The sequence below is a fragment of the Manacus candei genome, unplaced genomic scaffold (assembly GCF_025592945.1).
Source record: "Manacus candei isolate 608988 ecotype Guabito, Panama unplaced genomic scaffold, ASM2559294v1 h1tg000014l, whole genome shotgun sequence".
Taxonomy (NCBI): domain Eukaryota; kingdom Metazoa; phylum Chordata; class Aves; order Passeriformes; family Pipridae; genus Manacus; species Manacus candei.
The window spans coordinates 81,723,630-81,865,359 of NW_026138062.1; the positions used below are offsets into that span (position 1 = coordinate 81,723,630).

At 48.3% G+C, this 141,730-nt stretch overlaps 3 protein-coding genes across 6 annotated transcripts in view; 2 read left to right on the plus strand and 1 right to left on the minus strand.

The window, feature by feature from the left end:
* The first annotated feature begins 17,188 nt into the window (after positions 1–17,188).
* On the plus strand, positions 17,189–58,485 carry SLCO2B1 (solute carrier organic anion transporter family member 2B1). Of its 3 annotated transcripts, XM_051779502.1 has the most exons (15): positions 17,189–17,633; positions 26,869–26,959; positions 31,173–31,261; positions 31,394–31,556; positions 33,602–33,820; positions 34,931–35,029; positions 36,747–36,877; positions 44,662–44,770; positions 48,526–48,690; positions 50,041–50,233; positions 51,130–51,289; positions 54,385–54,548; positions 56,157–56,221; positions 57,008–57,128; positions 57,928–58,485. In XM_051779502.1, exons 1-15 carry the CDS (start codon positions 17,556–17,558, stop codon positions 58,100–58,102), a joined length of 2,022 nt encoding a protein of 673 aa, XP_051635462.1. In that variant the 5' UTR covers positions 17,189–17,555; the 3' UTR covers positions 58,103–58,485. The 3 variants fall into 3 exon arrangements, with proteins under 3 accessions (XP_051635462.1, XP_051635464.1, XP_051635463.1); XM_051779504.1 differs by lacking the exon at positions 31,394–31,556 and having other exon boundaries at positions 31,173–31,310; XM_051779503.1 differs by lacking the exon at positions 17,189–17,633 and having other exon boundaries at positions 26,230–26,959; positions 31,173–31,310.
* A 46,326-nt stretch (positions 58,486–104,811) lies between these two features.
* Positions 104,812–107,070, plus strand: TPBGL (trophoblast glycoprotein like). The gene has a single exon (XM_051779539.1). It carries the CDS (start codon positions 104,812–104,814, stop codon positions 105,883–105,885), a length of 1,074 nt encoding a protein of 357 aa, XP_051635499.1. The 3' UTR covers positions 105,886–107,070.
* A 5,413-nt stretch (positions 107,071–112,483) lies between these two features.
* The window catches only part of PGM2L1 (phosphoglucomutase 2 like 1), a 29,944-nt gene continuing 697 nt past the window's right edge, over positions 112,484–141,730 (minus strand). The window contains exons 1-14 of one of the 2 annotated variants that reach the window (XM_051779517.1): positions 134,023–134,120; positions 133,742–133,909; positions 128,774–128,880; positions 127,128–127,212; positions 126,426–126,509; positions 124,575–124,768; positions 123,758–123,947; positions 123,446–123,543; positions 122,543–122,723; positions 120,948–121,041; positions 119,733–119,862; positions 117,976–118,165; positions 117,530–117,663; positions 112,484–116,512 (exon numbers count right to left, since the gene is read on the minus strand). In XM_051779517.1, coding sequence (XP_051635477.1) covers positions 116,410–116,512; positions 117,530–117,663; positions 117,976–118,165; positions 119,733–119,862; positions 120,948–121,041; positions 122,543–122,723; positions 123,446–123,543; positions 123,758–123,947; positions 124,575–124,768; positions 126,426–126,509; positions 127,128–127,212; positions 128,774–128,880; positions 133,742–133,795 — 1,644 coding nt within the window. In that variant the 5' untranslated portion in view covers positions 133,796–133,909; positions 134,023–134,120 and the 3' untranslated portion in view covers positions 112,484–116,409. Of the gene's footprint in view, positions 116,513–117,529; positions 117,664–117,975; positions 118,166–119,732; positions 119,863–120,947; positions 121,042–122,542; positions 122,724–123,445; positions 123,544–123,757; positions 123,948–124,574; positions 124,769–126,425; positions 126,510–127,127; positions 127,213–128,773; positions 128,881–133,741; positions 133,910–134,022; positions 134,121–141,730 lie in introns of those variants that run through there. The other variant, XM_051779516.1, reaches the window with a different exon arrangement.

The window sequence follows — 141,730 nt, forward strand, 5'->3', positions numbered from 1 at the left end:
CTCAAAGGTATAATTCTTGGTAGGTGTGTGACTTCCCAGCAACACTCAGTGCCCGAAAAACTGGTCTCCAAATTCCATGGAAGAGAGATCCCCCCTGAGAGTTTCTGTCTTTGTTTGGCTAAATCAGAAGGACTGTGATTGATCACAGCCTCTGAGAAATGCAGCACTTTGAACCTTCAGGCTGCTCCACCTCAGATAGGAGCATGAATTTACAGCTTTTCATTAGGAAAGGTATGCATTAAAAAAACCCCAAACCATGTTTCTCACAGAGAATTAAAATGTGGTTGTCTCTCATATCAGGTTTTCAAGCACTCATCATTTATTACATCCTTTAAATTGAACTGTTCAGGTTTTATAGGAGTGTAAGGCTACCAAAGGCTTAGCTGATCAGGTCACATTATGCTAAACATTGCTCAGGAGTGAAATATGGAGCCAAAGTGAGCAGATGACACTTCCCATCCACTTAAAATAGAAAGTGCAAGTGAAAGCAGAGAGAAATCTCTTCCCACTAATTGTAAATTACACATAGTGACCCATCCCAGAGGTGTGAAGCAGTTTGATCAAGGTCACATCAGACGCTGCTGGCCAAGAACCAAAGAATAGCAAAGTCTCATAGGAATTTCCAAACTGCTTTGTCTTCTCCTTATTTAAATCCTTAAATAATAAGGGCAAAGGCATAACTAACATACCCAAAATGATAGAGTTAAATGATAGTGTTAAAGTCTGTATTGTAGAGGCTTTATGTCACACAGACAGGCCTACTTTTCTCTAATTTTGGTTAAGATAAGAAAGAATTGTCTTTATTTCAAAAATAAAGACAATTAGAGACACCTTCTAAATTAGTTTTTCCTTCATTTTTAGGGTGATTTAAGCAAAGCAGATGCACTGACTTGTGTAAAGGGGCACAAAACCTTTTGCTTCATACAGAGGAAAAGGCAAAGCAGTGTAAAATCTTACATGGCAGAGATGATGTAAAATGCATTTGTTCAGCCTCAAAGACCCATGTGAAAAATATGGATTTTGCCATCCAGTGGAAAAATTCAGTGTTCCTAGCTCTGGCTTGAGCACAAACTCTGCCTGCTGGAGGCTCCAGAAGAGCCCAGAGGCCCTGCAGAGAGGCTGCTCTGCAATGTGTGCCTTTTCCCAGGAAAGCTCCCCTTTGGTTCTGCTCATCCCTCAGTTCTGACGTGGGAATCAGTGGCTTTTGTGCTGCCCCCTGGGAGGGACAGACCCAGGTTTGCTCCATGGGGATCCATGGCTGGGCAAGCTCTAACCATCACATCTTTTAAACCTGGGAAGATCCCAGCTGACAATCTTCCCACTTGCAGGGATCTGAGGACTGCAGAAAGTCAATTACTTTCCTCAAACTGGTTTTCCTCCCTGTTTCCAGCATCATTCCCCTTCCCTGTCTTCCTCATGGCTTTATATCTGTGATCAATAGCATGGTTAGGAGCAGCATTTCATCTCATAAAACATGGAGAGTTCCTTTTTTGCCAGGAAATTGCACATACAGTACATGACACAACCAAAAGATTCATCAGCCCCTGCTCTGCCTGTAGCTAGGGAAAGAAAAATCTTCCTAAAAGTAACAAAATGGGGAGGGAGCTCAGGATCTGGCCTTGGGAGAAGCCACTCTGAAATCCTGGGGAAAGATGGGTTTGAACATCATGCTCACTAATTTTTGGTTTCTGACCATAAATCTTAAGAAACTGTGTATTAGAGGGAGAAAACTGCATCAAAAACCACTGTGAAAGTCACATACAGAGCTGCCAAATTAGATGTCATGCCAACATATGTTATTTGGGGTGATTACTGTGCAGTGTCCTACTATTCTGTCATGGAGAAAATAATCCAGAGGTGATGCTGATGACAAAGCTTCCAGCAACACCTGCAGCTCCTGGGGCAGCAGTGGCAGAAGGGCTCTGCTCACACACTGCCCACCTCCCACTCTCAAGGAGGTACTCCCAGGACCTCCTGGAGATGCACATCAGGATTTCCCACTCCAGAAACTCCTGAACACCCAGGGTGATGGGAACGTCCCTGAGACAGAGTGCCCAGGAAGGGCCAGTGCTGCCACACTGCTGCACAGCCAGGTTGTGCCACATGTTCTTCAGTGGGGCTTGGACACACACTGATGGAAAAACCATGGCCTGGCTCTGGAAAGAGGGTCCTGGAGTGAAGATGTGTGATGTGAACACGGACACTGGCCATGAACATGCCAGTGCAGGGGCACTCGTGGTACAACAACTGCAGTGATGAGAGCTGACACTTCATTTCATCATGGAAACATAGGATGGTTTGGGTTGGAAGGGACCTTAAAGATCATCTCATTCCTACTCAACCTTCCACTAGACCAAAGTGCTCAGAGCTCCATCCAACCTGGCCTTGGACACTTCCAGGGATGGGGCAGCCACAGCTTCTCTGGGCAGCCTGTGCCAGGGCCTCACCACCCTCACAGCCAAGAATTTCTTCCTAATATCCACTCTAAATCTACTCTCATTTTGAAGCCATTCCCCCTTATCCTGTCACTCCAGGCCCTTCTAAATAGTCTCTCTCCACCTTTCTTGCAGGCTCCCTTCAGGTCCTGGAAGGCCACAATTAGGTCACCCCAAAGCTTTTCGTCTCCAGGCTGAACAATCCCAGTTCTCCCATCCTTTCCTCCCAGCAGAGCTGCTCCATCCCTCTGATCATCTTGGTGCCTCCTCTGGACTTTTCTTTTAAAATAATAATTAAAATATTTTTAAAAATCGTCAGAAAAAGAGATTTTAAGGCAACTTTTCTTATTTACAGATGTAGCAGTAGTTAAAAGAACTTGACTATTCCCAGCTAAAAGGCTTTACACTACAGCATATTACTGACATTTATCTGGCTATAAACAAACACCCACTGAAGAGCAGCACGTTATCATTAATTAAACAACAACAGTTGGGTGGAGGAGAGAGGAGGAGGAGGAAATAATAGTCATTTAGTTTAACTGGAAAAACGTGCAGAGACTTGTAATGCAGCTACAAATCCAGTGAGTCAAAAATACAAACCTCTAAAGTCAATGTTCCAAGCACAGGCAACAGCAGCATCCCAGGGCTCAGAGCCCATGGATCAGCCTTCCTTTTGTTAGTGGGACCAGGCAGAGATTTGTTGTATGTGTGATTTTAAGAGAAGGCAAAATGGATGTATTATCATCATAGAATCATAAGATGCTTTGAGTTGGAAGGGACCTTAAAACTCATCCAGTGCAATCACCTGGGTGCCTGCGATGTTGGTTTTCCTGCCAGGGCCCCTTCCCATCAAGATTTGATCTGGCATCACCAGAGATGTCATTCCAGGCTTGAGGGATGCTCTCTTTCTTCCAGCTCTGAAGTAGAAGGGTAAAAGCAGCCAGGAATACAAATATTTGTGGGAAGCAAAAAACCACTCCTACCCCGCGTTTATTCCGAGCTCATGTCTGCCCTTCTTTTTAATAACACATTGAAGATACATTATATAGCAATTTACTAATAACTCTTCAATTCTAAAGTGGACAAGTATCATTTATCAGCCTTTTGTAGGGCAACAAATAAGGGGAGAGACTAAATATGGCCCAGTGCTGGCAAATCCAGGAGGGCTGCCCTGCCCTGGGCTATGTCCATCCATCATAGGACAACTGTACCTGAGACAAGATGACTTGTCACACACCTCATCTCTTTTTGGTTTTTTTTTTACTCTGCCTCCAGATCAGGTAGCCAGAGTGTGCAGATGGGAAGGCAGAGGCTGGCACGTTGTGCCCATGGCCAGCTCTGCACCTCCCACTCCAAACACAGAGCTCCACGAAGCGCTCAGAGCATCCCGGGGGATTTGGGCTGCAGGGAAACCTGGAGGACTCTGGTTCTTCTTACCACCCAAAGCAAGGCCAGCTCTGGGATCACACCAGACTGCTCCAAGCTCTGCTCAGTTGGGTCTTGGAATCCTCTCCAAGGGTGGAGGTTGCAGTCTTGAGTTGGCTCTGCTGCTGGAACTTGAAGAGGTTTTCAGCACAGATTCCCAATGAATCAATCCCACCTTTAAAGGCGAAAAAACATTAACTGGGAAGCAGGAACTGGGTGACAAGAAACCCAGATCATAACCCTACCCTTGCCAGACCCCCATGCATCAGAACAGGTGTTATGGGGTGTGGGAGCCTCAGATCCTCCCCGTGGAACAGATGAATGTTCATCTGAAGTGGCTGTTTGATCTCTGTCGTTCAGTCATTCAGGTGCGTAAGAAGCTTTTAGATTTCCAAATGAAAGGTTGCCGGAGATGAGAGGGAACATGTTCCTCCTGTGATAATTAAGGAAAAAGAATGTCCCTGAGCGTTGCTATGCTGAGAGTGCCCTGCTAGGCTGCAGCCAGGGGGGGTCCCTTTGTGGATTCGTGGGAAACGTGCATTTCAGCACTTTTTCCAAAACTCGTCAGCTCAATCAATTTTAATCCATTTTCTATCTTCCCCCAGGGTGAAGAGAGGAGGAAAATACAGATAAAGAGAAGAACTGTAAGCAATATCTGCAGATGACATCTTGGAGCAGTGTCTGATAACCTCCCCCTGGCTGTCTTTGAGGCAAAGGCTGTAACAAATTGTTGCTGGGCAGAAGGAAAATGTCAAGTGCTCGGAATCACAGAGCAGTTCGGGTTGGAAGGGACACTAAAAATCATCTTGTTCCACCCCTGCCATGTACAGGGACACCTTCCACTAGCCCAGGTTGCTCCAACCTGGCCTTGGACACTTCCAGGGATGGGGCAGCCACAGCTTCTCTGGGCAACCTGTGCCAGGGCCTGCCCACCCTCACAGCCAGGAATTCCTTCCCAATATTCCATCCAAACCTGCCCTCTGGCAGTGGGAAGCCAATCCCCCTTGTCCTGTCCCTCCAGGCCTTGTAAATATTCTCCATCTTTCTTGTAGGCTCCTTTCAGGTACCAAAAAATTCACAGCAAATATACACCCCAAAATGCTCCAGGATTCATTGCAAGTGTGTATTTCTCCCTCATAGTGCCATATTTTGAAGTCCCCAGATCTTATCTTTAACAAAAATTGAATGGAATCATATTTATAAGATAAAATATATTAATTTATGTATAACTCCTTTGTCCTTATTCTTTTTCTGTCAGTGGGCCAGAGTCATTACACACTCAATTACCTAAAAGACTCTATCAAAGCTCAAGTGCTCAGCCAGGTAAGGAAGAGAACTCCTTTTAAGAGAACTTCAAACTCCTCTTCCCAAAGGCACAAAAGCTGGTTTGTCCTATATAGTTTTATTTTTTCTTAAGAAAAATAAAATATTTTTTTAAGCTTTGTTCCTGCAGGTGGAACTGTGCCCACTGCTTGTGCAGGAAGGATCAACATTCAATAACTAGAGCTCTTAATTGATGGTATTTTTTGGTCTGTGGTGCATAATGCACATAATAAAGTAGAGAGCAAGTGCAACGTGGTGTTGAGAATGCAAATGAACTGGTAGGATTTTGAAAAAGAGTTAATTAGAGACCTCTAGTGCCCAACAAGATCGAGGGCTCTAATGCACTTGAAAGAACCAGCACAATACAGCAGCTGAATTGGATGCATTGTGCAATTATTAAAATAATTCTGTATAATTAAAAGCTTAATTCTAATACTTCTGGTTTTTCCAGAAGTAAAAATATACTAATAATAACTGTGTTTGTAAATGGTTCTTTGAAAAAGGAACTCGGAGCCTTTTCTTTCTCTACTCAGTAGCTTTCCTTGGGAATATTTATTGCCAAAGGAAAAAATTATGAGATCCCATAGACCAACCAATGAATCAAATAAGGAATTTGACATTAAGTAAATTTGGCAGCAAATAAAAATTGATAATAAATAGATTTGATATAAAATGCTCTAAAAGAAACAGGGTGGAGAGTATTGGAGGTTGCTGTGAGTCCCTTCCCTGCCATGGTTGTTGTGGGTTGGAAATCACATTCTCCCTTTTCCAGCTCTACCTGCAACTTGAGCACCAGTAATTGAAACCATCAACAAGGGAAATTCAGATATTAAAAAGCCTGACAGGAGCAGGATGCCAAGAAATTCTTAAGCAATAACTGTTTTTCCTCCTCCGTTATTCTCCCTGTTCTTCTATAGTTATTTCCCTCTCATCTTTATTCCAAAGGCACATAGAAAGTTCTTTTTTATGAAAACCCAGATAGTTTGAATTTTATTTGCTGAATGAAAGCATTTTCAGGTTATGTACCCAAAACAAATGAGATCAGGAACCAGTTTCCAAAAAATGATGGAAAATAATGACAAGGAACAAATGTACCTTTTTTCCAAAGCTCAGGAATTTATCCCTTGTCTTCCACCAAGTAGAAGAACATTTCTAGGTACTAACAAGAGAATGGCATTTTTATATCACTTGTGTATATATATATGTGTGTGTATGTGTACTATATATATGTATAATAGGTACTTATATGTATATATACTTATATAGTATTTTTAAATGTCCCTTAATAAAGAAACAGCCTCAAAAATGATCACAAGATACAGAGCAGGCAGAAAAAAGTCCTTATATTTATATATTATCCTTATATGTAATTATATATTATAATTAGATATTATTATAATACATAAATATATAAATGAAGATAATAAATTGCAATAAAGAACACAAATTTTACTTTTCCTCTTTCCAAAAAGAACCCTGTGTGATTTAGGGTATAGGTTTGATGTTTTGGATAAGACAGGTACACGGGAAGGGTCAAATGTGAGTTCAAAAAGCTGAATTGTTGTTTCTAACTCTTACAAAAAATTTTGAAATAGCTGTCTTGGCACAGGGGGAATAAATTCAAATTAAAACTTTAATTAGTACAGCATTTAGGAACATTATTAAGTTGTCTTTTGTGGAGGCAACCCTGGAAAGCACAGCCTTCATGTAGCTGAGACAGCCCAAATTCTATAAATAAAAAATGGAAAGGCCACGATTTATTACACTGAAAACCAGGGGAACATTCACTTTAATGCATTACAGCATGAGCTTTAAATAACATTAAATTGTATTGCCAGGGTGGTTATTTGCATTAGCAGATCCCTGGATATAACCACCCTGCAGAATTCCTTCCCACCCCAGGCCTTCACTAATTTCAGCTGGAATGACCCGTGGCTCCAAAAAGGTTTGACCATCAGTTATGGGCTGTTCAAACTCATTTTCAGACCCGTGATGGTGACAACCACGTCACCCTCATCTCGCTCTGGTTGCTCATTACATTTTCCTTCTTCCTGGGTCTTCGGAATCAAAACATCAAAAGGCATTGGGATGTATTTACTCCTTGGGACTCCCAGGAACAGGCTGCAATTATCTGAGTGACTGAGGCCATTTTTCTCCAGCAGCCCCATTTCCTGAGCTTTGATGCATTTGGTGATGGTGCATCACACAGGGCAGGACATCCCTGCTGAAACACAGGCTGGGGGGCCCAGCAAAATGGGGCTTCCCAGCCTAACTGGGGCACATGGGTGAAAAAAGGGGAAGTCAGAGAAGGGCCTAGGTGAGATGAGCTCGAAATACAAGACAATAGCTGGGTTTATGTGGAGAGCACAGAGCTGCAGGGGGAATAACATTGTTGACTGAAGGACATCAAATCAGGGTTCAGGGAAGCTTTGCACTAATCCTGTGTTGTAATGACAGCTTAAAAATTTGGTACTTTGATGAGTTTTGAGATTGACTTAAACCTCTTTAATTTGGCTTCCCGGTATTTAATCTTTTAACTTTGCATTCTTAATCAAAACTCAAAGCAGATCTTTAATCTTGTATGTACAAAACGGAAGATTAGGGGAGCCTGACCTGCCTCTGGCAGGCAGCTGTTTGCTTCCCCTTTTCCTTCTCCTCCTCCCAGTCAGAGCATTTCAGACCTGTACAAAGGTCTGAGGAGGAAAAGGAAAGTGCACAAATATCCTCTGGCAGAGGGTTGGAACAATCCTCTCTTCAGGGAAGAGTTAAAATGCATCAGAACCCCTGCCTGTGCTTCTTTTAAAACATCGTTATGGTGACAGGAATATAATTCTCTTTGGGCCAGACTTCTCATGGGAGAGGGAGAGCTATAGGATCAGGGAATTGTTTAGGTTGGGAAAGACCTCTGAGATCAAGACCAGCCCCAAACCTGGCTTTCATGAACCCATGTCCCCAAGGGACACATCCACACATCTTCTAAATCCCTCTGGGGATGGTGATTCCACCTCCTCCCTGGGCATCCTGTGTCAGGGCTGGACAACCCTGTGCATGAAAAAAAACTTCCTAATATCCCATTTAAACCTTCCCTGGTGCAACTTGAGGCTGTTTCCTCTCGTCCTGTCACTTGTTACTTGGGAGAAGAGAGAAAATCCCTCCTGTCAGAGAGTTGCAGAGGGAGAAGGTCCCCCCTGAGCCTCCTCTTCTCCAGGCTGAGCCCCCCCAGCTCCCTCAGCTGCTCCTCACAGGTCTTGTGCTCCAGCCCCTCCTATCAAACATGTCTGGGTTTATTGTAAATTCTTTGCAGTAGGGACACTTTTAAAAAAAAAATCAGAAATACAGCAACTCTTTTAAGATGGTCAGGTGTTCTTATAGACTAAGAAGTCACTTCAAACCTATTTGTTGTTGGAGGGATTCCATGGTGGCCATGAGACAGGGCACCTTTGGTCAGAATAAAGACCCTTCTTAATCAGCCACATTAGGAGAAGATCAAACTCTATTTCACAATCCATTTTAAATTCCTTGCACTTTCCACCATAGAAACCCCTTTATTTTACATCATTGTTAGTGATGGTTATCTTGGTTTATCTGTTCCTGAATTATTCCAATTGCTTCAATAGAGGCAAAGTCTATGGGAAAGTAATTTCCTGAAGTTCAATAAGAGTTTTGAACTGTTTTCAACTTAGTTTGCTGCCAGTGAGCTAGAATTAAACTTTTCTTAATCTGGATTGTTTCCTTAAAGAGCACATAAGGTTGGACAGAATAGCAAAAATTATCTAGGGTTTTATTCAGAGGAGGAAGGAAAGGTCAAAAGGAAAAAGACATTTTGTATACAGCAAATAAACACAAGAAAAAGAATCCTCAGTGAATAAAAACGAACATTTCCAGTGTGGCTTCTGACATCTTGATTTTTGTGCAGTGCCTTTGTAACATAAATGTTATTCGTATAATACAAGGATTAGGATGAGATCTTCCTTCCCCCCTTGAGGAAGACAGCTCAGGATTAAGAAACTGTTTAGAAACATTCCTTTCTCCACCACCTTTCCTAATTAAAGCTTATACAGCCCCACTTAATAATCTCCATTTTTATCAAGAGGTCTGTTAATGTCAATTGAATCGTGAGATTATTTTTTTTCCCAGTGGATCCTGTCACAACTCTTGGCCTTTGAAAGGAACAAGAAAAAACAGTGTGAATAACGAGGAAGATCCTTAATCCTCACGTTTAATTTTGGAGTGGAAAAAAAATATCAGCAAACCAGAGGCTGGTTGTTCAGCTTTTTGGAAGCTCCAGCTGCTGTTTGACTGTTGAAAAATTAAGAAGTTGAGATGTTCTGTAAATATTTAGTTAAGTCATTGTGTGAAGTCATTTTAAAAACTGTGAGGAGTCATGACCAGTGTTACATCACTTTTTTTTTATGGGTTTTACTTCCCACCTGAACAGCACAACATAGGTTTGAAAGGGGATAAAAAGAGCAGAAGAATATCAGCAAAAGCACAGGACTTCTCTTAAGTCTTGCACAGTATTTTTACGATTTATATAGAAAAAAACCATGAATCACATTGGAGTGAACAGGAGAGTCCTGGATCTTACTAATTCCCAGGCTTGAGTGGTGATGCTCCAGGATGAGGGTTCTGCAGCACATATGGGAAGCAGATTCTTCTTTTGGATGATGAGTTGCAAATTGGGAGGAAGAGAAAGGCAAAAAAAAAGGACATTATGAAAAGAGAAAGCCTGTGTAAAGGGCTTTTCCCTTCCTTAGATACTCACCAACACGAGCAGGGGCTGTGCCAGTGCTTCTGAGCATGAAGGATGTCGTGGTGTCCTGGGACATCAAACATTCCCCAGCACTGCTCAGTCTGACTTGACATTCAAGGGGAAAATCAAAACTGCTGCTGCTTATCAATAATTTGCCTTTTAAAGGATTTTTTTTGCAAACATGCACAAATGCATCAGCTGGAGTGACTCTGTCTCCAGCTGCTGCAACTTGGTTTCTGCTGTGAGAGCAAGATCCAAGGATTGTTTTTTCCAGACAGGACCTCAGCAGAGACAGGCAGGACTCAGCACCAACAGGACTGTTTTCCCAGTCACCTGGAGGAGATGAATGAACAATTTGGACCATGTGATACCTCCTGCCATGGGATGGGAGACCACATTTCTCCCTAAAAAGCTTTCCCTGGAAAGATTTGCACATCAAAAAGCTGCAACGCCCAAAAGCCAACCCTGATCAGCAGCTGTTTGAGCCCAAGCCTCAAATCCCAGCTCCTCTGGGAGACAAACCCAGAATCCCAGCGATGCTCAGCAGCTGGATTCTTGGGATAAAGGGCTTTTTCATTAATAGATTCCCTAAATTTTTGAGTCAGCCATAAGAAAATCACCAAATCACAGAATCAACGAGGTTGGAAAAGACCTTTGAGATCATCGAGTCCAACCTGTGACTGGACACCACCGAGTGCCACGTCCAGTCTTTCCTTGAACACCTCCAGGGATAAATACCTTGGGAAGTGTTGGAATTCCCAGGTGAGTGCCTCAGTTGCAGCACTGAGCCTTCCTCCTCCCAGTTTATTTTCTCCCCGTTAAGAGCTCCACAGGGCACTCCAGACAACAAAGAATTTTTTGGGGATCAGACACCTGATCTTCACCTCAATAGAACAGAAGAGGAGAAAAGAAGGATTAATGTGCTGTATTCCAGGTTCCATCAATGTTTCAGGCTGTGTACTCAAAGTTTTATAGCCCAGTGTAAAATACACTCTCTGGGTTGAAGCACAGCTGTTTGATTTTAAGATAGGGGGCAGAAATAATTTCTGATGGTTCAAATAAAGGTTTTTTTAAAGCTATTTTTGAGGCTGGAATTATCCACAGGTCACCCTCCCTTACTAAGAAAAAGCACTTGAAGTGCTTGGAAATTTCTCATAACTTTAAAATAATAATCGGGCTTGAAATAATGATTTTCTTTTTATGACACCAGTACACTCTTGCTTTCAACATTTGCATTTTAATACCTCAAGAACAAAGACTTTTCTACATATTGTTCAACCAAAAAGCTGTTTTTCAGTCCAGCTTGTAATTTTTCAATCACGTTAATATCCCTCAAAGCACTTTCATTACTGAGTTTTATAAAAAGATGATTGTGGGTTTTGTAAGTTATGGTAAAAAACACACATGAACTAAAAAAATTGGGTTTTTTTAAGCTGATGAGGGACAATAGATAAAGAAGAACCTGTGTGTCACTGAATTTTCAAGTATTTTATCTGTGGGAACAACTGAAAACAATACGAAGAGTCAGCCCACCACTGACATAAGAGCTTGTAACTTCATTTATTGTACACTCTTAGGCTTAATCTGGCATAGCACTAACAGCAAAGATACTCCCATAGTTTCTCAGCAAAATAATTAGACACTCAAAGATCTATTTTATTATAACTAAATCTATATTGTTATAATTAAGGATCTATTTTATCACAACCAAATCTCAGCTCTCTCAGCTGCTCCTGGTGCTTCAGGTCCTGGCGTTCTGCAGAGGGTTGTGCTGATTTTTCTACAAATAATTTAAATTCACTTTTCTGCTAGTTTTTGGGGTTGTTTTTTTTTTTCTTTAAACCAAGCCGGGATGGTGGTTCCCACGTCGGGAAGCAGCAGGGAAGGCAAGACACAGGACGGTGCTGCCACCTGTGGTTTTAAACCAGAAACAAACCGGGCCAGTTCAAACCACGAGAGGAGCCACTGGAGAGGCGACATTTGAGGAAGGAAAGTTGTCCAGGCTTCCCAAAAGATGAGTGACAGAGTTGGACCAATTCCTAGTTGTCTCCCCACCACTCCCATCCCAAATTAACAGATGTTTTTGATGAAAAGCCGCAGAATCACAGAATGGTTTGAGTGGGGAGGGACCTTAAAGCTCATCCAGTTCCACCCCCTGCCGTGGGCAGGGCCACCTTTCACTAGCCCAGGTTGCTCCAAGCTGTCCTTGAACACTTCCAGGGATGGGACAGCCAATTTTGCAGAAACTGGTTGTCCCCCCAAAACAAAAAAGATAAATTTCCATTGTAATAAAACTAGAAACCTCTTTTCCTGTTAAGAAAATAACAGAAAAGTCTTTTTTTTTTTGATGTGGAAATCCTGTGATTTCCTGATTTCTGCCTTCCAGAATCTGACACATCCTGGGTTTATTCACTTCGGTGGTGGTTTGGGGTTTTTTTACTAAAAAACCTGAGACAACAAACAAAGGAGCTCCTTATTTAATTTGGTGCTGACTGAAATCCCAAAAGTAGATGACCCTTTTCTGATGTCCTCTATAGGCATTACAAATACATTCATTTTGACCTTCTAATTTTGGAACATTATGCTGGTAAATCAGTTTTCCATTAGCAAAAAATGCACAAATTACAGGAAGCCTTAAAATTCTGTTAGAACCTAAAAAATTATGGATAGTTTTCATCTGAATCCTTGTTTTATTTTTTATATATCTACAGATATATAGAGAGCTGAAAGCTCCTTTTTACTGGAGCACCCAGGAGAAATTTCTCCCAGGGGAAAGAAACCACTACATTCACACACTATTTTTGCTGTTCAAAGCTGTGTACAAGCAAACGTTCAGATTCTAGTGAACCTTATAAACATAACCTCCAGATCTCCTAGAGAGCAGTGATCATTCAGTGGCTTTGCTCTGCTTGATGTTCCCAGAACGAAGTATTTTATCAGCTGGTTCATTCCTCAGTTTCCTCTCCAAAGCAACTCCAAATACAGCCAGGAAAATGATAACCCATCCTGGAATCCCTGTCTAATTAAGTGTTCTGTAGGTAGCAAGTCAAAACACTGTCCTGAAACTAAAATGAGATTATAGTTTACCTTGTGCTTTGCAAATCCTGTCACTGGGGTATCTCACACCCCTTAATCAAAATCTCTGTGGAATAGGGTCTATTTGTGCCCACAATATCCAGTATAAAGGAAAACTATTCCTTAATGGTATCCTTAGAAAATGTGTTCTGAATGAGCATTATTACAAATATTATTTCATAGAATCCCAGAATGGTTTGGGTTGGGAGGGACTTTAAGGATCATTTCGTTCCACCCCTCCCATGGGCAGGGACACCTTCCACTAGCCCAGGTTGCTCCAATCTGGCCTTGGACACTCCCAGGGATGGGGCAGCCACAGCTTCTCTGGGCAACCTGGGCCAGGGCCTCCCCACTCCCAGAGGGCAGAATATTTCCCTGAGGACTCCCAGTTAATTCCCAGCACATGCAGCAAGAGGGGATGGCTGGATGGGGCTGTGAAGGATCATCACTTGCCAGCTGTTTTTTTTAAACTGAATTCCTAAAAGCACAGAGGCCACTGTCCATAAATCTTGCTCTTTAACCCCACATTCCCAAGGGATGAATTGCATTAACAGACTCAGAACTCCCCAAAAAGTGCATCTGGTGCAATTCTGCAGCAACAGAAACACTCTGAGCTCAGGCAGCCTCCGTGTTAATCCACAGCTGGAAGGTTGTCAAGTCACACACAACTTTCAGGAGAAATTATTCCTTTTGTGTGATTCAGAAAAAACATCCTCATATTTTGGAGGGTTTTCTGAGACTGGAGACATCTCTCACCTCGCAGGTGATCCCAAAATACTGCCACCAAGGGACTGGACTGGCAGTTCCACAAGAGCAAAGTGGGGGAAATTTGTACTTTTTCCCTTTCTTTTCCTTTCCTCCTCACCTAGGGCAGGATTTCTCCCTGCTCCTTCCCAGCTGTTGCTGCAGATGTTGAACCCCAGCCCTGCTGCAATTCCTCCCCCTGCCTGTCTCTCTAGCACTGTCTGCTCACCAGAATTGAAATTCCAGTTAAATATCCGCCTCAAAACTTCCCTCCTCCGCTGATGCAGAAGAATTCCAGGATGACACTCAGCAGTAGAATAATGAGGATAATTCTCACTGTGTTTGCACAGCCCACGAGATTCCTCTTTCTTCAGAACGGGAGGGAAAGTCCCGTGGCTGAGGACAGCAAAGGGAACTACGTGTTCAGCCTGGTTCGGTTTTCCTCTTGTGGGCTCAGCAGCGACATCCCCAGGGCTGCCAACAGCTCCCAGGGCAGCTCCTACACACGTCAAAAGGCAGGATTCAGGCAGGGATTCGCAAAGCAGCCCCAAAATATATAAAATTTCCACCAGTGGCCTTCAGCCACCCAGTTGAAATCCCTGCTCTGCAAACACTTCCTTGCAGAATTCCAAACATTTGTGTCCCAGCTTTTGGCTGGCCCTCTGTGAGACGTCAGCAGAGCCCAGCTGGAAAATCCCAGCCCTAATCCAGCTGGTTTTTTCCTAACCCCACATGCAGAAAAGGATCAGCCTCAGCCCCACAAGTGGAGATGTGTCTCATTTCCCATGCAGGGCACTGAGCTGCTCCTTTGCAGTCCCAGTTTAACTCTTGGACCAAGAGCAGAGTTGGAGAAAGCAGCAGAACCTGGGAAAATATAGGCTTCCTAATGAGGCCTTTTCCAGGCTGGAAGCCTCAATTTCTTCATCTGTGGACATCTATAACCTCAGACACGTGAGATTTTCTGCACAAGATAAGTGCTTCTATCATTTCCTGCAGACTGCTTTTGAGTGTTCCAAGGAATAGTCCTCCCTCCGTGTCCTCCAGAGGATTTAACACCCCTCACCTGGCTGAGCACTTCGTGTCACTCACTCAATTTTAGTCACTAGGACTGTCTGAACGCTTGGATTTTAGTAGGAATTCTCCTTTTCACTCACCCAGGATGCACTCGGGGTCTGCATGTCCAAATATCTGAAGGTCAAAGGCTTGCAAGGACCTAAAAGCCGAAAGAGCTGCGGGAAAGCTTTGGCCACAAAGTGGCAGCAGCAGGCAGGAGATGGCTCTGGGACACACGAGGTTACAGCAGCAGGGGAAACACTTCCCTTCCAAGGAGTTCACAGGCGTTTTAGAATCACAGGATGGCTTGGGTTGAAGGGATTTTAAAGCTCATCTTGTTCCACGCTGTGTCACACCTTCCACTAGACCAGGCTGCCCCAAGCCCCGTCCAACCTGGCCTTGAATGGATGTGCAGCTTTTGGGGAGACCACAGGGATGCAATGGGACATCGAGGAGCTACCTTGGACCCGTGGGATAAAGATTCTCTGGCCAACACCCTGGACCTGGGATGGAGCAGGACTTGCAGCTGTGCCAGCTCAGAGCAGCTCCAACCGAGGTGCTGAGGAAGAGGAGTCAATAGATGGTGCTCTCCTTTCATGCAATATCCCAGCGTGACAGTCCTGCTGGAAGGGATGTCCATCTTTCCCTGCCTCTCTCCAGGCATGGGGCGTGAGGACCCCCCTCATCCTGGCCATTTTGGGGGTATCTCATGCTCCTCTGCAGCTGGAGAGTTTCCTCTTCCCCCTCTCAAGGAGCTGTGACCTCCCACCCCCAAACAAACAGTGTTTTGTGCTTTTCTAGTTCCCCCCGGACTGTCTGTGCACACCACAGAGCCTGCCTGGAAAGAAAGGAGCTCTGCAGCTGTAAAATATTAATAATATGGGTTTTCAATCCAGTAATGCCTTCCTGAGACACTGCAGAGCCGATGAGAGATGATAATGTTTATTTTCTCTGCAGTGCATTATCTGGCTGGAGCAGCCCTGCTTGGGAGGACAGCTCAGGGTCACTTGGGCACAGAGGGCGTTGGGACACGCTGGTTTGGATGTCTCCTGCTCAGCAAAATGTTTCTCTGCTGCCAGAGCTAATAAAGGGGTTGTTTAATTATTATTTAATGAGCTCGTGCAGGGGAAGCAGATAATCTTCCCTTGGGAAACATCTGCCCAGCATGTCCTGTTGGTTGTCCCATCCATCAGACCCCAACAAGGAATGCCAGGTGGGAAAAGTGGCTGTGCCTTTCTGTGTTCTTGCTGCACCTGAGTCGGAAAATATCCCATTTGGGGATTTCATCTAAGAGCTCTTTGGGATGAAAAGAGGACAGGGAGCTCACCTGAGGTCTCTCCATATTCCCCTCAAATGTGACTTTGCAGCTGTCCTGGTTCTCCAAGCTGCAACTTCATGAAGTCCGAGTGTGAATTTCTCCTGAAAACCTGAGCTGTGTTTGTGCACCTGTTTGCAGCTGAGACAGCCCATGGTACCCGTGTTCAAGGCAGCCCTGGGAGAGCTGGGGGGGTTCACCCAGAGAAGAGAAGGCTCCAGGGAGAGCTGAGAGCCCCTTCCAGTGCCTAAAGGAGATCTGGAGAGAGACTTGGGACAAGGGATGGAGGGACAGGACACAGAGAATGGCTTCCCACTGGGAAAGGGTAGATTCTCCCAGACTTCTTACAGCATTTCATCTCACCTCGAACTTAAAAATCAGGGTTTCAGAAAGACAGGGGAATATGCTCACCCCCAATGCTTTAAGCTGGTTTCAGGGACACACCAGCTCCACCTCGTGCCCAGGTTAAGCCCACACCCCTCAGAGTAGCAAATGTGCACAGCAAAGAAAGGGATGCAGCCCATGATCCCTGGGCTGTTGGCACATTCCCTGCACAGCAGCACAAAGGCTTCCCCCCTTCCTCGCTTGCTGTACCCCAAATTGCTCAGAGCCAGGAGGAACCACCACTGATTCCTCCAGGGATCCTGCCCTGGATCTCTGGGAAGGTCTGGTGGAAGGTGACCTGGCACGGGAGTGGAACTGGGCAAGCTCTGAGATCCCTCCAAAGCCAAACCAGCCCATGATTGTATGATCTCCCTGCAGCACAGAGATGGCCAGTGCTGAGGCCAACTCCATCCATGGCACTGTTGGCACACAGAGATCACATCCCAAAACAGAACCCAGGCATCCAAAGGCACCAGGAGAACCCCAAGGGGAGGAATCCTGGTTTTTCTTCGTGGCTTTAACTGGGGCCACCTGCTTGTGAACCCCGTTTGTCCTCTGGAAACGCCTCAGTGCTCAGAGCAAGAGAGCGCTGGGGAGACACTGAAAAATAAACCATCCGGGGTTAGATAAAGAAAGCTTCCCTTTCACAAACCCCAGGGTTACAGCACAGCTTCAAAATATACAAGAATAAATGCAGATAAAGCGAACTGAACAAGAACACGAATGCAAGGCATATGCCCTGGAGGAATGGGACCCTTTCGGGGAGGGGAGACGGGACTGGAGCCGGGGGATGGAGCGAGAGCCAAGACCAGTTTGGACTGGGACTGCGTCAGCAGCTCCCAAAGCCCTGGGTCAGCAAACCACACGGGCAGCTCCGCCGGTTTGGGACTGCAGTTCCAGGAGAAGGCAAAAGCAAAAATAAAAGAAATACTTTGGAAAGGGATTGCAAAAGTTTCAGTCGAAACGTGCTCCAGCTTTTGAGATTGCAGCCGAAGCCCCACCTCCACACACCCATTCCCACCTCCAGCCCGGGGAGGGAAAGTGGTGAATGGTCCCAGCAGCTGCTGGCAGAGGGAAACTTTCGCTCCCAGCGCGGTGGGATTGGGATCAGGAGAGTCCTGGAATTGTGAGTATGGCAGCACCTGCTCGCAGCGAGGAGATGCTGAGGAGGACTGTGGTCCCGAGCTCGCGGGCTGCCTCCCGGCTTTAGGGGTTGGGAAAGGTGAAGTTTCTCAAGCTGCTTTTCCCCGGCTTCTTTTGCAAGACTCCTTGAGCCACTTTGGCTCGGGAGCTGGATTTTCCCAGCAACTTAAAAAGCGAAGGGGAAAAAACAAGGAGTGATTACACGCCTGTTCCCTGCCGGCTTTCTGCCCGTGTTTTGTCGCTTCCTCTCTGTGCTTATTTATTTAAGGTGTTTGGGTCTTGTTTTTCCTTTTTTTTTTTTTCCCAGTGAGGCAGCTCCACTTATTTCTCCCTTCGCAGGGAGTTTCCCAGTTTTCCCGATGCCTGAGGCTGCCGCGGCGGGTCTCTTGTACCGTTTTGCTTCTTCTACTATGGCAACGCCTCTTCCCAGCCCAGACCTTGTGGAAATGCCAGGCGGGCACGGACCTGACCTGTGCCTGGGCCGGCTCAGGGGCACCCTGGCCAAGCCCCGGCTTCTGCAGCAGTGCAATCATGAAATGGTGTGTGTTTGGAGAGACCGCAGAGCACTCCCAGTTCCACCCCCGTGCCCGGAGCAGGGTCACCTTCCACCAGAACTTCCCAGTGATCCAGAGCGGGATCCCAGTGGTGGTTCCACAAAGGTGACCTCCTGGCTCTGAGCGATCTGGGGGCAGGGGGCAGGAAAGGGTTAAGTCCGGGAAAAGGGGGAAGCCTTTGTGCTGCTGTGCAGGGAATCTGGGAGCAGCCCAGAGCCCACGGTGCCGGGCTGCATCCCTTTCTTGGTTGTGCTGCTCCGGAGAGGTGTGGGCTTTAACCTGGGGACAAGCCCCGTGTTCGGGGCTGAGCTTCTCCGTGGGACCTTGGTCTGGTCAAAAATAGATCCTAACCCCGCTTTCTCCGTGTTTCCTGGCTCCCAGTTTGGTCCCAGCGGTTCACTGGGGGTGCTGGTCTGCCCCGTGCTGCAGCTCGGCAGCGCATCCCAATTTTATCCCGAACCTGCCGCGTGTGCCCTGGATTGAGGTGGATGCAATGTGCAGTGTTTCGAGCCATGAGGTGGCTAAATGTGGACTTGAGGGATGGCTTGGGAGCTTCATTACCCATCTTTAGCCCCCAAGATTTGGAAAAGTTCATTTCCTAATGAAATGGAGGCAGTGTGTAGGACATGGCAGGGGATGAGGGGAATTTCTGGCTTGAAACTCGATTCAAACGCTGCGAGGCTCTGAAATGTTATCTGGGGGAAATTGAGAGTGAGAAATCCCGGGACAGGCTCGCTCCCAGGGATGCAGAAAAGGGCTTGTTGCTGTCAAGCAGCTTGGCTGGGGCCAGATGTGGCTCCAGCTGCAGGCCTGGGGACTTCCAGAAAATAATCTCCATTTTCACTGGACTTTCTTGACCCATCTGAATGTGTCAGCCTGGAACTGCCCTCGGGCTGAGCAGGAGATGCCTCTTCCAAAGGATGTGAAACATCTGACAGCAGAAAGAAAAGAAGCAACATTCCTCCATGATACAGATGACTTTGCAGTCCATTAATTTTAAATAATGGGAGAAGGACATGAATTAATTCCCATTGCTGCCCAAAATATCCTGTGCCAGCTCCAGCCTCCAATGGCTACTCTGAACTGGGGCTTTGCTGCTTGTCCCAACATTGCCAAAATGTCACCAGTTCTCTCCTGTCCACAGTGTTTCCTCCTGAGCTTTGAAAGCAGCTCCTCTCTTGCTGGCTACGGAAGTTTCTCACTTCCTAAGCTCTGCTCAGTTCCCTTTCATGGCAGCAGCATTCCCCTGCTCCTACTCTTCCATCCATCCCTCTTGTGTGCAGGTGGCTGGCAGCATTCCCAGCTCCTGGTGAAGCAAATCTTACTAGTCTCCCCCAAACTTTTGGGTATGCTTTGCTTGTTTATCTCAGGGTTAGTGTGGAGGGAGAAAAGAGCTGCCCTTGGATGTCCCCTGGACATAAAAGGATAGGAAGCAGGTGAATTGGAGTGTAGGTGCTCCTCATGGAATACTAAGCATTTGCTGGGGAGCAAGTCCTGACCCTGGGCAGACCAGATGTGCAGATAGAGAATACTGGGTTTGTTGGGATGTCTTTTTTTTTTGAAGTTATAGATAATACACAGCAAACAACCTTTGGATTGCTCCAGGAAGCCTCAGCTCCAGGGAACTGCTGTGGTTTTCACTCGGGCTCTGTGTTCAAGGCACGAGGCTTTTGCAGTGGCTCCTGCTCTTCATTTTGCAAGAGCTTCCCCTTCTAAAAGTTAGGTTTTTTTCATTGGAGTGGCTGCATCTGTCGCTCACTGGAGCCACTCTGGCTCTGCCTGTTTCCTCCAGCTGCTCCAGGCACTGCCAAGTCTTACAACTCTGCTGAAGGACTCAGCAAAGATTCCGTGCTTTTCTCAATCTTCACTCCTGTCCAAGCAGCAGGAAAGTACAGAGGAAGAAAAATATCAGGAAGGTATTTATGGTGTATAAAACCCCAAATCAGGCAAACTCTGGTTTGGGACCAGACTTATATTGGCAGGTGTTTGTCCATAGAGCCAAACACTGTCTGCAGCCTATGGAAAGGCAGGTGTCTCCTGGGGAACAGGCTCTTCATACTTCATTCATCATTTTAACTCCTATCCAGGGGTTTTCAGCTGCTTGAGGCAGGGACTAATTCTCTGCCAAACACACAGGAGGTGTTGCTTAAATAGAAAATCCCCACTGAGGACACCAGATATGGCTTTTCTGTAGCACTCACCACATCTGCCCGTCCCCATCAGGAGGATGTTCAGCATCTGGCACGAGGAGAGGGAGGGCTGACTTTTTTATTCAATATCCTGCATAAAACCTTCCAGAGGAGGAGTAAAACCTGCAAAGCCATGAGATCCTGCCCTGGTAAATGTCTCACACATCCCTGAGCTGAGCTGCTCTCAGACACAGCACAAGTGCCAGCACAAACTAACCCAGGGGTCACAAGGGCAGGAAGGGCAGGAGGTTTAATGGGATGCTGCTTGTGCACAGAATAGGATGCATCCCATGAAAGCCTGGGAAGCTGCAGAAGGAGTTGAGCAGGGGGTGGTGGGGAGGGAGCAGACCCCGAGGGCTCCATAGCCCTGGACAGTGTTTGAAAGCAAAACTGAGCAAGTGATTCACGGAATGATGCAATTCCCAGCCTCACTGCTTATGTAACTGCACAACACCTCCCTCGGCTGGAACCTCTCCAATGCTGCTTTTGGGTGCTTTATGCTCTGGAAGGAAAAGCTGCCCCAGCCCAGTGATGGGACTGCCTTGCAAGGATGCAGGAATGGAAGGAGAGCAGCACTGGGGAGGGTTTGGGGGTGCTGGGGGATGAAAAGTTGGATGTGCCCTGTCCATGTGCTCTGGCATCCAGAACCCCCCCGTGCCCTGGGCTGATCCAGCAGGGCAGGGGGGAATTCTGCCCCTCTGCCCCTCAGGTGAGACCCCCCTGCAGAGCTGCCTCCAGCTCTGGGAACAACAGCACAGGGACGTGGAGCTGCTGGAGAGAGTCCAGAGGAGGCCCCGGAGATGCTGCCAGGGCTGGAGCCCCTCTGCTCTGGAGCCAGGCTGGGAGAGCTGGGGGGTTCACCTGGAGAAGAGAAGGCTCCAGGGAGAGCTGAGAGCCCCTTGCAGGGCCTAAAGGGGCTCCAGGAGAGCTGGAGAGGGACTGGGGACAAGGGATGGAGGGACTGCCAGAGGGTAGGGTTAGAGGGGATATTGGGAAGGAATTGTTGTCTGTGAGGGTGGTGAGGCCCTGGCACAGGTTGCCCAGAGAAGCTGTGGCTGCCCCATCCACAGGGGATGTTGTGAGAGGTCCCATCTCTTTTTGGTACCACCAGGTGAGCTCCAACTCCTTCACCACGTCTGGAGCAGGTGAGGACCCTTCCAGGGAGGGCTCCAGTACCTGTCAGGGTGTGCCAAGGAGGGAGGGAGCTCTGTGGGACCTTGTCACAGAAATGGGGAGGAGGGTTTCATCCTTCCCAAGTCATGGGGGTCAGGGCTGGCAGGGACCTCTGGAGAGCAGCCAGTCCTGCCCTGTGCCAGAGCAGAGCTGAAGCCTCTCCCTCATGGCCTCTGTTTGCATGCCATGGGTTTCAACACTGATTTTCCTCTTTCTTCTAATCTTTTAAATTGAAGTAACATTTTTCTTTGTGTCTAACTTCTTCTAGGGTTTCTGGGATGTGTCATCGCAGGCCATTTCTCCTTATACAGAATCCCTGAGCTGGGCTAATCTCATTTTCACTTTCTTTTTGCCAGTTGGTTCAAGACAGAAGCAGCTTTTTGAGCACATCTACGCATCCCTTTTTTCCTTCCTCAGTCTTTTCCTGGGAGGGCATGATGAGTATCCACTGTTCTTTCCTCCTGTTGTGTTATCAGTCATCTTTGCCCCCACATTTTCCAAACCAGCTTCCCCTTTAACACAGGCACACTCATAAATACACACACTGACGCCATCTCAGCTTTACTGCCAGTGAATGAAAATTATCCTGCAGAAGGAAGACAGATTAGGGAATATTTGCTGGCATTTCAACTCCCCTGCTGGGATTTAATTTGCTGTGTTACATTCACTGTTATTTACTCGTGCTCCGCTGAGCCCAGCGGGTGCTTTTCCTTGCTCAGCTCGCAGGAGCTGCCATTAATAAAGCCATTGGATAGATTGATGTCCTTGGAATGGGACAGGATGCTGGTGGCACCGAGCCTGGTCCCCTGCTGTGGCAGCCAGGACTATTGTGCAGGTCCCAGAGAAGCTGGGAGAGGTTTGGAGGGATTTCTGCTGCCCCGGTGTCAAGGAAAGGGCAGCGTGGGGAGAAGTGGAGCATCTTAATCTGTGCTGCAAAGGTCTGTGAGATTATCTCAGATATGGGCATGGAGTGACTGGACAAGGGGGAATGGCTTCCCACTGCCAGAGGGCAGGGTTAGAGGGGATATTGGGAAGAAATCCTTCCCTATGAGGGTGGTGAGGCCCTGGCACAGGTTGCCCAGAGAAGCTGTGGCTGCCCCTGGATCCCTGGAAGTGTCCAAGGCCAGGTTGGACAGGGTATGGAGCAACCTGGGCTAGTGGAAGGTGTCCCTGCCCATGGCAGGGGGTGGAACTGGGTGGGCTTTCAGGTCCCTTCCAGCCCAAACCAATGTGGAATTCTGTGATCTTTCATCAGTCCTCTCTCTCTGCTCTTCCATAACGTTACTTTTGCTTTTGACATAATTTTTTTCAGCATAACTTTTTTGATATACATCTGGAAAAGCCCTGCTGGGAGGGGTACCAGGGTGGTGGTGGGTGGTTGGACTGAGGTTACATCCAATCCCTCTTTTCCATCTGTGTTTATGTCCCCAGGCTCTGCACAGATGGGGGTTATTCCCCTGCTCTGCCACTTTGCAGGTCCCCAGGAGCAGTGAGGAAATGTCAGGCAAGCAAGGCTGGAATTAATGGCAATGTTTTCTGGCATCACTTGGTGTGGGGCTGAGCTGCTGCCCCTCCAAGCTGAGTTCCCTGTACCTACTCCATCCTGGGTTTGTCATGCCAGGCCCTGCCTTTCTGAGGGGTGCAGTGACCCAAGACAGAAGCAGGGAGAAAACAGTGTTTGAGGACAAATTCTTCACCAGCTGATGGATGTGCAGCATCAGGCACCTTTGCTGTCTGAACAACCATCCATCCATCACCTTCCCTGGGGTATCTGAGCACAGCCTATGTGTAGCTGCCACCAAGCCCCTGCAGTGAGAACATCAGAGGTGACCCCTGGTGAAACCTAGCCACCTGTGCACCCCAGCAGGCTCCCAAACACACCAGGTGGGCATGGAAAGTCTCTCTTTGTTTTATGGGAGTTTATTTCACCAGAGAGTTCCCTTGCAGGTGCACAAGGAGGCAATATTCTGCTCCATCAGGGTGCAGCACTGGTTTCCAAGGGCTTTGTGTCAGAGTCAGGGACACCACTGGCTGTCACAGACCCTGCCACCCCTACCTGTCACCCTGTGTCCCACCCTGCACTAGGCTCTCCGTGTCTGTGTCTCCCTAAAAAACCAATTTCACGCTCCTGTGATCTGTGGGAGAAGAGGTGAGAGACACCACTGAGAGCTCTGAGACAGCAGTGTTTGGTGTTAGAAATACCTGGCTGGGCTGGGGTGGCACCTCTACCCTGTACATGAGGGAATATCCCTCATGTACATATCCTTTCCCATCTGTGTCTGCCAGAGCCTGGACCAGGGCCAGCTCCCTCCTTGTGGTGCCTCAGACACCCAAAAAGGCTTTGCAAAATGCCTCAGCCTTGGGAAAAGTCAGTCCCTGCTGTCCCAACCCACAGTTCCCCTCCTGCTCCCCAAACCCTTCTGACAGGTCGATGGGCTCAGATCTATTCCCTGACTTGTTCCTGGGGAAGCTGAGGCACAAAGATGGGAAGTAGCTGGCTGTGGAGCTGAGGATGGGAAGTGGCTGCTGTTGGTCCTGATCCTGCAGGGCAGGTCTGGGAGTGTGTCTGGGTCAGGGTCTCTGGAATCCAGGGATGTCACTCTGGGATTGGCTATTTCTCACCTTTTCCCATGCTCCATGGCAAACATGCTGGGATGCCTGGAGAAAGGCAGGAAGAGCAATTCCCACTGTGTATCTTCCTTTTTAGAGTGTTGGAGGACACCTGGGCCATCAGGGAGCTGAGGGCTGCAGATCTGATACAGGCAGGTGTGTCCCCCCCAGTCCCCTGGTTTTGCTCTTTCTGCTCTCTCCTTCCTCTGACCTGAGGATATCTTCTGGGATTTGCCATCTCGTCCCTCCTTTTCCTCCTTCCCCGGCCCACAGCACTAATCCTGTTCTGCCTCCTTCCTGCAGAGGAGCAGATTCACTCACATCTCTTGACCTTACCTGGGAGAAATTGTATTGAACGAAAATAATCCTTCTTTCCATCCAGAGATGGAGAAAAACGTGGCTCTTGCCAAGCCAATGCCATTCCCAGAGGGTGCTGCCACATCTGGGCTCGATCCAGCCACAGGGAACTCAGACTGACCTGAGTGTGCTGCTCTCTTCATGCAATTTTTTTTTTAAAATCAATTAAATCTTATCTGGCTTTTTGTTTGATCTGCTCGTTGTCCTCTGTGCTGGATCAAAGTACTTTTCCTCCTGTTCTTTAAGGAGTGTTGTGGATGAATAGATTTAATAGGTTTATTCTGTTCTGAACTGCTGGCAAAGCTCTGCAGCATTTGAGATCCCTGCTGAGCTTTTCCCCTCAGGGCTCAGCCACATTCCCTCTTCCACAGGTAATATGGGAGTAGGACAACTCACTGGAGTGAGGTGAAGGTGTGGATGGTGGGATGGAGCCAGACCTGGCTGTGCCTCCTTGGCTGCTGACAGGTGGTGCAGGTTGTCATTAATCCAAAGGCCATCCCTGGGGAAAGAAGAACTGAGTTCCTCCAGAGCAGTGTGGGAAATTTGGGGACATTCTGGTGCACAGCAAAGGGTGAGGGGCTTTTACCCCCTGCTTGGGCAGGGATTAGTGAAAACGTTTCTACTGGTGCTTTCTAGCATTTTCTTCTCCCAAGAAGACTCTGAAAGCTGATTATGGAAGAGCTTGGACTAATCCCAGTGTTAAAGGATTGGTTAAAGGATGCACACATCTAAAGCAGGGCCTGGAAAGGAAGGGCAGGAGGACTAAAATACTCCAACACCCCGTGGGATTTGTGGTTTGCAGGTCTAACTAAATGCATGTTTGGTGAGGAGGGCTGGCAAAGCCATTAACACAGTTAAACCAGGGCATTAATCCTACAGTGGTTCCCAACTCCATGAACGTGGAAGTCTAGGCTTAGGCTCCTCTTGGTTTCCTCCCTGTGGTTTTCCACCCTTTTCCTCCCCACTGTGTCACCCCTGAGCTTTCAAGGGGCTCAGTGGCTGTAAATAATTCCTCCCAGCCCTGCTCCAGAGTCAGGATATCAGACCCCGTGGGCTGGAGACAGGCAGGTGCTTTTGCTCCAGCACTGCTGAACCCTCCAGAGGTTCAGGAGAGCTTTTTGTGGCTGCTTTAATTTATGATCAAATTTACTTTATTGATCTCACCCCGGATTTTGTTGCAGCAATATCTCTGGAAATCGGGCTGAGGGCAGCAATTGCTTTTTGCAGAAGATGCTGTGGAGCTTGTAACTCAGGGATGAGCAGGGCCCCTCTGGAATTTACCTCTCCTGTGCGCTGTGCTTAAGGGTTTATAAACACCACAGTTAAGACAGTCTCCTCCTGCTAGAATTTACATCAACCCCTGCATTTTTTAATTTGTTTGAGGCTACGGGTCCTCGCTCCTTTGCTTCCCATCATGGGGGAAATGGAATTACACGAAATAATAATGGAAAGCCTTTCACCCCATTTGCCTTGGCGCTTGCAGAGATGAAAACATCTATTACAGTGTACTGAATTTAAAGCCTAATGGCTTCAGCGTGCCTCCAAACAATGCAGCTTCCTGAGTGGGAAGCCTAAAATCCCAACAAAGGCATCATGGGCCACTCAGGAAAGAAGGAGTGGGGGTTCAGAGAGAAGGGAAGGAGGTACAACAGTGCAGGGAGGGGGGTGGGGTGGCTTCCCACCCTCTTTCTTTCCACTGTTAAATTTAGGTGCCCGTTTCTCCAGCCCATTTGCATCCCTCAATGCCCTTTTCCCCTTGGATGCCTGTTTCTCCAGCCCATTTGCTCCCTCAGTGCCCGTTTCTCCCTCCCTTTGAGATCCCTCTGGATGCCCATTTTTCCAGCCCGTTAAGGTCCCTCAATGTCCATTTCTCCATCCCTTTGAGATCCCTCTGGATTCCCCTTTCTCCAGCCCACTGAGATCCCTCAGTGCCCATTTCTCCAGCCTGTTGAGGTCCCTCTGGATGGCAGCACAATCATCAGCTTTGCCAGTTGCTCCTCCCAGTCTTATTTTCTTCTGCCACCTGCACTCTGCCCCCTCACCCAGGTCATCGATAAGGATGTCAGATTATGCCAGATAATGTTTATACACATTGTCCTTGGTTCTGTGGCACAGCATGTAAACTCCCAGGCCTCCTGGTGATCAATGTTTTGCAGGGCTGCTTTGTTGCTTTGCGGGAGCAAAGTGCTCCGAGAGAATGAAACCCAGGAATAATTAGTACTTTCTTGTGCTCGTTGTGTGGGTGTTCACAGAGCACAACAACATCTTGCCGTGCTGAGCAAGGGCAATTCAGGCAGAGGAACTGAGCATTGTGCTGGCTGATTTATTTTGGCAGGCCTGGCAGGATGACAAGCACAGCTACGCAGAGCAGCTACGCGGATGCGACGCGGAAAACACTCTCCGGGAGCCCGTTCCTCAGCATCAAGGTAAATGTGCTTCCTGTAATTATCCTGCTTTCTGCAATACCCCCTTGGATCACTGGCCTGGCAAAGAGGAGTTTGGTTTTCTGCAGAAGGCATTGAGAGGGTTCCTGATTACCAAGTGTATTTGGAAAGTTTTCCATGTGCTTCCGTTGGCTTTCCATGTGCTTGTGGCAGAAGCACCGTTTGAGGTGGAACCGTCTCCATCCAAGAGCAAGTGGTGGGACAGCAAGGCTGAAATGCATATTTAACTTCCAGGTTCTGCAGAACTTCATGGAATCACAGAATGATTTGGGTTGGGTGGGACCTTAAAGCTGATCTTTATGGACAGGGACACCTTCCACTAGCCCAGGTTGCTCCAACCTGGCCTTGGACACTTCCAGGGATGGGGCAGCCACAGCTTCTCTGGGCAATCTGTGCCAGGGCCTCCCCACCCTCACAGCCAAGAATTCCTTCCCAGTATCCCATCTAACCCTGCCCTGTGCCAGATGGAAACCATTCTTCAAAGTGTTATGCCCTCCTGGACTCAGTGCAACCTCAGGTCTTCCAGGTGAGTGTTTGAAGAGCTCTGCAGAACTACAGGCTGGACCTGGGGTGGCTCCTCCTGTGCTGCAGCATCTGCTTTGTTCCCTTTTGGCTCAATAATTGCATTTATCAGTAATTAACAACATTAATTAACTGGTACATTCAGTGTAGTTGGAGCCAATTACCTGGCTCGTTAGAGAGTGTCACCAGCCTGTAGAGCAAAAGATGACAGCTGGTGTTAAAGGCTTAAAATGTCTCTTAAGTGAGACTTGTTTTCACCCCCAAGGCAGAGCTGACCATGCATTATCCTCACACAATTATGCTCAGCACAGGATGTTTTCCCCAGATCTCTTGGGTTTTTTTCAAGAACTTAGGTCACCCTGTCCGGTTTCTAAATGACTTCCTCAGAAAACAAAACTTCCAGTGCAGGGTTTCAATGGCTCTTGCAGAAACACAAAACCATTGCACAATGTGGTTTATGTGTTTGAAGTGGCTGGAGGGCCAAAAATCACAGCACTGCAGTTTGTATATGTATTTATATCTCCAGAGAGTGTGTCACAAAAAACTAGTTGCCACGTGTCAAAAGGCAATTGAAGGGCATAACTAAAAACTGGCTTGTTTTGGCTTCAAGGAGCATTAAAATTTAGATAAGATGTTGAGAAGGAATTGGCTGTGAGGGTGGGGAGGCCCTGGCACAGGTTGCCCAGAGAAGCTGTGTCTGCCCCATCCCTGGAAGTGTCCAAAACCAGGCTGGATGAGGCTTGGAGCAACCTGGGCTAGTGGAAGGTCTCCAGGGATTAGAAGTGGATGATCTTTAAGGTCGCTTCCAACTACACACCCAACCAAGCTGGTTTGGATTAAACTGGAACAGGCTGGTTCCTCCCAGCCCCATTTTCTGTAAGCACAGCACAGTGCACAGGGGTTTACCATGTGCTAAGGCACAAAACCCTTCCTTAAAATAGCAGCCAAAGTCTCCCAAACACATGGAAACAGCGTGACAGGGACTTCCCTGTGTCAGCTGGGGCAGGACAGTGTGTGCAGCTTTCAGAGCCCTCACTGGGACGATTTGTTGCCAAACCGCACAACCAACCCTGGAAACACATGTAACCTTCGTAGAAAGGTTTTTTTTGGACCACCAAGAGAGAGGAGATGTTGGTATTTAGTCCCCAGGTCTGCAGTTTCCTGGCTGCGTTGGATGGAGTGTGTTTCTCTGTTCTCTTAACACGTGTGGGGTGGGAGCAGCAACACCTCAGCAACGTGGTGCAAGGCTTAGCAGAGCAAAGCCAGCAAGGATACATGAAACATTATCTAGAAAAGTAGAAAAGCAGCAAATCTGATCAGAGAAGCTCCTCCTTAGACGTGTAGCAGAGCAGAAATGCACTTTTCCCAGAGCTGGTTGTGGAGGGTGTGGACAATGGAGGAGGTTGCTCTGCACCCTGGCACTGCAAGGGGATTATTTTTGGTACCAAGCACCCCCTGTCCTTGGTTCAGGTGTTTGGTGTTACCTCAACACAGGCTCTTCTATTAATGCTTCACAGATGTTTATTTAAAAAAGCCATTGCGAAACCTCTCCCTTCCTTCCTCCTCAGCCTACGGAAGTGCTCCTGTGGATTCTCCGAGTTGTTTTAATTCTGCTGATGTAGAGGGGAGATGTTATAAGCATGTCCTGGCCTTTCCATGGGAAACAGGTGCCAGACAGCTGAACTTGGGGTTGTTTCTGGGAACACCCAGCTCTGGGGCTGCTCCTGGATTTGTTGTGCTGTGAGGACACAGCACGTGGGAAAAGGCTGGTGCTTGCAGACCCAGGTCAGCTGCTGGGGCAGCCCATCAGACCCAGGCCAGCTCCACCAGTCCAGCAGACCTAAAGTCCACGAGTCTGTCCTTTCTTTCCCTGGCAGAAGAGTAGCTGTGCTGTGGTCTGATGGCTGACAGCAAACAGCCCCTGGAGCCAGAACTGGGGGCCTTGCCTGGTGCTGACCCCAACCCACTGCAGGGCCCTCTCTCTTTTCTGTGCTTTACTCTGCCTAGATGAGAGGATAAAACACCAGACTCCCAACCCCTTTTGACCTCCTGAGCTGCAGAGGATGTGGGGCAGTGGTGGGCAGCTGCTGGGCTGATGTAAACCAGCATGATTTGAAGGTCCTGGATTTGGATACGCATTGGGCTGTGTGCTGTGGATGTCTGGAATAAATGAATCTGGCTTCAACCTTTCCATTCTGACCTCATGTATTCAGGAAACAGAGCCTGGACAAAGCCAGTGTCTCGTAGGAATATAGGAGTTTTGGCAAAGCTGGCTCTGGGGAAGCTTTCCTTTGGCTGGGTGACATTTTCCTGGTCCGCACACGTTGCACCCATCAGTGGTGACATGAGCCTGGAAGGGGGGAGGTCCTGGATTATATCCTGGTTTGCATGATACCCACCCATCACTTTGGGTGCTGGTAACCCCAGCACTGCAGTTCTCAGTGACCCAGGGGGGGCTTTGTCCCCTTCTGTGCTGTAAATACTCCCCTGGCTGACAGAGCAGCCCAGTTTGCCAGTGATCCCACTCTAGCCCTAGATCAGAAGGAGATGTGGCAGAAACCCAGGCCAGGCTGAGCAGCTCCTCTAGGTGAGGTTGCTCCATGGTGGGAGCTGCAGCAGTGCCCTGCTCTGGTCACCAAGAGAGTAAAGATCTGCAAAAAGCAGTGCCCTGAGGGTTTGGTCATCATCCAAGGCTGAGGCAGCAGCTCTGGAAGGACCCAGAAGAGGCATCCAGCCTGTCCTGCAGTGATGGGTGGTCCACCTCCTTAGGGAATGTGGAATGTTTGGGCTGGGCAGTTTTTTGCCTCCTTTGGGCACTGGAAGGATGCCTGTGGAGAGCCATGTGGGGAAGGAGATGACTTGCCAGCTCCTTTCCTTTGCTGAGTACTTTGCAGAGCTGTGGATAAAGGGGAGGTCCATCCCTCCCCTTCCCTCCTTGGACAGTCACTTGGCACTTGGGAAATGCTTCTGTGAGAGGACCAGGGAGATGGACTCTGTTCTCTGTGGGGCAGCTTGAGCCACGTGTTCCCCTGGGCAGCCCAGCACCTGCACACCCCAAACTCTGGAGGAGATGAGGTCAGATTATCTTCTGGGAGAGGATGGACTTTGCAAGGTTTCCTTCTGGAAGTGGAAAAGAACCCTCACATTTTCCAAAGGACATGTCCTTTACATCCAGGGCTTTTTAAGAAGGAAAGGAAAACAGCCTGAATTATTCTCCCTGACCTTCTCCTGGTTTTCTCTGAAGAAGTTGTTTGTTGCTGTGTTTAGAAGGGCTTGTTCCTGTCCCAGAATTGCTCCCAGCACTGGGGATGGCTGCTGCCCCTGGCTGGATGGGAACAGGAATTGTGCAACCTCCCACTTCTGCTTCTGGATCTTAGAGACAAGGCCAACACAAACAAGCATCATCCCAACTGAGACAACGTGTTTGTCCAAAGCCACTTTTCATCTGAAGAAATTACACCCTCCTTGCAGATAGTGACCCCGTTGTTATTTTTGGCAGAGCACTATTTCATGTCTCTATTAATTTCAGAAGATTTCACTGATGGCAGAGCAAGGATAATATTTCAAAGGCTCATGGTCAAAGGTTTATGTTCAATAACTGTGCCTTTCTCTGGAGATGCAGTTTGTTGTGCTGCAGCTCTCAGTAACTGGATGCTCTCTTTTTTGTTGGCAGTTCTTTGTGTTCTGCCACGGGCTGCTGCAGCTCTCCCAGCTCCTGGTCTCCGGGTACCTGAAGAGCTCCATCTCCACCATCGAGAGACGGTATGGCCTCTCCAGCCGGACGTCAGGGCTGCTCGCTTCCTTCAACGAGGTGAAACCAGCTTTCTGCTCCTGCTCTCCCCATGCTCCTCGTGTTCCCCTGCGAGACCTTTGGCTCTCTGTGTCCTGCTGCAGGTGGGGAACACGCTGCTGATTGTCTTCATCAGTTACTTCGGGAGCCGAGTGCACAGGCCCCGGTTCATCGGCGCCGGCGCCCTGCTCGTGTCCCTGGCCGGGTTCCTCATGTCCCTGCCCCACTTCATCACTGGGCCCTATGAGTTTGACCAGTCTGTTGCCAGTAAGTGCTCTAGGAGCTTATTTTAGGCCTTTTGGGATGGAAAAGGGAAATAACAGAATCCCAGAATGGTTTGGGTTGCAAGGGACCTTAAACCCCATCCCTTGCCATGGGCAGGGACACCTTCCACTAGCCCAGGCTGCTCCAAGCCTCATCCAGCCTGGTTTTGGACACTTCCAGGGATGGGGCAGCCACAGCTTCTCTGGGCAACCTGTGCCAGGGCCTCTCCACCCTCATAGCCAAGCATTCCTTCCCAATAGCCAACCTAACCCTGCCCTCTGGCAGTAGGAAGCCATTACAAATTTCCCTTCCCTAGGGAGGTTGGGAGCTGCAAGTTTGTCCTCAAGGAATTTTATTTTTCTGAGAATGAAACCATCTCAGTCCTGAGAGGCAACAGCTGTGGCAGGGAGAAGAGCCAGGGGACATGGGGACCCTGGAACCATGGGAAAGGACATGAAAACAGTCAAAACACAGGCTGTGCCTCTGATTGCCCTTGTTTTGTGCACACCCATACAGCAGACAAACCCTGGGTGCCAGGAAGGTCTTCTCCAGCCACCAGGGCTCTCATATTCCATGAGTTGAGCCAAGTTGTCCTCGTGAATGCGAACTTATTATAATGTAAATAAGATAAAGTCTCATGAGCTCTGTCACCTGTAGCCCATTGTGGAAAGGAAACATGAGGTTTGGGAAGGAGCTTGGCTCACCCCAAGGGGCGAATGCTGTTGTCTGCAATGAGAGAGTGCTGGTTTCACACCCAACTTCTCCTGTTTCTCCAGCCTCACCTGTCTTCCCCTGCCTAGCTGAGCTCAAGGGAATGCTTTGAGGCTTTAGACCCCACCAGAAAATCAACCTCCCATGAGGAACATGCAGTTTAAATCACTCATGGAGGGAGGGAACAGACCAGGGTGAATTTGGGATTTTTTCCCTGAAAGAAAGTGAAGGGATGAGAAAAGAAGGAGAAAAGCACTTTCTTGTTACCTCTCCAAATCTTTTGCTCCAGTAAATCTTTTAGAAGCCTCCTCTGGCTCAGCAGAGGGATCTCAGCTGGTTCACACAGAGATGATCTGTTTGTCCAAAGCCACTTTTCAGCTGAAGAAAGGCACCACTTTGCAATAGGCACCAGGGAAACACTTAATAGGTGAATAAGTCATGGCTGCAAACAGGATGCTAATGGCAGTTTGGAAGTAATTAGCCACCTGTTGGTGCAGGTGACCCCATGTCTGAGCACTCAGAGTTCCACAGGATTTAGGGGATAACCATGGAAATCCTGCTAAAAGCACCTCCCCCTCAGTATTTTGAGGAAGATAAGGGTGCCTGAATCAGCACTTTCACTTAGGCAGCTTTGTAAGCTTTTTCTGGGGAAAATGAGTTCTCATTTCCCGAGTAGCTGTTCACAAAATCTGCAGTTCTCCTCACTTACCTTTCTTGGAAGGAATATCAAAGGTCCTGGAAGTGACCTCAGCTCCACTTCTTCAGTGGAAGTGGCTTTTCATGGCATGTGCATCCATCTCTGTGAACATCTGTACAGTAACCTTTGGACTTGCTTTGGATTTTCTCCCATACAACATCTAAGGATAAGATGAGAAGAATGTGGAGCTGCTTCAGCAAGTCCAGAGGAGGCCATGGAAATGCTCAGAGGGCTGGAACTCCTCTCTGCTCTGGAGCCAGGCTGGGAGAGCTGGGGGTGTTCACCTGGAGAAGAGAAGGTTCCAGGAAGACCTGAGAGCCCCTTGCAGGGCCTAAAGGGGCTCCAGGAGAGCTGGAGAGGGATTTGGAACAAGAACCTGGAGTGACTGGACAAGGGGGAATGGCTTCCCACTGCCAGAGGTTGGGGTTAGGTGGGATATTGGGAAGGAATTCTTGGCTGGGAGGGTGGAGAGGCCCTGGCACAGGTTGCCCAGAGAAGCTGTGGCTGCCCTGGATCCCTGGAAGTATCCAAGGCCAGGGTGACTCTCTGATCTCCTGAGTCACTACCCAAATGCTGCTATCTTTGGGAAGCTCTTTCTCCAGACCAAGCTCCTCAGACCTGTTCCCCTTGTCACCCACAGGCACGTTCAGCAACACCACCGACCTGTGCCAGCCCCGGTCCTGGGCGAACCTCAGTGATGCCAACTGCACCCCCCGTGCCAGCAGGGAGAACCACGAGGTTCTCCTGGTCATGTTCATTGCCCAGGCCCTGCTGGGCATCGGTGGTGTCCCCATCCAGCCCTTTGGGATCTCCTACATCGACGACTTCGCCAGCAAGAGGAACTCCCCCCTCTATCTGGGTAAGACTGTGGGAAGAGGGGGAGCCAGGATGAGACTGATGGCAAAGCTTCAAGCTTGGACAAACATCAGACAGACCTGGAGTGCTGGAAAACACGATTTGAGGGAAATATTGGGATTTTTGGCCTGAGAGTCATAACCTGGAGACAGACATAATAACCATGTCCTCCTCCAAAAAGGCTTCAAGAAGGCAAAGAGGAATAATCTGATCTCTGTGTTCACAAAAGGCAGCAATGGGTTTAAGGTGCAGCTATGAAGACTCTGTTTAGATGTTAGGAATATTATAGGAAGCTAAAAAATAACAAATAATTAAAAATTCAAAAATTTTTAAATATTATTACAAAATTATAGGAAGCATCTTGGAGATGGGAGAGCATCCTTCAGCAGAGGGGGGTGCTGGAGAACTGCTTGGGCACAGGCCTAAAAGGGATGTCCCAGGGTGGTCGGATGGACAAAATGGTCTTTGCAGGTCCTTCTACTCCTTTTCTAGCTGTTATCTGTGAGTAACATTGAATTGAATTGAATTGAATTGAATTGAATTGAATTGAATTGAATTGAATTGAATTGAATTGAATTGAATTGAATTGAATTGAACTGAATGGAACAGCAAAGGTGGATCAAAACCAGGTCATCACTGTCAAAAAAGTGGAAGTACAGCATCAAATTTTGCTCTGGTGGTTGGTTCAAACCTCTGAACCTCAGCTGAAAGAATCACATGTAAGGCAAGAGTTGAATTTCCCATGTGTTGATACATTTTTAATCAGTAATTCACATAGGAGAGTTCACTGATAACTTTTATCTCCTCCACCCTGTAAAAAATCTCATCATTTCCTGGATTTCTTATGCCGAGAGACACGTCTTGTTCCTGGGCGTATTCCAGTCTTTCTGGGAGGCTGAAGAAGAGGGGCAGAAAAGGTCTGAACCTTGCAAAACCTTTTCTTTGAAGGGAGCACGGGACTGTTGCTGTGTGAGAGGGGCACTGAGGAAGCTGCCAGGAAAATCAGCTGTGCTGGAGGTGGACATGGAGGAGCCTGGTCCGGTCTGGAGGCACCTTCTGTCCCTGTGGTCCTCTCCCACAGGGTTGAGCCCTCTTTGCTCTCATCTCTCTGCAGGAATCCTGTTCTCTGTGACTGTCATTGGGCCAGGGGTGGCCTTCATGCTGGGCTCTGCCATGCTGCAGTTCTACGTGGACATCGACAAAGTCAGCGGAGGTGAGTGAACGTGCCCTGAGAGGGATTTAAGCAGAATTCCACGAATTTCTTGCCATATGCCAGCACCACTGGCAGGAGTGTTTTGTTGCCAGCCAGTAGTGGGGATGTGGAGAACAACCAAAACCCAGGGAGAAGATACATGAAGAAGAAAGATGGAGCTGGAAAACGAGTACCAGCCCTGAGGTGTGAAGAAGCATGGTAGGATGGGAGGAAGGTGAAAACAAGGAGAAGGGAAATGCTGGATAGGGCAAGAAAGGAGCACAAAAGGGATTTCCTTTTCAAATGTCTCTCCCTGAGATGTGCTATTAAAGCATTTGTAATCATCTCCTTTTTGGCTGCTCTTGAATCATGGTCTGGAAAATAAGAGGCTCTTTCCTGGTTGTTAACAGAGCAAATATTCAGCCTGGAGAAGAGAAGGCTCCAGGGAGACCTTAGAGCCTCTTCCAGTCCTAAAGGGGCTCCAAGAGAGCTGGAGAGGGACTTTGGGCAAGGGTCTGGAGTGCCAGGACAAGGGGGAATGGCTTCCCACTGCCGGAGGGCAGGGTTAGATGGGATATTAGGCTCCCTTCAGCCTAAAAGTGTCTTCAGCCAGCTGGGAAAAGCTGACGAGCTGTGGCTGCTTAGAGTTAAAGCTATTGTTTTACTAGGAGAAAAATAAATTAGTGTTTATCCATTATTTTAAATGGATTTAAAATTCCATTTTACTGAAATGCAGGGAGGAGATTATCAATTTCTTTTTCCTATCACTTGTCACTTCTAGAGATTGGAGATTAGATGTGGCTGCACCAAAACCCAGTAAAATGCAGTTTCAGTTGCACCTCCCCGGTGTGAACGGCTCACCGATGTTAAACCTCAAGGAAGAGGTTCCTGGGAGGACTTGTTTCCTGGGATATGCTCCTGAATGCCATCTTACCACAGGGATCACCTTTTTCTGGAGAAATATTTCTTGCTCAGACTCCCCCTGTTGTGAATTTACATTGTGGCTTCTGCATGTCCCGTTTTATCAGTGCCAGGTACCCTCCCCACGGGGGATGTTACTGCTGGCACAGAGCCCTGAGGATGGCAGGAGAGGAGGCTGGGAAAACTGAGGGCAGACAGACAGGAGAATGGGATATAATTCTTATTAAAGCATCTTTAAAGATCAGCTTCCTTTGGTTGAGCTGCAAAGCAGGCACTGGGTGATGGACCAGAGTGGTGGGCACCACTCCAGGATCCAAGTCTTCTGCCAACAGGGGATCCCTGTGTGGGTAGAGCGATTATAAACAACTAAACCAGTGCTCTTGGATGCCAAAAGTTAACTGTAATTAATTTAATTTTAAACTTCAGAAGGAATTTTTCCTTCTGTATTGACAGCCATCATGACTTAATCCCCCTGAGTCAGTACTTCCAAGCTTTTCCACAACACAGGTGTCCCTTCTCTGGAAAAGCGGTGACAGGGGTGCTTTCCTTTGCCTTTCCAGCTGAGGGACATCCTTGTCCCAGTTGTCTCCATCCAAAGGGCTGAGTGGCCTTTTGGAGACCCTGGCAATAGCAAAGAATGAAATGTGATTAAACACCAGGGGGTGAGATCCGATGGTCCCCGGACTGGGAGCCACCACTTTGGAGCTGATTGATGTTCAGGGTGCCAGAGGCCACCCATCACCATCCTGTTGGTGCAGTGGGGTCCCTCCCTGTTTTCACTGCTGGTTTGATGCCCCTCTCTCTGTCTGTGTTGCAGCTGAAGTCCAGCTCACCCACGGGGACCCGCGGTGGGTGGGTGCCTGGTGGCTCGGGTTCCTGGTGGCAGCCAGCCTGGTGGCTCTGTCTGCAGTGCCATATTTCTTCTTCCCACGGGAGATGCCAAAAGAGGTAGGAGAGGTGCTGCAGGTGGACCTGTTGGCACTGCACACAAACCCCTCGTGTTTAAATGCACATCCCTCCCTCTCCAGGAGAAACTGAAGCTGCTGCATCCATGGGAAACACGAGCATGGAAGTGGTGGTGCAGCTCAGAGCTGCATCCCAAAGCTGGAGGGGAGACTGGTTTGCTCTCACCTCTCATGTCAGAGGTCCTTGTGATGCTCAGCAGCTTATGGATGTGATCATTTCGTGGTGGAGCACTGAAGCAGTACCTGTGTGTTGATTCCTCTGCATGGGAATGTGCAGCAGTGGAAAGGTTCTGTGTGGACTGTGGTCCTTCTCAAAGCCACCCTCCTGGCTCACCTGCAGGTGGGTCTCCTTGGCTTCCCTAGGGAAGCAATGGCAGTGTTAGATTCAGTGATCTCAGAGGTCTTTTCCAACCTAAATGATTCTGTGATTCCATGGTCCTACTCCTGCAAACTCAGGCACGGGCTGGGTGGGGTGTGGATGGAGCCCTGAGGAGAAGGACTTGGGGATATTGGTGGGTGAGCTGGGATTGTTCAGCTGGGAGAAGAGAAGGCTCTGAGGAGACCTCAGGGTCCCTTCCTGTGCCTAAAGGGGCTCCAGGAGAGCTGGACAGAGACTTGGGACAAGGGATGGAGGGACAGGATGAGGGGGAATGACTTCCCACTGCCAGAGGACAGGGTTAGAGGGGATATTGGGAAGGAATCCTTCCCTGTGAGGGTGGAGAGGCCCTGGCACAGGTTGCCCAGAGAAGCTGTGGCTGCCCCATCCCTGGAAGTGTCCAATGCCAGGTTGGACAGGGCTTGGAGCAACCTGGGCTAGTGGAAGGTGTCCATGGCAAGGGGGTGGAATGAGATGATCTTTAAAGTCCCTTCCAACCCAGCCCAGTCTGTGATCCCATGATCTCTTTGGGGAGATGGTGGGAGATGTTGCACCAGTGGCCCTTGTTTCCCTTCTGGGGGAACCATTTGTGCTCTGTGAGATGATCCATCCAGTTTATAGGCAATGTGAATAATTCATCAGGAGCCTTTTCTTGGAAGTGGGTTTTCCCCTGGGGGTGTTGGTAATACTGAGGCTGGGGAGTGGTTTGTCTCCTTTCCACTGCAAATCCTCTCGTCCTTGGGGCTCGGGCTCGGCTGCTGCTCCCACACCCAGCTACCCCCACCACCTCTCACTGGGACCTTTTTGCTGGCCAAAAGGATTTTAAACGCTTCCCAGCCTATAAACACCCTGGCTCTGTGAAGTCCTTGGAAATAAGTGACAGGGAAAAACCTTCAGCAGCCTGAGCCTGTTGCTGCACGTCCTAATAGCGTCTGTTTGCTCAGGGGATGCTCCTCCTTCTGGAGCCCACTGGAGTCCACTGTCCAAAAAAGGACACTGCTTTGCTCTGTGTTTACTGCCAGGGTTTTTCCTGCTCTGGAGCCCTCCTGAGAGCTTCAGTGCTCATGCCAAGATGGGACACAACTTGTGAGCTTCCCAAGCGCTTCCCAGCGTGTCGGGAGGAATAACACAGAACAAACTGTGCTTTTAGGGGACGCTGCTGGGACATGCTTAGTTGGTGAAATTGTGCTCATCTCGATGTCTTGGCCACACTCTGACCTGTGTAACTGCCTTCCACGTGTTTTACCTTGAGGCAGCATCGAAACTTTCCTGTCTGAACAAGCCCGTGCACTGTCTGGTGCAGAATAATTCTGCCTGAGTTTCCACAGGAATGAATGATTCTTAGGGAGGTTTGGGGTTTCCCTGCCTGGGAAAATGCGACCTGTTTTACCAGTTAAACCTATGGGGATGTAATGATTTACTCCTGGGTTATATAGGCCCTGAGGTTTGCAAAGGTGCTGTGGGGTGATGGGGTGAAAACTGCTCAGCGTTGCAGGATGAGTGTGCTCCTAAATTCAGCGTGCCTGATTTATCCTCCTGCAGCTTGGATGGCTTTGAAGTCCTTAGGGATAATCTGTATTAGCAGAGCCTGCTCAGGGTACCACACTCCATCTTAGGGGAAAGGTTCTTTATTAGGGCTGAGGGGAATATTAATTTCATAAACGGCTCTAGAGTGAAAATAATGTACTTTGAACTAAAACAGGTGCACTTTTTGGCAAGTTCTGCACTCCGAGCTGCTCAGAAGAGTTTAAGGAAGGAATGGGTGGATATTGATTTAAAAAGAACAGATTTCACTGCTCCACTGGCTGGGACCTGTAGGGAATGCTTCCACATGGCTGAGCACCCACATATCCCCCTGCTGCCCAGATCTTCTTGAATTTCTCCCCATTTTACCATCTCCCTCAGAAAGCCTTTGGAATCTGCTGACAGTTAAAAAGCAACAACAGGAAAATAGTCTAAGTGATAGCAAAATCCTGCCCTCCTTGCAGGATGGGAGATGCCAGGGCCAGCCAGGCCTGTCCCATGGGGGTAACAGCACCATCAGCAGCAGGAAATGCTTAAAAATGAAAATAAAAGCCCCTGTAGAAACTTTGCCAGGTGCTGTTCTGGGTAAAACATGTCTGCTGTGGGAGCACTCAAAGACTTGTTGGAAATCTGCATTGTCACAGGTGTTTTTCTGTTTGTACATATATATATTAATATGTATATCTAAAAATATATATGTGTATATATAAATCACTTTCTCTTGCTTGGCCTTGGAGTAAATCAGTGCTAGGTTAAGGACACAAGCAGGACAGCTTTTCCATCACAAAGGGTTCTGGAATCAGGCTGGGAGAGCTGGAGGGGTCCAGCCTGGAGAAAAGAAGGGTCCAACCTGGAGAAGAGAAGGCTCCAGGGAAACCTCAGAGCCCCTGAAAGCGCCTAAAGGGGCTCCAGGAGAGCTGGAGAGGGACTTTGGACGACGGATGGAGGGACAGGACAGGGGGAATGGCTTCCCACTGCCAGAGGGCAGGGTTAGAGGGGATATTGGGAAGGAATCCTTCCCTGTGGGGGTGGTGAGGCCCTGGCACAGGTTGCCCAGAGAAGCTGTGGCTGTTCCATCCCTGGGAGTGTCCAAGGCCAGGGTGACTCTTGGGTCTTGTGAGTCACTACCCACATGCTGCTATCTTTGGGAAGCAATTCCAGCTTAGTCCTGCCTCCATGAGCTGGAAACATTCCTTGAAGTTGTGTCCTGTATTGTGGGCAACTACAGCATTTAAGGGCTTTCCAATGGCTGTGTAGCCAAGGTTTAGCTGATGCTTTGCCGTCTGTTGCTGTTCTTGTATCCCACCCCAGGTGGTTGTATTCCCACTGCTCAAGGTTATTCCTGTGCTGTTCCTTGGGCACAGTCTCTGTCTTGGCAGCTCCGTGGGTGACATGAAAAGGGATTGAAAAGGGGAAAAATGCTCTCAGCAGCACCTTAAACAGAAGTAGGAGCATTGCCCTCACTCAGCATTTCTCGTGGGCAAGATCTGTCTTGTCCACCCAAATATCTCCTGGTTCAGGTGACACTCCAAACACAAACCCAAACATCTGCATACACTTCCCCTACAATATCAGCACTTGGCATCTGCAGACAGATGTCTTGTGACAAAGCTCTGATGGATTGTTTGGGATTTTTATAAGTTTACATGTCCTGGTCATGTCCAAGCCCTGGTGGCTCCAGTTTGCTGTCACACAACCCTCTCTGGATATCAGGTCACCTCACCAGTGCTTTCCTCCTAAGCCTCACTGCTAGGAGGTTTCAAAAACTGATTTCCCTGCATGTTGCAGAGCTCTGTCCATTCTCCAGTCTACATTTCAGTCATTAGTTAGTTATTCTGTCCCTAATCCTGATTAAACATTCCCCCAATCATTGCTATATTGGAGTGGTTATGGAAAGCCTTCCGTGGCTGGGTCAGGGAAGCTGCTGATCCTCTGCTGTTTCTCCATCCCAGCAGCTCTGCTTGTAACCAACCCATCCCATCCACAGGCTGCTTTCCCAGTGCTGGACCAGTCTGGATGTGATTTCCAGTGGTGCAGCAGGGCCTGCTGGAAGCACCATCTTCAGTTCTTCCTCACATCACACGTAACTCCTTCCATATATGCTTGTGCAGAGGTGGTCCTGGAGATGTTTCTCACTCTCTTCTCATTTCACAGAATCCCAGAATGGTTTGGGTTGGGAAGGACCTTAAACCCCATCCCATTCCACCTCCTGTCATCTGCATGGGCAGAGACACCTTCCACTAGCCCAGGTTGCTCCAAGCCCCATCCAACCTGGCCTTGGACGATTCCAGGGATCCAGGGGCAGCCACAGCTTCTCTGGGCAACCTGGGCCAGGGCCTCACCACCCTCACAGCCAACAATTCCTTCCCAATATCCCCTCTAACCCTGCATTCTGGCAGTGGGAAGCCATTCCCCCTTGTCCTGTCACTCCACGCCCTTGCAAAACGTCCCTCGCCAGCCTTCCTATGGGTACTGAAAATGGGGGTATTTTTCTGAAAACCTTTGCTCTGTGATGCCTCATTAAAGCTCCTAAAGCACCACCAAAGGCAGCCTAGAAATACAAGGCATCATCTGGGGAGTAAAGAGGGGGCCAAGAGGCAGGACACAGGAAAGGAATGGGCTGGTCTCTGTGTTAAGATTTTCCCCAGGGAGCTTTAAAGACAGGCACAAACAGCAACTAAAAATACTCATCCCATTTCATGAGAGCAAGGTGCCCCTCGGCTGGTTATTTTAACACTCCAGGAAATAGGGTCCCTGGTGGGACCCACACCTGCTGGAAGAGCCATAATGAAGTGTTTGTAGGGAGTATGACCTTGTCAAGAGGAAAATAATTCTTTTCCAAGCTGTGAGGTTTTACATTTTGTTTGTTTAACATGAAAATAACTTATCTGACCTTACTTTTCACTGAGCTGGGAGTGCCAGGTTCTGCACAGCCAGAGGGAAACTGCAGACACCTCAAATTAAACAAACCTGTCACAGAGCAGGTCATTTATCCCTGTTTCCAGTGGTGGATTTGGATAAAACCAGGCTGCTGGCACCTCTGGCTGCCCTTCTTGCAGGTGCAAGAGCAGGTGGGTGAGAGCAGGGAAGCTGCCTTTGTTATCCTTTCCTGCAAAGCCAGTCAGTCATACCTGATTTATCCATGTCTGTACAGGGAAATGGGGGGTTTCCCCAGGTCAGGGTCAGGTTAGGGATGCTCTTCCTAATGCAAAGTGTGTGGGAGCTTCATCCCCCTTCCTCACAAGCATGTCCGTCTCCTCCATCCCCCAGGAGGGTGGAAGTGATGGTGATAGAAAATCACAGGATGGTTTGGGTTGAAGGGACCTTAAACCTCATCCATTCCAGCCCCCTGCCATGGGCAGGGACACCTTCCACTAGCCCAGGTTGCTCCAAGCCCCATCCAGCCTGGCTGTGGACACTTCCAAGGATGAGGCAACCACAGCTTCTCTGGGCAAAATCTTTCAGACAGTTAAAAATCCCATGGCAAAAACATCAGGTGCACCAGGAAACGGAGTCCTTTAAGGAATCATCCAGAAAAATCCAAGTGTGGGGGCATTTTGCAAAGCTCAGTTTGTTTTTCCTTGGCATGATGTACAGCATCCTTGCAGGGCTCGAGCATCCCTGATGGTACAGCCAGCATCATTCCAGCATCATCCACAGCAAGCAGGCAGGATTGCTGCTGCCCTTCATCCCACAGGAAGGCATTTCCTGATCTTTTCAGACAGCAAAAAAATATAGCAGGGGCCAAGCCAGTGTGGGAAGAGGAGTATTCCTCCTCCAGGAGGGCTTTGCTCCATGTGCAGGGAGCAGCTGCTCCTGGGGTGGGTGCTGAGCCAGCACAGAAATCCCATTTGCAAGGGTCACACTCACACAGAGACATCCCAGACTGGAGAATTTGGGGGAATTTGGTTTGTTTTCTGGATGTACAGGCTGTTGACTCCCTGAAGTATAATCAGGTGGAAGCTGAGAAAGCCACAGTCAGTAACAGCTTGAATATATTTTTGGAAAACGCTGCAGCTTCAGAGCAGAGAGAAGAGACCTTGTAACTAATTGAAAAGTGAACGGGAGAGCTGGATTTTATCTGTGCATTTGAAAAATGTATTAAACCCTGAGCTCCAGCATTAAAAAAAAAACAGGAAAGGGGTTTCATCACTTTTGCCTTCAAAAAGGGAACGTGGCACTTGCAGCACAGGCACTTTACCCTCTCTGGTGTTTAATAACCAGGCTGGGTTTCAGGGCAAAGGAGATCATTTTAGCCCAAGAGCTGCCTATTTCTTTCTGTCCATTAAGAATGTTAATTGCTGTTGAATGAACTCATTTGTCCAGCTCAGATCTGTGCTGGGAGCTGCAGCAGAACTGCTGCTGAGCCAGTGGGGGATGTCAGAACCGAGGCTGTTGGCTCTGTCTGGAAATACTCTGTGGTTTTCCATGAAAACCACACTCTTGCTTGAACCCCTTCTGCTGTTACTCATGCACAGTAGCACATCTAAACTAATTAATGCCCTCTGGTCCAGTGATTCCCCTAAAAGCCTGCAGAGTAGGCTGCAGCCTGCAGAAGTTCATCCAAGAAATCCTCCACTCCCTTGGCTTCCGCTGGCTGATGGGGGAAGGATGCCATGGGATGTTGGACACTTGCCTCTGGTGGCTGTCATCTAGCGAGGCTACAAAGGACCTTGGGTGCTCCAAGCACTCCATAGGTGGTGAGGCCCTGGCACAGGTTGCCCAGAGAAGCTGTGGCTGCCCCATCCCTGGAAGTGTCCAAGGTGTCCAGGTTGGATGGGGCTTAGAGCAACCTTCCAAAGCTGGTGGAAGGTGTCCCTGCCCATGGCAGGGGGTGGAACTGAGTGATCTTCCATGATCCTGGGATAGTGGCAACATGATTCAGTGTGGCTAAAAGAAATTAAAAGAACTAAAGGAGGAGGAGTTGCTTGAATCCAGCAGAAGTTTTCAGGAGCAGAAGAAGAATTAAAAGGGGCTGGGAGAGGTCAGGGGTCAGTGGCTGCTCCCTGTTTCTGCCAGTACATCCCTGCTCCAGGTGGCTCTGGGACACAGAACTATAGAATCACAGAACTGTTTAGGTTGGAAAAGCACTCAGAGACCACCCAGTCCAACCATTCCCCCAGCACAGACAAAGCCACCACTAACCCGTGTCCCCAAGTGTCACGTTCACAAGGCTGTTAAATCCCCCTGGGGATGGGGCCTCCCCCACTGCCCTGGGCAGCCTCTGGGAGGTGAAGAACATTTTGCCTCCATCCCAGACCTCCTTCTTGCCTGGATTTGTTCCCCCTTACAATTGCTGCCTCTCTCCTTGCTGTAAGAGGGCACTTGCACACCGGTTGTTGCACCCAGAGGCACAGGGGACCTGCTCATCCTCCACCCAAAACCAGTGTCCAGACTGGCTGGAGGCTGGGTGGAGATCCAGGTGTGTCACCCTTTGGGTTCTTATGGCTGTTCCCACACTCAGAGGTAATAAAGAACCTCTGGGGAGGAAACCCATCTCCCTAAGGGTATCCATCTTTCCCACTGCAAAGGTTTACACCTCCTGGATTTCCATATTCTTGGGAGCTGAGCACACAGCATGCTGTACCTGGGTAATGCCACAGCTTGGCGTTGATGAAGTGTGATCCATTCCTGTTGGGAAAGGTGGGGAAGCTCCGTGCTCCTGTAACATGGATATATGGATGCTTTCAGCCCCACTGGAATCCTGACAGTGTGGACACGGGCAGTGATGGCCAAGCCCAGGAACGTTGCAAACTCCATCAGCAAGAAGCACGATCTGGTGTCTGCAGGGATTTGGGAGAGGAGGAGTGAGTTCGGGGGAAAGTCTGGCATGATCTGTGCAGTGACAGCCTGTCCTCTGCCCCCAGGTGGTGAGTGGGAAGGAGAGTGACAGCAAGAAGAAGGAGGACATGCTCAGCCAGCTCAGGGCGAGGCCTGAACACACACAGAACCTCTCTCTGGGCGAGTTCATCAAACGTAAGTGTGAGAATTCCCCCCTCCCACACGGACAGGGCTCCTGTGCCGGCACAGAGGATGAGCAGTGGGATGTGCTGTGGGCTGCAATGCTGGTAGGAAAGAGGGATATTCCTCCCTGTGCTCAGCCCACCTCCTTGGGAACCCCTCGAGATGCAACTTAGGCACACTGTTGGGTTCCCTGGAAGTGTCCAACGCCAGGTTGGACGGGGCTTGGAGCAATCTGGGATAGTGGAGGGTGTCCCTGCCCACGGCAGAGGGGCTGGAACAAAATTACCTTTAAGGTCCCTTCCAGCTCAAACCCTTCTGTGAGTCTATGTTTTATGGCTCAGGTGGGCAGGAAACAGAGGCCAAAATCTCATCAGAGCCCAGATCCAGGCAGGAAAGAGGGGTGCAACCTGTGAGCCTGGAGCAGAACCATGGGAAGAGAAGGACCCCCTTCAGCTGGAGGGGTTTTGCAGCTTGAGTGCATCCAGCTGTTCTTGCTCAGTTCTCAGAGCACAGCAGGAATCACACCCACAGCAGCACTGGCAACTTTTCATCCTCAAAAAACCTCTCCAGACCCCCTCCTAAAGGCTGGTGACAGTATTCAAGCCAGGCTGACCTCCTGTCCCACCGAGGGTGGCTGGCACTCCCTGGAGACAGGGTCTGAGCAGCTAAAAGCAGAAGGGTGGTCAGAATCCAGTAATCCACTGCAATTAACTTGTTTAGGAATGAGTGAGCTCTTTGTGCTGAAGACTTTCAGCTGGGCTTTAGTCTGGGGAGGCAACTGCTAAAGGTTGAGTTGGGTGTTTTTTGAAGGAAATACTCTGCACTTTGGTAATTACTTATAAGAAGTGGCCTTCTGAAGTCAGTCTGTGTCAGCTTCCTCCATATTTTCTGAATATTGTCCCTTTAATTTGTTGGAAATTGTCTGTGTTCTGAAGGTCAGTGCAGGGCAGACACAGCCAGATGAGCGTGGGCAGGTTTTTATTCTGCTGCTCTCCGGCCTAATGCTCAATTAGGGGAGTCAGGCAGGGGGTTATTCCCCCCCGACCTTGGGGCACTGTCATTTAGAAAACCTGTGTTTAGGAAGCAATTGCATGGGAACAGATTTATAGTGCTCAGATGGGACTTTCACACTGACACTTTGCCTCTGAAACATGAATAAAAATGAGCTCCCTGCCACTGGGTGGAGAGAGAAGGAGATATCCCACCTCTGCTGGAGCTGCGGGTTTGGCTTGGGGCTTGTATCAGAGTTGTTGTGTCAGGGCTGTGCTCAAAACTCATTATTTCTGAGAATTTATCCCCTCAAACCCAGTTCTGAAAGAAACAAAGTGTCTATTTTCTGTCAAGAGAGCAATTTTTCTGAAATCACCAGGATCTCTGATGCAAACCCCTTTTTTAGAGCCAGAAGCTGGGTGGTGGGTAGTATGTGTGGTGCTGAGATGGGGACAATTCGAGTGAAGTCTAAAGATTTTTCCTTCCCATTTTGTCACTCTCCTGCTTGTTTTGTTTCTTCTCTATATTTTTTTTTTTTAATTACAAACTAATTTATGAAAACAGCATTTGGAGATTTTCCATCCTGAATCACCTTGGAAGTGTCCAAGGCCAGGCAGGAGCAACCTGGGCTAATGGAAGGTGTCCCTGGCCATGGCAGGGGGGTGGAATGGGATGATCTTTAAGGTCTCTTCCAACCCAAACCATTCCATGAAAAGGAAGCATTTTGCCATGTGTCCTGTGGCACATGGGGACAAGTAGAGAGCAAAATCAGGCTTGTGGGATTTTTTGCCAAGTATGGCAAACAAACCCCCATCCCAGGAGGTTCCTCAGGGTGTCCCTTTCTCTGGGCTTTGAATCTCTCTGGAGCAAGGTATGATGAGCAGTTTGCAAAGCCCTGGAAACTCTGCCTCAAGGACAGGAAGGGTTTTTCCATCCCCAGTCAGCAATAAGAGGATGGAGCTGTGGACAGGATAAATGCTCAGGCAAAGGCATTTCCAAGCAAGGAGGTCGACTGCCCCAGAAGGGAGCAGGCTCTGCTGCCTGGAGTTCTCCAAATCTAGGAAAGCCAGAGCTCTGTGGGGAAAGATGTGACACTGGCTTGCACCCTGCTCCTCACACTCACAAGGTGCTCCTTTTGCAGGCATTGGATCTGCTCACAGTAATGAAAAAAACTAGGATTTAGCCAGCCTGGAGTAATTTCCATTGCTAATTTCCAGGCTTCTGTTGAAAACACCTGGGAGGACGTGCAGATTCTGTTGCACACACTGGGAATTAATCCATTAAAGGTGATCTTCAGAGCATTTAGAACACTGTGCTTGTGACTTGTTTGTTACTCTTATGGTCCCTACAGACAGTTTCAAAGACATTTTTTGATTATTATTGTACAGTTTCCACTTGCTTTTAATATCTGCCCAGCTTCCTCCCTGGAGCTGGGAGGGAGATCCAATTAGTCATGAGGAGGTGATTGCAGAGGACAGAAATCTTCCTGTGACCTGCTCAGTGTTGTACTTTTAAGCTCTGATCTGAGGTGGCAGAGGGGGCATAGTTTGATTGACAAGACCAAAAACTCTGGGGAAAAGAGCTTTTTGGTGGAAGATTCCCACCAACTTCCAGAAGAAGCTGGATTAGCTCGCAGGAGGTCTCAGTTGAGGTTTCATATTTGCAGTATGGCTGGAATATGCTTCAAAAATCAGGATTTTAGTGATAGTTAGGAGAAAAACCACCTCCCCTCTTGGGTTCACATTGGTCTAACAGCCCATTCCCTCTCCAGCTGCCTGCTGCCCTCTCAGCTCTCCAGTGGGTCAGTATTTTAGGGTCCTTGACCACATCTTGCATGCTTGGACCCTCTCTAATGACCTGCTTTTGCTACTCCCCAACATTTTTGGCTGCTTGCCTGACCCTGAGAGCAGAGTGCTGAGCCGGAGAGGCAACACTCCCCTGAACAGGAGCTTAGCCTGTGGATTTGGAGGACCCTGCTGCATCCACAGAGGGTCCTTTTGCTCTTCACATAACATTTAGGACAACTAAAATAAACACACAGCTTGGGGCACCTCCCAGAAGAGCACCAGATAGTTCTCCCAGAGCTGCTGTGCTGGAGCAGATAGAAAGATTGTCCCAGTTGTTTGGGAGCTGCTAAGAGTTAACACCATTAATTTATGGCAGGCCCTTGCATTAATCCTCCCTGTTAATTCCTTATCTCTGCTCCAGCATATTGGCTTTCCGAGCCCTCAGCTGGGAAACTCGTCATCTGTTTGTCTGGAAGTTGCCCTTTGCAAAGCCAGGCAGGGAGCACGGGGGGGAGGCAATGGCTCAGGGGGAGCAACAGCAGCAGAGAAAGTGGGTTTGGGGTGTCACAAAGGAGAAATCACTCCAGGATGGACAATTCCAGCCTCCCAGCTGGAGGATGTCAGCACTGGGCACCCTGGTTCCCCAGGGTGTCTGTCTTTGCTAAGCAGGCTGAAGATCCCTCTTTCTCCAGGGTTCAGCCACAGGGGAATTTGCTGGAGTGTTTCTTGCCTGTAAACAAAGAAAAATTGCATTTTTTATGATTGAAACAAAAAGGACATTGAAATTGCAACCGCAGCAAACAAATAAATTAACTTTTAATGACTTCCCATCTCCTCTTGTGTTTGTGTTAGCAGAAGCTCTGCCAGAAAGCTCCAGGGAACGAGATGAGCTTTACAGTCCCTTCCCCCCCGAGCCTTTCTATGATTCTAGGATTCATATTTTGCTGTACCCCTGCTCTGTATGCAACAGCTTTGCCCTTCTCCTTTCAGGTTTTCCTCTGGTGCTGCTGAGGAACCTGCGTCACCCCGTTTACCTGCTGGTGGTGCTGGCTCAGGTCAACATCTCTGCCATGGTTGCTGGTTTAGCAACGTTCATGGGCAAGTTCCTGGAGAGACAGTTCTCCCTCACAGCATCCTTTGCCAACATGATCATTGGTAAGTGTGGCTGAGCACTCCTTAAAAAAATGATGTGGAAATTACAAAGAATTCCTCTGGAGCTGCTGGTCTCCTTCCATGACCCACAGACAGACATGGCACAAGGTCCTTGCCCATACACTTGCTCAGCTCCTATCTGCTTGCTTTCCTTCCTTTCCACTGCAGCCTGAGCTTGCTGGGATATTTTAAGACCTGGAGAAATGTGTGTTATCTAAAGCTGTTCTCTGTAATCAAGGAGAGGAAGGGAACTCACTGCATTGAGGGAGCGGGGAAACATCAGATGTGAATTCTGCGTGTTCTGTATCAGGGATTACTTCACATCCATCGTTGGGTTAACAATCTGAGGTGTGCAACAAATAAATCAGAAGAAAGTGAGCAGAGCAGGCTGGCAAAGCCCACCACCCTGGGCTTAACACAGGCAGGAAGGTTAAATGCTGAAGCAGTTGTGTCCTGCTGAGCTGTTCCCAGCCTTGATTTACCCTCTCTGTATTTCATGGATGAACTTCCCTACCCTTTGTTCCCACCACCAAATCTTGCTTTGCTGCCTTCTGATAGATCAAAAAGCTTTCTGTAGTTGAAAATTCCTTCCTTGCAGGGTATTTATGGGCTGAAAGCAGCCTCCCCATTGGTTCTTTGCTGAATTAAAACAGTCTGCACTTCTGGAGCTGAACTTTGGGCTCCCATTGTAAAAATGGGGTTTGCAGAACACCAAGACTGTGGTGGAAACCTTCACAGTTTTACAAGGGTGACAATCCTGCACTGTGTGAAAATTAAACATTTTAGGTTTACTTGGTGTTTCCTCCTGTCTACACTGAAAAGTCAGTTTCTGGGTGAAGCACAGCTTCCCACTGCTCCCTACATCTCCCATCCGTGGGTACATAAGGCAGCCAGTTTGCTGTGAGATCCTGCTGGGTTTGAAAAGCAGCTTTTTTGTAGCATTATTTCACCAGTCCCTGCAAAAACCTTGGTCCCTTCTGCATCACCTGTGCTGAAAAATAGAACTTCAGCAGCAAATCTTCTGGGCCTTTGCTGTGTGAAGGGACTGAGATGGCTCAGAGGATGGAAAACAACATATGATGATAGGACAAGGGGGAACGGCTTTAGATCGGATATTAGGAAGGAATTGTTGGCTGTGAGGGTGGGGAGGCCCTGGCACAGGTTGCCCAGAGAAGCTGTGGCTGCCCCATCCCTGGAAGTGTTCAAGGTGTCCAGGTTGGATGGGGCTTGGAGCAACCTTCCAAAGCTAGTGGAAGGTGTCCCTGCCCATGGCAGGGGTTTGGAACAGGGTGATCTTTCAGGTCACCCAGACTGTTCTGTGACTCTGTGATTCCTTGACCTGCCTTTCCCCAGGTGCTGTGAACATCCCGGGGGCCATGGTGGGGATCGTGGTGGGCGGTGCCATCCTGAAGCGGTTCCAGATGTCCTTGAGGCAGTGCAGTGCCATGTGTGTCCTGGGCATGCTCCTGTGCCTGCTGGTGGCCTTCCCCCTCCTCTTCCTCGGTTGCCCCACGCAGAAGGTCGCGGGTGTCACCTACAGCGACAGGTACCAGGCATGGGCATGGGCAGGTCACTCCCGGGGCTGTGGGCACACCCCAGTCCAGGTACATTCCTCGGGGGAGAGGTGTGAGTTAAGCAGAATGCCCAGAAATAGGTTTATTCCCTCAGGAGAAATATTTAATGGTGATAAAATAAGGCTAGGAATTATTGTGGATAAACACTGAATCCGCTGCATCCTCAAGTTTAGGGCGGAAAATATATTTTTAGTTTATCCCATGCATGGGGTCATTTGAGCTTTATCTCCTTAGAATTAAAACCTTTTTAACATAAAGATATTTAGGAACAGAGTTGTAAGAGTCCAATTGGTGGGATTTCCTACTGAAGAATAAGTGTAGCGTGGAACCTGAAGTAAACACATTTTTGGCACAAACAGCACAGGATTAAAATTCCATCTTGGAAAGCAGAGCAAGTTACGCACCCGTGAATAATTTGGGCAGGGGCCAGCCCTGGGATCACACCTTGAAAGCTGTGGCTGCTTCCTTGTGCAGCTACAACATGGGCAGGAGCTTCTTGTCTTCCCTCAAGGCTTGATCCAAGTTTCTGTGAATCCACACCTTCAGTGTCTTGTGGTTTTGGTGGAACCTGGTCCTGGCCCTCAGTGGGGAGCTCAGAACATTGCAAGTACCCCAAACCCCCACATTTGGGACCAAATATGAGGGAAGTGGGTGACTGCCTTAACCATTTGTGGTCAGGATGCTTTGCCCAGGCAGAGCAAAGCCTTGGGGGGTTACAGTGGAATTTCCCCACTCATGTATGGGGAAGGTTTGGTTGAGCAATCAAGGGGTTTTTTACTAATCTCAATGTACACGTGGCATGTTTTCTATGCAAGATGCATATTAGTGATGCTCAGTACTTTGCATTAATATTTTCTCCCTGCTGCAGCTCTGAATTTGGGCACCACGAGTTGGAGTGTAACCTGCAGTGCAACTGCCCCGAGAAGGCCTATAACCCCATCTGTGGCTCCAACTCCATCGAGTACACCTCGCCTTGTTCTGCTGGCTGCAGGGCTGTGAGCATCCAGGAGGACACCAACATAGTCCTGGTGAGTCATTCCCACTGGGCATGTGGGATGGCTGAGGAGGGATGACCAAGGCACTGGCAATTAGTGGTGTTTGTTAGTGTTGGACAAACTCCGTGCGATCCATGTGGAATGTGCAGGGAAGGTTGGGCAAAACAGCAAGGAGAAACCTCTGAGGCATCCAATATTTTAGGTGTCCTTCCACACTCACCTGACCCCCAAGGGAAGGTTTTGCTCCCCAAACCCTGGCTTCCTTCCTTGAGTGGACTTTTTCCATGGAAGATGCAAAGACTTTCTGCTTTCCCCTCATCTCCAAATGGTCACCAGGAAGGTCACCTTCCTGAGCTGTGTCTCCTGTGGTGGGACAGGAGGATGTGCAGGATGGGAAGACCAAGCAGAGCACTTTGCATGACCCCAAGTCTGTGGATGCCCCTTATACTGCTGTGATTTGCCCCGTCCTTGAATAGGCACCTCCCAAAACCAGGATCCCAATTTAGGCACCACATACCTGAAGTTCCCTGGAACTGGATGGAATCCATGTGCTTCCTCTTTTTTCTGGGGTTATGAAGGGAAAATATCCATACAGGAGGTGCTCACTGTCACATACCTCAGTGTCTTGCATCAGTTGTCACCCAAACTGCTCTCCCAAGAGGATTTGCCTCAGGGAGCAGCTCTGAGTGCTTTGAATACCTGGAAAATCATTAGCAATCCATATAGGATGAGTAGTTTCCCCGCTGTGTTCTTGGCACAGGATATACTGGCAGCATGGGACTGTCTGGGCAGTTAGCAGCATTTTGTTAATTAACAGCTCTTCATTTTAATAACAATTATGTTTTCTGCCAGAGCTTAGTCCCAGATGTGCTTTTCTGCATCCCCGGGCCTGCCTTTTGTGCAGCAGATCCTTTTCAGCTGCTTTTTTCTTGCTCAAAGATGCCTCCAGCCCTTTGACATCCTGTTCTCCTCAGTGTGTCCCCATCCATTAATCCTATAATTATGTGTAGCCACAGCCTACAGCAAAACCAGGGCTCCTCTGATGGTGCCACGCCAACACTACTTGGCAAAGCCAGCATCAGCTCTTCCTTTCAGGTATTACCTGTTGAATGAAAGGAAAAAAGACATTATTGCGTTTATGGCATTCTTCCAGCACCTGTTTTGTTGGAAATTTTACACTTTTCTTAGCATTTGCAGCCTCTCTGCCAGGGCAGGGACCCGTGGCACTCATTGTCTGCTGCTTTCCGTGTCCTAGGGTTTCCAGAAACCCTCCCAGTGTGCAGAAAAACCTACAGTTGTGTGCTCAGCTTTGCTGCAGCCCTTCCAGAGGAGCCTTGCTTTGACTCCTTTTAAAGTTCTTGGATGCTGAAAGCCATTTGCTGTTTGCATCAGCTGATATCCCCAAATTCCATGGGCAGCAGCAGGAGCCTCCAAATTTTATTCAGGAGTAGGACCTTGCAGTGACAACCTGTAAGTGCTTTGCTGTTTGGTTGGGTGCAGTGTGACCTGTTGAAGTGAGGTGGCCACAAGGACTTCCCTGGGAAGCTCTCCCTGCTGGAATCTCCATTGCCACAGGGCTCTCCTGGGTTTCTGTGCCCCCTCAGCTCTCCCTGTCTACAGTCATGGGTGGGATCAGCTGCCAGCCAGGTCAGATCTGAGCTGGTCAGCACACATCCCAGAATTTAGAGTCCAACAAGGTCCCAGCTGGGACTTGCTTTCTCAAGAAAACAATTTCTAAATGGTGCTTTGGTGATGTTTGACCCTGAAAAACCCTGGGCTGGCTGTGTGCCAGAAGCCACAGCCCTGGTTTCAAGGCTGCTCTTGGGTTGTTCTCCTCTCCCCAGGTGGTTTTTCCCAGCCCTAGTGTTGCATCAGCCTTGTGGCACTGCTGCCCAGACAGTGCATCTCCCAGGGACAGACCCCCCAGAGGCTTTGTGGTTTGTGCCCTCTGCTCAGAGGGTTTTGCAGCTGGGGTCATGCTCCCTGCTATACAATCCTCTGGGGTTTGGAATGAAAGGGGCAGAGCCTTCATCCCCAGCCCTCTGTCTGCACTTGGCTTTGTGCGAGTCCCCTCAGTGTGGTGACCCTGATTCTCTGTAGAAGGTGGTGGTGACACAGACGGAGCGAGTTTTTATTTATCTGATTGCTTTTTTGTTTGCTGCTTGGGCCCAAATTCGCCCCAGCTCTCACTTATCTGTGAGGGGTCCTCTGCAGACCCACCTCTCCCTCCATGGCTGCAGAAGGAGCCCAAAGGATGAGTTTGGTTTAGTCCTTTTCAGGTAGCTGAAGAAGATGAATCCCCATGTTCATTTCAAATATTGAATCCTCTTTGCTAGAGGTGGGAGGAGGGATTGTGTCCCTTTTCATCCTAACTCTCCCCCCACGCTCTCAGCCGGGAGCAGTTCCCTGTGGTCACAAAGCCACTCTGCAGGCAGTGCTGTAGGAACAGGGTTTTGGGGGACCCTGAGCTGCTTCTGCCTCTGGGATCAACCTTCTACAAACTGCCACCCCTTTGTAAAACTGTGCAACCAAAAGATCATGCTGATTTTATTTAAAAGTCACTTCTGAAAATGAAAAGAAAAAAAAAAGGAGAGAACTGGAACTAAAAAATGGAGAAAAGGAAAAAAATCCTCATCCATCACCTCGAGGCATCTTCCCTTTGCTAAGGTTCTGCCAGTTATTTATGACCCTCTCTCAAAGGTGAGGTTTTATATTTTCCCCTTGTAAGTGTTTTCTGATTTAAGACTTCTCTGAGCCTGGGCTCTGGCTTTGGCTGCAGCTCTGCCCTGCACACAGTCCCTGCATGAGGGGTCTCCCTGCAGGACACAACTTGGGTACAGGTGACAGAGCCCAGGCAACCTGTGCCAGGGCCTCACCACCCTCACAGCAAAGAATTCCTTCCCAGTATCCCATGTAACCCTGCTCCCTGGCAGTGGGAAGCCATTCCCCCTTGTCCTGTCTTTCAATCCCTTGTCCAGCTTTCCTGGAGCCCCTTTGGACACTGGAAGAGAGGTGTCCCTGAGTGCTAATTACCACTAATTAGTTACAGACACCCTCAGTATGGCAGCTGGCAGCTTTGCCTTCTACCTTCAGATGAGCAGCCTCTGGCTTTTCTCTCCCCTTTCCAGAACTACACCAACTGCAGCTGCATCTCCAGAAATGGGAGCTTTGCCACTCCCGGGACCTGCGGCACCGGCTGCTCCCACCTCTTCCTGCCTTTTGTGGTCCTGTCCTGCCTGGCCGGGATCCTCGCCAGCACATCCCACACCCCATCCTTCATGCTCATCCTCAGGTGAGCAGCTGGGGCAGTCACGGCCTGGGTGCAGCCACAAAGGCCTCCAGAGGTGATGGTTGGGGGTCCTTGGGTTGAGGAGGAAGGTTTTCTCCAGCTGAGGGTTAAACCAGCCCTGTGTTACACCTCGTGCCCAGTTCCTCACGGTGCTTTGACATGGATTCTGCATGTGTTGGTGCCTCTGCTCCTGCCATCTGGCACTGCATGTGGATGTCCACCTTCCAGGCTGGGAATGGGAGCAGGCTGGGCTTTGCTGGCAAGCCCTGGTATGGCTGGGCAGGACAGAAACATCACAGGTATCCCCAAGCTGAGACTTGCTTTTGAAGACCCTGCACTGACAGAGTTCCTGCTGCTGTGACACCACAAAGGCTCTTCCAAGGTCTCCTTGGCCATTGCTGCTGAATGCTGCAGAATTAAGCAGCAAGTGGAGACTTCAGGCTGCTGGAGGCTTTGCCATGGAGCTGTGTGGCCAGGTGCTCCTGGAAGGCACTATGGTGGGTGTCACACCCGAGCAGCACCTGGTGGGTGTCACACCACAGCATCTCCATCCACCCACGGGGCCATGGGGGTCACAGGAATTCCACATGGCCCTCAGCAGCCCCATTCCTGGGCTCAGCACAGCCTTCAGAGCCAGCAGCCATCCTATTCCTGCTCCCCACCTCTGGCTGGTACCTCAGCAAGGAGATGCACCATTAACTCGGCATTGGTTTAGCTCAGCAGTATTTTGGCTCATTTTGATGCAGTTCTGTATTGAGTTAAGAAGTTTAATTACCTTCCTTTGCTTGGATACAGCCTCCCTTCCCAGGGCAAAGAGGCAATTAGGACTCCAGCTTCCCACCCCCTTGGAAAGGTGCCTATGGGGCAGCAGCAACAGCCTAAACATGAGACCCAGACTAGTGGAGCTGGACCCCAGAGTGAGCTGACCTGGGAATGTGCTGGAAGAGAGGGGAAAACCATGGAGGAATCCTTGTATTAGTCTATAAATGATGCTTCCAAGCACATTTCTGTGGTTGAAACATTCCAAACAGTTGCTTTTTAGAGAAAAGCTGTGGTTAAAAATCTGTTTTTACTTTGACTGCCGAAGCTGTGAGTGCTCCAGGCAGTCCCAGAAGAAAGGGGATCTGAGTCCCCTGAGGGTGATGACCTGGATGTCCTCTGCCACCCAATCCTCTCCCATGTGTGACCAGCAGGAACCACAGCCTGGAATATTGATTCCAGAAAACTAGAGTACCACCAAAATAGACACTGGGGCTTCCCACCCCAAAACCAGCCACTTCCTCAGCATGTAAATCCCTTGTTCAGTTACAAAAAGCATCCCTTGTGTTGCTTGTGTTTTACTCCTGGGGATTCTTTAAATGAAAAGCAAAAATACTTTACCTGAGCTCCTCCCTGTCTTTTAGGGAGGATTTTTCAGGCCGAGGAAAAGCTGTGGTCAGTGTGTGGCCCTAATGAATGAAACCTCATCTTCGCTGACCTAAATGGGAACTCCCTGGGGTCCTTGGTGGCTGGGATGAAGGACAACTTTTTGGGTGAGGTGCTGTGCCAGGGAGGGAAACATCCACCTTTGTGGGATTGGCCAGAGGGCAAATTTTCCTTTTTGTTTTTCAGGAGCATCCAGCCTGAAGACAAATCCTTTGCTGTTGGGATACAGTTCATGCTGCTGAGAGTTTTAGGTAAATTAAAATGTGTTAAAAACCCATCCTGGAGAATAATGGCAGCTCTTGGAGGTCTGTAGGGATTTCATCCCTGATGCAGCAGGAGTGCTGTGTATTCAGACTAATCAAAGCCTGTCCTAAGCCAGAGAAAGATGCTGCATTGCAGGTCTGGGGGGCTGCACATGGGGAGGGGACAAGGCACTTCCATGGGGGTAAATTACATAATTTAATAAAATAAAAGGAGGCTGGAAATACCTTTAGATTCAGGAGGTTGGCCCTTAGTTGTGGGTAGGTATTGCTGTGTTTGCCTCCAGCACATCAGAGTGGCTTCAAACCTTGTCCTGTAATCCCACTAATTATTTTTCTGATGGTGAAAATCCATGTTCACCTGGAGGCTCCCAGAACATGCCACAGCAGTGCTGGAAAGGGGCATAAATGCTCAGGGCATGAAGGAGGTGGTGGAGTCACAGTCTCTGGGAGTGCTCAAGAGGTGCCTGGATGTGGTTTAGGGGTGATTATGGTGGTGCTGTGTTGACAGTTGGACTTGAAGATCTTGAAGCTCTCATCCAGCCTTGATGATTCTGCGATTCCTGGGATGTGCAATGAGAAAGAACTTTCATCTCAATGGGGAGCAAACACACAGCCAGGCCTTGGCGTGTTGTGCAAGACCAGTGGCGTCATGGGCCACAGCAAAGGCCATCCCAAGCCACTTCCCAGCCCTTTAGCACACAGGGAAGTCACCAGGCTTGGGTGTGTGCCAGCAGAGCAGCTCCCTTGGCATAACCAAGCCCTCTCTGCTTCCAGCGTGGATGCCGGGGCCCATCCTGTACGGCAGCGCCATCGACACCACCTGCATCCTGTGGGAGAAGAGGTGTGACAGGAAGGCAGCCTGCAGATACTATGACAACACCCTCTTCAGGCAAAGGTAGAGCTGACCCAGCAGCAGGAGGGCTGAGGGGGTAGAGGGAAACCCAGGGGGAACGTGGCACCCACCTCTGACACGGGATAAATTGCTGGTGAACAAACAGGGGTACTCACAACCCCCTGGGCCAGGATAACCCCCAACAGTGGCCAGGAATGGTTTGGAAAACCACTGGCACAGGCCCAAACCCCACCAGAGACTGTGCAAACTTGCTGCTGTAACGCACAGAGGTCCAGTTCCAGGAGAACCCCTGCAATCCTTCACTGGAACAACCTCCCTGGGGACACAGCAGAGTCCTCCTCACTGGAGGCTTTCAAGATGAGAGTGGACAAAGCTCTAGACAATCTCCCCCAGGCTCCCTTTCCCATGGAAGGTTGGACCACATGGGTTTTTGAGGTCCCTCCCAACCTGAGCTGTTGTGTGATGCTGTGGTGACTCCTTTTACATGGATAGACAGAAGCAGCCTGTCCTGGTGTCTTCTCCATGGGGGAAATGCAGCAGTGGGGATCAGCCCAGCCCCAAACCTGCCTGTGAGGTGCTGCAGGGGGCCTGGGGACATTGAGTATTGGTGCCCTGGGGTTCATCTTCCAAAAAAACACCCCAACTCGACACACAGAAGACATCAAATGCAGCCTGTGCATGGTGAGGAGGCTGGGAAGGAGCTCTAGGTGATGATATTCCATCCCCATGGCAGGTTCATCATTGAATGACTCTCTGACCAGTAGCTGTGTCAAGTCCTTTCCACCCTTGAGCCCAGGGCAGTGCCCTGGCCACTCTGATTTGTTGTGTTCCCACACCACAGGTACCTGGGTCTCCAGTTTTTCTTTGAGGTGGGAGCCTTCCTGTGCTTCGTGGCCGTGTACGTGATCCTCAGGAAGCAGGAGAGGGAAGCCAGCAAGGCAGCAGAGACAAAGGCAGACCCAGAGAAGGAGAAGCTGGCAGGAAAGTCCACAAAGACCCCGGAATCCAAAGTGTGACACCAAGAAGGTGACTCGTGATCTGTGTCTGGGGAGGTGAAGCCACCCACCCCTGAACTGTGAAGGGTGGATGGTGATGGACCATGGGGCTGCTTCCTGATCTTCTGGGTGGGAATAACTCCTCCTGCACTGCCCTGGGAGTCCATCCATACGTTGTTCTGCCTCTTCCACCTCGCTGGTGCAGCTTGTTCCTTCACACGGATTATTCCACTCACCGTAACCTTTGGATGCTGCAGCCTTCAGGATTTATGTCCTCCAAAGCATTTGTTCCTGTTGACAGTCTTGGTGATGCCAGCACTGAACAGCTGAAGAGTTTTGTGTGTGTGAGGGGTTTTTTTTAGCAATAAATCATTTTTAAGAAATGGTTTTGTACTGAACTCATAGATCTCCGTGAGTGATGGTCTGTCCTTGCCCCCAGAATGTTAGCTGTGCTTATTGCCTTTCCTCTCAGGGTGTTAGATGGTCTCTCTTCTTGAAGGCTTCATCCAGCTCCACCTGACATTGCTGGGATTTTTGTCACTGGCTGTGGACCTTTCCAAGGACCAACCTACACATCTGCTGAAGCTTTGGTGGTGAGGGGCAGGGATGAGGATCCTGGGGAGGGGGGGACATCAAAAGGAACTGGAGAAACTCCAGTACCTGCAGGCTTGGGGCACTTTGCCAGCAGGGCCATATTTTGCAATAATAATTATAATAATAATAATAATAACTCTTATTTTTGAGTTATCAGTACTTATTTTCTGATTCTCAGTGCTTATCACAGGAGGTTACTAAAACACCTGAGTGTTTAGGCTCCTTCCTAGTTTGCAGCTTGACAAAGACAGGACTTTTTCCAGAGATGCAGTATCAGAGAGGGAGGTTGAAGCCATCCCTGTCCAGCCTGGGCAGAGCTCTGAGCTGAGCACAAAGCCCATCAGCCCTGTGCTCCTTGAAGGGGTTTCTGTCTGTGATTATGGGGTAGAAGTTGAGTCTGGGGTTATTTTGGTGCAGCTGCCTCTGTTTTCTGCATTTATCCCATCCTGGGGCTCCTTTCCTCTCAAGCCCAGGTTGTGTTGCTGCTCTCCTACCACCAGTTTTCAACCACAGACCACGGGGGGAACTTGTCATTTTTGGCTCCAGAATGGAATTTAGTAGAGAAGACAAAACTTCTAAGTTCAACCCAAATATGCAGAAGAGAAACACACAGTGGAGAAAATTCACTAACTCCTTCCACCCTGGCAAATAGTCCTCTGGTGAGGGCTGGGTTGTGCAGAAAAGAGCTATGGGGGAGGATGGGAAAGCCTGTAAGTGACTGATTTAGATAGTTCTAAATATCTACCAGGCTCTTAGCCCAGCCATTTTGAGAGACCCAACTACCACAGTGCAGACTGAGAGATTAATTTGAATTTTTTAGGGTCCTGGGGTTTTTTTCCCCTATTTTTATGCAGTGCTTCATGTTCGTTGAGATGGTTGAGACAGTCTACAGCCCTGTTCACAGATATCAACTCAGAACTGACTTCTGGCTTCAAAGAAGGTTCTAGAAGGCAGACAGTTGTCTGAGTGGATGTGGGTGGACCCACTCAAAGAAGGACAAGTAGCATATGCTGGCCATGACACCCCAGATCTGGGGGAGTTTTGCAGTGTTTTCAATTCTCAAGGCAGCATCTGTTGCTAAACCAGACAGGAGTGGAATAAGAATGAGGTTCTTCAGACCGGAGTAGGGAAGAGGCAGTCCAGGATGCTCTCAGGGGTCACTCCAGCTCTTGGCAGCCCAGGAATCTGTGGCATCCTTGCTGCATCCTGTGGAGAAGAAGGTTCTTTCCTGGCTCTGCACAAGCCCTCGGCTCGCAGGCGGTTTCCTGCCTTGCTCTGCACAATCCCAAGTCGCTCCAAGGTACTTTCCAAACCTCAACAAATAAATAACAACACACTTTGTTTTGCATGGAGTGAAAAGTCAGGAGCTGCCACATGCTTTGCCAGGAATCTGCCACAGATTTGCTTCTTGGCCCAGAGAAGCTGTGGCTGCCCCACCCCTGGAAGAGTCCAAGACCAGGTTGGATAGGGCTTAGAGCAACCTGGACTAGTGGAAGGTGTCCCTGCCCATGGCAGGGGGTGGGACTGGATGATCTTTCACTCCCAGAAAGGCCTGTTCTCCCTGCTGGGCTTGGCACTCCATTTCTATTTTCCACTTGGAAAACTCCTATCCCATCATGTGAAGGTTTTTTGCTCAGGCAATGCACAAGGTGGCACAGCCTGAATTCTTCCTTTCCTGGTTACCCCTCCAGCAGAGGAGAGATCCCTGTGGATAAGCATCCAAGGTAATTGCAAACAGTGTGTCAGCTTTGTGGTCAGCTGTGGGCCTGTTATTATGCCTTTGTTCTGGTAATTCCCATTAATTTGGGCTGGAGTTTCTATCAAGAGAAATAAACCCACTTTTTTCCCCTTCCCCTCCTCTGTGCTCTTTGAGCAGGCTGTTGAAAGGGACTGACTCGGCAGAGAAGATTAAAAGGAGGCAGTTTGGAAAGGCTGGGAGGAGGATAAAACCCAGGGAATATGAAAAGGTTGTCAGCACCCAGGGAGCAGGAGGAGGAGTGTTTGATGGGGAGCAAGTGGCAGGCAGGTAGGAGGGTTGCAAAGGGAAGGAAGCAAAGGAAGTCATAGCAGCAGCAAAATCCACCCTGTTCTGTTCTCCAGGTTTTCCCCAAGGGAGATACTCCCCTGGAGACAGCTTAAAATAGAATTTACAGAGCAGTTCAGGATATACCTCAGCAGCCATACATTTCTTGGGGAAGACTAACAGGGGTGAATCCAGCTGGGCCAGGACTCCATGAACTTCTGGAACTGAAGCACTGGATGTTTTCAGGCAGCATTTTGTGGTACCAGGAGGTCACAGACCTGAAGGTGCTGGTGAGAATTGCACAGGGAGAAGAGGAGGAATTAAAACAAAGCATTAAAACAGAGCCCAGAGCTGCTTTATAACTGATTATGATGCTCATTCCTCTGGAAAAAGAGCAAAGCTGAAGCTTTTAAATAACCTGCAATCCTCCTGTGGTGTATTTAGCTCAGCTCCATCTCTTCCTGAAATGTCCCTGGGCCGCTGCTCCACTGCAACCAAACCCAAAGGGTTTCTCCTGCTGTTGCAAGAGCAGGTTTTTCACCAGAGGGGATGGTCCCAGTCCCATGTGGGTTTGGTGACTGTTCACAGAGTGCCAACAACATGTGTATCAAAACTCTGTGCATGCTTCCATTCAGATTCACCCAAACTGCCTCTGGCAACCTGAAATCTGTTCCCAGGAAATGCTCATTGAAGAGACACAGTTTGTAGCAAAAAGACAAAGAATTGCTGTGCCTGGAACTGTGGATAAAATCCAGTCCCCAGGCTGGGGAAGAGGAAGGCAAGTAATCCAAATACCTTTATATAAAAGGTAGAAATGCTTAGTTCAGGAAAATCTGGGAAGTTCCCACCAGGACACGGGAAAGATGAGCCAAGGAATCACTGAGCTGCTGCCAATTAACCCCACAATTCCCAGAAGTTGGGGGTTTCTGGAAGATCTTAGGGGAAACAGAAGTCAGGCAGATCCAGACCCACTGAGCACTGAAAAGATGCTGAAGAAGTTACTAATTCATCACTTGGATTATGATGTCATGGATTGTCATGGAGAGATCACATCAAACATTTGATTTCTCCTTTGGGCAGGTACCTGGCCCACCTGGAGAAGCTGTGCTACCTCTTGACTGAGGGAAGGATTTTGACCCTACCCCACCTTATTCTCATAAACTAATTTTCAGACACATGGAACTATGCAGAGAGGAGGGGGGAAAAAAAGGGAGAAAGAACAGGCTTAATTAGAAAGCTTCACTTCCAGGGGTTTCAGGTAATTTGCTGCCTACTCAAAAGGATTTCTCCAGAAGGATCTCACTAGGATCTGTCCTGTCTCTAGTGCTAATCAATATTTTAATTAATTACTTGGGTGATGAGAGAAGCAGGAACTAATAAAATTAGTGCTGTGGATGGCAGGGTTGGAATTCAAATAATTCCCAGCAGATTGGGAGAAATGGCCTGAAATGGATAATACTGGGATTTAACACCCGGAGCAAAACAGGAAGGAGGGCTGGGGTGCAAAATCTGCCCTGTGAGAAAGGGGATGGGGCAGCCAGTTCATCCAAGGGCAGAGGGAAGATCAGTTGTTTTTAAGGAGAAAAAATATAATTTGTGGAAAAGATGGAGGGGCAGGAGCAAGCTTCCCTTCATTGAGGAGCCTGAGTGAGCTGCAATGCCCTGGATCCAGTGGTGGAAGGGTTTAGGCAGGAGTTTTAAGCTCATATGATCCCTTCAAATTAACTTGGCATTCACCAGAATTCACTTGCTGTCCTGTGAGGAGAAGATACAACGCCTTGTACTCTGAGGCATAAAAATTATCTCCCCCCTTGCTAAATGGAATATGTTTTCCTTCTTGTTGCAGAGTGTATCTCCCCCAGCTGGGCTCACTCGAAGGTCCAAGCAAACAGAGCAGAATAAATCAGGAATTATCTACTGTGTTTGAAGACAGGTTGAGTAATGATTACTCATGAAATATGAAATTCATCTTCGGGGCTTAATGCACTCGCTACAAAGTTGTGCAGGAGCTTGTTGTGGAAGGTTCTGAAATGATTGTGGCAAGGGAACGACATCCTTTATCCCAAGGATCTGATAAGAGCTGACACTGCATCATTGAGCATATTCCCAGCTTCATCCTAATCTGCAGCTTTCAGGGTGCTGAAGGACAGGAGTGTTTTCAGACAGAGCTGATAAAATGCTGCTGGAACATTTTAATCCCTCACTTTTCCAGTTAAAATGTCATTTGCTAAAGAGACCAGAACCTCGGGTGGTTCCAAGCTGTGCACACTGGGATAACTTTCTGACAAAACTTCAGGAACAAAAAACAACATTCCCAGGCTAAACTTGCTATTGAATCCTTACAGTTGCTCTTAAAAAAGGTTTTCCTTTCCACTCTCCCCACCTCCTGCTTCTCCCAGTGCTGTGACCTAAATACACACTGGCCACTGTGTGTATCCAAATTGAGCTCACTCAGTTTTGGGGACTCTGTACTCATTTTTCTTTACCCCCCAGTTTCTGACTTCTTTCTGCAGGAGTGCTCTGGAACAAAGGCTGGGCACAAATAAAATAGAGATATTCCAAAATCCTTGCAAACAGGCCACTGAGGGAGAAGGAGGGTCTGACCAGGCTGAGCTGTGGTATGAGAGGCCAAGAGGAGGTACCATCTCATGCCCCTCATCCTGATGTCCTCTGGGAAAACAGGATGGATCCATGCCCAGCCTCAGGGAAAGGAGATGCAGCAGCTTTACTTGATTCACAAAAAATCACAGATATTCACAAAAAGAACCAAAATAAGCAAGATTTTAAGGGAAAAGACACCTGGCACAGACCCCTTTCCAAAAAATATTTGTTATTGCCATTGAAAAGGAATCTGAGACAGATGGAAAGGCACAGACATTTTGGAATCATTGCATAATTCCTCAGGTGATCCTGAGCAGCCTTAGTGCTGGCAGGGGGAGTGGGTGAAATCCAGGGGCAAAAGACTGAAACTCAGTTGGACTAAAAGAAATATCACCTTCTTTTCCAAAAAGGTCTCATGCTGAGTCTTGTTGCACTGCTCTCCCATCCCTGGTGCAGAAAGGGGCACGGCCTTCCTGACTGTCCCCTCCAGCAGGGATGTGACACATCCAGATGTCCCAGGGCTGAGCTGGGGCTCCTTCTGGCCTGAGGATGTTTAAGCACACAAGTTGCCTTGTGAGCTGTGTTGAGGTTTCTTTTGGACCCTGATGATTTGACAGGCAAGCCCGGAGGAAATTACAGCTTTCCAGTTTCCAGGAAGCTGGGGAAAAAAAGCTGTGATTAGCAGCTGGAATGTTGTTCCCTGAAAGCCCAGCTGCAAAGTTTCCTGCGTTCCTCATTCCTCGGGGGAGCAGTTGCAGGAGATGTTCTGGGAACAGAGGATGCAGGAGTGAGGGGTGTCCAAAAAAAAAAAAGCCAGGAGTGTGTGGCAGCTCAAGCAGGGATCTGCTGCGGGGACATGCTGCAAGGCAGCATGTGACATCTCCCAGCAGGGTGATGCCCAACGTCCTAGGTGGTCTCCCCATTCCCACCCTCTGGACCTGCCCCTATGGACTCTCACCCACCCATTTTCCTGAGGTTGGGAGACATTGCAAGTGGAAGCTGTGTGCAGAAATACAGGGATATGAAACCCTCCAGCAAAGATTCCTCCTCCTTTTAGCTTGGAGTCTCCTCATGTACCACGGGAAGGGCAGGGAACACTTCCCAGCAAGCTCTTAGGTGCCTCTTGGCTTGCAAAAACATCTCAGCTGGAGAACTGGCAGTTTGGGGCTGCTGGAGACATGGATGTTGCTCCTGGGGGCACTTGCTCCCTGTGATCCAGCCCTCTGTGCCTCATTCCCCTCAGATTTGTTCAGACACAGCAATGAAAAGGGAATTCAAAGTCCTGAAGCCAGGAATAAATCATGACATGGGTGACACTTGTAATTGAGAGCTTCTTAATTGCTGTGGCTGATTAAAGAGAGCTGCTGGCTTTGTGCATAAAAGGCAGAGACTCCAGAAACCCAGGGAAGGAAGAAAAGAGGATAAGAAGATGGTGGGAACAGAAAAAAGCAAGATCAAGGAGAAGAAAGACTTGGGAGAAATCTTGTTCAAGTACCAGAGATAAGGGAGACAGAAATAGAACGAGTGGTTTCACTTGTGACTACATCCATGTTTATTCCTGCCCTTTTGGGGCAGAAATACAGGGATTTGTGCTCTCCTGGAGTGAAATGCAGCAGCTATTTAACACCACAAAGCACCAAAGATAAAGGCAGCATATCAAAAAGAACTAAAACCAACTGGGAAATTGCTTTTTTCTGTTGTTGAAATGACACCCCGGGGAAATAGGAAAAGCTTTCATTACAGCTTTGATGGCTGCACTGCCAAGAGGTTTGTGCTCCAAAAAGCCATGAGCCTGCACCCCTGTGAGTCCCAGGTGTGTCTCCTGCTTCTTCAGCTCCAGCCTGAAGGACTCCATCCCAGGTCAAGGAGACATCCCTGTGCCATGACAGGTGGTGCCAGGCCTGAACGGGACCCTTCTGGGATGGGGGTGTGATGTCCTACCCTAAGACACCTCCAGGGATATTCCTGATGGGGAATGGGGGATCCAAGTGGTCCTCAGGGTGATGATGAGCACAGAGAAGGAAAAAGAAGGGGAGGAATGGGGAAAGATTCCCTTGTTGGAGGGTATGAGGAAATCCATGTTGTTCACTCACATCTCAGTGTGGTGCTCTGTGCCATCACTGGTGGGCAGAGCTGTTGAAGAACCCAAGAGATGAAGGGAGGGGGTTCCATCCATTCCCCACCTCCCTTTGGTGAAGATTTGGGGGTAGGAAATCCCCTGCCATGGTCCCAGGGATGTCCTTCCCACTGTGCTGGGTTACCTGGGAAAAGGCACAGCTCTTGTTCCTGCTGCCTTGGGATGATCTTTGTCTCGGCTGCTGTGAAATGGGACATCCTTCGTGCCCAGCTTTAAGAAGAGCATGGGCACCACAGGATATGTGCACCCTCCTCAGACTTTACTTTCCTCTTTTCCATCGTTTTCTTTATCCAAGTGAATACTCAGAGGAGGAGCCTGGCTATGGTGGTCACAGTTGGGTGGGTGTGGATAAGAATGGCTCAAGGCTGCAAGATTGAGCTTAGTTTAGGTAAATCCTCCATGCTTTACAGACTTTTTCCAGCTCAGATGCCTTTTTTCTTTGTAGGAACTCCTCAAGACTGACTTCATAGGCGTAAAAATACTCCATTTCCTCAGCCAGCACTTCCACCTGCTCTCATTCCTGTCCTGGCTGTTGTCTGTCTTCTCCAGCCAACTCTGAGCAAGTCTCCGAATGCAAAATAACGTCTCAGTTAGAGGTTAGTGGGAAGAGAGAAAAAGGAGAAGCCTTGGTGCAGCAGGGGAGTTTGTGCCTGGGCTCTGGGCCATGTTGGGGCAGGTCAACAATTCCACTGGGGATTTCCAGAAATAAGTGCAAAACCAGCTTCAGCTGGAGCCAAAATCTTCAAGAGACCCCTGAAACAGCTTTCCACTGAGTGATCCTGGGGCTTTTAACATGCTGTGAATACAACACAGAGAGCTTCACCTCTGTGTAAATTTTGACCCTGAGAAATCTTTGTCTTGAACAGACTGTAAAATTTGGGGCAGCTTGTGAACAGGTTTTTTTTTCTTTTTTTTTTCCCTTTAGAAACCTTCAAATCTATGGTGAATACACATATCCTCCTCAGTAACCACCCTGCTCCAGCAGCACAGGCAGTAAAACAGGCTCAGGGAACTTCCAGACTCATTAGTTTAGAGAAGCATCACCAAAAAACTCTCAGGTTCAGTGATTTCTAATAATTTCCTTTGTGAACAGGGAGTCAAATCTGACCTGCTTCGTTCCTACAACTGTCAGTTGCTTCTCACTGATGGTTTTTCAAGTCCGGGTCAGTTGTGTTGGGTCCTTTTCAAGCTTTGACAAACATGAGGGTTCCTGTCCCAGATAAATGATGCATCACATTTTTGGAAAGCTCAGGAGCATCTTAATTACCTTCCTCTTGTCATCCCTCCTCAGCCTTCCTTTGTTTGACAGCAATGTCCTCAGTAATTTCGGGACTGTCACTGTGGCTCCCTGAGTGAAACTGGTTTTGGAGATCCACAGCCCAGTTATCTCCATGATTTTTCTGGGAAACTGTACAATTCCCAGGAGCAGCATCCTCTTGGCTTTTCAGTATTTAAAGGGGATAAATAGGGACAATATTCAATATTTAAAGGGCATAGAAGGGGACAATATTCAATATTTAAAGGGGATAAAAAGGGAAAATATTCAATATTTAAAGGGGATAGATAAGGACAGACATTTTAGTAGGGCAATAGGGTGAGGGGTGACGGCTTTAAACTAAAAGAGGGAAGACTTTTTCAGACTAAACATAAAGAATAATTTTTTTCCAATGAGAGTGGTGAGGCACTGGCACTGTTTTCCCAGAGAGGTGGTGGCTGCCAAATCCCTGGGAACATCCAAGGTGACACTGGACAGAACTTGGAGCAACCTGATCTGGTGGAAGGTGTCCCTGCCCGTGGCAGGGAAGCTGGACTAGGTGACCTTTTAAAGGTTCTCCCAACCCAAACCATTCTGTGATTCCATGAACAATCCCACCCCATTTGGCTTTATTTGCCCTTTGCAGAGCTCTGGCTGATCCCTGCAGGGCTGACACAGTGAGGAGGTGACAGCAAGGGTGGCACTTCCCTTCTTCTCCCCTTCCAGGCCACGGCTGGACCACTGGGTTCTGTTTCACCATCTCCCCTCAAGGGCAGCCCAAAGAGAGTTCATGTGGCAGGAATAAGGATAGTCAGAGGCCAGGAAAACATGAGCCCCTGGGAAGCAATTGGTGTCATTTAACCTGCAGGAAGGACGGTGAGAGGAGACACAAGAGCAGTGTTCAATTATGCAAAAGGTCACTGCAAAGAAGGGGAGAACAGAACTTCCAGGGACAGCACCAGCAGTCCTGGACTGAAATTACAGCACAGAGAGTCTTTAAAGCCAGGAGAACACAGCCTGGGGCTGAGTGTGAAGAGAGGGAGGGCTTTAGTCAGGTGTCAGCCAAGAGGGGTTTCATTGGGACCCCTGTTTTTGGGACAGTGAGGGTCTGTGATGAATTAGTGCCTTAGGGTCCCTTAAAGAATCACCATATTAGCAAAAATGGGTTTAATATAAACTCATAAAAGTGCAGCTTAACCAAGTTCAGTGGCAAGGCTCACTCTATTACTGACCACAGGGATGGAACATAGAGAAGCAAATCGAGTTACAATCAGTTTAGAATGATTCACACAGAAACTGGAGACCCTCTTGCTGAGTCACCATTTTCAGAGTAGACCCCCTCAGTGTCTAAACTCCTGATGGAGCTTAGGTCTAGCCAGGTCCAGTCTTGGTCTCAGACTTGGACAGGGATTTATGGCTAAATGAATTGACTACATGGATTTAATTAGTGTTAATTCAGCTTGCTGTCAGAGACTTAGTTGTGCATAGAGGGTCTCTCTGCCTTGGGTTTCTTAGTTTTTTATAAGAAATCTCAAACCCTGAGAGACATCCCAGCTCAAGGGGAGGTCCCCACCACACAGCCATGCAGGGAGAGCTCCAGGAGGGCTCTCTTAGGGCATTGTATCCATGGAATAAAGTGCTTGGCTAATGGCCAAAGTGCATACAATGGGAAAGGTGAGCGTGAGCCTCCCTGCACCCACAGCTGTCTGTGTCCCCTGATGAATGAGACTTGGAAAAGCCACCACAATTCATGTGTTAATCACATGACTGGGGTTCCCAAGCTCACACACAGCGATTCTCACGATTCTCACGGGGTCACTCTCCTGCTTTGTGGGTTTCCTGGAGGAACTCTTGGCTCAGCTGCAGCTCAAGCCTTCACCTCCTTCAGAGCCAAACTCCTGCTGGTTCTGTTCAGGGGGTCAGGTGCACCCACTACAGTGTCCAGATGAGCTCTCCCAGTCCCTCCCAGTCTTGGTTTTGGCTAATCTGGTCTCACACACCCCGAACACCCCAGCTGGTTTCCCTGTGTTTGCTGTGAGTAGCCCATGAGCTGAGCACCACAGATTTTGGGGTGACTCTGCTCTGGGATGTGCCGAGAGGAGAAAGCTGTGCAGGATCTGGGAAGTTCCATTACCTTTGGAAAGTAATTTTGACATGATGGATCTGCTCCTGTGTCCAGGCTCTGAAAGAACAGTGAGATAGATGGGAGAGGCTGCAGGGAAGAGTTATAGGAATGATTCAGGAGCTGGAAAAGCACGTGAGAGATGAAAGAAGCCCTGGCTGTGGAGATTGTTGCAACAAAAGTTGAGAGGCTGCTGAATTGCCCTCTGAAGACATAGAATAGGAAGGGATCTCCAGTGATCCTGGAGTTGGAGTTCAAGAGTTCAGGAAGCATTTGGACAATGCTCCAAGCCCATGGTGTGATTTGGGGTGTCCTGTTCAGGGCCAGGAGTTGGACTGGATGACTCTTGTGGGTCTGTTCCAACTGAGAACATTCTAGGATTATTTGGAGAAGCCCTGGCTGGCACAGGCTGGGGGAGAGCCAGCAATTAGGCAATGTGGCTGATTTCAGGTGGCATTCCTGGGAAGTGATGCCAATTTTGCCCCCAAAAAGGCGCAGAAAACTGCTCAGAGACATTTTTTTTAGTCTTTAAGCAGCGAGGTATATTTATTGAGCAACGTTGGAGAGCAGCCAGCTCGCGCTGGACAAAAACTGCTCTACCTCTCCAGTGAATTTACAGGGTTTTATACCATTCTTACAGGTGATTGCAACATGTTTACATAAATATTCATATAGTTGCAACATCTGATTATAATATTTATAATAGGCGGAGTCTAGGCAGAGTCAGGGGCATGGGGAGAATTCAGGAGGGTCATTCCTGTTTCTTCATCCTCTGGTGGTCGTTTTTACTCCTCTTCCTCGGCTGAACTTTTCAACTTTCTTGATTTTGGCAGGCTTAATGGTGTACTTTGCAAGATTCTTGGACTCAAGTCCTATTTTGCCCCCTTATCTTGCTCAGGTTGGGGGGGTGTGTGCATTCTTTCAGTGTACAGTACCATCTAACCTCTGACTCTGAGTTCTGGCAGTGCATCTTAGCTAAGTATTGGCAAGGTTCTTTGTGCTTCATTTATACTTATATTTTTATATTCTGCTTATATTTTTATATTCTGCTTATATTCCTATATTCTGCTTAGAATGATTTTAGCTCTCTACCTGTTTTCTAGGTCTTGTCTGGCTTCAGAAGTCTGGGAGCACTCTAACCCTGAAGGAAATGGCTGTTCCAGCACTCTTCCAATTACAGCCCCTCACATGTCCTTCCTGCTGCTCCAAGGATCCTTCTCCAGGGTGCTTTTGGTAAGGACAGATGTTGGAAGCTGGGATCTTTTTGCCAGCATTAATTGCACTGCTTATTTCCCTTTCTTACAGCTGCAATTTCAGTTTTGAGTCATTTCAGCCCCTCTTTCTCTCCACATCCAAAGCTGAACCAGATGGCCCTGCTGCAAAAGGCAGAGCACAAGTTTGCTTACAACTTCCTAACCACGTTTTCACTGTCTATCATCAATTAAAAGGGAGATGGAACCCAAAAAAAGTCATTAGCAGTTTAGAGGAAGGTCAGAAAACAGGTTATTGACTTGCTTTATTGCAGCTCCAAAATTCTCTTAAGAATAGAGCACTTTTGATTAATTGGGGGGAAAATGGATTGGAAAGTTGCAATTAAGTTGATGTCATAATTTTGGGGAAAAAAACAGGTGTTCTGGTACAGCTGTAGCTCTCTCCCTGACTTTAATTGGTGTCCCAGTCCCAGTTGTCTGTATTGAAAAAAGGCTGCCCATAAAAAAAGGTATAATTAGCATTGGTTTAAGAGGTACAAACTCTTTAAAGAAAAAATGATTAAAATCCAGACTAACTGCAACACTTTTTTTTTTTAACCTTCTGGAAGTTTTGGGGAATTCTCAGAGCTCTATGCAAGAGTGAGGTGGGATAAAGTTTGGCAGTGACCTCTGAGCTCCCTTGATTAACACCAAGGATCATTAGCTGGGTTATCATTTGACTGTGATCTGAGCAGGGCAATAACATTCTGTAGTCCACTGAGACACAGAGGGGAACTGGGGGAATCCAGGGAATCCAATATTGCTGGGAATGAGCATTTCTGCAAATAGGAAATCAGGATTGGTTGTGGAAGGAAGCACAGCCCATCCATAACTCCTTTGGATGAATCTTTCTATCAACAACCCTGTGTGAGAGGCTTTTTCATAGAATCACAAACTCATTTGGGTTGGAAGGACCTTAAAGATCATCTCATTCCACCCCTTGCTGTGGGCAGGGACCCCTTCCACCAGACCATGTTGCTCAGAGCTCTATCCAGCCTGGTCTTTAACACCTCCAGGGATGGGGCAGCCACAGCTTCTCTGGGCACCCTGTGCCAGGGCCTCCCCACCCTCACAGGGAAGAATTTTTTCCAGCCTGGATAACTTATGTCTTTCCCCCACGGCACTTCCCTCGTTCTGCAGAGGCAGCTCCTGCCCAGCACTTACAAACTGAAGCTTCTGATCAAGTAGGTTTCTGACAGCAAAATCCAGTGCTCCAGAGAAAAGCAGGGATTCTCTCTGTGCCTCTGCCTTGCCTGGCATTTGAATATGTGCCAGGAGCAGGATAAGCCTGTGAGGGGTCCCCAGTGCTCTGGGGGTGCAGCAGCACTGAGCACAGAGCAATTTGAGCCACTGGGGAGCCTGTGCTGGGGAAAAGGAAGGAGAAACTGAGTGTCTGGCCTTGTAATAATTTCTCTTCAATATTAGAGCCAATAATCCTTCACTCCATTTAAATTAAAGGACTTGGAAGTGTGGACTCTGGTAACTTCAGGCTGTCAAAGGGCAGCTCCCTTCCCCGGGGGCTTTTGTTGAACTGCCCAATCTCAGCAATGCCATCACCTTTTTTGGGGTGTTTATACCCTTCAAACCACTCTGCACAGGCATCAGCTTCTCCTTTGCCATCATTCACTTCAGCTTTTCATATTTAACTCTTTTAATCTTCCTCCAATAAATCATTCCCTTCTCCCCCTTCATCATTTTCAATGCTGTCCTCAAAAATCCCTCCAGCGTGATGACACCCGTCAGGCACTGAGGTAATTAATAAATGGCAGATCTCTCCCAGTGCTGGAGCTGCACTCCTGGAAAACAATCTGGAAAGGGCAAAGGAAAGAGAAGATCAGGTCTGGCTGCTAGGTGGGGCAGCCACATCTCCAGAAAGGGAGGAGGGAGCTCAAAGCAGGGCTTTGCAAGGTAGGTGTCACATCTCTTTGCAAGGCCAGGAATGGGGTAAGGACACTGGGATGGACACTGCTGAGAAGAATATTTATTAACCTCTTGTTCCCTTTTTTTTTTTCCCCAGCACTCTCAAAGTCACCTACTTGCTTCTGCAACACTTCCAAAAAAAGAGTTGCAGGTGCTGATAACATCTGACATCTCTCTGATCTACTGAAAAACTGCTGGGGAAAGGAAGCAGAGATAAAGAAAGCCAATTCATCCAGCTATTCCATGTGGATGGGTCCTCTGGAGACTCCAGAGCTTCATACCCTGCGTTGAAAACCATCTAAGCAGCCTCAGCTGCATCAGGAGCTGTCACAAACCCCTTGGCTGCAGGGAAAATCCCAGCTCCAGCTCCCGGGCAGCACCACCACGGCCTGACCCAGCCCTGCCTGCCCTCTTTGGGGGTGCAGCTGGGCAAGGGGGGGCTCCTGCTGTGCAGAGGAGGTGGGGGATGAGCTGGGTCCTCACCTTTGCCCCATGCCCACAGGGGTCTAAATGCCTTGGAATTGTTCAGGGCTTGCTGTCTGTGGGGATGGGGAGGGGAAGGAGATAAGCAGGACAGCTTTGTGCACTGGGGGTGTTGCAGATGCATCAAATGCTTTTGCCCCCTGGAGCCCAGGATGCTGGTTGGGATGCTCATGGTGGCCACCAGCAGCTCCAGGATAAAGATGGGAAGGTGCAGCCTTCCCCACTCTCTCCCTGGCATCCACCACCCATTCCTTGCCTAAGTCCCTTCCCAGAGTCCTTCCAGTGTGCCATCCACCCCTTTTTTCCATGCCCTGTGGGCAAGGGAGCTGCAGGTAGGTCCTGGGTCCATATTCAGGCTCTGTCCTGGGAGGGCAGGGAAGATCTGAGATCAAGTGGGGCAGGAGGCAGAGCTCTGCCTGCCTTGATAGACCCTGACAGGGAGAGACAACACCACACTCAGAGCATTCCCAGACTGTTTTCCAGAGAAGCTGTGGCTGCCTCATCCCTTGGACGTGTTCAAGGTCAGGTTGGATGGAGCTTGGAGCAACCTGGTCTGGTGGAAGGTGTCCCTGCCCAGGAACTGGATGACCTTGGAGGTCCTTTCCAACCCTTCTAGTGGGTTCCTCAAGGAAAATGGCCCATCCTCTGGCAGAGAGCACCAGCCTGCTGGCTGGTTTCATGACTAACCAGCTGACAGGTGACTGCAGAAAAATCTGACAGTGCCTCCACATGTCCCTGTAAGATTCCTACTGTCATTCCAAACTGTTTACCCTTAGATGAGCACGAGAGGAGAAACAAGTCCCTGCAGATGTTATCCATCCGAATGAGACTGCTGACCTTGCACTTGACAACTCTGCAGGCATTAAATCCATCGACTTTGTGGGCTCAACCTAGTGCAGATAATAAACTTGAGAAACAGTGCATGAAGCAGTTCTGCTGCTTTCTGGTAAAAGGGAGGGGGTAAAATGCCCTCAAACAATGGCAGCCAAGAGAAAAGTTACAGGGAGAGGTCAAGGATGGGGGGTTTGCTGGGAACTCAGGGAATCCTCAGAGGCTGAGTAGGTGTGAGCAAGGCACTGGGGAGCTAAGGACAGCCAAAAACCACTTACAGCACACTCTGAAGAGGGCTGGAGCAGAGCTTTGGGGATTCTTGCTGGCTCTGAATACCATGCAAGGACTTTGCTTTCAATAGTTAGGCTGAAAGCAAAGGATATTTAGGAGGCCTCTTCTGCTTGGCTCTGCTTGCTCACTCTTCCTTTGCAGCTCACTCTCACAGCAGCAAGTCCAGTGAAATAGGATGATCCTGGTAAAGAGAAATCCAGCCTCAGCAATCTGATTTTCAGCAGGGAAATAATCCTCAAGTGTTTGCTGGGTTAACAGTGGTGACATCAGGGGGCAGGGGGGGTTCTGCCTTAACCAGCTCCCAAACAAACCAAGTGTTTCCTCCCTTCCAAAAGAAGGGAGATGGACTTTGCAAGCAAAGGGTGGGACATCAGCACATTCCTGGTTCTCCCATCAATCTTCCTTTGCCTCAGGAAATAAACACCAGAGCAAATATTGTCTCAGTGGCCAAACAGAGAATGGGGCTGTCTGGACCCTTTGCTCCTGTTTGTGTTGGACTTTTGAAAGAGTTGTGTCACAGTGACATCAGAGAAAGTCTGAAATGGAGCAGGAGCATTTCAGACAGGCCTGGGGCAATGCATGAGGGTTAGGGAGGTCTTGGGAGGGGAAAAGCAGGGACCTCAGCTGGTGGGAAGCAAGAAAGAGGAATTCTCGAGGCAGTAATAATTATCTGCCCTGCAGAAGTGAAGTGCTGTGGTGTGGACACCACTTGAGGCAGCCATTCCCAGAGATTCCCACTTCCACTGTGGATCCCACCTGCTCACTGGGAATATCTGCTCTGAGGGGAATAAGGAGGCAGGAGATGTGTCCTCTCCTCCAGGGCCTGATGTCAAGCCTGGGTATATCTCATTTAGCTGTTTCTTCTTCCCTCTTACCTTCTCTTTCTCTCCACTGTAAGAGCCTCATGGCAGGTGGTGGCTTTTTCTTTTACTCCAGAGGGAATATTGGGGCAAAATCCAAAGAAAAAGCCTGTTAACAGCTGTGGGGCTGGAAGCTGCCAAGCTGCTGGAGGAGCGTGCACGACTCCTTGCAGGAGTGGGTGGGCACCATCCCTACCAGCACAAGCTGCTCTGAGGATGCACAGCACCTACACCCCAGATGGGATGTGCCCCTGCTGCTTTAACACCACAGTCTTGGCTCCCACGAACTCTCCCGATCCCTTGATTTCACAAGTAATCACCATTTTCCACAGAAAAAAAATGCCTTCTTTTGCTGGTGTTCCCTGACTCTGACTCTCTGTCTCCCTAATTTCTCCTTTCTCCAGGTACTCTCCAGCCTCTTCCCTGGTGGAGAGCTCTCCTGGTAGGCAGGATCTGCTGTAGAAATGCTGGATCTTAAAGAGTCCATGGGAAACTCTTGAGGGCTGGCAACTGGGTTGTCCTTGAACCGCTTTTTGGACACCACATCCCTCAGAACTAAGTCCAAGCCAGACACACACACTCATCCCTCCTCTCCCAGACAGTGTTTGACCAGGACAAACCCTCCCTGGCTCCTGTCACTGAGAAGAGCAGCAGGTCCACATGCTCCCTGCTGTTTGTGTTGGACCAATATTTACAAGTGGCTGTGTGACACCTCAGCTGTTTAACCCCCGAGCTGTTGCAATCAGAGCTGTGTCTCAGGATGGTTTAGAGTCAGGTTTGGCTCCTGCCCAAAGCAGAGCCGTGGATTTGTAGGGGCACCAGGGGGAAAGACAAAAGATAAGATGGAGACAGAGATGAGGATTGCTCTGGTGCCAGGTTGTGATATCTGAGTCAGTAATTTCCCTCCTATCTGCAAGGTCTGAAGTGAAAACAGGCAGCTAAACATGAGTTCTGATCACCACCTGGCTGGGAGGTGGGTACACAACCCAAGGGAAGCCTCTCTGCTCCTGGAGTGTCCCCTGGGTGATGGGCTGGATGTTACAGGGCATCTCCACCAGCATCGGGTCCCGGTGTTCAGAGAAGGGAGACCCAGGGTGAGGTTTGGCAGCACTCAGCCCACCCCCCCCAGCTTGTACACTGAACAAAACACCCCCATCAGCTCTGTTAAACCCTTTGCACTTGGGTGCCCACCCTCGGTTTGTGTTCTCTCCTCCCACCCTCCTCAGAGGACGATGCTGGGATGCAGCACCCTCACCCGCGGCTTTATTCAGCGCGGGGCTGCCTCGGCGCTGGGCTTTGAAGCAGGTGCCTTAATCCTTATCAGCCGAGGAGAATTTCATCAAACAGGCGGCAGTGGAGAAATGGAAATGCAAAGATCCATAATTCATGACGGAGCAGACACAATTTAATAGGTGTGCTCAGCTGACACCTTGTTCTCCACGCGCAGGATGATGTCAGGTCATGTGGGATTAGCCAGACAGGAGGTTTTCTCGGAGCCCTTTGTTCTCCCAAACTCCATCTGCACATTCGGGGTTCGCTGCGCCGTGAGCTCGGTGCCCAGAGCGACCTGCAGCACCTGCCTGTTGGCAGAGAGAAAAGGGCTTATTTACACATAAATGAGAAAGGCAAAGACCCACAATTAATGCCGGCGGTGGCGAGGAGCGAGGGCTTATTGGCAATTTCCTTCCCTGTTTTGCAAAGGTGGAGATAACCCTCGACTTCTCCCCCCCGCGCCGTCCTCTCACCTCTCCGGGGCAGGGATGTGGCCCCGGGAAATGGCAAAAACCTACGGGATCTCAGCACATGGAACAGCTCTGTTTTGGGATTGGGATGTGCACAGGGAATAGGGCAGAGCCTTGGGTCCCCTCAGATCCCTGAGCTTTGAAAAGCCTGCAAGGAAAAGTGCTTAATTCCTATCCGGGCTTCCCAATCCCCTCCCTCGGGTTCCTAAATAACCACTGCCATTCAAAAAATGCTGATGTCTCGTCCTCAATACACAGATGGGACACAAAGATGGGATCTGAAGACAGAACCTTCCCCTGGTGAAGATGAAGATGCAGGATCACAAGGGACGTGGATGACTCCAGGGAAATGTGAATCCCGGGGGAGTTATCCCTCCCAGTGCCTGCACAGGGAACCCAGCGCTGCTTCTCTGGGGCATGTCCTGCATTAGGGGAGGAAAACTCTGGTGGGTTTTTTTTTTTTTTTTCCAATGGGGAATGTGGGAAGGATGAAAAGCCCAGTCTGGTATCCCCCCCAACTCCCACTCGAAATATCAAAATAACGGTCCAGGTTCTTCCCAACCCAGCCCGAGGGAGGGGGAATTCTCCTTCCCCTGCTCAGATTCGAGCCAAAGGCAGATTGATGACAAATTCCTGGATGGGAGGGGGAGGACTCAGCACTGCATCGCCCACAGCACCTCTCCCTGCGGGCTCTGCCTGAGGAAACGGAGCTTTGCCTTTTTCCTTTTCTCTTTTCTTTTCATTTTTTTTAGCTTTTACTTCATATTTTTCTTTATATTTTCCTTTTCCTCTTTTTTTCTTTATCCTTTTCTTTTTCTTCTTTTTCCTTATCCTTTTCTTTTTTCTTATTTTTTTTTTTGCTCTTTTTCTTCATATTTTTCTTTTCCTTAATATTTTTCTTTTTTCTTCTTTCTTTTTCCTTTTTCCTTTTCTCTTTTTTTTTCCTTTTTTTTTTGTTTTTCTTTTTTCTTTTTCAGTTTTTTTCTTTTTCTTTTTTCTTTTCTTTTTCCTTTTTCTTTCTCTTTTTCTTTTTTTTACTTTTTCTCCTTTTTCTTTTTACTTTTTCTCTTTTTTCTTTTTCTGCTTTTTCTTTTTCTCTTTTTCTTTTTCTTTTTCTTTTTCTTTTTCTTTTTTTCTTTTTGTCTTTTTTTTTTTCTTTTTCATCTTCTTTTTCTTTATTTTTTCTTCATAGTTTTTATCGGTTTTCTTTTTGTTCTTCTCCTTTTTTTTCTCTCTTTCTCTTTCTTTTCCCCTTTCTTCTCCTTATTTCGCTTTCTTTCCCTCTTCCTTCCTCCTTTTACCTCCAAACGATACTTAATCCCTCAGGCAGTTTTTGAGTGAAGCTTTAGCAAAGCAGCCAGGCAGAAGTGGAGCCTGCGGGGAAACCTGTCCCTGAGCCCACCACACCTTTTTGGCAGTGCCAGACAAGGCGTTTCCTCCAGGAACGGGCTATTAAATTCCATTTAGCACCATCGCTCTCGGATTCAGCTTCCCAGCGCGGCCAAGGCTCTGAGCATCCTCCCAGCTGGGCCTGTCCTTGCTGAGGGCTCGAGGGCCCTCTGCTGTCCACCCATCCAGCCCCCTGCACTTGGAGCACTTGGGATTGGGGTCCTGCTGCTCCTCCCTCTGCTCTGCCCCGCCCGGGGCTGAAGGTCTGGATGCCGTTGGTGGAGATCCATGTGCTGGAGAGACCCTCAGCAAGATTCCCAACAGTGCTACTTTAAAAACGGGCTCATGTGGCTTCAGGACAGCTGGGAATCCAGGGACAGTCAGGGAAGGAGACTGGTGGAACTTTCTTGTGTCACAAAGCCTCCAAAGTCACTGAGGTTTTTTGCTCCTGCCCAAACACTGTGTGCCCTGTACCTGGTGGGTCTCCATCACTCATCACCTGCAACAGCTGCTCTCCAGAGGTGCAGGATTCCCTGCAACAAAGATCATGGAATCACTGGATCATGGAATTACAGACTGGCTTGGGTTGGAGGGACCATAAAGATGACCCCTTGGGCAGGGACACCTTCCACTAGACCAGCTTGCTCCAAGCCCTGTCCAAGCTGGCCTTAGTTGAGTTTTCTCTCAATCCAACCTGCTGAGCCCCTCTGGGCCATCATAATCATCCTGGACTCGGCAGGCACTCTCCTTTGCATGTGGAGAGAGCTCCCTCTGGAAGGAAAGGATGTTCCTGTGCTCCCCACTTTGCTCCACCCACTAATTCCTTCATGGCTGAGATTCTGCCTCCAATAAGAACACTCACTTCAGGACTCTGTTTTACCTTGTGCCAGATAACCTTAATCTTATATTCATTATAATTGAATAATTGATGCAATGTTTACCTATAGCACAATAAATGTGTGTACAATGCTCCTGTTATGTGTAAAGGTGCTGGGAAAGTTGGATAATCTGTGCAATTACCAGCACTAAGATCATTCCAGTTTTCCTATAGATCATTTCAGCTCATTTATACACACACACAAAGATCTGTGGTCGTACCAACGTTACCACAAGCCTTCAGCAGCATTTCTAGTTGGAGAGCAGGGAAAAATTGCCTGGATTCAATAATTCATATCCTCATAAAACTGGCCTAAATGGTGAAAGGGAGAGTTAAACACAAAGTGGTCCCCAGAGCCACAGTTCCTTGCTCATGCTGGCATTGTTACCTCAGACACAAGAAGATTTTTCCTGTTTGTTTTATTAGTTGTTCATAAAAGCCTTGTTAGCCCATTCCACTGGTTATACATTATTCATACGTGACATCTCCTAATTTGGAGGGATTGGATCCCTTTTCTGGGTTTCTGTCCCTCCCTGGGTTGCCCAGGTGTGTCCAGAATCACAGGACAGGACAGAAACCCTCCAGCCCTATGACCAGGACACTTCCAGAGCCCACAGTGCTTCCAGGATCAGCAGAAGGATGGCAGGAAGGTTGCAAGGACATGCAGGATGAGACTCCCTGGCATCTCCTTTCCTCACACTAACTCCAGGTAGGCTGCAGCAAGTGGATCCTCACCAAGATGCTTTAGGAAAAGGAAATATCCTGATGTCATTAGCAAGATTTTTTGTTGTCTCCAACTAGACATGGAGCAATCCTTCATTTTGATTAGGTATTTTTTAAAATGGGAATAAACTGGATGCCATGGTTGGGGTGACTCCTCCAGACAAATGGTTAGGCTGGAGCTAAAGTGTTTCCAGAGCCAAATTCCTCCCTTGCTCATCCCTCAAACCTGGGTCACAGGAAGATGCCTCATGTCAGCATCACTTGGGGCAGTGATGGGAGCAGGAAGGGGGTTTCCCACCACAGAAGTAGTGGCAGGTCTGATCCCTGGGGATCTGCCTGGACCACACCATCAGCCAGTGGGGTTGTGTCCCTGCTGGAATCCAGGGAGGGAGTGTGGAGCTCTGTGGAGGCGAAGGAGGGGCCGAGGTCTCCTGTACCTGCCCTGGCTGCTTGTGCATCTGGGATCCAGTGCCTGCTTTTTTGGGGAAGTCACATTTCAGCAACACAATGGTATTGTGGCATTTTAAAGCTGGGACCTGGAAGTGGGCTCAAATGAGAGCAACAGCTCTAAATATCCATGAGTCCCTGAACTTCACACTCACTCAAAGATCTGGCTCTGCTTCCAGTTTTCCTGGCCAAACCCATCTTTTCCTAATGACGAGGATACCCTGTCCACTCAGCTTGGGCCACAGAATCATCATGGGATGGTTTGGGCTGGGAGCACCCTGTATGTTGGGAACCCATTTCTGAGCCCCTGGAGTCAGCCAGACTGGGCTGAACAGGGGGAATTGAATCTCTCCTGCCTCTTGCCCTGGCACGGCTCACACCCCAAACGTTAGCCAGAGATATCCCACTGACCCCAATTAAATCACTGCTCCAGCCTCACACCAAATCCAAGCTCTTGCCTTCCCTTGCAGGCACTGCTGGGTCCAGGACATGTAATTTGCCCTCTCAAATGCTGCTGGAGGTCAGTTCTTGCCTTCCTCCTCCTCCTCTTCCTCCTTCCCCTGCTCTCCACCACCCACCACCACCAGGGGAGACCTTGTTGCACAGGGACTCAGAGCTGAGTTTGCACCCCAAAAAGCACAAGGTTTTGTGCCTTTCCCTTTGCCCACCCCCATTTAATGCTGGTTGGGATTAGAGTAGTGAGGGATATTCCCCCTCACCTGGCAGTTTCCTCAAGGAAAAATGAAGCATTTTGCAACGCAGACACTTTTTGGGCTCTGCCCTGGCTCAGATGCCCCCACATCAGATGCCACCAGGTCCCCAGTGTTGGAGCCAGGCTGTGGTTTTGCTCTGGCTGTGGAGAGGAGATGAGGAAAACCATGTTTTGCATCCTCTGAATGCTGCTGATTAGTGTTTAAAATCTAATGAAGCTGGACCGAGGATCTGCTCCTGTCTGTAACGGATCATGATGCCGAGGTGGCTGGACCCTGGATGTGGAAATGGAGGGCTGTGCTAATGTGACAAGAATTAATGAAACATAACCAGACTTTCATATAATTAAAACCAGTAATTGCTGGAAAGATGGCTCATGCAAAGCGATGGGCTGGGGGTGGGCAGGGCTGATTAAAACTGGTGACTGGCTACAAATGATTAGATTAAAATCAATTAACTGTAGAATTGCTGTCTGGCATATGGAAGGATAATTCACTTACATAACTGACAGCGGGATTTGCACTTTGCAAATGTTGTTTCAGTGCATCAGACCAAGCTCAGGCAAACTGGTTATTTAACAGCACACCCTCGTGATTTCTGACTTTGAGGGTGGGATTTGGTAACATGATGCAAGGAAGAACCCTCAGCTCTGTCTCAGCAGCGGGAAGTGAACAGCAAGAGAGCCCAAAGATGGCTGAGAATCCCCATGATGGCCTGGTTATGTGTAAACAGGAGCTCTTTTCATTACACTTTTAAAGACTGGTTGGATTAAGGAAGCATTAGTGGAATTCTGTGTGCTCCCTCCTCCCGGGAGCTGCTGGTGGTGCTGCCCATTAGCGCTAATGCAAGTGCATTAGCACGTTGAAAGGATTCCTGTGTTACAGCATCCCTGATGACTTCATTTCTTCCTCCTTCCCTAAAACCCAGGGAAAAGTAGGGGGGTAAAGGCCAGGGAAAAGTAGGGGGATAAAACCCTTCAGAGGGAGAGCAAAGAGCTGCTGGCTTGGCCACCCCTCCTCATCCCCTGCCAAGGGCCCCCTGCAACACCCTCCTGCTTTGGGGTTTGGGGATGGATGGTTCAAATAAACCCCAATGTCACCTGTGCCTGAGGAAGGCAGGTCCTGTCCCACCTCTGAGGCTCCTCATGGCACTGTGGGTGAGCAACCAGCTCTGGGAATAAAGGGCTGGGGGCAGCAGCCCAAAGGGCAGAGCTTGCAGGCAAGAATGTTGTGTTTTAATAGGTTTTAAGGTCTGACTGAGATCGTGGATTGGCTCATCTCAGCTACAGCTGCGCTGAAGTCAGAGTCCAGCTTCTCCAGACCTATCTTGTTTCCAAGCAGACATTTTGCCAGGTGCTGTTCTGAGCTTCTCTGTGGCCACAGCAAAGGCACTGTCACATCTCACATGTCTGTCACCATGTGCTGTGGAGGTGCACACACAGGGGCAAAGCAACTCCAGGAGAAGTCCAAGGCCAGGTTGGATGGGACTTGGAGCCTCCTGGTTGAGTGGAAGGTGTCCCTGCCCATGGCAGAGGGTTGGAACTGGATGATCTTCAAGGTCCCTTCCAACCCAAACCATTCTGGGATTCTATTTTCGGTGAGCCAGGCTCCACAGCCTGGAGCTGCACCCTAGGGATGCCTCCCAAAACTTCAGGGTGGTGCAGGAAGAGGTTCAGGTGGTGCAGTGAATTTAGCCCAGCTGCCCTCATGTCCTCAGGAGGGAAAAGCTGCTGGTTCTGCTGCAGAGAGCCTGGCATGGTCTCTGGGATGGGCCGTGGGCTTTCCCCACTCCTTTCCCAGAAAACCTGTCCTGGAATCGCTCTGGAAATCTCCCACACCAGCAAAATTACGTGTGCTTTCTGTAGAAGAGGTAAAAGTAGATTTAGGTCAAAAATTACTATGTATAGAGCAGAGAAACATCTCCTGAGCCATCTGCCATGCACCAAAGCCAAACTCTGCTTAGAGCCTGATGAGGCTTTAAAAAAATATATAAAAACTGACTGGCTTTCATTCAGGGCTTTCAAACCACTTCTCTTTATAGGGCTGTTGAAACATGGCTCCACTAAGCTGCTGTCCATCATAAATAAGCCCTTGGTTCTTGCTGTCAAGGAGAAAATTAACCCAACTTCTGCCTCTCCACTCCAGGGAGGGCTGAGTCCAGAGTGGGAAGAGTCCTCATGCCCAACCTCAGCTTTGCCAGGCTGAGGGAACACATCTTCCATTTTCTGCTGCTTCTCAAAGGTCCTGGGAGGGACCTTTGCAAAAGGTGCACAGATATTTTAATCAGTTAACCCACATTGGTAATCTCCAAGGAGATCCTGCTTCTCTTCCCATCGTCCACTCCTGTGTTTGGTTATTGTGGATTGATGTGAAATCCCTCTTTTCCCAGCTCTAGGACCAGCTCTTTATCGATCTATGCCTCATCCACAGCCCATCTGTGATTTCTAGGCCTCATCCAAGATCATTTTTCCTGCTTCTTTTCCTCCCTCTGATGGCCAGCAACAAAGCACAAATATCTGGAGGCCTTTTTGAATGCATGAAAGTTCCACACATCCCAGTGCACAGCCACATTACTGCTGTATAAATCCCTTCCCATTACATGGAAGGTCTGCAAATCACCAGGCTTCAGGATAAAACCCCTTTCATCATGGAGAGATGAATAATCATTTCCCTTCCTGAATGAGACACAGCAGATTTATTGTCCTGACTCAACCTACAGGTTTATGTGAAGGAGCGAGGTCAGGACAGAGTTTATAAACTCTGTCAATATTCTTCTCTAGGAGGTTTTCTTCTCCCTGACAAAGTAATTCAGCAATGCTGGTTCCTTGTTTGGTGTCTTTAATACAGCCAGGACATGGATATTTCACTGATAATTCTCTCATCTGCTGTGAATCAAGTAGGAAATCTCTGCATGGTCTCAGCTGATGCTGGAAAATCATTCTGTTCTCCCCAGTACAAGCCCAGATGAGGACGAATCTTCTCTGAACTTCTACATATGTGTAGTGTTTCCTGTTCAGAATAATCTCTCCAAATCTGTCCAGAAGCCAAATGGTCTTGTTCTGGTTTTGATTTAAAAATTACAAACCTCTGGTCTGCTTTGGGAGTTTTTAAATTATTTTTACGTGCTTAAGCTAAAACCCCCAAAAGAAGTTCCAAAAGTGAAAATGAGCCTGGTCCATTTCAACTTTACAAGAACACTTTGCTCTGGGGATATTTTAGTGAGTTTTTGAAATTAAACCTCTGAAATGTTGCTCATTGAAGGAGCCCACAGCTCATTCCATGTCAACATCAGATGTTGAAGGAGTCCTTATGTCCAAGCTATTGCCCCTTGTCCTGTCCCTCCATCCCTTGTCCCCAGTCCCTCTCCAGCTCTCCTGGAGCCCCTTTAGGCCCTGCCAGGGGCTCTCAGCTCTCCCTGGAGCCTTCCCTTCTCCAGGGGAACCCCCCCAGCTCTCCCAGCCTGGCTCCAGAGCAGAGGGGCTCCAGCCCTGGCATCATCTCCGGGGTCTCCTCTGGACACCCTCCAGCAGCTCCACATCCCTGTGCTGTTGTTCCCAGGGCTGGAGGCAGCTCTGCAGGGGGGTCTCACCTGAGGGGCAGAGGGGCAGAATCTCCCCCTCCCCTGCTGTGGGATCAGCCCAGGGCACGGGGGGTTTCTGGGCTGGGTCGTGTCCAACCTCTCACCCACCAACACCCCCAGGTCCTTCTCAGCAGGGCTGTTCATCCCCAGCCTGGACTGACACCAACATTTATCATCCTTTTGCTCTCGGGTCACTTGAGAGCCCACTTTTTATTTCCAGGCATCTCAGACCAGCCTGTGGGGAAATAAACCCCTGAGGCTTCCTAGTTGCTGCTGTTTCCTCTCGCAGCTCCAGCAGCTCCGTGCTGGAAGGCTCAGCCAAGGAGGAACACACCACCCTGCAGATGGTGAGAGCTGCTGTCAGCTCCTACAGGGAGATCACAGCTGAAGTGGAGACACAAACTGGCATGTGGGAAGGTAGACAGGGAAATTATTCGGGATGGGTGAGTCTGTCACTACCTGTGAGCAACAGCCCAGTGATTGCCCGTCACAGAGCAGCCCTGCTGAACCTGACTGCAAACCTGATCTCACACGTTCCCAGCCAGGCTGTTGGCAGGAACAAGGAAACAGGAGGTTGCACAGAAGTGCCAGCAAGCTCTCTGGGATTAGGGAACACCAGGTTTCCCAGGAGGGGCTGTGGAGGATGTCAGGTCCTGGGCAAACCCAGGGCTGAACCAGTGCTGGTGACCTTGAGCTGGCAATGCAAGGGAGCTCCTAGAAGAGGCAATGGGCAGGAACTGATGCCCACGAAGTTCCACCTGAACATGAAGAAATTCTTCACTGTAAGCACTGGAAAAGGTTGCCAAAGGAGGGTGTGAAGTCTCCCTCACTGGAGATATTCAGGGATGTTATGGACACAATCTTGTGCCTTGTGCTCTGGGATGACCCTGCTGCAGCAGGGTGGTAGGGAGCTGCTGTGGGCCTTTCCAACCTGAACCACTGTTTGTGAAAAAAGGAAATCCCTCATCCCAGCTGCCTGCAGAGATTGCAGGGGGGAGGCAGTGGTACAAGAGGGCTCACAGTGAAGTGTCATCCAGCTCTCCAGAGGGAGGACAGGTACCTTACTGGATGCAGAGCAAGTCCCTGCCGTGGTGACTCACAGACCCTTATGTTGCACTTCTTATTTGCACTCCCCAGTGGTGACGTTCTGCTTCTTAATGGCTCACAGGACACTATTTCATCTTCTAAATATCCATCCCCATTGTGCTGCCTGAACTGCCTTCATTCCATCATGAGCTGACTGCAGGCATCAGTCATGGCTGTGATAAACACAAACTGCCCTGATATCACTTCCCAGCCTGGGAAGAGCCTGAGCTCAGCTGTGCAGGAGCCAGATGGGAGAGGGAGTGTGGAATAGAGACTTACACTCTGTTAAATGTATGTGACATTTCATTATGACTGCAATAGCTTCTCTCTCATCCCGGGTAACACAAGGCTGAATTCTGCAAATAAGAGGAAAAACCCAGATAATTCAAGCTCTGCTGCTTCCTGACCCAGCCTGGGCATTCATTCACTGTAGCACAACCCTGTTCCTGGAGGATTTATTATCTCAAACGCTGCATCACACAAACACAAGCTGCTCAGGATCAGAAATAACCCACCTGAATCCCCTGTGAGTTTTGTAACTCGGGACTGGAGCTGAGCTGCCCACAGAGGGTCGATTATTCCCGTTATTTCTGCTGTTGCAGTGCTGAGGAGCTGCCCCGGGAACTCAATCCCATCTCCAGGTGCTGTGGAAATGCTGGATGGAAAATCGGTGCTGTTTTAATGGGCAGGTATTGGCCCAGGTGGATGGAGACAGCAGCTTCAGCCAGGGGGAGCTACAAGGAGGTGGTTTGGTCACACATCCCTGTGAGTCCCACTGCTGTTAGGACTCATCCGTGGTGGGATGTAGGAAAGAGCAAGGATGTGGCTGCACTGAAGTTTACAAAGTGAGGAAAAAAATGGAAGAAAACCCCAAGGATATTCTCCAGAAATTCATCAATACCTGCCACCTTCCAGGCCTGGCTGAGCCACGCTTTCCATGCTGGAGAAGCAGGGATAGAAAATAAAGGGGCTTAAACCAAGGAACAGCAGCTCATGGTGCTTTGGAGAGGCAGAACAGTCAAATTAGAGCTTTGGGCAAAGATATAAAAGTGTTCTGGGTTGGCCCAGACATGACACATGGGAATTGCTGCCATGGAGCAGGGCACAAGGATTAGACCTGGACACATCTCCAAATGGGAGAAAGGTTTTCCAAGTGGGAAAAGATGCTGCAGAGGAATGTGTGAAAGCAAAGCCCTCCTGGAGGGCAGGACTCGACTTTGCTGTGCTCTGGGCCATGAACCACTGAGCAAGGGGTGATACTTTCTCAGAATAACACTTTCAATTATTAATATAGTCCTTGATTTCTTTGTTTTAGGGCAAAAGCAGGAGTGGTGACCTCTGGTCTCCCAGTTTCTCTCAGCCTGTCACCTGCTTGCAGCAATGTGTGTTCAGGGAAAGGTTGGGTAATCAAAAGGAACACACAGCTGAAAACCTTACTGATGAGTTCCTATTTTGTCCTGATATCCTTTGTAAAATTAAGGCCTTTTTTCCTTTCTTTTGGAGAGTGGAAAGCACAAATATCAGCAAACAGGAGCCGTTTAATACCAGACTTTTAGCAATGGGTAAGTCTCTATCCAGCTCTCCAATTCTGATAATAATCTCCTCCCCAAAGCCCTGCTTTCCACAATAATAAAGCCCTTTTCTCCAGTAACACAGAGCTTTGAGGCAGCTTTATGGGTGGTGGGTACATAAATAGGACCAATTTGTTTCATGCCTGGAGGAATATTTCTTTTCTGGCAAATGAATGTCAGAAAGGCAAGGTGTGAAAATACAGTTTTCTGGGCTGTTTTTCCTTCTCAGGCAACCCCCCACATTCCTCCAACCCAGTCCTTGGATGACAAACACTCTGGAGCAGGTACAACATCATATGTATGTGGAATTAGGGACAGAATGGATTTCTCCATAGCACAAGGCAGAGCTCATGGAATCCCAGAAGAGTTTGAAGAGGACCTTAAAGCCAATCCAGTTCCACCCCCTGCCATGGGCAGGGACACCTTCCACTAGCCCAGGTTGCTCCAACCTGGCCTTGGACACTTCCAGGGATGGGGCAGCCACAGCTTCTCTGGGCACCCTGTGCCAGGTCCTCCCCACCCTCCCAGCCAGGAATTCCTTCCCAATATCCCATCTATCCCTGCCCTCTGGCAGTGGGAAGCCATTCCCCCTTGTCCCCAGTCCCTCTCCAGCTCTCCTGGAGCCCCTTTAGGCCCTACAAGGGGCTCTCAGCTCTCCCTGGAGCCTTCTCTTCTCCAGGGGAACCCCCCCAGCTCTCCCAGCCTGGCTCCAGAGCAGAGGGGCTCCAGCCCTGGCAGCATCTCCAGGGCCTCCTCTGGACTCTCTCCAGCAGCTCCAGGTCCTTGTGCTGTTGGGGTCATGGAGCTGCAAGAGGTGTCCTGGAGAAGCTTTTCCCCAGACAGAAAACCATTAAAAACAGCCTGTTCCTACAAGTATCCAAATAGAGGATCAGCTTCCTCTGGCTGTGGGGCTGTGGGATCACAAGGAGCAAGGGGCAGGATCATTGCCCACCACCCAAGGGCATAGAATCCTGCATGAGAGGGACTTTTGCAATGCTAAAATATCAGTGTGACTGGGAGAAATGTTCCTGTGCACTCCCACCAGGGGCTGCCTGTGCTGATTCCCCCCTGGAGGAAGCAAACTTCCCCATTCCCATCTCACTGGCACATGCTGGTAGATGAGAACAATACCCAAAGTCAGAAATAAATGGGTTGAATAATTTAGAGGGCTCTGGAACATGGGAATGGCAGAGCACGTCGCCAGGAATAGGAAAGCAGGGCTAATAAAAGCAAGAGACAGAGGGAAATTCATTAAACATTTTTCAGACAAGAACATTTTGCCACTCGCAGAAAAAAAAGATAAATATTAAACTGGAAAGGAGAGAAATTTTGTTCTCCAGATGGGTTTTTTGATAGGAACTACATAAAAAGCTGAAGAAACATTTGATTAGAGATTGGGAGAGAAAAGCTTTAAAAAAAAAAAAATCTACAACCCTAATTTCAATGTTCTGAGGCTCAGATCCACTCCTTTGGGTCCTGCCTGTGCAAACAGCCTGCAGGTTCACCTGCATGTGCAGAGGTGTTTGTAGCAGCATTCAGACAAAGAAATGCCATCAGATTCCAACACAGGGCATTCAGCGTCTCAGAGGCTCATCAACAGCACCTTCCAGCCCCTTTTTCATGGAGCATTTCTCCATTTCTGCCTTTTTTTCCTTCCCACGGTCACTCTCTCTGCTCCTCCATAACCTCCCACAGAGTTGCTGCTGCCTCCAGCACTGGGGAGTCCAAAGTGCTGGCAGGACCCTCCCCACCTAAATTTGCCATCAGCCGTGTTTTAGCTCAGTCATTTTGTGTTTTTGGAGCACTTCTGGCACTTTTTGGCACCTTGCTGTTGCCCAGGAGCAGAGCACTGATGTCCCCTGAGTGCAAACTTGCTGAGAACTTAAAAGGAAAATCCCTTGTGGAGTGCAAAGGACATAAAAAATAAATGCCAGGGCAGGCCCAGCGCTGTATTGCAGGAAAGTTTCTCCATGTCTTTATGAGGTTTCACCACCATTTCCCTTCTTTCTTGTCCTCTTTTCACCCCCGACCCTCTGAGCCTACAAGTCTCTAAATTTACCTCCAGTTTGTGGCTTTAACATCAGGATGAGCCTTTTGTATCATCCTTTCCTTCCCTGTGTTTGCAAACTCCACTGTTTCTGACATTTAGAAACTAAACAAAGCAGGCTAAAAGCTTCTGGTCTTTGCAAGAATAATGATTAAAGGGGACAAAATAATCGATGCTCGCAAGGCAAATATGCATGAATAATTCAGGGTGTTTGCTGGAGCCTTGCAAAGACAAACCAGGGCTGGAAACAAGAGGTGGGACAACCAGAACAGGTAAAAGCCTGGAATAAAATCACCCAAAAAACCAGGAAAACAGCTCCCTAAGGAGCAACAGCTACTGCCTTTGTAGTAAGAGGATTGGAGGAGCCTCATCTCAACTGGGGCCAGGAGCTTTCCAATGGTTTGTGATGTAAGTGGGATGTAAATGGTTGTGGATTTATTATGTGGGATGGCCTGAGGAAAAATGAGGATTTCTGTCCAAGCAGCCTCTTTTTCTGATTCTTGGTTGCCCCCACAACACACTGTGCTCAAACTAACCCAGCACTGCAAAGCCTGACACAGATAAATAGACCCAGCCCACCTGAGAGGGGAGAGCTGCAGGGGAGGCTTTTCCATCCCAGGCAGGTCAACACACAGGTGAGAAAAGGCCTCGGATGTTTCCATCAGCACCTCTGATGTTTCCATCAGGATCCTCCTGGATCAGACCCCAAGGAGTCAAGGAGAGGTGGGAGCACCAAGCACACCTGCTTTGGATCAGAGGGGAAAAGTGTCAGAGGACTCTGTAACAGATGACAGGGCAAGAGGAAACAGCCTCAGGTTGAACCAGTGGAGGTTTAAGTTGGATCGGAGGGAAAATTCCTTCCTGGAAAGGCTTGTCCAGCCCTGGCACAGCTGCCCAGGGCAGTGGTGGAGTCCCCATCCCTGAGGGATTTAACAGCCCTGTGTGGCACTTGGGGACAGGGCTCAGTGGTGGCCTTGGCAGTGGTGGGGGAGCAGTTGGACTCCGTGGGCTTTTCCAACCTAATTATCCTGTGGTTTAAGCTCTTCTCATCCCAGCATGTGCTGCTTCCAAAAGGATCTCTGTGGAGCCACAAGGACATAGCAGAGAGCAGTGTCCACATGAAATATACATTTGTCTCTCTGAGTTTGCCCTAAAAGATTTTATTTTCCTGACTAACTGCCTTGCTGCTGGGGAAGAATCAGGGCCCAGAATGAAACCAAGAGTCTTCCTCTGCAGGTACCTTTAAATGTAATCTTCCAGGCCATAAATCCAAGTTTAATCCGACATGGGAGTACAACTCCAGTCCTCATCAATTCACCTCCCTTGGTTACACGTGAATATAAAAGGCTCCCTGATTTATCCAGCCTGGAAGAGCTGCTTGGGGTTTCTTTTCACAGCTGACGCTTTATCTATCAATTCCTCACTCCCCTGTGTCTGTTCCTGGGCACCTGATTGGAATTTATGGAGATCTGCACTCCGCCTCAGAGCAAACCCACTTCCCCTTGCAGTTCCAAAGCACAGGCTTTTACCAGGGGAAATGGGAATATTTATCAGCCCCCAGGTACAGAGACATCAGAAAAATAAGAAAATGCCATTTTAAGGCTTATTTCATTGCCTTTTTTTTTTAAAAATGCCACTTTTCTGCTAAACCAAGACTAACAGCCCTTCTCACAAGACTGTGTTGCTTCTGGAAATCAGGAGGAAGGGATGATCTCACCCAAATCCTGAGCTTCATTCCCTGGGATCCTGTTTTACTTGCTAAGCTTTGTTGACTTTAGATTAACTATAGGAGTAAAGTAACATCAAAATATATTAAGTTAATTGCCTTCTGAAGGGACAATGCTGTTTCTGTGGTTATCCGTTGCTTTCCCTCATAATCTCAGCGTGTCCTTAGATTTTTCCAGCTTGAATTCCCAGTCCCTGGACCCCTGCCTTCTCCTTCTTCTTGCCCCATCTTTTCCATCAGCAGCACGTGGCAAACGTGCTCAACTCCTCCACCCTGTCACACTCTGTTGTGCAGGAATTCGCCTTTGGATCTTGGGGTGTGGGATTCCCAGTGCCACAGGGCAGGATTAGGTGGGATGTTGAGAAGGAATTCTTCCCTGTGAGGGTGGTGAGGCCAGAGAAGCTGTGACTGCCCCATCCCTGGAAATGTCCAAGCCAGGTTGGAGCAACCTGGGATAGTGGAAGGTGTCCCTGCCCACGGCAGGGGGTGGAATGAGATGAGCTTTAAAGTCCCTCCCAACCCAAACCATTGTGTGATTCCATGATTTCTCTCCCAGAAGGACCACCACAGTGCAGCTCTCGAGGCAGAGCACAGCACATTATCCCCATTCCAGGGCCACTTTCCATCAGGGAACCTGCCAGCAAGAAGTAAGATCACTGGGCACTCCACAACGAGTCCCCTGTGCCCCATCCCTGCACCGAAATCCTGTTGAGCTGTTATTTCTATTACCCACCATTTAAGTCCCTCATTAAGACCTGTTAACACTCACTTAATTCTCTCCCAGGACATAAAGTGCTCGTGTTTAATGAACTCTCTGCAGAGCCAGAGACATCTGGGGAGATTTAAAACAAGCTCTCCAGCAGCTGGTCAGGGTGTGATTAATGCTGTGGACTCGGGAGGAGCAGAACCAAGGGGACAAAAACTCCAAGAGGAAGAGGCACAAGCTCTGCCTTGGTGAGCGAAGCTTGTTCCTTCCCAAAATCCAGGCCACATCGTAGGGAGGGATCAGGCAGCAGTGACATCCACCACCTCTGGCTGTTTTGAAGTGAAGGGTGAGGAGCTCCAAGCAGAAATTATGACCTAGAAGGAGAGAATGAACTATTTGGGGAATGGGACACAAGGATTTTCAAGGCATTGGAACAGGCAGAGTGGTACCTCTAAACCACAAAAGTATTTGTCCATGGAAAGGAAGATACTCTGGGGTACATTCCTGGCCACAGTGCCATGGGATGTCCCCAGGAGGGAATTCCCACCTAGATACTCTTATTTCCACTGCCCAAACTCCTGGAGGTATAAAGACAACCCAAAAATGCTTTTCACTCTTTCTGTTTCTGCAAACAAGGTGTCTCTATCTCTACAAAGATGCCCCCTCCCTCTTTTCACTTTTTCTGCCATTAAATAGTTAAATCTTTGCATCCTCCACAATATCCCTGAAAGATCCTTAATGAATCTGCCCCAGGGAGAAACCCGTGCTGAAAAAGGGCTGTACTCTTCACTGGGGTCCAGAACCAGCAATTCCCTCTGCTCTGGGACTGTTCCTGCCTCATCCACCTCCTGTCAATTAGCCAGGGAGGAGCCGGGGGTGGGGGGGGGGGTCACTGGAAACATCTTCCAGCTGCAGGCTTTGCAAGGAAAGCTCTGACAGCTCGGGAGCCATCAGTGGAGCAAGGAATAATTTGGCAATAATCCCATGTCCTGAGCAAAGATAACGAAATTGCAGTCAGCTCCTGACAGAAAATGCAGGGAAAATTCATTTACAAATAACTTCCCAGGCACCTGGGGCACAGCCCGTGTCTCCCTATGTGCACACCAGGCATTTATCAACTTTATTCCCCTTTTTTTTTTTTTTAATGTTAAAGCATTTTTCCCCAGCTGTGTCTTGGTGCTCTACATATCCTGTACAGCAACAGATCACGGCCACGCTCCTCTCCTGCCCTTTGCCATCCCCAGCCTTCAGGGATTCATCGAGCTGGGAGGACTGGAATACTGACACATGGGACATGAGGCATTTGCTGTTCAGAGCGTATTGGATGGAATCTGGTCCTTCTGCTGCATGGATGAGGCTCTTAAAATCCCCCTCCAAGTGAAGGCTGTACAGCTGCCCCTCAGTTGGCACAGAGGTCATTAGACTTTACCAGCAGTGGCATTTACCCAGCACTGTGCCAGGGGAACACTGAAGCTCCAGAATGTCACAGCATTGTGTTAGGGCTGTAAAGGTCCAGCTTTCTCCCAGATAGATCATATTTCCATGTCAGAAGGCAGCAAGCAAGGGAAGTTGTTTAACTCTGCAGTGCCTGGCTGCTGGGTCACCTTCCCACACCACCAGCTGCAAAGCCAGCTGTGATTTTCCTCTCTTCACCCCAAAGGGTTTTTTTCCCCCATTCTCATGCAGGAGCTGTAAATTCTTTCAATCCATTTATTTGCTTCTTCTTCTCCCTCATTATCTGTCCCTTGCATATCCCAGGATCCTGGGGAGAATGATGCTCCTTCCTTGCATCCATCCATCACCTGCTGGCATTTCTGGCTCTCGTCCTCTGACACCCACCTGTCCCTCAGTACACAAACACTCTCTTTACCATCATCATCTGTTTTCAGAGTCCAACAGACTCCTATTAAAGAGCAACAACCACTGGAAAAGCAGCCAGCACAAAGCAGGGGTGGGATGAACTGGGATAATTCTGGAAAAGATGGGAAGAGATGAACTGAGGCCATGAAGATCCCAGTGCTGCACATTTTTACAGGAACCTCAGTATGAAGGTGATGCTGAGGTATCATTTGAACATAACTCTGCCCTCCTTGTGCTCCTCCTTTGCAGCTCCTGCTGTAAAGGAACACGATGAAAGAGGCTTTGGGATGAAAACAACCCAAAAGGGTTTCCAGTCAATGTAAGAGGGTAATTGCCAACCACATCCTGGGCTGCATCCAGAGAGGAGTGGCCACAAGGCAAGGGAGGTGATTCTCCTCCTCTGCTCCTCTCTGGTGAGACCCCCCTGCAGAACTGCCTCCAGCCCTGGGGTCCCAGTACAAGAAAGACATGGAGATGGTCCAGAGGAGGCCCCGGAGATGCTGCCAGGGCTGGAGCCCCTCTGCTCTGGAGCCAGGCTGGGAGAGCTGGGGGGGGTTCCCCTGGAGAAGAGAAGGCTCCAGGGAGAGCTGAGAGCCCCTTGCAGGGCCTAAAGGGGCTCCAGGAGAGCTGGAGAGGGACTGGGGACAAGGGATGGAGGGACAGGACACAGGGAATGGCTTCCCACTGCCAGAGGGCAGGGTTAGATGGGATATTGGGAAGGAATTCCTGGCTGTGAGAGGGAGAGGCCCTGGCACAGGTTGCCCAGAGAAGCTGTGGCTGCCCCTGGATCCCTGGAAGTGTCCAAGGCCAGGTTGGAACCTGGTGTAGTGGAAAGTGTCCCTGCCCATGGCAGGGATCTTTAAATGTCCATTCCAACCCACACCCAGGCAGTTCCAAAGGGGCCAACACAGCATCTTCCATGCTGTGCTGGAGGGTCCTTTCTGCAGAGGGATCTGTTCCCACCCTCCTGCCCAGGGAGGTGTTTTGCCCCCAGTCACCCCCAGGACTCAGGAGAGGGGGCTGTGACCAGGAGAGCACTGAGGACACATCCTTTGGGATGCACACACACAGATCAATCCCTCTGGCTGCTGCTGGAGCCATCAGACTGATGCAGCACTTTCATTCCCACACTGAATTGCTCCCTTCCTCCTCATCCCTCATATGGAGGCCTTTTTTTCCTCTCTCAGTTGCTTATTCATACCTTAATGGCACTTGATTTTCAATGGGCTCTCAGAGCCCTTTCTGTGCATGCTTTGCAATGCTGTTGGGATTTTCCACATTCTTTTGTTCTTTAAACAATCTTTTGCCTGCTTTCCCTGCAGAGACATCAAATGGTGCCAGGGTTACACAACTTCCCCTCTTGGATTTGCCATCCAGCTGGATGTGGCCATTCTCAAACTGAAACAGGAGTAGCAGCAAAGCCTTTGGAATATATAAATACACTGAGATGAGCTCCTCTTGGTCGCTGCTCCAAAGCAGGGACACCTCCCTCTAGACCAGGCTGCTCAAGGCTTTATCCAAGCTGGCCTTGAACACTTCCAGGGTTGAGGCATCCACAATCTCCCTGAGCAACCTGTTCCAGTACCTCACCACCTCATGGTGAATAATTTCATCCTAAAATCCAGTCTGAATTCCCCCTCTTTCAGTTTTTATCTGTGACTCCCTGTCTGCAGCTCCTGGTGAAGTCAGGAGAGTTTCTGAGTGGGAGCTGGGCCTGAGGAGATTGGGCTGGCAAAGCCCTCTGTGCCTGATTCAGCTGCAAACAAGGCATCTCAATCCCTGCCCAGCCTTTTGTATGTCTGCTCTGGGTCAAGTCCTGTCCTTTTTCCCTCTCCCAGAAGCGTATTCTGAAGATTTTAAGCCTCTACATTTCCCTTTTTCAGAGCAGCTGTTCTGCTTGACTTCCTTCCCTGGATGACAAGGAAGAAGGGATTGTGAACCCTCCAGTGGACATTGATACTGGCATTTGTTGTTCCATTTGACAGCCCATCTTTCCTTGAGCCATTTGCTTTCCAAGGCATTTAGTGCCTGGTGCACCTCCAGCTTTCACATCCATCTGCTAAAAACCCCCAGCCCAATAGCATTTGAGTCCCTTTCATCATTAAATTGTTGAGGTTTTCCCTGATCAGATCATTCCAAGCTGCACCTGCAGCCCTGGATGTGAGTGTCAGTCCCTGGTAGTGGTTCCTGTGGTGACAACCAGTCTCCAAATATCTGCATGGGATCAGGAGGAGCCTCCTGTGGAGCAAGAATTGAGCCTATGGATGTTCTTTTTCTGTGGGGCAGATGAGAGAGCTCCTCCAGAGGCAGCTGGAAGGCCTGCCCTGGACTGTTGGGATCTCACAGCTCACTCACTGGGGGTGTTTTTCAGTGCCCAAAGCACAGATATTTTAACTTGCTCCTTAATTTGCTCCTTAAAGCAGTTAGCAAAATTCCAGTCATCCATCAGCCCTGGCAGCCCTTCCAAAAGGCATGGCCAGGAACTGCACATTAATTGTGAATGCTTTGCTGAATTTACTGCGTGGCAGGACCGAATTTTTCACTCTGAGATGAAGCATGAATGCGCTGTTTGGCACAATCAATACTCTTCTAGGTTGCTAGGAAATGATTCAGGGATTCAGTGGGGTATTACCACCCCTCCTGGGCAATGAACAGAAACATAGCAACTCCTCCCCTGCAGTGAAGTGTCTGTGGATCAGCACTGGAAACTGCTGTTTCCATCAGGGGATGGGGATAAAACGGGACATCACCGCCAAGGGCAAAGGGTGATTATAAAGAAGTCATTATCCCACTCTACTCAGCACTTGTCAGGCCACGCCTGGAACACCTGGAACACTGTGCCCAGTTTTGGTCCACACTATGCAAAAAAAGTGGGAAAAGGTCCATAGAAACACCACAAAGGTGATCCAAGGACTGAGAAGCTGCCACGTGAGGAAAGGTTGAGAGACCTGGGTTTGCTCAGAGGAAAGAAGGGCCAGGGAGGAGCTCGTCACCACATTCCAGTATTTAAAGGGTGGCTACAGAGAAGGCAATATGTCTCCTCCCACCTCCATCCAAGGATTCTTGGCTGGCTCCCCATGCCCCTGGGAGGCTGAGATAGCATCTTGGAGGAGGCAGGGCACGTGGTGTGGCACTGGTCCTGCTGGGAGCCCTAAAAAAAGGTTTAATTAGCAATAGGCATCGTTCCTGCTGAGAGGTTGATACGGGCCCTGCCTGGGTTATGCATGAGATTTTTAGAGCAGCTTCCATCAAGACCTTCTATTTTTTTTCAGCTCAGCCTGAGTGGTGATGGCTGGAGAGAATGAAAATGGGGCAGTTTGTTACAGCCAGGGTGAGACCTCTCTGTGACCATGTCCTGAAGGAGTGGTCTTCAGGATGTCTTAGGAGGGCTTTAGGATACAAGTCCAATGCCCATATTCCAGATCCTCTCCCCCAGGTCAGTACTACCTTTATTTTAATTTTGTACTTAATTTTTATATTTCACTTGTGGCCATTTTCCCCGCTTGGATGGAGAAATTTCAGACATCACTTGGTCAGAGTTGCAGGTGTGTTGGGTTTTTTTTGGGGATGAACGACAAAAATCTCACTCCCTGGAGAATTTTTCTATTTTTCTGTGAGAATCTCTGTTTCTCAATGAGGTGTTGCAACTTGTGAGATGTTGCAGCTTTTCCTGAAAGGAAAAAAAGGAGCCACATTCATGACTGACAGTTGAATAGCTCCCAGTGCTCTGCACATCTTCAGATTCACACAGGTCAGGAACTGAAGGTCTGATCCAGCAAAGCCTGAAGTTTCAAGCAGTCCCACAGCACCTGGGAAAATCCTTCAGGCACGTGCTTGTGTCCCCTGGGTTTTCTGAAGTGCAAATGCACCAGAAATCAGGCCAGGAAGGGTCTGATTGCACCCTGGAAATGTGGAAGTGTCTTGGACCCAGGAGACAAAGCGACAGTGGTGTTTCCCAAACACGTGGGTTTATGCATTTGCATATCCTTGGACCAGCCATAAATCCACACTTCTCCGGTGGGAAAGGCAACACTCCCTTTTAAACAGCCTTAGCTGAGGGTCAGCTTATTAAATTTTGTTTATCTTAACTCAGCTGCATATGATTGGAGTTAAAATTATCCCATGGCTTTGATCAGCCCTGAACCATTCCCTGGCTGCCAGTAAGTTCTCGCTCCCCGTGGATCTCCAGAGTCTCCTGCTGGTGTCACTATGTCCCAGAGTAAGCTGCACCTTCCTCAGCAGCCCCATCACAGGTCTACTCTCATGGTCTACTCCATGACCTCTTGCTTTTCTCACGAAAGCTCAGCCTGAGGATTTTAAGTCCCATCCCCAGCACTTCAACCCTTGGCTGCTGAGCCTTGCAGGAAGGAGCAGGCGTTTTTCATCCTTTACAGCAAACAAAGCCTTAACCCAGGCCCTTAAATCTGTCTAGATTTTGAAATAATTGCAAGCAGCCTCCTAACTTGTATGAAGTTTGATTTAAGCCTTAATTTAATGGTTTATCTGGAGAGCAGGAAGTAAGCTGGCACTGCCAATTAGGAGCCATCTGTTTTCTCCTAATCTTTTGCAGGCTCCAGCCCAGTAAACAAGATCCACCACAGCTGGGCCATCCCTTGTGCCAATCAGAAACAACCCACCAGAGCTGCCTCTGGGGACCATGTCCCAGGGTCTTCATAGATCAGTGACTCCTTCCAGCCCTGGGAATAGTGGTGAGTGTGGTAAGCTGTGAGTGGGATGCTCCAGAGAGAGGGTCAAGGACCAGTGTGGATCAGTGCTGGAGAGGGGGGAGATGCTTCCTCAACAGAGGTGGTCGCTTTGAGCAGGACCCTGCACCCTGCTGGCCCCTGGAGGAAGACCCTTAGATGGATGGGACAAACCTGAAGGAGGGGTGGGCAGGTTCCTCTTGCAGAAACAGCTGTTCCACACAGCAGACCACGGAGAAGATGCCAAGGAGCTTCTTTCAGCCTGGAGAGGTGATTGTGGCTGGGAGAGCAGCAGGGCTGCCAAAGACTAAACCATTTCCCCTGCCCAGAACAAGACACCAGGGACAACCATGTGTCCTTCCCTGCTCCCATTCCCTGTGTGCACCAACCTCCAGCTGAGGATGGATACTGGCTCTGCTCCCAGGCCAGCTGGCCCCATGCCCTTGGTGCACCACCACAGTCAAGCAGTTCTGGCAGCTCTGAAGTGAATAACAACCCTGGACATAACCACATCAGGCTTGTTCATCCCTAAAATCTTCCCCATGCAGCAGGTTTTTTTAAAAAAGCCTCTATTCTAAGCGCATAAAAGCTATTTCTGGGGTGCTGAGAGGTATCTGCCCTCCCTGGGGTAGGGACTCTGTGGAGATGACATCTCCCTCAGCTCCCATGGCATCAGAGAGGTCTCTGGGGAAGGTGACTTGGGAAATACCTTTGAAAAGTCAAAGACTGGGGGCTTTCCTTGCCCCCCACTTCCACACAGCAGTTTCAGAGCAGCCCTTTCTTTGGTTCTCAGGAGCTTTCATCACAACCTTGATGAAGCTTGTTGGGGTTTTATATGCTAGCCATTAAACAACAATAAAGCAGCAATTAGAGAAGGATCATTTACCAGATGTTATCACCTCCCTTGCCAGCATTTTCCTCTGCAAAACCTTCTGGCTGCAGCATTTTGCTCCAATGCCACCTCTGCTGCCCTGCCCTGCTGGCACAGGTCTCTCTGGTGGCACAGCAAAGCCCACCCTGCTTGGATGCACAGCCTGAAGAGCAGCAGAAGGAGAAGAGCCAAGCCCAGGTTCCTGAAGCTTTGGAGGGCTTTTTCCTTGGGGGTTGTTCATGACTTTGATTCATGGAGATGCTCCTGCAGGAAATAATCTCTTTCCTGGCTCTGCTGAGTCACAACACTGCTTTCCATGGCATTCCCGCCTTGCAAGCACCTTCCCCACCCAGCTGGAAGCCCTCTGGCCACAACAATGACTCCCCCACCTCTTTTTGGCCAAGGGTGACAACCATGAAAGGTCCAGGAGAGCAGTCAGGGCTCTCCAGCCCTTTGTCTGACACTGCACTCCTCCATCCCTCAAAAATGGGATTTCTTGTTGTAATTTGGGCTGAAGGACAAAGACAGTGGCCAGGGAGAGTGAGGGAAGGTCAGGGAAAGACTTGGAGGAGGTTTGGACACGTCAACAGGGGTAGGGAGCAGTCCTGCTACTCACATCTTGCAAAGCAGCCCAAGTTCCCCACAGCTCTGGTTGGTGCTGGCTGCTGCAAGCACAGCTCCATGAGACCTGCCCATGTGGGGGCACAGGGAGGCTCATCCACCCCACACCCACCCACAGTTCTGCTGCAACTCTTTGGGTTGGTTGGGGTTGGGAGGGACTTTAAATTCATCCAGTTCCATGGGCAGGGATACCTTCCACTAGACCAGGTTGCTCAGTCCCCCCTTGTTTCACCTCTGAACCCCATCTCTTCCTCACAGCTCCACCAAGGACAGTGTCCAAGGCCACAGCATCACCATCAGGTGAGCACAATGCCTGGGTTGGACTCATGGGCTGCTCTGCCAGGACACGTTCTCATCACCTTTATTTGAACAACTTACCCTCTGGGTAAACCTCAGAGGCGACTCTGTCCTTGCTGGGCTTTAGTTTGTGAATCTCCTAAGGCACGTTTTAAGCCAGCAGATCGCTGTGGTCCATAAAAGAAAATAGGATTCATTTTCCTGCCCCTCTTTTTGCTGCAGTTTCAGTCGGTGGTGCCAAGCCACGGCCCTTGATGCTTTACAGCCCTCACTAATGCACTGGTGCTTCCCAGAGCAAACTATTTATGACCCTGCCACAGAATGGAAGGTGGAAGGTCCCCATAGTAAGTTATTTATAGTCCTGCTGGTCCCTGGCCTCAGCTTTTCCCCCTGGAGCATCCCTCCTGCAGTCAGGAGGCAGTTTTATATGTTGCCATTAGCTCTGTTGTCACTCCCTGCTCAGAAATCATCGTCAGTGTAGGGGTTTTTTTCTCAGTTTTTCAGGAATTCAGGAAGAATTCACCATAAACCTCACCTGCAGAGCCCAGGCTCACCTCAGGGGAGCTGCTGGATGCTGCACACACCATCCCACCAAAGCCAAGGTAGTCCCAAATACCATGAAAATCCTGTTGCCCATGGGAGGTGGGAGACAAAGGCTGAGCTGTAATTTCAGGTTTCTGGAGATTATGGGACACTCTTCCATTGGCTTCTCCTTGTCTCCAAGGAGGCCAGAGCAGGGCTGTCACTGGTGAGGGTCACCCCCAGTCACCTCCTGCAAAGGAGGAGTCTCAGCATGGCCACAGTTGCTCTTTTTGACCCCTCTAGACTCAGAGCATGATTTATATCACCTGAATAATGCAAAACCAGGTTCTACCTCAGTGTTTCAGCAGCTGGAAGACAGAAATTCCCTGAGGGGACGGGGTGCACAGACCTCCCCAGCTCACTGCACCCCAGTGTGGGACTGGCCACCAGTTTGCTGGGTGGGAGAAGCCCCCAGAGCTTTTTGCAGGGACCTACCCCAAGCACTGCTGGCCCTGGTGTGTCCCCCAGTGCAGATCCAGGCAGGACACATCCCCATCCCTGCTGGGGTTTGCAGGAAAGTGTTTTTTGCAGGACTGTAGCACTCCAGTGACACCAAATCTGGGTGGCCACCACTGAGCACCCCCAGGGAAGCTCAGCTGGGTCCATGCACCACCTTCATCCTCACCTAAACCCCAGCAGACACAGAACAGGCAGGGTCAGAGGAGAGTGAGGCCACAGGACCCTCTGTGCCCCCCCCCCCCTTTTTATCCTACATGGCCCCAGGCAAGGAGATCCATCCCCACCACCACCATCATCACTGCACAGCCTCGTGGGGGCAGGAACCTCCTCCCTGCCACCACCCACCCTGCAAGGATGGAGAGGGACACCCAAGCTTCCCAAGCCCAGGAGCAGGCTGCTCTGAGGGGGTGCCCCCATAGCAGCTGGCAGCCCTGATCCCAAAGATGCCCATCCTTCCATCCTGGGAAGGAGCTTTGAGTTCAGCTCTGCCATCAGGACTTCGGGGTTCCTGGGAGCTGCAGCCCTGAGCTTCCATTAAATATTCTCCAGGTGCTGTGTGTGATCACAGGTGAGGTGTAATCTGTCCTATCTCCATTTCTAATTGTCAGCTCCAACGTGAGTGATTGTGACCCTCCCCCAGTTCAAAGCTGAGGAAATGTGTATCTTTTTATTTGCTTGGTGTCATAGCAAAAGCTCAGCTGGCTGCCAATGGAAAACATCCAGGGAAACACATGTTGGAACCACGGAGGGAGTGGCAGCCCATCAGCTGCTTCACTCCCTTGGCTTCCACCTGACTTGAGAATCTGGGATGCTCAAGCAGCTTTGCATCAACCATGGCCTGGGAATAAAGCTCCACCACTGCTCCTCTTCTCCAGCAGCCCATGTCATTGACACATGGTTTCCAAGCCACTCATTAAAGTCTGCAAGTGGATTTGTCACCCTGAAAAGCAGAGAAATATTATTATTAATAATAATAATAATTACCACCACCACAACAACCACAATCACCACAACAGCTGATTTCCAGTGAAACACAGAAAGATGAGCAGGTCTGAAGGGCTCTGGGGAGTAGGGGTTTCTGCAACCATGAGGGAGACAATACAATGAAGGAGCAATTTGGAGCCCTTTGCCTAATTACCCATCCTGCAGCAGCCAGAAGGTGTCAGGCAGATAATTAAACAGCACCACTGTTATCAGCTGGTTTAGCCACACCGGGAATCAGTGATGGACAGAGGTGGGTGTCCACTGCACTCCAGTAATCCTATTTATTATCCTTTTTGAATGTATGTTCATGGCCTCTTGCCATTACAGACTGGTCCTGGTGGTGGGGATGGGTGGGAGGTAAAATGCACATGAAATTTTACGGGGGACATTCTTCCCCTCCTCTTTTAGCAGCTCAAATGCACAAATCACAGAATCATGGAATGGTCTGTGTTAGAAGTGACCTTGAAGCTCATTCAGTGCCACACCCTGCCCTGGGCAGGGACACCTCCCACGAGCCCAGGTTGCTCCAAGCCCCGTCCAACCTGGCCTTGGACACTCCCAGGGATGGGGCAGCCACAGCTTCTCTGGGCAACCCGTGCCTGCCCACCCTCCTGGGGAAGGATTCCTTCCATGGGACACACAGCCTGCCCACTTCCAGAGCCCCTCCCAAGAGCACGACCAGACCGTGACACTCTGGCTTTGCTGGGAGCTGACCCTGTGCTGGGCTGGCCCAGCTCCCAGATCCCATCCCAGCGTGAGGCTCCCATGAAAGCTGGGCAAATGAAGAGCTCATCCCTTTCCTCTCTCCTGAAGCAGAGCCACCCCTGAGCTGTTTGCAGCCAGCTGATGTATTGGTGCCCAGCTTTGGCAGAGCAAGGCTGTGGGAGGAGAAGGGCTCTGAGCCAACAGCCCGGTTTTCCAGGCCCCATTCTCCTCACCAGGAGGTTGGTGGACCCTGGGATGGATCATTTACAGCTGGTAACAAGAGGGTTTGCTTTTATTTGGGGATGTGAGGACCCTTTTGAAGCAGCACAGGACCCCCGTGATGAGCAAACACAGACCTGTGATCAGCCTCCTGTAACCTCTCTAGCACAGGAGTCCCTTCCCCAAATGATCCCATGTCACATCCATAAATTCATTGCATCTCCTTTTCTCTCTACACCTCAGGTGGGTGTTCGTGATTCCCTTGGGACCAGCTGTGATGGGGACAATTTCCCCCCCCAAGTTGGGAATGGGGCCACCTTGAGTCACAGGGCAGTGACTTTTCAGGACCATAGCCAGCTGGCACAGCTCACTACTTCTTGCTACACCCAAAGGGGATAAACCCTCCCAAATCAGGGGAACTCCCAAGCTTTCTGGGAGTGGAGAGTGCCACGGAGAGGACTGTGACTCCTTGGGAGGGTCAGCCCGTGCAGGCTGAGGAGCATCACAGGCAAAAATGCTGATGTAAGCAAACCCATCGTGGCATGGGGAGGGAGACTGTGCCCTCTGGACTATTTCTGGCTTGTTTTTCCCAACCGTGGAGCCACTGATCTATGATATTGTCAGTGCTGTGACTAAGGGCTCTGCAGTTGGAGTCACATCGAGCTGGAGTTGGAGAGAGGGATGTGAGTGGCTCTCGGGGGACCGGTAATGGGAGAGAGCCCTTCACCTCCTGTTTACACTTTAATGCCCAGCCAGATCATTCATTATTTATTGCTAATGTATTTATAGAGCATTACCAGCACGCAGGAGCTCTGCAGACAGCTGGGGGAAAGGTGCTCTCTCCTTTGGATATTGTGGGATTAACAGGGCGGTTAAACACAACACGGGCTCTGCTGACCCACTGCCTCTGTACCCTGGAGGGGCCAACTTTCCCCTCCTGGATCTTGTGGCTTTTCCATGAGTGTTTGTTTTTTCCCTTGTGGGCTGGTGTAGCATTTTCTCCATGCATCTGTTGGGCCCTGGACACACAGCAAAGCCTGGTTGTGGGCCCCCGAGGCACCTGCTCCCTCATGCCCACTGATCTGCACCCTTGTGCTGGCCATCACAGTCCAGCACTGTGGGGCTCCACTTCTTTGGGGTGAAGAAAAATCACCCTGATGACTCCAGGTCAGCCAGTGAGGTCCTAATTCACTGCCTTCCCTTGCCTCCTCCTCTCCTTCCCGTTCAGGAACCAGCTCCAGCTTTGACCACGAGAATCAGCCCCACTGGACCTGCCCACCCACAGCTGCATCACATGTCTGTTCTGTTTAAATGCAAATCTTTGATACCATCTTAAAATATGCACCAATTAACTCAGTCCAGTTCCACCTGGATCTCTGGATGCCAATGAATCCATTAGCAGCCCTGTCCAACCTTGCCTTGCAGACTTCCAGGGATGAGGCAGATATCAGTTATCACCTGGGAGGGTGAAGGAACCCAAGCAGTCTTGGAAGCAGAGGGACACAACCCTGCAATGCTCAGGGGTGCTGCAGGATGTCCGGCTTGTGGGGCAGGTCAGGGAATGGGGACCAGGGCTAGGAGGGGAGCAGGACAGCCGTAGATCCTTCCCGGGCTGGAGAGGGGCTGACACAACCCCAAATCCTGCCTGAGAGGGAGGTGGACTGAGACAATCCCCCAAAATCCCCCTGGGACAGAAGTGGACTGATACAACCCCAAATCCTCCCTGGGATGGAGCAGGACTCAGACAACCCCCCGAATCCCGCCTAGGCTGGAGGGGGACTGATGCAATCTCCCAAATCCTCCCTGGGACGGAAGGGGACTGAGGCAATCCCCCAAATCCTCGCTGGAATAGAAAGACACCGTGACAGCGCCCATCTCCTCCCCAGGGCTGGGTGGGGACACACCGCACCATCCTCCCAGCTCCCACCTTGCTGGGTGCCGGACAGCTCCCAAATCCTTCCCGGGCTTCATGGGGACCGAGACAGCTCCTAAATCCTCCTCGGGCTTGATGGGGGCCGCGACATCCCCTAACCCCTCCCCGGGCTGGAAGAGGACAGAGCCAGCCCCCTCCCCCGGCAGCGGCGGGGTCTAGGCGGGGACCGGTGCCGAGCCGAGCTTAGCCGAGCCCGGCTCAGCTCCCCCCGACGGCCGCTGCCCGCGGCGCTCCGCCGCCCAGCCCGCAGCGCCGGGCAGCCCCAACCCGTCCCCTGCCTCCTTCTCCTCCTCCTCCTTCTCCTCCTCCTCCCCCTCCACCCCCCCAGCCCGATTTGGGCAGCGGCGCGCCCAGCGCTGCCGGCAGAGCCGCCGTGTGCGGGCGCCGCGCCGGAGGCAGCTCAGCCCCGGAGGGGGGGCTGCGGCGAGGCAGGAGCGACCCCCGCACGCCCCTCCGTCCCCCCGCACCCCCTCCCCCATCGCGCCCCGGCCCCCCCGCCCTGCCCTGCATGCCCGCGCAGGCAGCATGGCCCGCAGGCAGGCGCGGGCAGCGGGCGGCGGGCGCTGGCTGCCCTGGCTGGGGCTCGCCCTGCTGCCGCTGGCCGTGCCCCCCGCCGCCGCCCCCGGGGGCTGCCCCTCCGCCTGCTACTGCGTGGCCACCCCGGAGCTGGTCACATGCCGCTACGAGCGGCTGGAGGAGCCCCCGAGGGAGCTGCCGGCCGCCGTCCACAACCTCAGCATCGCCGGCAGCAACCTGAGCATCCTGCCCCGCGCCGCCTTCGCCGCCCGCCCGCTGCGCGACCTCCGCCTGCTCCGCCTGCGCCACGACAACATCCACACCATCGAGGACATGGCCCTGCAGGGCCTGCCCGCCCTGCGCACCCTCGACCTGAGCCACAACCCGCTGCTCTCGGTGGCCGCGGGGGCCTTCGCCGGGGTCCCGCTGCTGCGCACGCTGCAGCTCAACCAGGCTCTGCTGGCGGCCCCGCTCGAGGAGCAGCTCGCCCTGGCCATGCAAAACCTCACCCTGCGGCGCCTGGAGCTGGCGGGCAACGCTCTGCAGGCACTGCCGGCCTCCCTTCTTCCCCCCGGGCTGGAGGAGCTGGACCTGCGGAACAACTCCTTGCAGCGGCTGGCGGCCGCCGAGCTCCGCAGCCTGGAGGCGCCGGAGCTGCGGGGGCTGCGGCTCAACCTGGGGGCCAACCCGCTGAGCTGCGACTGTGCCCTGCGGCCCTTCCTGGCCTGGCTGCGCTCCGCGGGCTCCCGGGTGCTCGACGCGCGCAGCCTGCGCTGCGCGGGCCCCCCTGCCCGGCGCGGGGCCGTGCTGCTCCGCCTGCGGCCCGAGGAGCTCGTGTGCGCGGCCAGCGAGGGCGGCGAGCCCGGCCAGCTGGAGACGGCCTCCTACGTCTTCTTCGGCATCGTCCTGGCGCTCATCGGCATCGTCTTCCTCATGGTGCTCTACCTGAACCGCCGCGGCATCAAGCGCTGGCTCCACAACCTGCGCGAGGCTTGTCGCGACCAGATGGAGGGGTACCACTACCGCTACGAGCAGGACGCCGACCCCCGCTGTGCCAGCGCCGTGGGCACCCCCGGCCTCTGACGGCGCCCTCGGCATGACCCGCCGTGCCCCTCGACGCCTCTCCGCTCCCAACATCCACACCTCGCACCAGCCCCGTCCATCCCCTTGCCATGGCACCGCCGAAAATTAGTCTCCGAGGACGAGCCGGGAGCGGGTGCTGGGGGGCAGCAGAGCGGGGTGATCCTGGAGGGCTCTCCCTGCCCGTGCCCTCGCCTTAGCGCTGAATCCCACAGGGGACCAGGCTGGATCCATCCCCCCTTCCCGGTGCCCGCGGGCAGGGGAAGCACACCGGGATGGGCCCCGCGGGGTGCTGGCAGGCAAGGCCTCGGTGCTCCCCGGAGGATTAGGAGCCTCTTCCCACACCTGCTCTCCAGCGGCGGGTTTTCCTCGGCGGCCCGCGGGATTCCAGGCTGCCGGCGGGAATCGGCACCGCGCGCGCGTGAGTGTTTGCTTGGCGCATCCAGGCGATACCCGAAACTGTCCTCCTGGATGTTCCTGGAGCCTGGACTTGACTTTGACCATGTACAGCTCTCTTTCCTATTAGATTTCTATCTGACAGATGCAAAGTTCAACTCGATTTCTTTTTTTTTTTCTTTCGCTCCAAAGAGGGAAACACACCGTCCAGCCGCCCCCCGCCCCCGAGAAGCGACGTGCTTCGCCGAGCCCCTTTATCCATTTAGTTTTGTTCCATGACATTTCCAGCTCGTTCCAGGCACAAAACGATGCAGCTGCGTAGGAAACGCCTCCGTTTGCTGCGTGCATGTTCCCCGGGGCGCTTTTCTGACTCTGAAATCTATCGTAGACTCGGCTGTCTCGGCACTTTGTTATTTAAAACGAGCGAAGCAGAAGCTCCCGTCCTAATTCCCCCGCCCGTGTTTGCTTTAGTGCCTGTTACTATATCCTAGAGCAAATATATTGAAAGCTGCACCCACTCCATGGTCTATTTTCTCTAGAGCTCCTTGCAATGATTTCTAAATATCCCCGAAGTTAGTGTGGCTGGTTTGCCAGAGGAAGGCAGCTCTGGGCTTCTCCGTGGTTTCTCTGGTGCTTAGAAACTTCTTTTCCTGGGCTGGTTTGGTGGCTAGGGATTGCAGAGAGGTTCTGTGGGGCTTGTGCACAGGTCTCAGGCTCTGCCTGTCTTAATCCTTCCCTGGGGCTCAGGAAAATTGTCCAGGAAATAGTTTTCTAAAGCAGTTTTTCTCTCCCGGGTGGTTTGGCACCTAATCCATGAGACACTGGAGTGCTGAGCATCTACAGATGCAGGGCTGCAATTCCCGGTGCTTCCCGAAAGGAAGCTTTTGCAATGTGGCATCTTAAAATGCTGAATTCCAGTGCTGGGATGAAAACTGGAGTGTTGCATTTTGATCCATCTGTGTTTGCCTTTCTTCATGGGGGGGGGGTGGGTGATACAGCTGCTCCTGATCCTCAGGAGCAGCTGGTATTCGGTGTGCTGGGTTAGTAAGGGAGAGGTTTCTGGGAGTTGTGTTCCCTAAGATTATGTGTGGACTCAGCTGCTGGGTGGAAAGCTCTGCTGGAGGAAAATACAGTTATTTCCTACCCCCCAGGAGGATGTTTCTGGTGCAAGAGCCTTTGCATTTTGTCCCTTTTCTTCTTCCCTTTTTGCAGTTTTCCCCACCTGAACTTCCTCCCCTTGAAATCCCAGTATCAATGTGGTCAAGCTGGGAAAGGGGAGCTGGAATAGAGCCTGGATTCTGGTAGGGATATAGCACTGGGCACCAAAATAATTTTCCTGAGTGTTTTGGACTAGTCCTGCTGAGCAGTGAGCCGGTTCCTGATGAACCCTGAGAGCACCCTGGCTCAGATCATCTGAGAAACTTGTTACATTTTGGGGATCTTTTCCCGAGGTAGGAGCTTGTGGGCTCTGGTCCCACTTTGCCACCTCATGCAATGAGGGAGGGGGAAGAAATCTTAGCCTACCCCTCACCTTCATCCACTTCCCTGCTTCCTCTCTTCACTTCCCACCCCTGTGCAGCCAAAATGCAGCTCCTGAGAGAAGAAAGGGCTGTGGGGTGGACTTGCACATGTGGCAGAGCAGGGCCCAGGCTGTGACTCCACAGGCACAGCAGGTCAGGGGGATGGAGGTGGGAAACCCTGGTGAGATTTAACATCTTGCAAGGAGAAGTCTGGAGAGCACTGCAGGCAGAGGGGCGGTTGTTGGATCAAGGAACACCAGAGCCTGGGATAGATAACAGGAAAGAAATCACCTCCAGGATAGAGGAAAAGTGGCCAAACACATCCTGGCCTCAAAGTCCCTTGACTAACAGGGTGGGCTGGTGTGTGTAGCTGGTTGCTCCAGCTTTTCATGAGGCTGAAGGGAGGGATGTGGTGGCTTTCAGGCCCCAGGGATGAGAGTTTTTCTCCTTTTGGCACTGAGCAGCAGGAGGTTGGGAACATCCTGAGTGCAGCGAGACCCTGTGTGTGTGCACTGACCCCCTCCAGGGAGGCAGAGCCCTGGGGTGTGGGTGGGTAACCAGCTGTAGGAGCATAATTCCTGTGGCTTGTTAACATCAACATTACTCTGTGCAGCACATACCCCACGCATGACAAACCAGCAGGATTAGGGAACCTCGGGATTAGCGAATTGTCACTGAGCTGAGACTCAAAATGTGCTTTTTGGGTTCCCAGAGACAGCCCTGTGTTTGGAGAAGCCCATCTGTTCGCAGGCAGTCCCTTTCCATGAAGGGGAATGTGGACCTCCCAGTGTCCCAAGCCCATGGCTGCTGCTCGAGGGGAAAGTTACCCCAACAGCTCCTGAAACCAGATGAATTTCAGGATATGAACAGCATCTGTGATAGGAATCAAGCAAAGGATGCTCAGAGCCCCCTGCAGTGGCTCATCACCAAAAAAGAGGAGGGGAAAAAAAAGCCCAAAAATGCCTATTTATATGCCCTCCAAATGAGATGCCACCAGCACTTTGCAGCCCAGAGTGGGCTTTCAGATCTGCTTTTCCTTCCTTATTTTCCAAAGAGCTCGGAGGTTCTCCTGGGCTGATCCAGCCAAGAGGCAGGCAAGGAGGTGGATGTGGATGGAGCCAGAGCTGTGCCAGGATCCCCTCCCTGCCCTGCCTGCACTCACCTGCCCCCACACACATCCTTGGGGGGTTCAGGTGCTCCGAGTATCCCAGGTGTGTTCCAACTTGCTCCATGGTGCCAGAGCTGTAGGAAAGAGGCTGAGGGTGGTCTCCTTTAGTGCAGAAGAGGCCAAAAGTCTCAGTATGGATTGCAGCTGGATTTATCCAGGGGAAATAACTGAGCTGGAGTACCATCCTTGTCCCCACTGAGTGTGGGGTTGTGATGCTCCTACCCAGGGGCAGGGAAGGAAATCAACCACCAGCTGCCCCCTCCTGATAAAAATACACAGAATTAATAATAATTAATTCTCCCTGGGCAGCTTCACCCCCGAGAACCTTCACACCAGGCTCCCTCACCCTCACCTTTCTCCTCTGTTATCAGGGATTAACGCAAACCTACAGAGGGAGGAAAAATACCCCTCTGCTTTTCACTTTTTCCTTTAGAAAGAGCAAGGGGGAGGTGTTACCCTCATGCCTTGGGGAAACTGAGGCATGAACAAAGCAGGAGTGAGTTCCTGAGAGCAGAGAAGGCTTTGGGCAGGGGAAAAAAACCGACAGAAATGGATTTCAGACCTCAGCAGGACTCAAAACTCAGGGCAGCTGTGGGATCTCCAAGCCCAGGACAATCCCTGTTTGTCCTTCTTCCAGCTCAGAGGTGGCTCCTGCACCCTGTTAAAGAAATTGGGATTATTGAGGATCCCCCCTATTACCTGTGGATGCTTCTAATTAGCCAGGTTGGGATAATTCTGGGGGATGGAAGGTCCTTGCTGAGCACTGGCCTGCCCCTGGCAGCAAGGAGGGGGTGGAGGTGACAACACCAGGGATCTGAGGGCTTTTCCTGAGGGAGAGGGGCTGGGGGCACTCAGCTGGGCCAGGGAAGCAGGTCAAAGCCCCCAGCAGCAGCAGAGCTGTGTGTTTTCCCAAGCCTGACTCCGGGCAGCCCCAGAGGGAGCTGGCACAGCACTGCCCGGGCAGATGGGCAAGGACGTGTTCCCACTAATCTGCCCCAATCTGGATTATTTTTCCAAATAAACTTGCTTTCCCAGCTGTCTTATACAAGATTTTGGCACACTGGGGACAGGTGGGGTTCTGGGGATGGGGGAGAAGCTGTGGGGGTGGGGGTGATGGAGGGGTGTCCCTGTGCCCTCGTCTGCGTGGAGAGGGGGGACCAGAACATCTCTGAGGTGGTTTTGGCAGCACGTCACCCAGTTCCTGAGGCTGGGATCATCCCGTGGTGCCTTCTGAGGGCAGGGTCTTCACTGAAGTTTTCTCCTATGAAAATCCACTGAAAAATAATTGATGCTGAGGGGCTGGTGTCACCCCACCCCATCTCCCATCCAAAGCAGAGCTGGGATCTTCTGCAGCTCCCATTGGGATAAAACAGCACAGAAAATCCCTCTGGTGCTGCATGCCCAGGATGATCCACATCAGCCAGTTTCTGGGTTTGGGGATCTCTCAGGGAGCCAGGGGGAGCAGGATCAACCCAGGGCACATCAGTGTTGGTCCCTGCTCCTGTGTAAGGACACAGCAGTCCTGTGGAGCTGCTCCATCCTCCCAGCATGTTTCCCAGCCCCTCAGCAGCCTGACATTTACAAATCCCTATTTTTAGATGATCTTCATCCCTTTTAATTGTTCAGGTGGCTCAGAGATGCTGCTCTGCACAGACAGGACAGATCCCTGAGCCCCTGTTTTTCTCTTCCTCTGTGCCTCAGTCTCCTTTTGGAAAACAGTGGAGTTGACTACCATTGACTCCAGGGACCATGTTTTGGGGGATGTTGGTCCCATTCCAACCCCAAACCCTCTGATGGGACTTCAGGAGCTCCATACACACAGAAACCATTCCTTAACTTCCCCAAATAACATCACAAGAGGAGGCAACCAACCCTCATCCCTTCTTGCTGCCCTGACACCACCAGCAGCCCAGCACCCACGGCACTATCCTCATTCTCCCATGGCAAGGTGGAGCCAACCAGGACCTATCCACGAGCCCCCAGGGAGCTGAGCCCGAGGGACAGCCCACACAGGCTGGGCTTGGCACATTAATTATTATTAATTAATTTAGTTACTAAATTAACATGTAAATTGACAAGACCTAAATGTGAAGCCAGGCACCACTGCCTGCCAGCACTCCAGAGCTTCCAGCAGCCCCAGCGCTCCCAGGCTGATGTCCCCAGGTCCTGGTACTGTGCCAGCAACACAGAAAGACCCCAGAACCTTCAGGTCCCCAAACTGCTCACACAGGCCCTGAGGAGGCTGCACCAGCCCAGTCATGCTGTTCCTGGGAGAAGTGTCCGCGTTCAGCAGGGAAGCAGCAGGACCTGGTGCCAGGGTCCTCCTCTCTGTGCTGAAGCCCATCCCACTGCTCTGCACCCCAATGCCAAAGCCCAGGGTGCCTCCACACGCTCAGGGGGTGCAGCTGGCCAGTGGCAGCACCCCCAGGGCTGTGTCCCTCTGCCTGGGCTGCTGGTGACATCCAGTGCTGGCTCCTGCAACTACAGCCCGGTGGAGCCTCAGCCACGTCCGCTGTCCCCCACTCCCTGCCCTGCTCTGTCCATGTGTCCTGCTGCTCTCCTCACCCCCAGCCCAAACAAACCTGTCCATCTCCATGTCCCTCCCCTGTCTTCTGACATCACAACCCCTCAGAAGGGGTAGGGTAAAGTCTCTCCCTAGAGACCTGCCCAGCTGTTGAGCTGCCCAGCACAGGACAATGGGTGGTAATTTGGAGTAGTTCTGGGGAGCTGGGAGGAGAAGGGCTCCAAGAAGAGCCTTACAAAGGAGATAAAACCACCACTGATATGCAGGATGAAGCCTGTGGCCATCACTGAAGGGATGCAAGAACCTTCCTGGATGTGCTGCTGTGCCCTCAGGAACCACCTTCCATGAACCTCCACGGTGTTTTAAACTTTAAATACTAAAGCCAAGCTGGAGAGAGCTTCTAGCACCTTCCAGTGCCCTAAAGGGGCTCCAAGCAAGCTGGAGAGGGACTTTGGACAATGGCCTGGAGTGCCAGGACAAGGGGGAATGGCTTCCCACTGCCATAGGGCAGGGTTAGAGGGGACACTGGGGAGGAATTCTTCCCTGGGAGGGTGGGGAAGCCCTGGCACAGGTTGCCCAGAGAAGCTGTGGCTGCCCCATCCCTGGAAGTGTCCAAGGCCAGGCTGGAGCAACCTGGGCTTGTGGAAGAAGCCCATGGCAGGGGATGGAACTGGACAGGTCCCTCTCCAATTGCCCAGTTCCCTGGTGGGACAGGATGTGGAACTAAAATCCCTTTGGGGCCAGTCCCACCCTTGGATGGACCTGCTCTCCCCTGCAGTGCCCACCCCAGCTCACCTGCAGGACAGGCTGCTCCTTTCCCCTCAGACAGACCCTCTTCCCTCCCTTTGCCAGCTCCCTTCCAAGCTGCTGCTTTTTCCTGAAGCAACTTCACCCCAAAATTCTTTAGATATCCAAGTGCCACATGGATATTCCCCCAGCTCAGCTTTTGGGGCAACAGCGTTTGGCTAAAGAAGATGGAAGAAATCAGAAGGATTGCAACTACAAAGGGAACATTTTATTATTTTTAACACTTCATTCAGCTAAATCCACATAGCAATACACAGAAACTCTTCAGAAAAGTGCAAATTCTCACTCTATTTTGTAATATGCCCAAGTTTTACAGAACAGACACTGGGTAAACGGGAGCACAGATCCAGAACTCCCCAAGATTCCAGGCAAGGGAAACAATGCAACTTCAGATACTTCAATCACCTTGAACAGAGCTACTCTTGAGCAGGGGGCTGGCAAATGTTCTGGGGATCAAGCTGGGCTGGAACCACCCAGGTGTCACCATGCAGAGAGTCCCCTCTCCGTCAGGGAGACAAGAGGACAAAAAGTGGGGGAAAAGACAAAATAAAGTAGTAACAATATGAGTTTTAAAATTAAAGGGAACATCCAAGTGCTTCCTAAAGCAGCAGACACATTCCACCTGCCTCACTCCACCTTGTGGCTTCTCCATCAATGCTCCCAGAATTTCACAAACACGCTGTCTTTAACAAAACAGGAGCTGAAATTCGTAATCCTTCAGGAGCCTGGCAGAGAGGGCACACAAAGTGCTACCTGAGCACAGATAAACCAGGGAATAACACCAGGAATGTCAACATGCAGGTAACCACCAACCTGGAACAGCAACAGCTTTGGATCAGTGAGGGCAGGGAAGGGAGCCCCGGGCAGAGTGTGGGCAACTCCCCTCGACCTCAGCCACAGAGGGTTTCACATCTTCACCTACCCTGTGGACAACACAAGTGCATGTCCCCTCCTTAGAAGAAAGAGCTGAGGGAAATTAGTAGTTCCTCAGGCAACATCCCAGTTCTCCCACAGCCCAAGGGAATCCCAGCTCCTCTGAGTCACATCCTGCTGGGAATGCAAGGGAAGCAGACCTGGCTCAGCACCCCAACACCAAGTGGGGGCTACTCTGCTCCTTTGGGCCACAGCCAGCCTGGTGCTGGAGGTTTCCAGCCCACCTTTCCCTGTTAAACACATTCCCTCCTTCTCTCTCATGCCAGAGCTTATGATTCCCTCTTGCCTTGACAGGAATCATCCTTTAGAGATGCAGGAGAGACATGGGCAGCCCTTGAAACTATTTAAGCCACGCACTGGACGGTGTTTCACAACTAGAATAAGAAATCCAGCTACAAGCTGTGTCTCACTGACACTGAGCCTTGCCTGGCAAGTCTCCCAAACTTGGAAAGCTCCTGTCCCAGACCCAGGGAAACAAAGCTTTGCCACAGAGATTAAACCTGTCACATCAGAAGGGAAAAGGCAAAACCAAGCCCTCTGGGTTTTATCAAACACTAAACCCAACTCACTGGCCCTGTGATTGCAGTTTAAGTCAATGTCCAACCTTTATAAAGGTGTATTTTACCTGGAAGCACCTCATGAACAACACCCAGGGTGTCCTTTGATCTGTGACCTGCTCCCTACTCAAGTCAGAAAAGCCTTTGTTCTTATCTGAGAAGCAGGAAAAAAAAAAAAAAACACAACAGCTGAACAACTGAAAGAAGGTTGTGCAGGAGCCAGATAAACTCTAACAAGATGCATAACAAAGTTACAGGGCAGAGAAACAAGAGAATTCCAGTCCTTCACAGTAACAGAGGTAAAGGATGCGAGATCAGAAGGAAATAAAGGAGTTCCACAAATGGAACAGTATAAATGTATCCAACAGTTCCAATACAGTAGGAGAACAACAGTAGCAGCAGTTTCAAAAGAGCAAATAGTTATTCTACCCTTAAAGTACATTCAATACATTGTGCCTGTTGCTGTCATCCCAAAAGCATCACTAACAGCTACAACACACTGCCAAACCCATCCATGGGAAGAATCCCAGATACAAAACACCCACATCTGGGCTTTTTCATTTAATTAAAGATATTCAGACTATGAACAGTTATACCAACTTCTAACAGTGCTTATTCAAAAACCCAGATTGTCTTCATTTATAACACTTAGCTACTGATGCAAAGCAGATCTCTGGGAAATGGCAGATTCCTGCTCTTTGTAGGAGCACAAACATCACTCACAAGACAGAACTGCTACAATAACACAGCACACACACACACACTATGCTTTTTACAGCCTTTGTTCAAAGTTATGTCCCAAGTCACTTGTTCTCTTCTGTACCACCAGGAGAACAAAATCCTCAATGCTTCAGGGTTTAAGCTGCTGCCAAAGGCAGGAATGGCAAAGAGTTCCTGCAAATTTGGTGCAGACCTGCACCTTTTTTGGGAAAAACTGAAGGCAAAGCAGCATCAGAAGTGCCTTCACACCTTCCAGACCTACCCAGAACTATACAACAACATAAGCATACTCTGATTTACCTGTTTTCCCCCCACATCAATCAAATGTACAATTAAAAGAACAAAAAAAAAAGGCAGTTTTTTGGCATTAGATACATTTCACTCAATGGCAGAACAATTTGGAGATACTTTCTCTTAAAATAAAAAATAAATAAATAGTGACAGGTCAGAATTTGTGCAACACAGACCTTCTGTGGCACATGTACATTCATATACATCAAAATACTTCTCCATGGATATAGTGCAGGAAAAACCCAAACCAAGGGGCTCTTTAAAGCCATGGAGAGGCAGCACACACAAACCCACCCTGTGCCATCCAGCTGGAAGGGTAAAATCAGATGGAGGACAAACCTGGAGAGTTAGCAATAGTGGCAAACAACAGCTTGAACTCAAGTGCATCTTGGGTTCTTCTCACATCACCTTCAACACAACAATTCAGTGCTGGGTTTTATCTACTTTTTATTTACTTCCTGTCAGTGGTAACAGGGAGATGCCCAGAACCAGCTCTCCTGTGCCAAAGTGTGGCTTTGATCTTCTGAAGTACCACATCTCTGCAGGAGAACCTGTGCATTGGCTTATTTTTTTTGGAAATGTGATTAGCTGTATCACTTTCTACTCAGAAAACAGATAATGAGAAGTCGTTAAATATTTGCCCTAAGAGAGAAAGAATAGCAGTATTTACAGAGTGCTACTCAAACAGAAATTAGCTGACAAGACATGAAAAAAAAAAAAATCATGACTTAGTAACTCTGTCAGTGTCTCACCTCCACTTTTTTTTTTTTAAACACAAACAATATAAATTCAGGTCAGAAAAAACCAAAAAGTCACTGACTGAGTACAGAAAAACTTAATGAACACAGAAAAACCAAAAAACCTTAAGACCCTTGAGGGAGGTGGGACAAAAAAGAGCTACAAAGCCTGTGATAGTCAGAATAGGCAATTTAACTAATGACCAATTCCTGCTCCTTTGGAAGCCTTGGAAAGGCACTACACAACTCCAACCCCAAGGCAGAACTGCAGGTGTTGCCACTATTGTTTCACTGCCAAGATTTTTAAGACAGACACAGAAAATGCACCAAGAACACCTTCACCAACAGAAGAATTAATTAAGCAGCTGAAAAATGTCAACAATTGGCCTAAACAAGAAATGCTGAGCTCTACGTCCATGTTTTTGGAAGCGCAGACCTGTTCTGAGGGTCACACAGAGCTGAGAGGAAGCAGCAGGATTTGTGTCAGTCTGGAGTGATCATTTCTACCTGACTTTCAAAGCTTTTCACACAAAGAAAAATGTATTTTAAGTACCTGGAGTGAATTTAAGACAAGATCCAGTGGCTAAGATCATCTGCCTTAAACACATCAGGGCAGTTCATTTGCACTGGTGTGGGTTAATTAACCTTTTGGTCAAAAGGATGGACAATGATAGCAATTAATTCCACTGCTTTCTCCAATTTCCTCCCCCTTTTTCTAGCCCAGACTTTGGTGAAAAGCCTGACAAAAGAATGCTGCTTCTTTACAGAGCAGAAATGCAGCTGTTTAACACACAGAGACACACAGACATTTGAACTGCTCCTGTTCTTGGGCCCTTTGTTCCACGTGGAGGCTCCTGGGGACAGCGGGACAGGCCTACGCCGAGCGCCAGGTCAGCCCGTTCTTGTCAGGCTCCAGGAAGTTCTCAATCAGAGCCTCGATCAGCTTCTCAAGTTCTTCTTCCAGCACACTCCTGTCACTGGAAAAAGGAACAACAAGGCCATGTCAGAGCTTTGGGGGACGCCAGGGAGCTATTTAAAATAAGTAAATAAACAGCAAGACCTGAAGGGGGTGGATTTAATCTGCTGTGTTTCCTATCAGCATAAACGTGTAGAGACTCCAACCTGCTCCTTTTTGAGAGGGATTATCATGGAATCAGACTGATTTGGATTGGACAGGACATTTAAAGATGGTGCTCAGAGCCCTCTAGTGGTCCTTATTTTTCTCTTTAATTAGTTTTAATGAATACAGCAATAATAAGGTGGTGAGGCCCTGGCACAGGTTGTGCCCTCTTCACAATCTACCCCTCACTATCCTCTGACCCCCTAAATCTGACCAAGTATTCAGTGAGATGAACGCTCACCCTGAACTCAAGTATGTAGAAATCAATACCAAACTGAGCCTCCTTTGTTTTCAATTCTCTGCCCCACAGAAATGTTGGGATACAAGTCTAAAAACAAGGACTCCTGCAATTCATGTTGGGGATCCAATCCAAAAGCTTCTCCTCACCATCTGGACTCAACTTCAGCTCCTCATTCTCACTCCTGATTTCAGTGGTATAAATATACCCTGGATGGTTTTCCCACTCTCCTTTCACACTGGAAGCAGCTCAATCCAGGTGACTGTCAAAAGAGAACTGATCCAGCTCCCAACAGATTCCCAAAGGAAATAGGAGACTACCTGGCTTTAAGAACATTTGCCAGCAACAGCACAACCTAAGAAAAAGAAAAGACTGGACATAGCACATGGGTGACAAGGTCAAAGGCTGGATTCAGTCCCAGAGGTCTTTTCCATTTTCTGTGATTTCTTAACTTTTTAATTCTAAGTAAATGAGGAACTGGATTAACTAAACAAGCCTACTGTAGCAGATGCTGAAAACTCAGTATTTTTTTTCTTATCCACCACAGTGGAAATCCCTTATGAGCATCACTCATACTGTGCATCACTCTGGCCAGTTTAGGAGGCTGGAAGTCAGTTGAGGCTCAGGTTTGCTGACCTCTGCTCAGGCAGGGCACACATCTCAGCGTAGTATTTGATCTTGGGCTCTGTCCCACTGGTCCGAAGGGTGGCCACACAACCGTTCTGAAACGTGAAGGTGATCATCTGACTGCTTTTGCTCACTGGCAGCACCTACAAAAACAACAACAACCTTCTTTACTCCCACTGGAACCCCAATATCTGAAAGCCTGCTGGGCAGCTTAAGAGTTGCCAGAGCATCAGGTTCAATTAATTAATCAAGTTCATTCACTGCTGTACCAGAACAGTCAACACATTTCACATTTAAGCTGTTTTCTCCCCCAGTAACGATGCTAAGCAGCCTGATGATGGAATTATTCTGCCATCTTAGCTGACACAGGGCATCTCTGCCTTGTTCATGCTGTTCTTTACCTTTTACTTTCCTCAAAACCAGACCCTCCCATGCAGAAATACTTTGCAACTCACCGATTTCTTGTTTGGCTGGCTGCTGTCATAGCCAGTGGTAACATCTCTTACATGTAATATATTGTAATTTCCACAACATTTGGGATAAGACTGAGGGCCATCGAAGCTCCGAAGTCTCTCAAATATCCTTTTGATCGTAGGAGGGTCATAGCACAAGAAATAGGAAGTCTTGGATATGTGATATCCATACCTACAAGCAGATGAACATTTTCAGTTACAAAATTCAGAAGTTTTTGGCACATTTGGTACCTAAAGAAAGCCCCTGGTTGGAAAAGCAGCAACAGAAAAAGAATTCGGTTCTCAGAGCTGTGGGAACAGGTATTTATAGGCAAATGTTTGGACTCTGAAGCAGATTTTGCTGCATTACTCAGATCATCTTGAGCTATTTTTAAATTAAAACAAAGTTTTCAGCCCCCAAAGAAATAAAAGCTAACCATTTGGGTAAGTGCAGCCCTGGTGGCCCTCAAAAAATGGATATCCAGCGTCATTCCCCCAACCAAAAATTGACTGCCAGAGCCATGTGGCAGCTACAACAAGGAAGGTGGCTGATTATTCCATCCAAGTTAAAACCACCATCCCAAATCACACCTAATGCTCACTAGGAACAACCACCACATTTGCACACTGAAATTTAAGTTGTTCAAGCTGTTCTTCACCATATTCCACCCACTTCTACTCCTATAGAGACCCTTCTCCACAGCTTAAAAATCAGGTGTGACTGAGAGAGGAATCCTGTTTGCTATCCCTGTCATTCTGATCCACCTGCACAGAGTTGTTTTGGCTACAGTTTGCACAGGACAGAGCAAAACCCTGAGTACCATGGAGAGATAAAAGCTGATCATCCTTTGTGCTTCCTCACTCCAGGTTTCTAAAGGCCACAGTGTCTTCCTGCTGGGCTGGCAGGAGAAGGAATGACATCCATGATACTGCTCTGTGCTGTAAGTTCTGTTAAAGCACAGGAATTTCTGCTGATGATCTGGGCTCACCTCAGTACCTGGCTTAATTCTGGCACATGTGATCTTCTTTTTCTTGCTGGGATTGTGTCTGTAGCTGTTGTACACACACCCTTCCTTTCACCTCTGCTCTGTTACAGATCTCAGTATGGGATAAAACAACTCCCAGCACGTGTTCAAGGGGAAATGGGAAGTGTTTAAAGACACCACAACTAAGATATGGCTCCCATTCAAACATAAGAGAAGTACCACAGCAGGAATCAAACTAGAAAAAACAGTTTGCCCTGGTAGATCCCCATGCAAAATTTCACTATTTATTGCAGAAATACAATAGAAAGGGCCTCTTCAGTCCTTGGTATTCACAGAATCCATAGAAATTCACAGATACAGAGTGGTTTGGGTTGGAAGGGATGTTGAAGATCATTCAGTTCCAAGCCTCTGCCATGGGCAGGGACACCTTCCACTACCTCAGGTTGCTCCAGCCTGGCCTTGGACACTTCCAAGGATGGGACAGGCACAGCTTCTCTGGGCAACCTGTGCCAGGGCCTCCCCACCCTTACAGCCAAGAAGCCATTCCCCCCTTGTCCTGTCCCTCCATCCCTTGTCCAAAGTCCCTCTCCAGCTCTCCTGGAGCCCCTTTAGGTACAGTGGCATCTGCACTAGTGATGGGACTGTAATCCATAATACATCAAAAAACCCAATTTACAATGAGAAAACATTCAGAGGACGCATTAAAAATATTTATTAGAATATTCTCACTCTAAAATAGTTAAGTAGAACATACTAATGAAGAATACAACTCACATTTCATATATCTCAACAAGTTTCTGTGCCAGTGTGAGGTTCTGGCCCTCCAGGTACGTTGCCATTTCAGCAATGACCACAGCAGCACTTACACCATCTTTATCCAACACTGATGTGCCACACATAAAGCCTAGAAATAAAAAAAAAAAAAAAGATAAATTATTACACTGATTTCCTTGATTAGGTTTTAACCTTTTATCCTGTAAAAGAAAATTGGCCAGTACACATAAGTTGGTTTATTACTGCATATGCAGGGGAAATCTAATTAACTTGGGGGTTATAGGGCTGGAAAGATCCGTGCTGTAGTCAATTAATTCCAGATTGATAACATCTGCTCCCTGGGGAGTTCTGTCATAGTGCAGTGCTAAACAAATACAAACACAGCCATGAACCAGAGCTGCACAAAGCTTCCTTCTTCCTGAAGGGATGCACCAGCAAGATCCTAACTCCTTATGGTTAAAAGCTTGAATTTTAGGAATAGAACTGGCAGGGACACCCCCCCTCTTCAGTGCATGCTTCATTCTCAGATATTCTGAGAGAAATTATTTGCCCCCACACTCTGAGGGAAACTACTGTCCCAGAAAGCTTCCATTTATCCCAAGAAATGGAGAACTCCTACAGCAAACGTTCACAAGACAGTTCTCTACAGGTAGGTGGTGTCTGAAGATCAGCAAAGTGCTCAAGGCAAGGTCAGCAGGAACATTTACACACCTCCATAAGGTATTTAATGCTATTCCTGCCACAGCTGGATCCCTCATGCTGTTCTGAGAGAGGGGATGGACACAGCTCCCAAAAGAACTGGTGTGGTGGGTGGCACAAGTCACCTCCCACTTCCACATGGCCACTGGTAATAAGTCCTCACTGAGAGGACCTGTAAGGTATTAAACTGATTAAGAACAGATCCTGTGCTTTGTGTCTCAGCTAAGAAGCCACAAAGCAACTGGAGTTTGGCTTTGGAATCTCCAAAATCTTTCAAGCTGTAAAAGAACATGTTTGTATCCAAAGCACAACACCAGAATCAGAGGGTCATATGTAGGTAATTTACTATAGTAGTTGGCAAGTTAAGTTGAGGAGAGCAAAATATCAGTACCAGTAACTACAAGGAAAAAAATAAAGTACATTGTGGGTGATTTGTTTCATAACTAAGGTCAGTCCTTTCTAATCACACTTCCCCCCCCAGTTCTCAACATTTTACAGGGATATTAACAAGCCTACCAATAGACTCTTCGAATGCAAAGAGGACTTCTTTCCCATTATCCAGGAGATTTTTTACTCTGCTTCCAATCCATTTGAAACCAGGGAGCGTTTCCTAAAAGAGGAAAAAAAATAGTGCTTAAAAAACCCCATTTTCAATTAAGTTTTAAGTCAAAGAAGGTAAAGCCACTATTCCTTCACTTCAGACTCAAAAAGCACACAAAGGAAAAAAAAACATATTGTGAATTTTAGGGTCAATGGGAAAGTCTGCTGCAGTCAAAATGCTAAAGCTTAAAGACATTTTTCTCATTTTCTTGAAATAATTTCCCTAAATTTAAATCTAAATAATTGACAAAAAGAATAGAGACAGCAAAGACACAGCAGAGAGGTAATCACTTCAGTTTAGATTATGAATTTAAGGCAAAGAGTTGCTGGATAGCATTTTCCTAGTGGATACTCAACTAGGACATGAGTATCTAATCAAGGAGCAAACGTGTTTGAGAGACTGTGGTTCTCTAAGGTCACATCTTCTGTGGTGCTTATCAGATGAGACAAAGTTATTCAAAAGGAAAAGCTACAGAAATATAAACAACCATTTCAGGTGATGGGAAGGAAAAGCACTGCTTTTTTTTGGTAAGTCACTCAAAAGCAGTCAAAAAGCTTAGAAACAGTCTTGATGAGAAGGAAAGTACAAAGAGGGGAAGTTTTTGCAGGAGACCAAGGGGCCTTAGCTCCCCCCCCCCAGTCAAATACATCCCTTTCCAGAAAAAGGACCAGTATTTTACTGAAATAATGAAATCCACTACAAGGAACTGAGATTCAACCTGATTAAGCTTATCTGGCCAGTCACTCAAATGGTTTTCACAGTTGCTTTCAATTTTAAATTCCTCATCGTTTGCCAAAATATTTATTCCTATAGCACATAACTCTAATTAAGACATGGATTAAACAAGACCTGGACTTTTGTATGTTTGTGCTAAGGTTTAAGGTACTTGTTCCTCTTCTGGCAAAGATCCAACAGCCTCAGAAATCAGACTTAATCCTTGAATGTAGGAACTAAAATAAACTGTCAGTCTGTGGGGTATCCATTTTCTTTTTTAGCAAATTCTTAATGAAGCTACATCAAAGATCTGAATGTAACAGTTCCTGTGTCTGTCACAACTTGAAGTAAAACCCAATTAAAAACCCTACTGGGACCTGAAGGAACATTGTGTGACCTCAAAATGCTTATTAAAAATCCATCAGCATTTTGTAGTGAACACAGCAGGCTGCACAAGCTTTCATCCTCACACAGAAGAATTTCTCTCTAGGAAAATAACCATGGCAAAGGCATTTATCTGTAATTTAGGTGTTAATCTGAATTGCCTGTTAATGCAGCTTTGCTTAAAGTTGATCTCACAGTCTGCAAGCTGTGACATGCACTGAGGATGCTGCAGTGGATGAAATCAGGCTTGTCTGGGTAAAAACATTCTCCATAGGTTGAAATGCACCAAAATTCCAGGCAAAAAGAGTGGGAGTAATTTACTTTTCATGTCATGAAGTCATGGGTGGGGTTTAGACAGGGAACATGGCAATTAGATCTTACCCTGCCAAGACGTCGCAGAACCCAGGCTTACCTCAAAGTGAAATCCCTCTTTAAGGGCAATTGCTCTCAAAATTTTTGAGGAGACTGTGGTGGCCAACATGTAAACATTCCTCACATCAGCATCTTGGGAGCAGTTCTCCTTCCAGCGGGAAAACATCCACCACCCGAACAGAGCTGCCAGCTCGTTGCCAGTGAACACCTTCCAGCAGCCACTGCAGAGAGCAGAGGGAGATGTAAGAGCTCTCCCAGGTTTCCCAGGAGCATCCACTAAGGGGGAAGAGGTTTTCTGCAGCCACTGGGACAACAGGGATCTGAGCACACCACTGACAAGCTGCTCTAGACAAAGCCACCGGACCAACAGGACTCCACACTCATCACATCCTGAGGATTTACAAGCCCAGAGGATTCTGTCAGCAAAGATACCACAGAGTATCCTCACTGTGAGCCTTAACACAGCTCAGCTTTTCTGGATTTATCCACCAGCAGCAGAGCTGGCTAGAACTGATTCATACAGAGCAGTCTATGCCATCTATACACTGCAGTCAGGCAATGCCTGCACAACTCTTACTTACACGGGCAGAATTGGGGCCTGTTAGTGGAAAAAAAAAATAGTTTCTATTCAATATGGAAAAGCAGGGAAAACAAAAAAACCTCACACCCCAACAAAAAGCCCACAACACTTAACTGTGCCAAGGCAGGTTTGCCCAATATAAATGAAAAAACAGTAACAAGGAGATTTTACCGCCTTTAGTAACCACTCAGTTTTCAGCTGAGCTTTATCTGGCCATTTACAACAGTATTTAATCTAATCTTTGAGTTATTAACTGATTTTATTCAAGATGCAGTTGGAGCTACACCAAAATATGTAACTAGGAGGAAAAACACCCAAATAGCTAAGCCGCAAAGGAAAGAGATAAAAGGTCCCATCACTTACTTTTCCTGCTGTTCTGCCACTGCCAGTCTATCTGCATCTGGATCAGTGGCCACTACTACTTTAGCATTTTCTTTCTCTGCAAGCCTCAGTGACAATTCCTGATGGGAGAAGGAGAGGGTAAAAAATGTAAAAATATAAAATAAGGGCAAATAACCACAGCCTTCCTACTTACATCTAACACAATGAAAGAGAAATCCCATAATGGACTTCCCACTGCATCAATAGAGCTGAAACCCAGGTTCACCCAGTCCCCTTCCCCATTTTGTTTTTTTCCCCCTCCACAGAAATCTGATGAAGTAAAAACCAAAATACCAGCACAGACTCTCCCTCTTCAGGATTGGGGCATTTGACAGTAGAGAAGTCTGGGTCTGGATCTTTTTGCTCAGGTACTGGAATGGGGGGCTGGAAGCCAAAGGCTTTGAAAGCCAACTGCACGTAGTCGTGTCCAACTCCATGGAAAGAGGTGTGAACAAACTTCAAACTCGTTTGCACATTTAGCTCCCTGGGGAGGAAAACAACATTTCTGTAAGATTTGGGTCGTTTAACAGGACTATTTCCATGAGAGAGAGCAAAAGAAGATGCAGCCCCACCGTGTACTACTCTGCTGCTCTCTGCATTAATTTCAAAGACAGAAGGAGTGAAAAGTGCTTATTTGGACTTTCACCAGAAATTGCTGGTTTAAAGCTTCCCCTGGAAAATGAAGTATTTACCTTCTGCTGAATTGGATTAAAGTCTCCCAAGAATGAACTGCTGATTTCTACATCAAACTCAAGCTCCTCCACCACCTTAAAGATGTTACTCTGGTTCTACTCCGCCTGTCATTCATCCTCCTCCTTTTAGCCTTGTTTTCTGCCTCACTTAAACTTCAACTTCCTCACCTCTATTTCATACACCTAAACCACACCTTTACTCTGAATTTCTGCATTTTATTCAGGACTCTTTGAGCATATTCCTTTGTATGAAATAGGATTAAACCATTTTGCTGAAGATAAAGCTAAAACTAAGGATGGTGATTTTACTAATTTACTGACAGAGAAGACACTGGAGTCTGTCTGCAGTCAGTTTTCCCACACGTAGCCCAGAGCTTACTTAAAAACATAATTTAAGCACATTTTGCTTTATACAATACCTATGATAACAGATCTTTTTCAGGTCCTCCATGTAGCAGTCACATATTTTCTTCAGAGGATCCTGCCTAAGGGGACTGGTGTCCACTAGATTTTCATTCCAGGAGCCATTCCATGGTTCAACACACTCTTCTATACATTTTATAATTTCTTTGTCATGAGGAGAAGTGATCTGTGCTCCATTTTCCCAATAAACCTGATGGAGGTTGAAAGAAAATGAGACAGTTTATTTACAAAAGATTATTAATTTGATAAATTACTTTAACTATAGGACTTTACATACTTTCTGCTTTTTCAAATGATATAGAAAATTCAGCATCTGACTGGCTTGATTCTCAAGAGCCATTTGGAAACACTTACAATGAACTTTTGAATTCATGATTTCAGTTCTATAATGATAAAACCACCCAGCAAAACCACCTGTTTTAAAAAAAAAAGCTGGTATTTAACTATTATGACTGAAATATCAGGATGTGAGAAACCACAGCTGGGCATTTACACCTGAGACTGTTGTACAAAGTGTAAGAGAAGAAAAATGTCACCTTCCCCATGGTTTGGCATTCCTTTGGTAAAAGAAACACGACTTGCTTTTTAACCCAGAGCAGAAGAGATAAGCAGAGTGCCAAGGTATGTGTTTTTCCATGGCTGAACAACTGTAATCTTTCAGCTGGGAACACTATCAAACCCTGAACTATGAGAGTCTTTGCTGAAGAATTATTTAGATGCCAGTTTTCCCACACTCGGCTGAGATCACAGTGCAGACTTTCTGCTCAGAGAATCTGCCTCTGTTTTCTTGTCAGTTTGTCACATTTGGTTCAAATTGTCCAGAACCTGCTGAATTCACAGAAGAAGCTGTGAAAGATGAAACAGTTCTTGCAAAAGACCAGGAAAACCCACAGTATCCTGACAAAAGTGCTGTGTACCAGACATACACATAAAGGTTCTTAAGAAACGAAGCACCTGGAAAACTGATGTGGCTTCTTTCCTTATTCTGAGCAAAAGCAAGGGCTGGTGCAGTACTTTACAACTTGTTCCAGGGAAGACAAGTGCAGGAGTTCTCCCTGTGCACAGGAGGATTGGCTTTCCCAACTCTGCCATCACTCACTGACCTGTTATGAAGCTTCTGGAGTGCTCAGCTTAGTTAAACTTGAGAGTTTCGTTCAGACTCTCATAAAGTTTAGAAATTAAATACTGTTACAATAGTGCATGAGCAGCACTTGCTGTTGTGGATGGTATTGCTGCCCCCAGCTTTCAAAGTGAAGCCACCCACACCTCCAACACCCAGACAAACACCCTGACAGGGAACAGCACATTAAGTTTTATTAGTCAACTTTTAAACTGTTCCCATCTTCAGCACAGTCACACTGTGTGCACTAATTCACCTCAGTTCTAGCTCAGTTTTAAACTAACTTTTTCCTTCTAAGGAGTGAACACAAATTGCTGAAGCATTTCTTCAGCTGCTGATCAGGCTCCAGGGAACGTCACGACAGATTTTGCTCACCACACACAGCCAGTGTGGTCTCATGTTCTCGCTGCAGGACAGTAGTTCAGGTTACAGAAGGATGAATGATTTGAAATAATTTATCTTCTAATGCACACCTACGTGTGCTCCCAAAAAAGCCTCTTTATGTTGAGGGTGGGCAGGCCCTGGCACAGGTTGCCCAAAGAAGCTGTGGCTGCCCCTGGATCCCTGGAAGTGTCTGAAGCCAGGCTGGAACCTGGTCTAAGGGGAAGGTGTCCCTGCTCATGGCAAGGGTTGGAACGAGATGATCTTCAAGGTGTTTTCCAACCCAAACCATTCTGTGGTTCCACAATAAGGCAAAATGGGAATACTGGAACTTCACAAGCTTTACCTTGTATCCATTGTCCTCCTTCCTGTTGTGGGACGCTGTGATCATCACTCCAGCCACAGCTCCGAGCTGCTGCACAGCATAGGGCTACAAAGGAAACCCAGAAATGGCCATTTACCCACATGGGTAAGAGTTCTGCCACACACATCATATTAGGACAGTTAGGCAACAGGATGCTACAGAAGTGGCTTTTCATGTTGCACCAGCTTATCTGGAAAATGTATAAATGAACACTCATCACTGTCTCCTGCAGCCAGTAACAAAAGTTTGTCCTATTCTGCTGCATAAAAACATTATTCTTTTTATCAGTTACGTAAGCCAACTAAAATCTATGCTCAGATTACATGAGCACTTCAGAGACACAGGCTGAAGCAGAAAGAAGGAATTCACCAAAAGGCTTAAAAATCAAATTAAAGGTATTCCCAGCATTTCAGTCCTCGCCTCAAAACAAGATCCACACCTTGTGGAACAGAAACAAGGATTTTAAAATCCTGCAAGAAAAAGCTGCTGTGACTAGAAGAGACAGCTCTGTTTCTGAGATATTAAAAGCAGAGGCACAGAAGAATTCAGTGATATTTTTACAGCCTCCTTGAAGGGCCAAGCACACTGAACAGCCTCTATTTTTCCATTTAAATAACAATTTAGGAGGCAAATCGCTGTTTCATGTTTTTAGTAAACTCAGATATGGAAGAGAAGGTGACTCACCACAAAGGGTGTGGGGACATAGGTAGAGAAGAAGTACACAGGGACATCTTTGGCCAGCAGCACTGCTGCAGTGAGCTTTGCAAGCCTAACAACAGGAAAACCAAAATATTCAGTCAATCCAACTCCCCACAGCAACGCAGTAACCTGATAGCATTCCTGTCACCTCCAGACAATTGTTTCTCCAATCCCTCCATTGCTTTTTGGTTTAATCTTCAGTCTATCACCCAAATGAACCGGTGATACCGAACACAAAGATACAGAACCTACTGGAGGGACACTTGTCCTTCACTCAAGGAGAGAACCAACTTCCCAGAAAGTCTGAAGGACCAGATGTCTGCAACAGCAGGTTTGGAAAAGGATTTTGTATCCCACACAATGCTTGTTCAGCAGCTTCAGACAATATCCATGAAACCTATTCCTAAAATATCCATCTGCAAAGCAACTCACTCTTATTCCAGAATGTTTAGAAATAGCAACAGCACCCATGGTTTTAAACCTTGACTTTACTATAAGCTGGATAAAGTGCTGGAAAAGCACTGCTCCCATTGGAAACCCCCTTTCTGGGGAGGTTCAGTTTGATTTCAGCACTGCTGTCACTGTGTGTCACCCCAAGGGGACACAAGAAACATGCAGCTGAGAACTGATCCTGGGACAGGTTTGAATTCCAGGCTTTGTGTGGCTAAAAAGGAACGTTATTCTTACACTTCCCCATTTTTAAGCTGTGCATAAACCTTCACAATTTGGATATGCAAACACTGTAACAGGTGAGTTTAAACCCCTTAAGCCCAAGCCTGGTGGATAATGGGCCACACACATCGAGGCCCAAGGGAAAGGAGAGGCACAATTCCAGGGAAAGGAGAAACTCTTGGAAGACAGTCACTACACTCTGTGCTCTGTCATACCAAGAACTTTCACATCCCCAAAATATGCAGTGCTGACAAAGATAATATTAAAAAAGAGAAACAACTTTGTTAATTATTGTAGTTAATTGCTGTAACTAACTACTCATTACCTAAATACTAATTAGCTAACTAATTAGGTTGGGGTTTTGTAAGGAATGCCATTATCACATGTTTTTTGCTCCTGGAATAACAAGAGATTAAGATTCCTCATAGAACTGAGAAAGTTATCTCCCCTTTTGTTACAAAGGGCACAATTTGACATCACTGAAATTTAAATTTTAAGCATTCCAGGTCAAATATTCCCGAAGTGAAAATACACTGGATTACAGGAGGCTGGAGGTGGATTTTTTTCCCCCCCCAAACATGCTTAAATCAGGTGCAAAATACAAAAGATTGACAGTGTTAGAAGCACAGTAACACTTATTGATTTCAAGCTAAATGTTAATATTCTGAATTTACCTTCATATTCAAATTTTTCTCCAGGCATATCAACTTCAACATCTGCCTCATGTTCTTGTGCACTTACACCTGTAAATTCTTTGGAGTGACCAGCCTTACACTCCACATTTCTGGCAAACTGGTACCATAAAGAATTTATTTCCAGCCTCTCTTCACTACTATTTAAATGGACTAAAGGAGGGGGAAGAGAGTGCCCAGTTCATCACAAAAAAATGCTGACAGAACAGAAAGCATTCAAAGCCACAATTTCATTTCTAGTCTTGCAAATGTAATCAATACTCATACTTCTTACTGCTGCAGTTGCTGGTGACCTGACCTCGTGTGTCATATCCAACAACAAAGCCTCTCTGCTTAAAGTCTGAAAAATTCCTCTCAAGATACTTGTAGATCCCCTGGAAAGAGAAAAAAAAAAAACAAGGGAAAAATAAGAATTAGCACACAAACATTAAAGATGATCTTTCACAGAAGATGGATAATGTCAGTAGGCAAAATACAGCTCAAAAACCTCAATAATGGTATTCACAAGAGCAGCAGTGATTTTTCCCCAGTGTTCACTGAAAGAAAGTAACCAGAGAAACAGCTGTGGGAAATAAAAGTGGTACAACAGTAAATCCTCAGGCAGCAAACACTTGTTTTTAATTCATACTGTGCTTTTATTTATTCAAATTATGTTCTTAAAGGCTCAACTGAAAAAAAAAAAAAATCCATTTTTTGGGAGTCCATCTACTCAGCCAATATAAGGTTTGTGCCAGTCTGGTCTTTGTTCTTGAGCTCACAGCACAAGTCAAGACACCTTTTCAACACTGTTTCCAAAGTGTTAGTACTAAATTTGCCTTAAAAATCATGGAATGGTTTGCACTGGAAAGGACTTCTAAAGATCTTGTGCTCCAGTTTCACCTCCCCTGTGGCCTCAACATCCATTTACCTCCTAGTTAGAGTCTCTCTGGAGATCCATCACAGAAACAACCCAGGGCAGATCAGCAGTTTTAGATAAAAAGATGGAAGCACTATTGTTAATGGAAGTTTCCAGAGGTTACAGTTCACTACAGTCAGACAACAGCACTGGGAACTTAACTCTAAAAATGCTGCCTTTCACAGGGTACAAGTTGTCTCTTGGTAGCAGTGAGGGTGTTTCGTACTAGAAATCAACAGATTTTTCCTCCCACCAGAATTAAATGCAATTCTTTGAGACATTTTGATCTGGATCTGACTCTCCCTCAGCTGCTCCTGGTGCTCCAGACCCTTCCCCAGCTCCGTTCCCTTCCCTGGACTCTAAAAGGATGCGTTTCAAAGCAGGACCAAAGAAGCACTGGCATCTCTTTGGAGAATTGCTTCAGCTGCAGATGTTGAGGGATTCACAGAGAGAAAAGCTTTAAAATAAATATAAAGATAAAAACTTTAAAAGAAATAAAATTTTAGAATAGTGACAGGACTGAAGGCTGTGCTATGGCACAACCACCAGCCCAAGTCACACAGAGGAATGGGGAAAACATGTTTAAATTTGAGTTGAACACAGTGAATAATGTGTAGAGAAATGAACAGCAGATTTCTTATCAACAGATCCCTTGTTCAGACTCCCAGTACCTGGATGTCAGAGCACACTGCAGAATTTTGTCTGAACTAGTGCCTCAAACATCAAGAACTGCATAAAAAGACAATTTATGGAAGAAACAGGATTTTAGACAAACCGGTCCTAGTTAGAAACAGCAAACAAGGGCATATAAAGTATTCAGAAGCAGCACAGACAGAGTTGAGACAGAACAATTAATACTCCTGTCCACAGCCAGTGCATTACAAACCACTCTGCACAGATGGAAAGCTGCTGCAAGTGGTTTTTATTTCACATCAAACCCCCAGGGGCTTTCCCTGGAACTTTCTAGCAAGTCTGGGCACTTCAAGGATTCTGCACATCCAATGTGTTCCTCGCCCCTTCCTTACTTCCCAACAACCACCACCAGAGCTCAGTTGGGTTTTTGGCTCTCAGGTCCACACCCTCACGCTGCTCCCAGCTTTTGCTGCTCCCAGCTTTCCATTCCCTCATTCCTCGAACACAGAGGAATGGATTTGTTTTTGTTGTAAAGGAACAGCCTGTGCTGCTCCTTTCAGCAGATTAGATCTTCTCTATTTTCTCATCCCCAGGATTTCTGCCCAAGCATTTTTGGCAGCTATTTGGTGCCACCACAATCCAGGTAACACTCTCAAGGCTGAGGTAAGATTTTTTCCTAGGAAGTCCTCTTAAACCAGCTTCTCTGTTTGACAGGAATCAAAGATTCCATGTGAATAAACCCAGGAACATCTTTACTTTCTGCCAAGGAGCAGTTTGCTTAAAATTAACAAAATCCCTTAAGCTCAGCTGGAGATCCCACAGCTAAAGTTAACCCAGTCCTACTGGACTTGTTTACTGTCCAAATACCTCTATTAAAGCTGCAGAAAACGAAAGTAAATAAGTAAATGTCAGTGAGAGGGAGTGTAGAGTCTCTCCACTGGAGTTCACACCATCCTCCCTTTCCCTGAGGGCACAGAGTAGCTCCAACACCTCTGGGGATAAGTCCTCTCTTGAATAAGTTTCTCATTGTAAAGAATTTGTTTCCTTTTAATAAGACTCAGGTTTTGACAGTGTCCCTTGTTATTAAGTTCATAATACTTCTAAATGAGAACCATGTACACCTTGTGGTGACAATGACTTATTAGCAGGTGTCAGCACACAAGTGTGTAACCCCCTCAGATCTACACCAAAATTCACTGCAGTATCACAATTCCCCATCCCACTGCACAGTTCAGGTGATTTCCAGATATAAAATCCATGGAAAACAACAGGTGTGCATCTACAGCCATGTTTTAATTAATCCTCTTGCAAGCCCAGCCCCTGATGCTCAAGTGCAAAAGAAGTGAGGGAAAAGTGATGCTGTCAATGAGATGAAAAGATTTCTGCTTGGTGAAATCAAGAGAGCTACCAACAGCTTCATGAAATCCTGTATTTACAGTTTTTCAACTATTACCCTTAGGTTTGCTTTTACAGCAACAGGAATCTCCTTGTGCAAAGGTGGTTTTGTCACTGTAGAAGCCAGTGACAGGTTTCTTTCCCATTAATAAAACCATCTGGACATAATTAAAAAGCACAAAAGAAGCCATACTTGAGCAGGAAAATTAGGGCTTTACATGCAGGTTATGTACCTACAGTTTTCAGGAGAGTCCAAAGCAGCTGCTGGATATTCTGTACCTTCCTGGATCAGACTTTTCATAATATCAGTATAATCAAATCAAAATCAAATGAAGGGCACAGCATATGATTAAGGGTGTGAATTCACTACAGTTTCTTTTAATTGAAGGAAATGTTAATTACACTCAAGTCTGCTGTTTGGTCATTTATCCCTGTCCCAGGTAAAAACAAATACAGAGAGACAGGGCTACCCATTTTCAGACTAAGCTCAGCAAAACTGTTCCTGCTATTAAACTTCTGACACAGAGTGCTCAAACAAAGACTAAACCCTACACAGTTTACTTCAAAAACAAGTTCTAATCCACTTCCCAGAGGCTGCTTTTCCTAACTTGATATCTGGCTTCAATAAACAACTAAAAATAGCAGCTCTACAGAGGGAGTGAACAGACACAAACCCAGTCTGCTGCTCTCAAAAAAACAGTAATTCCCATGAAACTGAGCTTGCCCTCCCACTCCCCGCCAGGCAAAGGGAAACTTTTCCCTTTCTGCCAAGAATGTGGATCAGTCAGCAGAGCCACGCTCAGCCACGCTCCCAGGAGCCCAGGAGCACAAAGGCACCACGAGCTCCAAATCCAACAGGCTGCACAGGCCAAGGAGTGAAAGGACTCTTACAAACTTCCTCTGCATGAGTAAGAGGTTTACTCTGCTTCAAAGAGAAGTGGACTTGTTTAAATCAGCCCAGCTACTTTTAACCGTTCCACCACTGGTGACAAAATGGCAGTTTTTAAACTGCCTTTTTTTTTTTTTCCTTAATCTCTTCAGTTTGTTCCCACTGCATCCACAGGGACCACCTGGGCCACAGCAGTAAGTTTTGTTCATACTATTAGAGCATTTCTGAATGGCAGATGAGTTTGGCAGGACCTTCTGGCTGTAAATCAACTGAAACAGCTCCTCAAAAGAATCTAAACCATGGTTCAGGACAGTGAGGAGTCTCTCCCACCACTCTACCCCCCGTGGCAATGATACCAGTCACAACTCCACAGCTGCCTCTATATCCAGATCTTCAACTCCATGTACCAGTTCTTTTGCACCAGCACCAAGCAGAGCCTGACCCCTGGCAGAGGAGCAGGAATTAGGGCTGAAGCCTCCCTGGACAGAGCTGTACCCCACGAGCACAGACCTTCCCCAACAACACTAACAACTATCAAAAGGGCAGCGTCTTGGTTTAACCCCGGGCAAGAGCTGTGTCTGTGTTCCAAGATCTCCCTCTCTACTCAAATCAAGAAGTCCATCCCAAAATACTCCAAAATTCAAAGAACTAGTCCTCAAAGAGATCACATGACAATGTTTTCCTGGAAAAAAAAAAATCCCATGATATCTGTAACCCAATGCACAAATATTAAATCACCGATAAATCAGGAATCGCCAACACCTCCAATCCAACATGTAACACTAGATTTGTAGTTTGAGACCTTTAAAGTTCGTATCTTAAATTACTTTCTTGTCTACTTAAAAGAGTAGAAAGAGCCACATGCAGAGCTACAGTAACTCCAGGCCACTTAACCAGCTATCTAACCCAGGTGGTGGGAAGCATAACCAGTAATATTGGAAAGATTCCCCAAAAGCTAAACCATTCCCAATACAGATCTCCAGTCAGCCTACTTTGCTTTCTCATCTGAATTCCTCTGTATTTGCTCAGTAAAATCTGCTATTTTTGTGTGGTTATTCACAACTGGGGCTAAAAATGAAAGACAAGGTTTGTTTGGGGGTAGCTTTGCTTTTTGGGGTTTTCTTGTTGCTTCTTCATTTAGCTTTTTAAAATATAACAGTTAATGATTCCCAACTACAGAGCAGTTTAGCAGACTAACTACTGGCCAAATTCCAGTGGAAGTGATTAGAACTGCCTCCTAGAATACGCAGTTAAACCTCCTCAAGCTACTTAATTCCCTTTCAGCACTGAACACTTCACATGCTACCACCCAGCTGTTGAACAGCTGCTGCATTCCAGCCTCTGCTTGTGTTCCAGTGGGACACTGGGACCAAATCCTTGCTGAGGAGCCACTGAGCCCTCTCCCAACAGGTGTCCAGCTCACCTGTGTTGACTGGATCACTGTGAGGTCGTTGATGTAGCAGAATCCTGCTCCCATGGCCGAGCGGAGCCCGGCGGTGCCGAAGCTCAGCCGGCAGCACAGACGATCCCGTAGCTCCTTGTGCTTCCCATCCTGCAACAAGCTCTCAATCTGTTCCTTTGTTTTCTGATTCTGCAAAAGAAGATTAAGGCCTTCATTTAGTGCCTGAAATCAGGAACTGAACTATATGCACTCCTTGGTTTTAGGTAATTCCAGGTGCAAGTTCTTCCTATCCTATAAAATACCTGTGCACCAACTGGCCTTCACTCATTTTTATCACGTTCCCTTTCCCATCTCATCCTTATTAATAAAAGACTCCAGAGCTCTTGCTCTGGAAACTGATATGTTTGTCTGGTCATTAATACACCTTCCAGCTACACAAAGCCTGTGAGTGACGAGCACAGAGACTTTGGAACCGGTTTTTCCAAGGCGGGTAATGCAATTCAATCTTTCATCTGTGCTGCTGGAAGACAGACAAATCTGAGCTGCAGAGCAATGTTTCCTTCCTCCCCACCCACAGGAAAGGTCTGTGAAGAGGCACAGTAAAATCATGGAATCACAGGACCATTTGGGCTGGGAGGTCATTTAAGAATCATCCATTTCCACCCTTGTGCCACGGGCAGGGACACCTTCCACCACACCACATTGCACCAAGCCCCATTCCACTCTACACAGGATGGATTCTTATCCAGTGATCCCTCTGTTCATTCAGGCATTTCCTAAACTTCCATAACAGCTGAAAACTTCCAAGTGTACAAACTGCACGTTGTACACACCCAGCTATTTGTTCTCCATAGTTATTCAAGCAATACTGAACTCACTCCATCACCAGAAAACCTACACCCAGGTCAGACAAGACACTTCCCAGATCCTACACACACGGTGTAGGAGGAGGCAATGGATACACAGCTGGAAAAAAACTACTCCAGAAGTATAAAACACAGCTCAGGTGGCACAAGTGCTTCCCCAAAGCAGGGTCCCAAGGAAGGGTTAAAAAAGGCAAATGGAATCTGCAGGGCAAGAGTGAAGCACCCCTGACATTTAAAGTAGAGGTCAGCCAGCTCCAGCAGCACCAGGACACACAGCTCTGCACAGAGAGGGGGAACTTCTTCAGGAGGATTGGGAAAATGCTGGGAAAAGCATAGAGATATGAGCTGCACACACTCACCAGGAGAAAAAGCACACAGTAAAGCTCGTTGAAAAATCTGAAATTATTTCTGCGGCTTGGTAACAGATCCTGAACACCAGATATGTGAATTTAAGATAAATCTTCATTCCTTTGTGCCTTAAAATAAAAGCTATTATTGTCCGTGCTCTTGGATGGCTCAGCAACTAAAGCAAAACACTGCTAGCAACCCAGCTAAAGCCAGGTCTAAACAGAAACCAAAACAATGGGGCACAACAAATACTGAACCACAGGAGCGAAGGTTTCTCTTTTAGCTGCTCACAGGCAGCCAACCAGAAAAACAAATGACTGACCTGAAAAGAGTCTAAGTAATGAAAAACCTCATTTCACACTATCATATTACATGGTTTTGCTTTAAAATCAGGTTATTAAATTACACAGCATCTTTGATAGCTTTTCAGGATACGCTGCACTGCTTCCCTGTAAAAACAGAATAAAAATTGCACATTGCAGGCTTCATGGAGCTTTGCAAAACTGAGGCAAGACCTCCCTGAAGCAACAAAGCACAAAGGTTTATTTTACAAATAGATTAAAAAGCATTTTTGAGTGAAGCTATTCCATTTATTTCCTAAGGAATAAAAATGAGCCAGCCAAAACAGCACCCAAAAAACATTTTAATTTCCTCAGTTAAGCTAAAGTTTGATAAAGAGAAGAGGAAAAAAATAAAATGACAAGTGAAAACCTCCAATCTTTTCAGATTGGAAAAACTGAAACTCCTGGGCCAACAGAAAGAGGGCATTTTACAAGATTTGGCATAAATTCAGGTGTGCTGATGATCAGTGTCATGCTCTGGGTTACACATTCAGTAGCATTGGAAGCCTGACCTCCAGACAGGTTATCCCAACCTGGCACAATCCCTACTGCTTTCACTCTTCCCAGCTTGTCTTTTTTATTCCAGGTTGGAGTTTCAAAGCCCACTGGCTTAGTTTCTTGCAACATCCTGTCTGGGTATGAGCAGCATTTACCACCCTGGGAATTCTGAGAACAGCTTCCACTGCTGACATTTAAGCCGACTGCAAATCTGGGGAGAAAAAAACACCAACAAACAAAGCAGGGCTTTTTGCTGGTTTGCTTTGCAGTTATGAAATCGAGTCATAAAACTGAAGGTCTCACAGTGGCCTTTATGAGGGTTCATTTTTCTGAGTGTAATAGCTGATGGAATCACTCAGGCTGGAAAAGCCCTCTAAGATGATGGAGTCCAACCATGTACAACCAAGGCCTCCACTGACCCATGTCCCCAGGTGCCACATCCACATAACTTTTAAATCCCTCCAGGGATAGGCACTCCACCCCTGCCCTGGGCAGGAAAGCCCTTTTGGGGAAGAAATTTCCCCTAATATCCAACCTAAATCTCCCCTGGCACAACTTGAGGCCGTTCTCTCTTCTCCTGTTACTTGGGTAAGCAAAAGAAATTCCTTAGAGATTTTAGACTCCAGTCCTTGGATGACTTTTAATATCCTTAAAAAAAAAAAACCCTCAACATAAAACAACCTAGATCTTCCTGTCTTAAGCAAAAATAAACTAGGTTGTTGGATACAAAAATAGTCATTCCTTATAAAAAAAAAAAAAGAAGTAATGCTCTAAGATACCCCTGAATGCCCAGTGGCTCCAACAAAGCAACTTAAATTCTCATGGATTGAGTGGTCTGAAGAATAAACAGGTTTTTAGGGAGACACAGACCCTTCAAAGCCCTGAGCCCCACACTGCTACTGGTTTTCCAAGGATTTTTTACTGGTGGAAAAAGCATCTGGCAGAGAGCAGGGTCCTTGGAGTCCACAGGGACCAGGCTTCCAAAGGGGAAAAGAGAAGGGAAGAGGGAGGCTCTGCTGCCATACAGCTTCCCAAGAACCTGCCCAGAGCCCCCACAGCACACACACATTATAAATACAAATATAAGAGAATACACAAACAGAAATACACATAGCAATAGATAAAACTATTTGTAAGTATGTATATTTCTATATATATTGATCTAAGTAAAACTAATATTTATATATATGCATGTATATTTATATATATCATATATATAAGTATATCAATATATATATAAATATATAGAGGCATCTACAGGTAGCTACAGGTATGTATAACTATAAATGTATATAAAAATACATGTAAATATGCAAACAATATACAAGTAAACATATAAATAAATGTATAAATATGTATATATCTATATATGAATGTATAAACAAATAAAATTATAATATAAATACGTGTAGATATAAATATGTAATATATAAATACATTAGAATATTATAATATTATATATGTATGTATTTATAACATTTATATCTATATCACAGAATCTGCTGAGTTGGAAGGGACCCACAAGGATCATCAAGTTCAACCCCTGGCCCTGCACAGGATCATCCTGAAGAATCACACCATGTGCCCAAGAGTATTAAATATATATATTAAAAATATATAAAATATATTAAAAATTAAAAATCTGAATAAATAAAAGTGATATATACCTATAAAGAGACACCTGTAAAGGTCAGTGGGAGGACAAGGCAGCAATCAAGAGCCAACAGATGCCATCCCTCCTGCTCCCAGAGCACAAGGGGTCCTGCCCTTGCCTGTGCAAGGAGGTGGCAGATAAGGGGACAGGGGTAGGAGGGCCCTGGGAGGAGCTCGTGGTACCTGACCATGCCCTGCTGGGGCCAGAAAAGGGACAGGGAGGGATAGAGGGGCCTTTGGCTGGGGTTTGGACTAGAGGTGGCTTTGTGGCTGTGGCTCTGACAGGGGATTCCTCCTCCTCAGGCACAGCCCATCCTCACTGGATTTACCTGGGTGTCCCTCTCCGCTGGTCCTTTCCCCAGCCCTGGACTCTCCCCCTCAGCAGCAGCTCTGCCCTCACCTAATTCTCAACCTGGCAGCACCCAAAACGTGCTGTGAGTGCCCTCAGACACCTCAACCCACCACTTGAGGATGTAAACTCGTTAAACATTTTTAATTTTTCAGGAGCTTTGAGGCCATTCAACACCTGGGAAGTGAAGAGCAACCAGAGCCCAGGCAACATTTTCCCATCCCATTCCAAGCAGACTCTTTCACTCACACAAATACCAGGAAAAAAAGACAGTTCTGTATCATGTTTTTCCTGTAAAATTATTCCACTAATACATACACAAGCCACCTGTACGAAGCCAGCACTGCCTCCCCATAAAATGTGGTTTTGCCTGCTACCTGGGCTGTTTCTGACTCCAGTTCTCAGACAGGAACTTTACAAAGCCTATGTCAGTGGTGCTCCAGAGTTAAATTTGGAGGAGACTATGAAGGTTTCTAAAAAGAAGGAAGGGGGCTGAGCCTGCTGGCAACGTCAGATATACTTTAAGCAACTACTTATAAAAATTTACTGCCAGCATCAGAATCACAACCTGCAGGAGACCAACGTAGCTGCTGAGGCTCTGCAACATCAACGCTCTTCAGAAAGGATGGAGGTTTTATTAAAAAAAACAAATATATTCTCTACCAAATTCAGTGTTGTGCTCCTACATTTTCAGTTTTCCACTTGCCTTCTGAGGCAGAAGCACACTTTTTTTTGTAGCTCATCAGGATACAAAATTGGAAACAACTGCAGAATTAAAGACAAGGGCATCAGCTGAGTATTTCTTACAGTTTCTTTCACTCCCAATCACATTAATCCTGTGTACTTAGTGCCAGAGTTAGGTTTCACAGCTAATACTCTGTCAAAATAAAGTGGCAATTCACTACCCTCAGCCATCATCATTTTTTATTTTGCAGGCACTTTTAGCCTGGGAGAAAGGAAAAATGGTCTCAAGTTTGCTTGGAATTCAGCAAATTTGACAGCCACAAATTAAGTCCATCAAGCTTTGCCAGCCTTTGGTTTTTAAGCAGCAATTAAGCTTTTTTTTTCCAAATAAAATCAGGCTCAGTCCCTCAGAACACACCCGAGTATCTGTAGGAATTCCTAGTGCAGAGAAAGGGAACATTACCCATGGCATAGCCAATCACCTTAATTACACAGTTAAGACCAGCAGTGGCACCTGCATCAAGTTGTCATTTATAATTTCTCTTAGAAACTGTTATGTTCTCATTTCTTGTTAAGAAAGAAATGTTTTTCTAGTGAGCAACCTCACCACCATTTTTATGGGAAAATCAGTTAAGTAACTGCACCACTTCTTATCTTGGCCCAACACAAAACAAGAAGCAAACAAAAAACCCCAAACCTCTTAGAACTGCCTTTTTTTACACTCATTTCCACACTCTTTAACTAAACTAGACTGAAAATATACAAGGGAAGTCTTAATGCTCAAGTCTTGTTTCTAATACCTGAAAGTCACTGTAAAACACTGACCCTTTCCTGCCTCCAGTTTATTTATCACTTTATTTATCAACCAATATAGACAGTAATGCCACCAAGTGCAAGTTCCAAGACTATCCTGATGGATTTCAGGGAGTTTACTGTCTTAGAAAAGGTACTAAAGCACCAAATTTGTGTTATTTCAGAGCTCACTCCATTCCAAGTTGCTCCCAGTAACATCGGTTGTACCAACAAGTTTCTGCCCCAGTCAGTCAAAATCAGCTATTTCAGTAATTCATAACTTTATCTTTTATGTTTTAACATTAGAACTTGCAGTGCACATGTGTAGTTACAATGGATTTTTCAGGGGCCCATTCCTAGACTTGATTTCCCCATTTTTACTCTTAAAAACTTGACTTAAGGAACTTATTAAGGAAAAACACAAGTCAAATGACTGGAGAAAGTTACTGGTCTAACACACAAGTCCATTCCCTGTTGAAAGGTATCTCAAAAGCCACAAAAATTAAAAGCACACTGAGGGACACCCCAAAAGCACCTCAAAACCAACCAAGCCATCTTATGAGCAAGGAACGAGCTCTCCAAGATACACCTGAGACAATGACACCGAGTCCATGAAATAAAATAAAGTAAAATTGAGCAAAATGAGTCCAATAGAATGAGTGCAGTGAACAGGACCTGCACAAACAGCTGCTGGAGGGCTAATTCCAGTTTTTCCCCCCAGGGGATGTTCTAATGGTGCTTTTGTGACAGCCAAAGCATCCCCTTCTCCCAGGAACATCCACCACCATCCAGGAGCAGTCTGGGAACAAAGACCACAATCCAGACTCCTTTAGGAGACTGCAAAGTACAACAGGACAATTGGAAAGTGGATGAAAGCGAATTAAAGGCACAAAAAGTAGAACAATGACCGATTGTTCACACAGTTTGCCAAAGAGAACCGAACAAAAGCCGCGTGGCTTTGTGCCTCCAAGACAAAAAGCAAAAGCACAGCAATTAAGGAGAGGGAATGGGAAAGCAGGGAGAATGCCAGGAGCATTAATGAAGATGCTGGTGAGAAGGGGAGGAGAGCGGAGAGATCATCACACGGTCAGGTTTCCCCCACCCACCCACGCCCCAGCCCACCACCAGCACATCCAAACCACAGAGGACAACGAGCACGGCTCTGGCAATTAATTACAGCGGGCAATTTTCAATTAAGTCACAGGACAAAAGCCTCCCACAGCTGGGAATGCGGTGCATAGATTTTCCCTTGATCAGAGGCATCGAAAAAATCCCTGAGACTCAGGAAGCTGGGGGTGGGAAGGGAGGGAGGCACAGGCAGCCCCTCGTGAAGTTGGATAAGCAATAAATCTCCAAGGCCTCATTCCCCATGAAATACAAGGCCATTGGACCAGTAACCCTCCTCGTGCCCTATTTCCTGGTTTCTCTTTGCCTTCCCATCCCAAAACACCTTCACCTGGTTTGTTTACAGCCTCTCCGGGGGATTTTGAGTTGTAAAATCTCCCAGCAACTCTCTTGGAAACCTCTGAGTAGTTCCAATTCCCCAAGTTCCCTATAGGAAATTTAATGATTACCACCTAAGGAAGCAGGGCAAACAGGTGCAGTTAAACTGACTCTGCAGTTTGTATTTTATTGCTTATTTATGGCCTTAGAAAGAGCTCTAGAAACGATATTCCACTATTCCTGGTTTTAGCCAAAATATTTTTCCCCATTGTAAGTCCTACTTTATAGGAAAAGTACACAATAATCAGTTAGAAAACGCAAACAACAAAAATCTTGCAAAACACTAACCAGAAATTAACTAAAAAAAAACATTTGCTGGAGCTCAATCTGGGTTATCAAGTGTATTATCAGCAGTGCCATTTCCCTTTTCCACTCCTTCCCTGCCACTATTCTCGGACATTTTCACAGCAGCAGTTCCAAGAGCAGAAGGTGCAGATGGCAACTGTTAATTCCTGCAAAACTGAAAGAGGAGAGCATATTTCCAAGCAGGAGAGAGCTCATCTGAGAGCCATCAGGTGGGGTGTGCTCTCAGCCCTCCTGCTTTGGACCTGGTAGGATGAAATTAAAGAGGAAACAGTATAAACACACTGGAAATCACTATCACTAAAGAAACAAAATAAAAAAAAATAAAAATCGAGATAGAAACCTAAAAAGAAAAAAAAAAATAGCCAGGAGATAGAAGCCTAAAAAAAAAAAATAAGGAAAAAAATAAGCCAAAAGCCCAAACCACTGGTGTACTGGTAATTTACCCTCCTCCAAGATGTTTTTTAAAGCACAGGGCATCATGGTTGGACAAACCAGCTGCAAAAAGACACCCTAAAATAACCCTTACAACAATGAGATGAGCAAAACAACCTCCCGCACCACTTTGTTTTCATTGCTTTGGATAGTTAAATCTGAATTAATCAAGCCCGCAGTGCTCTTGAAACACCGTGTTGGAGCTGGAAGAGGGACGTGCCAGAATTCGGACCCTCCG

Coding starts and splice junctions, on each gene's coding strand:
- SLCO2B1 (XM_051779502.1), top strand. CDS start 17,556: ATGGTCCCAGCAGCTGCTGGCAGAGGGAAACTTTCGCTCCCAGCGCGG. Junction 26,960..31,172: donor GCCCGTTCCTCAGCATCAAG/GTAAATGTGCTT, acceptor TTTTGTTGGCAG/TTCTTTGTGTTCTGCCACGG. Junction 44,771..48,525: donor TCTGGGCGAGTTCATCAAAC/GTAAGTGTGAGA, acceptor TTCTCCTTTCAG/GTTTTCCTCTGGTGCTGCTG.
- TPBGL (XM_051779539.1), top strand. CDS start 104,812: ATGGCCCGCAGGCAGGCGCGGGCAGCGGGCGGCGGGCGCTGGCTGCCC.